Source organism: Euleptes europaea, chromosome 2 (genome assembly GCF_029931775.1).
Source record: "Euleptes europaea isolate rEulEur1 chromosome 2, rEulEur1.hap1, whole genome shotgun sequence".
NCBI lineage: Eukaryota > Metazoa > Chordata > Lepidosauria > Squamata > Sphaerodactylidae > Euleptes > Euleptes europaea.
Window position 1 is genome coordinate 2,796,610 of NC_079313.1, and position 142,451 is coordinate 2,939,060.

Here is a 142,451-nt window from a genome sequence, read left to right on the forward strand (position 1 = left end):
TGGTACTTCGATGGGAGACCACCAGGGAAGTCCAGGGTTGCTACGCAGAGGCAGGCAGTGGCAAACCACCTCTTGAACGTCTCTTGCCTCAAACCCCCCGTAAAGGGTCGCCTTCAGCTGCAACTTGACGGAACTTTTCACTGCCTTAGTATGTGTCACTTATTTGTTGTATTATTATCCTGCTCTCCCGGCATTGTTTTCTACTTATGAAATGCCATTTTTGTTTCAGACTGCTGTAGACTTTTTTGTTCTTTGCCATCAAGTCACAGTTGACTTACGGCAAAACCCTCATGAGTTTTTCAGGGCCAAGAGAGGTTCGGAGGTGGTTTGCAGTTGCCTGCCTCGGCGTAGCTACCCTGGACTTCCTTGATGGTTTCCCATCCAAGTACTAGACAGGGCCGACACTGGTTAGCTTCCGAGATCTTACAAGATCAGTCTAGCCTGGGCCATCCAGGTCAGGGCAAAAGACATACAGAGGTGGTTTGCCATTGCCTGCCTATGCATAGGAATGCAGGACTTCCTTGGTGGTCTCCCTTCCGAGGACTAACCAGAATTGACCCTGCTTAGCTTCCAAGATCTGATGAGATCAGGCTATCCTGGGCCATCCAGCTCAGGGCAAAGGACATACGGAGGTGGTTTGCCATTGCCTGCCTCTGCATAACAACCCTGGACTTCCTTGTTGGGTCTCCCATCCAAGGACTAGCCTGCTTAGCTTCCGAGATCTGATGAGATCAGGCTAGCCTGGCCTCTGTAGTCCTAACCCAGTATATTGCTTAACAGACGTCCCTTTCTGCTGATTGCACTGACTTCTGTTGTGTAATCTGCCTTGTCTCAGTGAGGAAGGTAAACACATAAATAAACACAAAAACTGAGCAAATTAAAGTGTTACAGATGCATTCAAGTAGTATTTCTACTAACAGGCGTTATTCAGCTAACTTGCAAGCTTCTTTAACTAAAGTCGAAAATCTGCTTTCTGTACTAATTTGGAAAACAACAACAAAAGGATCTGAAAGTTAACCGAGGAACCCTTTCCACCCAGGTGCCGGCCTTCCACCGCACAGTAACACACGATAACATGCACTGAACATGCAGTTCAGAACTCCGGGTCTTGCAAAAGACTTCAGAAATAGCAATCAGGCAATTGTAAACCGTTCTGATTTTTATTTATAGAAAATGGAATGCCTCATAAAAGAAATGCGTTTTCTTTTAAATGGAGGGGTGGGGTGTTGCGAGTTGTAAAGGGTAGCACGTACGGGAACAATATTACCAAAAAAAAAAAAAAAACCTTGAATGGGTTCACATTTTTGAGCTACGAAGTAAAACAAGGGAAGGTTAACTTAGGAGTCACAGCCAGCGGGACGCAGCGCAGTAGTGTTGTCGTCTCTGTTGCTGTCGTACAGTTAAAAAACAAACAAAAGCCGATAAACATTCAGTAGCGGCGGCTGAATCGGGGGTCGCTGGGCCGGCTCCCTCTGTCCTGCCCCGAGAAACCTTCATCTTCCGCCTCTCCGTCATGCGACGCCTGGCTCTGCGTGCCACTTGGCACAAAGCCTCCCCGCCTGAGAAAAGGTGACAAAGTTAAGGCCTCGTGACCAACGTCTTGGCTTGCGATGACGTAAACTTGTGGCGGGTTAGGGAGGGGCTGTGGCTCAGTGGTAGAGGATCTGCTTGACATGCAGAAGGTCCCAGGCTCAGTCCCCAGCATCTCCAGTTAAAGGGACCAGGCAGGTAGATGATGTGAAAGACCTCAGCCTGAGACCCTGGAGAGCCACTGCCGGTAAGAGTACACAATACTGACCTTGATGGACCGAGGGTCTGATTCAGTATAAGGCAGCTTCATGTGTTCTGGGGAAAGGCCGTGGCTCAGTGGTAGAGCATCTGCTTGGCATGCAGAAGGTCCCAGGCTCAATTCCCGGCATTTCCAGTTAAAGGGACTAAGCAAGTAGGTGATGTGAAAGACCCCTGCCTGAGACCCTGGAGAGGGGCCGTGGCTCAATGGTTGAGCCTCTGCTTGGCATGCAGAAGGTTCCAGGTTCAGTCCCCAGCATCTCCAGTTAAAGGGACTAGGCAAGTAGGTGATGGGAAAGACATCCGCCTGAGACCCTGGAGAGCCGCTGCCAGTCTGAGTAGACAATACTGACTTTGATGGACCCAGGGTCCGAATCTATCCGGGGAAAGAAAGGGAAAGGCCAACAGAGTTCCGAAATCCAGTGGCAAGCACGCAGCTCCTTACCCAGACATTCCCCCTCGGTGCATCGATTGGCCGCGTCTCCCTCTTCCCCTACCTGGAAGGAACACAAGCATGCTAAGGGGACATCCACACTCCAAACGTCAACTGATTTGCAACTCACTTAATTGCCGAATTTCCCCTCTCCCACGGTCGTTGCACCTGCAACTACTTTCTTGTTAAAGATCTACAGGTCCTGGGAGTGACTGGACGCACCTGCAGTCAAATAAACTGCCGAGCTCAATCAAAAGCGTTTAATGCTCCCACAAGCGATCTCAACTCATACAGAACTTTTTCAATGTGCGACAACCGCCGCAGGAATTTTATATGCAACTTACTGGAAATTCAGTATGACCCCAGACTCTGCCGAGCGGATTAATAAATTATATGACTTTGCTTTGATGTCCAAATTAACAAATTTGATGAAAATGAATTAAATAGACGACTTCAAGATAAAATGGCAGCCACTATATGATCATTAATCAAGTGCTTCAAACTTCTGTTTTTTAGTGTGTTAATATGAAGATTGTTAAATCAGTAATTAGTATCAGAACCTTGTAGTTTTAGCTCAATTGTTGAAGAAATATGTACGTATTATTTTGAAGGATACAGATATGGATATAACTTTTTTGACTTCCCTGTTCCTTCTTTTTGTACCCCATTATACAAAAATAAAAAAGTGTGACATTCAACTGTTCTCACAGCCACTGAGCACCCCTTTTTTGTGCTGGTGGCCTGCCTGCCCCTTAGCTTCTTCTACTTATTATTATTTATTTGGAAAAATTCTATGCTGCCTCTCCGGTGAGCCGACCCAAAGCAGCTTACCACATTAAACGTCATAAAAGGGATTAAAACCCCACCAATCAAACCCAGCAGAGCACAAAACAACACAAAGCTTCTTGAAATGGGTCTTTAAACATTTCTTGGGCTAAAAACAGGCTATGGAATCATGTTACAAGATCAGCCCCCTTGGTTAAAAGCTGGGATAAAGAGAAATGTTTTGGGCTGGCAGCTAAAAAGAAGATCCTAGCCAGCAGGCTGGACAATATTGGAAGATGTGGGGCTTTAGGTGGGACATCTTGGAATACTCACATGGAGGAGAGGGCTATTCACGGCTACTAATCAAAATGGATACTAGTCATGATGAATACCTATTCTCTCCAGTATCAGAGGAGCATGCCTATTATCTTAGGTGCTGTGGAACACAGGCAGGATAATGCTGCTACAGTCATCTTGTTTGTGGGCTTCCTCGAGGCACCTGGTTGGCTGCTGTGTGAACAGACTGCTGGACTTAATGGGCGTGGGTCTGATCCAGCAGGGCTTTTCTTATGTTCTTATGATGACTGCCAAGTTGGAAGGCTTCAAGAGGGGAGTGGACGTGTTCATGGAGGATAGGGCTATCCATGGCTACTAGTTAAAATGGATACCAGTCATGATGCATACATATTCTCTCCTGGATCAGAGGAGCATGCCTATTATATTGGGTGCTGTGGAACACAGGCAGGATAATGCTGCTGCAGCCATCTTGCTTGTGGGCTTCCTAGAGGCACCTGGTTGGCCACTGTGTGAACAGGCTGGTGGACCTTGAGCTGATCCAGCATGGCCTTCCTTATGTTCTTAGCTTGCTCCTTTCCCTAGGCCCTATGGGAAGGTCTTCTCCCTGCCAGACTGACAGCTTTCCCTTCCCTCATAGTGGATAGACTAGGCTGGAATGCTTGTGAACATTCTTTGTCACTGTAATCAGCTTAGCAAGTCATCGCCAGAACTTCCACTATCATAAGCGCATTGCGATTAAACAAAATCCTCAACTCACAACTTGTTGAATTGACACCCCTCCCCGGTACAATTCCTGCCCTCAGTATGGTGGGCGAATTTATTGATGTGAGCGGCTTTGGGAGAGACCTTTTGTCTGAAAAGCAGGATAAAAAGCTAATCAAGGTTGTTCAAGCTTTCTTAGGCCAGGAGTCCCCAGTCCACCATGGCGCCTGCTGACAGCTTTTCTAGCACCCGCCCAGTGTTTTTAAGGAAGTGGGCAGGGCCAGGTAGGGCTCTTGCACAGCAAGGCTTCTGACTGGCTGCGCACATTTTTTAAAATGCTGCTCTGGCAGCAGTTGCAGCATAAGGATCTGCATGGTGTGACTGAAGTTAAGTTGTGGCAATTGTTTTGCTGCAGTCTCCGCCTCCTGCAGCAACCATTTTGTGGCAGCCGTCTTGTTGCTTCACCCACTGCGCCGTGTCAGAATTCCAAATGTGCCTGCGGGCTCACAAACGTCAGGGACGCTCTGAGTGCTGAGAGGGGAAAAGGTTACCTCGCCATCGCTCGTGATCACGCCCCACCGTGTTGCTCTGCCAGGAGCGATTCTGGTGGCCATCAAATTTCCTGCTGTGATTTCCCCAGTTGCGGCTATCTCTGGAAAGAAGGGCAAGTTTTATAGGCACATCAATCAATAATTCATCAGTAATTTATTTGCAGCCGTAGACCATCAAATAAAGAGAATTTAACATAGTTAAATAATATAGGGTAAAACAAATACAAAATGGATTTGATATTAAAATGGTTAAAAATGGCAAAAATGGCCAAGATGCAAAGCTATTTAATATCAAGTAAAACAAATACTAAATATGAGTAAAAATTACAATGCTTGATAATATCAGAAGATTAGGAGGGATAAAACTGGGAAAAAACATAATTAAATCTGTAGGTAAAGGCATATCCTTGATCTACCTGCAGAGAGAAAACCTAGCTCCTCCCACCCCACCCCCCGGGACACTCAGAGGAACTCTGCTTTGGTCGATGTGAAGTTCTCGTTACATGCCCTCACCCTATTCTATCTTTCGGAAGTTCAACAAATGCACCGTGGCTTTCTCGCCGTGTCTCTTCAGGCAGCTACCTAATGATGCAAGTGGAGACAACCAGCATGGTAGAGTGGCTAGCGTTTTGGATGAGGACTTGGGAGATCGGAGCTCCAATCCCCACTTCTGCCACGAAACTCAATGGGAGACCTTGGGCTAGTTGCTGTCTCTCTGCAGAACCTACCTAAAAGGGCTGGGGGGGGGGGGGAGGTAGTTGTGAATTTCCTGCACTGTGCAGGGGGTTGGACAAGATGACCCTGGTGGTCCCTTCCAACTCAAGGATTCCATGATTTTATACACAAGATCAAATTTAAAAAGGTAAAGGAGCAAGCATCGGGTCATTACTGACCCATGAGGTGATGTAACAAATCCGACGTTTACTAAGCCGACTGTGTTTATGGGGTGGTTTGCCATTGCCTTCCCCAGTCATCTACACTTTACCCCCAGCAAGCTGGGTACTCATTTTACCAACCCCGAAAGGATGGAAGGCTGAGTCGACCTTGAGCCGCCTACCTGAATCCGACTTCCGTAGGGATCGAACTCATGTCATGAGAAGCTTTTGACTGCAGCTTACCATTCTGCGCCACGGGGGCTCTCTAAGATCACATTGTGATGTATGTAAACTTCACCAGGCTAAAGCAGCATTAGTTTACTGGCCACATGGGTCAAAAGTGGTGTGGGGTTAAGTTCCCTATGTTCCCAAACATTCTGCAATCCACTGATTATAACCAGAGGGAGTGAGTTATGTATGAGAATTTGTTACAAAGTGCCACAGGAAAATGGTCACTTGCCTCTATAGCTGCTTTATATTTTTATTTTTAAAGGTTACTCGGACCAGTGTGTCTTAAAAGAACTCCTCAACAGATGAGTCTGATCCTGGGAATGAACTCCACATTCCTTAGGAATTTCAGAGGCTCAGAAGAACTAAAACAGATGCCTGGTCTGATCCCAAAAGGACAATTTTTCACATCTTTATGCAAGATCAGCAGTTTTAGCTGGCGCAGCCACTCTCTGGAGAGGGAGTGTCGCTGGAAGGAAAAAGAGACCAGCTACGTTCCAGCATCTGCACTGGCTCCCTTTAGCCTTCAGTGCTCTGCTGAGGGTGCTGCTAACTCCCAATGGTATAAACATCCTGGGACCCTCAGACCATGACAGAGGAGGGTTGGAAGATCCTGTCTAAAGCCAAATGAGGGACAGCTGCTGAGGGCCAATAGTGAGAACCTTCCTGAAATGGCGTAAAAACATTTTTTTTGGGGGGGAGGAGGAGGAAGAAGAGGAGGAAGAGGAAGAAGAGGAGAAGGAGGAAGAGGACCAAGAGGAAGAAGAGGAGGAAGAAGAAGAGTTGGTTTTATATGTCGACTTTCTCTACCATTTAAGGAAGAATCAAACCGGCTTATAATCACCCTCCCCTCCCCACAACAGACACCCTGAGAGAGCTGTGTCTAGCCCAAGGTCACCCAGCTGGCTTCATGTGTAGGAGCAGGGAAACAAATCCAGTTCACCAGATTAGCCTCCGCCACTCACGTGGAGGGAGTGGGAAATCAAACCCGGTTCTCCAGATCAGAGTCCGCCGCTCCAAACCACCGCTCTTAGCCACTACACCATGCTGGTCCACAACACTGTAGTGAGAAGACCAGCTTTTCATACTGGGCAAGACTTGTGCTTGTAAAATCTTATTGCGCGCTCTGATCTTTCGGAGTGAAGCTAGCTCTATAGATCGTGCAAGTAAACATTAACCGAAATTAAGCATTCAGGCTGCGTGCCACCACTCACCGAGACTGTGGGGGTATGCCCCGCCCCTCGCTCAGACGCCGGTCAGAGCCATAGCTGCCCCAGCTGTCCCGCGAGTGTCGATCTGGGCGCTCGTCTGTGTAGTGCTGGAAGAGTGAATAGGACAGAGGATCAGAAGCCAGCTCTTCCTCTCTGCTGTCGTTGGCCTATCCTTGAAGCCCAGTTTCCACTCCCTTTCTTATCAGCCTGAATCTCGGAACCCCAAAATTCTCTCAGTAGTCTATGTCGCAGTTGCTAAACGATACAAAGTGCATGGAAATCCGTTCAACTGAATACATGGATTCTGAGAACAGAACACACGTTTCCTTAAGGGAAAAAATACACCCAGTTCTGAGCACCACTGACACCCAAAGAACAATTCAAGCCTTTTCTTGAAGGGTTCTTACATTGAAACAAGAGTTGATTTTACGACGTTATGGGGAAGTAGGTGGCAGAAAGTGGAGAAATTAACAATAGCAAAGCTAAAGCAGGGATGATAAGCATAATCAAGTGTACTTATAACGTATAATGTCTATAGTCGTATAGATTAGAGATTTGGCTAATCAGAAGATTGGAATTGCTAAATAGTAAGATTTTTACATAATATATGTACAATTTAAATGGAATCACCTGTGTTGGTTTCAGAGTAGTTCGTCAACAAGTTAAATCTATTGTATGGACTAAAAGAGTGTTTCTGTAAAGGCAATTATTTACTGATTTCCCTGAAAAATTATTAGACTGCATGTCTGTGTATGTTTTTTTAATGAGAAATTTTCAATAAAATTATTTAAAAAGTTATGGTCCCTTCTTTAAGGATGCTATCTTACACAATACTCTACAGGAAAATTAGAATGAGCTTTTCAGGTGTTTTCACCGTTAAAGTCTACAACAAACACCGCTTACCTGTCCGTCTCGGTCTCCCATCATTCCTCGTGACCCTTCTCTTCTGGAAGGTAAAAAATGTGGTGTCAGTTCAAACCAACACAAATTTGAATTTACAACACTGTTTTTGTTTCTATGGTATTTGGGACAGAAAAAGATTCAGACTACACGCATGTTTGCTACTGCAGCCTTAATTGGGGAACAGAATGCAGAGCCCTACCCTATCTCTGTCCCCTGCATAGTCTATGGAACTCACTGCCACAAGCTGCTCCATGTCTATCAATCCAGCGCCCAAAGGTAGCCACTAGCAAACAGAGGCAGATTTGTTCTTTCCCCGATGCATCCATCAGTGCATGCAACTAGATATGCTTTCATGTGCAGTCCACCCTGCTAGCAAATGTATTTATTTGTAGATCCATCCCTGCCACATCCCCAAAATCATAACAAAAGATATTTTGCTGGTTAACAAGATATTTTACTATGGAGGCTTCAGAATAAAATCTACACCTTTTCAATTAGAATGCTCCCAAACAGAATGGATACTAGGCTTGCCAACTGCCTGGTATTGGCGGATGCCCGCCAATTGACCGGGACACCCGCCAACCTTCCGCTGGTCAGTGGATGGAAGAGGGCCAGTTGAAGGGGGGAAGGGTCACGGACTGTCTAGCAACCACCTCCAAAAACTCTATGGTTTCCATTGAGTTTTCAGAGGAGATTGCTAGAGTGTCCCCATTACTTGCGGGTTTACTCAGAAGTGATGTAGATGCTGTAGCACCCCCAAAAAACTCCATGGAAACCGTAATTTTCAGAGGCAACTGCTGGAGTGTCTGTGTCACTTCCGGGTCACATCGGCCCAGCACCAGAAAGCTCCTGCTGGTCGCCAGGGGAGACCTGGCAACCCTATCCCCCACCCCAGTTTCTTCTGCAAGCGACAAGGCTGAAAAGGGGCCCCTTCCCTTCACAGGAGTAACCACCATTCGCTCGCTGGCTAACCTGTCTAGGGAATGGTCTTGGTACCGTCCACGATCCCTATGGTCAAAATCATGGAACCGGTCCTGGCGGCTGAAGTCCGAGCGATGGCGGTCATCCATTGCCATCCTCTTTGACTCTGGCCAGTAAGAGTCATCTCGCCTGTAAGAAAATTGACTTTAAGAAAACGGACAGAAATCTTCTCCTTTCCTTTGGTCTCGCCACATAACAAAAGAGTAGAATCGACAAGTGAAAGGGATGCTACTGGCAACAAAACCAAAAACAAACACAGAGCAGATTGACAAAACAAAGGAAAGACGGCACAGCAACGTATACAACTGCCTCTACCCCATTAGTCTATTGCAGTGTGTTGAATGTTCTGAATCTGAGCACCAAGTGACCACCTGCTCGTAATCCCTTAGCTCCATGATGTGATCGAGGTTCACAATGGAAGCTACAATTTGATCATTCAAATCACTTTTTTGGGGGAGGGAGGCAAAACAACTTCTCAACTCGCAACATGCCATGCATTTAATTTGGTGGGCACCATTCCTTTCCTACACTCTAGTTTCTCGCTCTGTAGATACGTCCCTCTCCATCTGTCACAAAGTTTCAGGGTGTTGGAATTTAAAACTGGTCATAGCATGCATGTAGATTGCTGTAATCTGAGTGACAGCCAGATGACAGCTGGTGTCACATGACTGCTCATGACTTAGCAGTAAAGCTGGACTGAACTGGATTAAGCAGGATGAGATCTGACCACTGGGTGGCTAACTGTTGATTGGCTGCTGGACAGGGCCAGAAATGTATATATGTTGTACAGAACTTGTATAGGTGTGGTGTGTGGATTATTGATGGCCAAGCAGAGCACTCTGTCACTGTGAAATAAAGAGCACTTATTTATTAGTGCTGAGTCTGCTGTGATTACTCGTCCACCGAGCTGTATAGCACTTCTTAACAACGCCAATAGGGTTATGGGCCCAATTCAGCTCAACTGCGCTACGTCCTGGAGGTTCTGAGCAGAGGTACTATCTATGGAACAAGGGCTGTGGTGAGCAGAAGGCGAGTGAATGTCTGAGGTTGAGTCAGACGGTGCAGAGGAGGTGCCCAGCAGGTCTGCCAGCAGCAGTGCGTCCGAGGCGGAGGAGGAGAGCAACACAGAGCAGGAGCAGCAGGGAGCGGAGGAAATTATGGCTCAAGCTGCAACGTCCTTGCTTGTGGAGAAGCTCACTTCTACCAACTATGCTGTGTGGGCGTTACGTATGGAACACTACCTTAAAAGAAAGGCACTGTGGATTTATGCCTCCAACCCCCCGGACCCTGAGACACCTCAAGACGTGGTGAAAGACGAAAAGGCACTGGCTACAATAGTGCTAAGCGTAGCTGACGACCAGCTTGTCCATGTCTCGGGAGCTCTGAAAGCGAAAGCAGCCTGGGACTCCTTATCTCAAGTCTACGTGCAGAAAACAGCTGGCTCTTTAATAGCCATAACAAGACGTTTGTATAGAACTGTTCTTCTGCTGGGGGTTTCTGTTAGGAAACATATTAATGAACTAACTGAATGTTTCCAAATGCTGGAGCAGAGAGGAAAGACTTTGCAGGAAGATGACAAGGTGTTTATAATTCTGAGCTCTCTGTCTGAGCAGTATAATATGCTTGTCACTGTATTGGAGTCTGTAGACGTAGATAAACTAACATTGCAATATGTAATTGGGAGACTTCTGGAGCATGAAAAAAGAGTGATTGCGTCGGAGCCTGGGAAGCCTGCCAAGCCAGAGGGAAGTCTGCCAAGCCAGAAGAAGCAGAGCTTTGCCGGCGGAGAGAGAAATGTGGAATGGAGTGATTTACAGCAACATGTCGCATTGAGAGTCAGGCGTTGCTACGTCTGTGGAGCGGCAAATCATCTGAAGCACGACTGCCCAGAGGCAAGAAAGAAAAGCCGAAGGGAACAGTCTTCACATGGATTTGTGAGCGGTCAGAAGGCGTCACTAGTGCTGACTGGGCACAATGACACAGCCGGTGTCTGGATTTTAGACTCTGGTGCTTCACAAAACATTTGCCGGAATGAGGAACTTTTAAAAGACACACAGGACTCCAGCTTGTCGCATGTCAGCCTAGCAGATGGGTGAAACTCAGAGGTGACATGTGAGGGGAGTGTGTGGTTTCCAGCATTGAACTATGCATTTAAACAGGTGCTATGTGTCCCTGAGACTGAGAACAATTTATTAAGTGTATATGCCCTAGATAGGGCTGGGTTTACTGTAACATTTGCTGGCAAGGCTTGTAAGATATCCAAAGATGGGAAAGTGCTTCTTACAGGGAAAATGTGTAATAATGTGTATGTGGTGGAAAATAGGCATGTGGAGGCTAAAATGATAACTAATAAGAGCCCCCATGATAATTGCATACATCTTTTACATAGAAGGTTGGCCCATGCAAACTTTGAGACCATAAAGAAAACGCTGGGAAAGGAAAAAGTTAAAGAGTGTGGGAATTACCTGGATTGTGAAGTTTGCAAAAGCTCCAAATCAAAGGCTTACCCAGTGGCTAAGCATAGTGAGAGACTCTCAGATACTGCACTACAGGTGGTGCACGCTGATGTCGTAGGCCCCTACAGGGAGAGTCACTCAGGTAACCGATATGCATTGATTCTGATTGATGATTACACCAGGTTCTCATGGGTGTATCCTTTGAAAAGGAAATCAGAGGTGTTTGAAACATTCAAGTATTGGGCCAAAAGAGTGCAAAAAAAGCTTAAATGTGACTTGGATTCTCTTCAAACAGATTTTGGGGGCGAGTTCATGTCAAATGAATTTAAGAAATGGTTGCAGGTGCAAAGTGTGCGGCACAGGGTTGCCAAAGTGGCGGTGCCAGCGGAAAATGGCATTGCTGAGCGACATGGGGGAATGCTACAGACAAAAATGTATTCCATGTTGCAGGATGGAGGGTTGCCAATGACATACTGGGCAGAAGCGATCAAAGCAGCGAGCTATGTTTCCAACAGGATCTGGACCAGGTCCATAAATGACATTCCTTACAGGGTTTTGTACCAGAGGGACCCTAGTTTAGGTTACCTCAGAGTGTTTGGTACAAAAGCCTGGGTTGATGTGCCAGTATCCAAGAGAAGGAAAGGAGGAGCAAAAGCTAAGAAACTAACTTTCCTTGGGTATCAGTCTGGCATGAAGGCATACAGGTTTGCTGATGAACATAATTCTCCCAGCTACAGCAGGGCTGCGAATTTTTGTGAGGGAAGTAACTGGGCCAGGATACATGGACAGGAGGAGCCTAAGGAAATTGGGCTTCCATTACAGATCTCTCACAAGATGCAGGTGGGGTGAAGCAGGAGGGATCTCCTCAGAGGGCTTCATCACCAAGGGCTGAGGAGCGGAGGCAGATTCCTAGGGTGTCCAGTAGAAGCACTAAAGGAATCCCCCCGGTGAGGTATGGTTTTGAGACTACTGATGTCAATCATGTGCAGATCAAAGAACCAAAAAGTTTTCAGGAGGTGATGGCTTTGGAATGCAGGGAAAGAGGCCTGGTTCGAAGCCATGCAAACAGAGTTTGATTCCCTGAAAGAGAATAAGGTATTCTCTATAGCAAAACTGCCAGAACAGAGAAAGGCCATAGGGTGCAGATGGCTTTACAAGGTCAAACAGTGTCCAGAAGGGAAGGTACTCCGAAAGGCCAGGCTCGTGGCTAAGGGTAAGTTGAAGGACAGGATTTTGACGAACTGTTTGCTCCTACTGTGAAAGCTGAAACTATAAGGGCTGCACTGTGTAAAGCTGTGAAAGATAAAACGTTGGTGCACCATTTTGACTTCACCACTGCATATTTAAATGCAAAAATAAGTGAAGAGATATATATGGAGCAGATCCCTGGTTTTGAATGTAGAGATCAACAGGGAGTACTAAAATTGCACAAGGCACTGTATGGGTTGAAGCAGAGGTCCCAATGCCTCAGCCAGGCATTGGCTAATCTTGGGTTTAAGCAAGGTGTTGCTGATCCTTGCATGTTTACCAAATGTGTTAAGGGCTCTGACTGTGCGTTATTTGTGTATGTCGATGATTTGTGCTTGTTGTGTCACACAAATGAACAACTTACATGGTTTAAGGAGGCTACTGAAAAACTGTTTAAAATAAAGCACCTTGGTGACATCCAAAATTATCTGGGGGTAGAGATTACCAGGAACCCAGAAGGGTATTTTGAGTTGTGCCAGGAGAAAAAGATTGAGCAGCTCCTAGTAAAATTTAGAATGTCAGAAGCCAAAAGCACTGAGACTCCCATGACAACAGGGTATATGAAAGAGGTGGATGATAAAATATTCCATGATAAAGGTCAATACCAATCGTTGGTGGGTTCATTGTTATATCTGTCCTGCTGGACAAGACCAGACATTTGTATGGCAGTGCATTTGCTTTGTCAGAAATGTGCATGCCCATACATGAAGGACTGGACTGCAGCAAAAAGAGTGCTGCGTTACTTAAAAGGCTCAGCTTCAGCCAGGTTGTGTTTAAAGGCTGATGCAGAGGAGACAGTCACGGTGTATAGTGACTCCAGTTGGGGAGACAGAGAAGATGGAAAGTCTACCACTGGGTATGTGCTGTATCTACATGGAGCACTGGTTATATGGAAGTCTTTAAAACAGACTCATGTAGCTACCAGCACATGTGAGGCAGAGTATTCTGCGTTAAGCGACAGTGAGATTCAGCTGGAGTGGCTGAGTCAACTGGCTAAAGATCTAAATCTTGGTTGGGAAATGCCTGTATGTGTTTACTGTGACAATACTGCAGCACAGCAGTTGGCTGGGTATCAAGGAATAAAAACCAGAAGTAAGCACATCACAATAAGGTACCAGAATGTCAGGGAAGCGGTCAACAATGGTTTAATGGTTCTAAAACATTGTGCTTCAAGTGTAAATATTGCTGACATCTTCACCAAGTGTTTGCCTACTAAAAAGTTTGAACAGTTCAGAAGTAAATTGGGGCTTGCTATGGCAGTCTAGGAGGAGTGTTGGAATTTAAGACTGGTCATAGCAAGCATGTAGATTGCTGTAATCTGAGTGACAGCCAGATGACAGCTGGTGTCACATGACTGCTCATGACTTAGCAGTAAAGCTGGACTGAACTGGATTAAGCAGGATGAGATCTGACCACTGGGTGGCTAACTGTTGATTGGCTGCTGGACAGGGCCAGAAATGTATATATGTTGTACAGAACTTGTATAGGTGTGGTGTGTGGATTATTGATGGCCAAGCAGAGCACTCTGTCACTGTGAAATAAAGAGCACTTATTTATTAGTGCTGAGTCTGCTGTGATTACTCGTCTACCGAGCTGTATAGCGCTTCTTAACAACGCCAATACAGGGCGCATCTAGTCTTGCTCACTGTGAAAACTGGAGGACTGGTCAGCCTTGCTGCACATTGCAACAGAGCTGCCCAGTTTGCCAAGCAGTAAACATGCGCACAGATGGGGAGGGGCTGCGGCTCAGCGGTAGAGCATCTGCTTGGCCTGCTGAAGGCCCCAGGTTCAATCCCCAATATCTCCAGTTAAAGGGACCAGGCAAGTAGGTGATGGGAAAGACCACTGCCTGCGACCCTGTCGGTCTGAGTAGACAATGCTGACTCTGATGGACCAAGGGACTGATTCAGTATAAGGCAGCTTCATGTGTTCATGTGTGTTCAAGTTACGGCTAGGTGTGCTACATGTTTCCCTGAGACAGGCATTACGAGAGGTACACACACCAATTCTCTGAACTATATGTTCACATGAGTATTATCAGACAGTGGTGCACTCCATTTCCCCCCCACCCAGGTGCCCTCAGCCACCCCACATAATGCTTCCCTTCCTTGAAACAGAACAAAAGAGAACCTAGGACACGAGGGCTCCGGCTGGTTGAAATCAAAGTTTATCATTTTCCAACAGTGGCCTGGGCTTACCACCCGAGCATGGCGACGGTGGTGTCCTCACTTAACACCTGGCCCCTGACACTTAAGAGGTGCTATGTTTGATTACGGAATACTACAAGATTTTTGTTCCGCATGGAATGGCCAGCATAAGGCTTGAACCCACCGCCTTGCTGTTAGTTCCTCTACGCCCCACTTTCCCATCCTGCTCAGCACACAGTGGCCCCCAGCAGAAGAGCTCCTTTCCATTGGCAGAAAGTTCCAGTTAGCTGAGCAAAGTGGTAAGATACCAAAGAACACAAGAAAGGCCCTGTTGGATCAGACCAAGGCCCATCAAGTCCAGCAGTCTGTTCACACAGTGGCCAACCAGATGCCTCTGGGAAGGCCACAAGCAAGACATAAGAACATAAGAAAGGCCCTGCTGGATCAGACCAAGGTCAATCAAGTCCAGCAGTCTGTTCACACAGCGGCCAACCAGGTGCCTCTAGGACGCCCACAAACAAGATGACTGCAGCAGCATTCTCCTGCCTGTGTTCCAAAGCATGTAAGATAACAGGCATGCTCCTCTGATCCTGGAGAGAACAGGGATGCATCATGACTAGTATCCATTTGGACTAGAAGACATGAATACCCCTCTCCTCCATGAACATGCCCTCTCCCCTCTTAAAGCCTTCTCCTCTTAACGCCTTCCACCTTCGGAATAAACTCCTGTGCACTAAGGACATGTGAACAGTACAGAAGGTGTGCGTACACACACACACACGCAAGTCCTATAAACTGGGGAACTGCCATGCATGTGAGCTCAGAGTACCTCCCATCCACGTCATACGGCCGCCTCAGCGCCACACGCCTCTCCTGCTCGTAGCGCAGCTGCTCGTGCTGCCGCCGCAGCTCCTCCCTCTCGCGCTGGATGCGCTCCTGCTCCCGCCGCCGCTCGTGCTCGATGTGCATGCGCTCCCTCTCCAGGCGCTCCCGCTCCATCCGCTCCCGTTCCAGGCGGGTCCTTTCGATCTCCAGCCTCTCGCGGGCAATCTCGAGCCGCTCCCGCTCCTCTTGCTCCCAGATGGCTTGCAGGCGCTGCCGGTCTCGACGATCCCGGGAGCTGCTTAAGGAGGCAGAAAGAATGCGGGCGGAATGCGTCAGCCTTCCCACGCAGGAGAGGGACAGCTTTTTTTTTTTTGCTACTGCCATTATTCCACTTCCAAAACGCAAAACCGCCTAGTTAAAAAAAAACTTGCTAGGCACAAAACCTTCATTTGTTTATTAAATTACCGTAAACTCACTGCTCCAGCCCTGCCCATGCTGCAAATGCCGAAGCACGAGGACTTACTGTGCCTTCCTTGCCCGGCGCAGGGCAGCGGAGTGCTGGAGGAGGATGTGGCTCGTTGGGGCTCGCAAGAGGTGTGCTCTGGGGGGTGGGAGGAGAGCGATGCGAGCTGGGAGGTGCAGGGGGAAAAGCTGGCTGCTGCAGCCCGGCGCCTGGGCATTGCAGCCACTTTTCCCACGTGGCAGGCCAGATGCCGGAAGGAAGGAGAGGCAGCACGAGGACTTACCGTACCTTCGTCACCCAGCACAAGGGCGATTCTATTTTATTGTATATTCTTGCACAAAAGACAGTTTAGGAATAAATGATTTCTTAAAAGCTTCACATAATGGTCGCACTCCACTTTGTTGCAAATTTTTTTTGACATAAAATATGCAACAATTATGCGGTGAAAGATGGTAGTTATACCCTTGCCTGTCCCCCTGACCACAGCGGCTTTACCTTAAATATTCATGTCTTGTCCCGGATTGTTTGAAAAACATTCCAGAAGAGATGCCACACCAGTGATTCCAGGTGAAAGCAGAAACCAGGTTATGCAAAAGAAAACCACGACGTCATTGGATCGCAGAATTCATTTCTATCGCTCCCTTCCTCCAAGGAGCCCAGAGAAGTGTATACAGCTCTACCCTTCCTCATTTTATCCCTCAGTTTTGTTTTGTTTTTGTCACAGAAATAATTACAGGCCAAGCATACATAGGCATGGCTTTAACTAGTCTAGACATGGCTTTCAGGTTGCAGAAAACAGAACTTACCATAAAGCTCCCTTCCATGCAGCAATTAGGAGAGCAGGGAGCAGAGGGTTGATTCCTCCCCCAGCTGACAGAAGGCCACCAAACGAACTTGGCGCTTCATCTGGAGGCTCTAAACGTCCCAGTTTCAGGATGTTGATTCAAGCTGAGAAAGTTAACAAAAAAATCTAGATCTAAAAAGAAATCTAGATTACAGAGGGGAAAAAGAGTAACGCTTGGGCCCCGACAGGATGACAAAAAGCCAAACTCAAAAGGGAGTCTTCAAGTGTCCTTGAAAAAAAAGTGTGGGGGGGGGGAGAGAGAGAGAGAAATACTTCCAAATGCAACATTTCCCAAAGTTTCAACATAGCGCCTGACACCTGCCCACTCTCCTGCCTACTAAACAGAAGGGAACCTCATAAGTCCCAACTTCCTATTCTTGTTCAGCTAGCAGGAGAGCAGGCCGCCAAGGGATTCCCAGGTGGGACAAGACACTGTGGTAGGGTCCTCCTATAAAAAGGAAGAACAGACGCAAGGGAATCAAATGATGGTGAAAAGGAAAGTATGGGCCAAGCGGCAACCCCTGCACATCTCCCAGCAGGAATCAACAAGGCTGAGGGGGTGCGCGTGTTTTTAATTTAAACAGGATACTGGCCCAGGCTAGCCCGATCTTGTTGGATCTCGGAAGCTAAGCAGGGTCTGCCCAGGTTAGTACTTGGATGGGAGACCACCAGGGAAGTCCATGGTTGCTACACAGAGGCAGGCAATGGCAAACCAACTCTGTTTGTCGCTGCCTTGATCTCAATAGCCCAGGCTAGCCAGATCTCATCAGATCCTGGAAGCTAAGCAGGGTCTGCCCAGGTTAGTACTTGGATGGGAGACTACCAAGGAAGTTCAGGGTCACTGCGCAGAGGCAGGCAATGGCAAACCACCTCTCCCCTTGAAAAGCTCAGGGGGGGACGCCATACGTCAAATGAGCCTGGTTTCGGCCGGACTAGAAATATAAGACAGATAGAGAGATAGAGAGACAGATAACTTGATGGCACTTCCAACCATCGCCACTGGCAGGTGAGACATGGCTCTCAGCCCACGTGTGCAATGTTAGCATAATGCTTTCTTGGGCTACAGATCTCCACCATTGCACAGGGAGGCAGAAAGCTCACCTGGGATTACGGATACTCAAGTGGAAAAGGTTTTTTTGGCCAGTCAGCAAGAACTCAGGCCTAGCAACCTCATACAAAGTGGGCCGCGATCTTTGCTGGTAGAGACCGCCCCTTCAGTGTAATTTGTTCAGTTATCTATCTGCTGGACAGTCAGCCGTCCCATCCTAGCTCATGAAACACAAGGCTATCGAAGCAACTCAGTTGCACAGACCTCCTCAGTCCCATGCTGAAGGCACAGCCCATTTCTCAGTTTTTGTTACCTCTTAGGATGGGAAGGACTGACCATCTCTTGGCTCTGGTGGAAGGTAAAATTCACTTCGGGGACAAATAATGGATCCACTGCACAGAAGCATCTCACCATGAAATGTGAGATGAAATGTGAGGGGTGGGGCTGTGGCTCAGTGGTAGAGCATCTGCTTGGAATGCAGAAGGTCCCAGGTTCAATCCCAAGCATCCCCAGTAAAAAAGGGACTAGGCAAGTAGGTGATGTGAAAGACCTCTACCTGAGACCCTGGAGAGCCGCTGCCAGTCAGAGTAGACAATACTGATTTTGATGGACCAAGGGTCTGATTCAGTATAAGTCATCTTCATGTGTTCACGTGTACTCCTCTTTCTTAACGGAAAGCCCACTCCTCACCTACCTGCCAAGCTGGAGTCAACCAAAACCACCACATCCTAGGTAAGCTCTCTAATCAGGATGGGTTCTCAGAGGCTTGAAGGGGAGTGCTGAAAACGTCCTTGACACTAAGGATACGTCCCAGCTTGGGAACAGACAACCAGAGGACGGGTTAATAAGGCAGGCTCCCATGAGAAGCAGTCTAATGCATGAGTGGAAAGATAGGGAACACCTTCCGACGCCACCTCAGGACATCCTAGGGGTGAGATTTGCCTTTTCTGGGTGACCAGTCCAAAAGCCTAATCCAGGCTCCACTGGAGAAAATCCAAAGTATCTGGTCCAGAAGCTGACGTGGGGGAGATCCCCTTGCACTAGAACAGGTTCTGAAAAACCTCCCTCCTTTTCTTGAATCGTGTGGTGTAGCAGTTAAGGGCAGCAGACTCTAATCTGAAGAACCAGGTTTGATTCCCCACTCTTCCACATGAGTGGTGGACTCTAAGCTGGTGAACCGGCTTTGTTTCCCCACTTCTCCACATTTTAGCAGGCTTCAGTACCAGGTTTTTGACTTTCTACTAACCACAAACCCATGATGCTCCAACACAGGAAAGTAAAATGTTGAATCCCTGGTACTTCAGGCCTGCAAGCATAATCAGATCAGCGGGTTTGTCTAGGCATTGGTAACTGTGCAGTCTGTGGCCTGAAATGCACCATGAGAGCCTACCCTCATTGCTGCAGACCCTGAGAGCAGAAGGGAGGCGGAATGGGAGAGCCTTGTGCAGGCACCATCTTGAGAACCAGCATGGTGTAGTGGTTAAGAGTGGTGGATTCTAACCCGGAGAGCTGGGTTCGATTCCCTGCTCCTCACATGAGCGGTGGACTCTAATCTGGTGGACCCGGTTTGATTCCCCACTCCTGCACATGAAGCCTGCTGGGTGACCTTGGGCAAGCCACAGCTCTCTCCAAACTCTCTCAGCCCCACCTGCCTTACAAGGTGTCTGTTGTGGGGAGGGGAAGGTGACTGTAAGCCGCTTTGAGATTCCTTAAAGGTAGAAAAAAGCAGGATATAAAAACCAACTCTTCCTCCTCCTCTTCTGACACACATGAGCCTCAGAGACCAACAGAGCTGGGATGTGCAAAAGTACACTTTAGTTAGTTCAGATCCCGTGAAGCCTCTTCAATGACATGCCTTTGCCCTTTTTTCCAGATAAAAAAACCCTGGAAGTTCTTCCTCTGGGTGTCAGATTCCTCAGTCGCTCTCCACTTCAGTCCTTCTTGGAAGCGTGAACAATACTGGAAACATGCTGGAGTATCCTTCTGACATTGGAAATTGTGCTGTGGCTCCTGTGCCTAGCACACAACCAGCGATGCCTGCTGAAACTTGGCCAGAGGTGGGACACGGAACGAACTGCAGTTTCAGAGCGTAGCCTCAGCAAATTCCTGCCAGCTGCCCAGGCTAAAAATGCCCAGTACATGGGGAACAGCAGAAGACTCCCCCTGACCAGAATGAGAAGCTGGAAGAGTCATAAGAACATTGTGTGTGTTATTATAAAAAGCAATAAAAAATTTAAATTAAAAAAAAAAAAAGAACATAAGAAAGGCCCTGTAGGATCAGACCCAAGCCCATTAAGTCCAGCAGTCTGTTCACACAGTGGCCAACCAGGTGCCTCTAAGAAGCCCACAAAAAAGACAACTGCAGCAGCGGCATCCTGCCTGTGTTCCAAAGCATGTAAGATAATAGGCCTGCTCCTCTGATCCTGGAGAGAATAGGGATGCCTTACGACCAGCACCCATTTTGACTAGTAGCCATGAATACCCCTCTCCTCCATGAACATGTCCACTCCCCTCTTAAAGCCTTCCAAGTTGGCAGCCATCACCACATCCTGGGGCAGGGAGGTCGTGGTGGATACAGATTTTCCTACCAGTGACTTTCTTGGCTGGACATGGACAATGAGGATTTGACTTCATAGAGAAGGCCAGACCACGCAGACATGAAGGGAGCAAGAAGACAGGTGTGAAAACGCTTGGCGGGGGGGGGATGGGGGAGAGGCTCTTTCCTTTGGTCTTCGGAAAGACCAGGGAAAGAGATCTACCAAAGAAATTGTCCCTGAAGAAAGAGTTGACAGACTGGCCTTGAGCAAGTCCTGGTGCTATAACTACTAACTCATTCGGGCTACAGCATGAGAGGCCAAAGCCCTGGATGAGAGCTTCAGTCTACGGAGCAGCTTGCCGCAAATCCGGCCACTTTAGCCAACTTGCCGAGCCCTTTTCCAAGAAACTAGGGGAACTATGGGAAAATAAAACTTGAGCTCATAACTAACTTAGATGAATGTGTGACCGCTGGGATGTCAAGTCAGAAGGAATCTTGTCAATTTTCTGATCAGACTTGCTGAGTACTCTGGGGCTAACTTGGATCCCATTTGCCCTGTGGAAAAGACATAGAGTTCTGTTTGGGTAGCCCTAGAAAAAGATCTTGGTGAATTCCTACTTTGGAGTCTACGCTGAAGCCATGTCAGAACACCCTAGCAGAAGAACCTAGATTGCTTTGGACAGGATAGAAATGGGAGTGTCACCTTTAAAAAGAAAAGAGCAAGAGTCCAGCAGCATCTTCCAGATTAACAAAATGAATGGCAGGAGCTTTCGTGAGCCACACTTCTTCTGATTCAACTGCTAGTGACAAACTAATACGGCTCTCCATCGTGATTTATCTCCTTTAAATAGTTCTCCTTATCTGGCTGCACATCTTCTGGCATGTTTCAAGTGCTTCTCAGTCTCGGCTTCGTCCTCCAAGAGAAGACAACCCAAGTGGGAAGGGAGAGAGCAAGAATAAGGATGCAGAAGGGATTAGCAAGGGATTATTGATCCTGTTCCAGTGGAGGTAGGGTGGTGTAATTCTGCATGGGATAACTGCGGGGCAAAAAACGAGAACTGGACAGGAGCAGTCCCCCATCTCAATTCAGCTACGGGCTGCTGCACTCCAGTGCCCACACGCCCAGAAACGTACGAGATGGCATCTCACAAGAGAACCCAAGAGATCAGAGAGGCATAAGAACATAAGAAAGGCCATGCAGGATCACACCAAGGTCCATCAAGTCCAGCAGTCTGTTCACACAGTGGCCAACCAGGTGCCTCTAGGAAGCCCACAAACAAGATGACTGCATCAGCATCCTGCCTGTGTTCCATAGCACCTAATACAATAGGCTTGCTCCTCTGGTACTGGAGAGAATAGGAATGCATCATGACTAGAATCCATTTTGACAAGTAGCCATGGAAAGCCTTCTCCTCCACGAACATGTCCACTCCCCTCTTAAAGCCTTCCAAGTTGGCAGCCATCACCACAGCCTGAAGCAGGGAGTTCCACCATTTAACTGTCTTGTGTGAAGAAATACTTCCTTTTATCAGTTTTGAATCTCTCACCCTTCAGCTTCAGATGACCTCGCGTCCCAGTATTATGATAGAGGGAGAAAAGCTTCTCCCTGTCCAGTCTGTCCATACCAGGCATAATTTCAGGCAGGCCCAGCAGCAGAAGCTCCCGTTCACTGGCCCTTTTCCTTGCTGAGCCACCTGTCGTAAGTCGCCACAGCAACACGCTGTCGTTCCTTTCCCAGGCCTAGGGCTGATCAGATGTCAGGAGGCAGCTTCAGCAGGAAGCCGCAACGAGTGGAGGCAGCCTCCCTTTCCTGCTGCATGGCGGGGAAGGGGGGGGGCAACAACCAAGATCAGCAAACTGCTGGCAAGGATGGCCGTTTCCCACAGAGGGAGGCTGGCTGTGCGGGCATTAGGAAAATCCCTCTCTCCTGCCTGCCGAAAACGGTTAAGGCGATGAAGAAGCTGTGGAAGGAAACGTTGGCTGTGCTCCCAGCCTCAGCTTGGAAGAGGAAGAAGAGACGGAGCCAGCATGGTGTAGTGGATAAGAGCAGTGGTTTGGAGCCGTGGAGTCTGATGTGGAGAACTGGGTTTGATTCCCCACTCCTCCACTCCACATGAGCGGCGGAGGCTAATCTGAACTGGATTTGTTTCCCCTCTCCCACACACAAAGCCAGCTGGGTGACCTTAGGCTAGTCACACTCTCTCATCCCCACCGACCTCACAGGGTGTCTGTTGTGGGGAGGGGAAAGTGATTGTAACCAGGTTTGAGTCTCCCTTAAGTGGCAGAGAAAGTCAGCATACAAAAATCAACTCTTCTTCTTCTTCTTTTCCTCCCTGCAGCAGGACACAGTTTGTTGGCCCTGCCTTCTGCTGGGAGGAGGTAAGCCTTTATTGACTGCTTCCCCGGAGAATCAGAAGAGCACTTCCTGACTCTAGCAGGTGGGGAAAAGATTCTGCCAGAGTGCAACCATGGGCGGAAGGGGCACTCTAATGAATGTCACAGCCCAACGTACAAGCCTGCAGATAAAAACTAGAAGCGGACATGCATTTACATCCCCCACCTGACAGGTTTAGACTCTGCCAACCAGGCTTCTCGACAGTTAAAAGCCATCTGTAGCTATTGGAAAAACAACAAAAACCCATCTTTGCGCAATGTACACCACCCCACCCCCTGCCAAACACCTTCTATGTGCATATCTTCTCTAACAAAAAAATTAAACACACCTTCTATGTGCGTGTCTCCTCTCACTGATAATTTAAGATAATTAATGAGAACTCGAATATTATGAATTATGACATTAGTAATATATAGAGGTGAAACAAGGAAATGTAATACTATAACATGAATATCTTATTATGAAAATTAGAATTTATCAAGTGGTAAAGGGGATATATGAAGAAGCAAAGATATGTAATTGAATTGAAATAACGTATGAGACATCTAATAGTAGTTTCTTGTTATAGTTAGGTATAAATACAGATGCTGAAAGGTAGAATGGTTTAAAAAAATAACAACATGATATTTATCTAAAGTTTAAACTAATACAGTAACTGGTATAAAATGGTGGAATTTATATTTTTGTTTCGTAATAATTTTTAAATAACTTAGTAGTAAATATAGAAGGGATTCTAATAGTAATGTATCAGGTGGTTGTTTTACCTTGCTTATGTTTATGATTTTTTTTCTCGCTTCCCCCCAATATCCCTTCTTTAATTTTTGTATTTCACATGTAAAAAATCAATTAAAAGTTCATTTTTAAAAAAGCCATCTGTAGGTATTGGAAAACAGCAAAAACCCATCTTTGCACAATGTACACTCCTCCACACCCATGCCAAACACCTTCTATGTGCATGTCTTCTCTCCCAAAAATATACACACCTTCTATGTGCATGTCTTCTCTCCCAAAAAATATACACACAGAGAGAAAATACCAGGGGTTTTCTCCTACATGAGAAATTGAGACAGATGATACAGGGAAACAACTGTTTCTTCCCTCTCTAAGTGGCCCAGGAAGACGACTGAAGAAGGGAAGCAACAGGGAAGACACACAGCGGGCAAAACCTTTAGGAAATCACGAGGGGGGATGCTGAAGGAAGACAGGTTTAGACTCTGCCAACCAGGCTTGTGCATGGTGAGCGGAACAGGAATTTTGCTGGAAAGGATCGGCCACTGTGGCAAACTATTTCGGTGTTAAGCAGCTTACCGGTGATCTGTTTCTTTCCCCCGCCGTTGCTCCTTGATCTTGTCGAAGGGCACGACCCCTGGCCTCTCTCTGCTCTTTTCCCTGCTCTCTGATTTACGATCCTGGCTCTTGACGCTCTAACATTCAAAGTCATAAAAAACTAATTATAGAAGCATGATTTCAAGGGAATCACACACACACAAGTATAGGTATTCAGCCATGCATCCAGCCAGACACATGCATGCCACAAACTGAACTGCCTTTGGATACTTCAAAGCTATAGGAGATCTGCCTGCCTACCCCTGTTTTGGAAAAGAACAGCTCGTGTATAGAGTAGGAGCAGCTCAGCCTAAATTCATGAAGTTATTTGTGAAAAGAAGGACTTGACTTTCATTGGGAGAAACGTGCTTTGTAAACCTTTTGTGCAATACTGCCAAACATTAAGAAGACCTAACTACACTGGCAACCAAGATTAAGTTAATTCATTCCATCGTATTCCCTATTACTATGTATGGGCGTGAAAGCTGGAAAATGAAGAAAGCTGATAGGAAGAAAGTAGATTCCTTTGAAATGTGGTGTTGGAGGAGAGTGTTACGGATACCATGGACTGCCAAAAAACAAAAAAACAAATCAGTGGGTTCTAGATAAAATCAAGCCTGAACTTACTCTGGAAGCCACAATGACTAAACTGAGGCTATCGTACTTTGGCCACATTATGAGAAGACAAGTGTCACTGGAAAAGACAGTCATGCTAGGAAAAGTTGAGGGCAGCAGGAAAAGAGGAAGACCCAACAAGAGATGGATTGACTCTATAAAAGAAGCCACAGCCCTCAATTTGCAAAACCTGAGCAAGGCTGTTAAAGATAAGACGTTTTGGAGGACACTGATTCATAGGGTAGCCGCGAGTCAGAATTGACTTGATGGCACTTAACACAAGCAACTAGTCTAGCTTAAGGGAACAGGCCCTAAGCAGCGCACACGCAGACCCTAGGGTCACACGAAAATCCTCTTAACTCTGTGTTGTGCCATTCTTTTTTACTACAGGCACAACGCGGAACCCACAACAGGCCTGGTGAGAAAGCCAGCACAGGTTTCCAAACAAAGACTCCCTCACAGCCTTCCAACATACAGAAGACGCAAGACTAGAACAAATAGGCTGCTACTTTCCTCTGGCCCTCTGAATGTCTCCATGGGCCCCCAGAATTTGGCACCCCCAATCCTTCTCGTAGCAGCCCTGTTACCCCCTCACAATGAGAAACTGATGCTGGCACTCTGATCTGTACCGATTTGTCCAGATCGGCTTCCACAAGGGACCCTAAAGCATCTCTTGTGGTTAATCTGCTTCCAGTTTACACAACAGCACTTAAACCAAGATCAGCCAAGTAAAACTTCAACCATCCCATCCCACAAAGTATCTGTTTTGTGATCTAAATATTTAAGGAAGGCAACAGTGGGTTACAGCCTCTCTACATACATGTTTGTTATGGTTTTTATTCCACCTTTCAGCCAAAAACAGGCTTAAAAAGCAGCTCACAAGAATAAAAATTCCACATGAATATGAAAATTAGGAAGGTTTCCTAGGAAGGGATTTTCAGATGAGCTAGATTCAGGAGTGGAGGAGGGGTCAAAACTGCCTCTTGCTTTTCCTCTGGTGACAGAAGTTGGAGGGAGGGGGATTCACAGCCGGAAATGGGTCCCAGAATGCTCAAGGCACTTCCCTGCCCTTCTTCTGACTATTTCATCAGTGGCAGCAGGAAGCAAACGTCAAGACAGGCATGAACACATGAAGCTGCCTTATACTGAATCATAACCTTGGTATTGTCTACGCAGACTGGCAACAGTTCTCCAGGGTCTCAGGCTGAGGTCTTTCACATCACCTACTTGCCTAGTCCCTTTAACTGGAGATGCCGGGGATTGAACCTGGGACCTTCTACATTCCAAAAAGATGCTCTACCACTGAGCCACAGTCCCTCCCCATGATTTGGGCCCTTTGGGCAGAGGGAGGAGCAAGACTGCTTAGGCAGCTGCAACTCTTTCACCTGCACTGAGAATGCTCAGGCAACTCAGAGTTTGGCTTCCTGGTAAGCCATAGTGGGATCAAGCTTTCTCTGCTGCTGAAGGTGGCATGTAACAACTTCAGTTTAACACACACACGAAATGAACAGAGCTTGAAAAAAACACCATCATTTAACTTACCCTATCTTTTGATGTAGTTGTCGTCTTCACGCTAATAACTGGTTCACCCTTGGATTTATCCATGATCACGGTCCTTTCTGTTGCTTTGTTTCCTATACAAAAGCAGGGAGTTGAAAAAGCAGACATTTAACACATAACTCCGCTCGACGCAGCCAGCTCTCCACAGGCATGAACTCAATATTCTTTGGGACCAGCATGAATGTTTAGTGCCTGGAATAGCCTTGATTTCAAAGAAAGGGGGGCGGCTGCCTCGGCTGGCCGGATAAGATCTCTCAGGGGCCGGATCCAGCCCCCAGGCCATATGTTTAACACCCCTGCAGGAGACACCATTGGGCAACACCTACCGTATATACTCATGTATAAGCCGACCCGCGTATAAGCCGAGGTGCCTAATTTTACCCCAAAAATGGGGAAAAATTAGGCACCCGTGTATAAGCCGAGGGTCGGCTTACACAATGCCCCTGCCCCAGGTTGCCCTCCCGCCACTCAGGCAGGCCCTGCGGGCCTCTCCCAGGCCGCAGAGAAGGCGCGGGGGGCGGCGGCGGCGGGGGTGGCGGGGCCTGCCTGCACTCAGGCAGGCCCTGCAGGCCTCTCCCAGGCCGCAGAGAAGGCGCGGGGGTGGGGGTGGGGTGGCGGGGGGGGGGGGTGGCGGGGCCTGCCTGCACTCAGGCAGGCCCTGCAGGCCTCTCCCAGGCCGCAGAGAAGGCGTGCGGGATGGCGGCGGCGGTAAGTTCCCCCCTCCCTCTATCCCTCCTCCCTCCTCCCCTCGCCTACCGTATTGACCCGCGTATAAGCCGAGTTGGCTTTTTTCAGCCCTTTTTTTGGGCTGAAAAACTCGGCTTATACGCGAGTATATACGGTAGTAGAAAGGCATTTTCTCGATAATGAATGTGCAGGAGCAATGAGCGGATTTCAACACAAGGAGAGCTTGTCTGGCAGAGCCAAAACGTGACCTTCATGATCAAACTTTACAACCACCGATGAAACCTGACGGGGGCTGTTTGTAATGCCAAAAAATCAGCAAAGCCCTGCTACATTCTTTTGGAATGAAGGAACACCAGATGAGGAAGGAAAAGAAGGGGGTTGGGATTTGGGGGGGGGGGGGTTGACAGCCAGGGATCAAGGCAAGGTAGCCCACTTTTAGGGAGAGCCAGCGTGGTATAGTGATTAAGAACAGTGGTTTGGAGTGGTGGACTCTGATCAGAACTGGGTTTGATTCCCCACTCAAGAACAGCGGACTCTAATCTGGTGGACCAGGTTGGTTTCCCCACTCCTACACACAAAACCAGCTGGGTGACCTTGGGCTAGTCGCAGCTCTCTTAGAGCTCTCTCAACCCCACCTATCTCACAAAGTGTGTGTTGTGGGGAGGAGAAGGGAAGGAGATTGTAAGCCAGTTTGATTCTTCTTTAAGTGGTAGAGAAAGTCGGCATATAAAAATTAACTCTTCTTCTTCTACAGAATACCACAGCGAGCTGCCAGATCCCCCTTAACCCCCTCCTGCAGCTGCCATCCACTTGCAGTTCTCCCCAACGACACAACCAAGCAGATTACCTGCTTTGGGGGTCTTAGACTGGTCCGCCGATCCAGATTTCGCCTCCTCTTTCCCCTTCTCGTCTTTTTCCTCAGCTTTTTTGGCGTCTTCTTTCTGGTCCGCTTTCTCGTTCTTTTTGGCGCTGGGAGACCTGCAACATTGTTGAGTTCAGAACGGAGGGTAAAGTGAGGCAGACAAACTGCGGTGTAGCAGCTTTATGTGTACCATTGATCAGATCTGCCCGTTTTTCAGAAGCACTGTAAGTCCTGTTTTCACTGTGGATTTGTTTAGACATCAGGGTAAAGTAAGTAGCAGCCTGTTTTTAATTTTATACCAGACAGTTTTCCCCTGTGCCAAAATACTGCATTAACTACTTGCAGAAGTTCTGGGAAGATGTGGCACACACGTTTCAAATACTGCTGGGCCTCTATTCCTCTAGGCCAGTGGTTCCCAAACCTTTCGGGCCACTGCCCCCTTGGTTCCACCAAGTCAACCCCAGCGCCCCCTACCCTACCCTATAAAAAGCATTACTCAAAATAGGGGTTTGCATGATGCACTAAAGAAGATAATGACAATAAAATTTCAAAACAGTAACAATTAACTGCACATCTGTTCAAAATCAAATTAAACTTTTTAAGTTGAATTTTATTCAACAAAACTGATGAACTTGATACAGTGGTACCAGCTCTTCAAAGTCTGGAAAAAGAATTCTGATCGTTTCCACCAAATTTGCCAGCATGGTGCCATAGATTTATCTATTGTAAATTAGTGAACAACACAGTTGAAGGGGCCCCACCTCTAGTGCCCCCCTGCTGCCTCCTTCCCTCTTAGTGCCCCCCTAGGTAATCCCCCCCAGGGGATGGTACTGCCCACTTTGGGAACCACAGTTCTAGGCAGATAAAGAATGGGGAGGGGGGGGAGAAGAGGCTTGAAGAGTATTACCTGTCACTGGCTGACGCTTCGCTCTTCACCTCAGTTTCTTTTTTCTCCAAAGGCTTCTTAGCAGCAGGTTCATTTTTTGCCTGAAATTCATTATTGTTGTTAGAAACCCTAGAAGTAAAATCTTAGGATTGCACGTATTTGGGGGGCATGGGGTGGGGGAGAGGTGGAACAATTGGTTTAGAGAAAGTGATTAAAAAAAGAACAACCGCTTACTCTTTCAACAGATATTATTTTCCCGTGTAATTCTGTCTTGTGGCAATGGGTAATGCATTTTGTGGCTTCTTCAGCAGTGGACATGGTCACGAATCCGTAGCACCGAGCACCTGGACTGCGAGCGTTAGTGACCACTTTTGCCCCCACCACCTTGAGAAAAGGAACAGTGCACATTAAATATGAAGTGGAAGAAAGAACACTCTACTGCACATGAACACATGAAGCTGCCTTATACTGAATCAGATTCTTGGTCCATCAGAGTCAGTATTGTCTACTCAGACCGGCAGTGGTTCTCCAGGGTCTCAGGCAGGGGTCTTTCACATCACCTACTTGCCCAGTCTCTTTAACTGGAGATGCTGGGGATTGAACCTGGGACTTTCTGCATGCCAAGCAGATGCTCTCCCACTGAACCACAGCTTCTCTCTAGGGTCTCAGGCAGAGGTCTTTCACATCATCTACTTGCCCAGTCCCTTTAACTGAAGATGCTGGGGACTGAACCTGGGGCCTTCTGCATGCCAAGCAGATGATCTCCCACTGAGCTACGGCCCCTCTCCATGGCTCTCCAGGGTCTCAGGCAGTGTCTTTTACATCACCTACTTGCCCGGTCCCTTTAACTTGAGTTGCCGGGGATTGAACCTGGGGCCTTCTGCATCCCAAACAGATGTTCTACCACTGAGCCACAGCCCCTCCCCATAACACTCTACTACAGCAGACCACCAAACTCTTCCCAAGGACCAAATTTCTTTGGGCACCACAGGCAGGGCATAATGGAGACAGCTACCCCACAGCCTGCCCCCCTGCTTGGTACTGCCTCTGTATATGGAGCCCTACACAGCGATCACAGTTACAGCAGTCACAAAGCCTGCTTACTTGACTTTCTTTCCTGTGAAGGCATCTAAGCCAGTGGCTGCTAACATAACCCCGCTGCAATGAATTCCACAAGTTTCAGCTGTAAGCTAAAAATCACACGCACCGCTAACCGTTTGTTTGTACAGCATGCAGCGCAAGCACAGGTAGGGCCCTCGAACCCCTTTTTCGAGTGAGGGGAAGCAGCAACTGTTTCATCGGGATCTAACCGTAACAGCCCACATAATGTTAACAAGGAAGGAATTTCACAGCCAAGGATGGGGAGAAAGAGAAGAAGAGTTGGTTTTTATATGCCGACTTTCTCTATCACTTAAGGGAGAATCAAACTGGCTTATGTTTTAATATAGATTTTAATTGATGTTTTTATACTGTGTTGTGAGCCGCCCTGAGCCCTGCTTGCCGGGAATGAGGGCAGGATATAAATGTAAATAATAAACAAATACATGTATGAGAATAAATGAGATGGTTATGTGTGTTTGTTTGCTTGATGTAAAACTTACAATATATATATATATATATATATTTTAAAGGCTTACTTTTCCATATTTGCTGAAGAGGTTCTTCAAGTCGGTTGCTCGGGTGGTGGACGAGAGGCCGCTCACCCAGAAGTTCCGGCCGGAAGCGGCAGCGCTGCGACCTAGAAGGAAACAGAAAGCGGATGCATCAAACTATGGCGTGACAAGGTCACACTCTCTGCTGGGGAAGCCAGCCCTGCTAGAAGGGTAGGTATCTTGGACGGTTCACACTAGCTATTTATGTTACAGAGGATGACTGAAATTTGATTAATGGAGAGGCCGTGGCTGCTCTGCGTGCAGGTCTCAGATTCAATCTCTGGCATTTCCAGTTAAACGATCTCTGGTAGTAGGAATGGGAGAAACATTTTTTTTTTCCTATTCCAGAGGCCCCAAAGAGCTAGACAATGCTAAGCTAGCTAGAACTCTGCTCTAAGCAGGGTGGATAAAAATCAATGACTTAAAAACAACAACTGAGATTTGTAAAATTTAAACCTGATTTTTTTAAAAAAAATGCTTTTTGAGCAAAAATCTATCTAAAGATAGTTTTCTGTTTAAGATACATTATTGTGTGTGTAAAGTGCCGTCAAGTCGCAGCCGACTTATGGTGACCCCTTTTGGGGTTTTCATGGCAAGAGACTAACAGAGGTGGTTTGCCAGTGCCTTCCTCTGCACAGCAACCCTGGTATTCTTTGGTGGTCTCCCATCCAAATTCTAACCAGGGCTGACCCTGCTTAGCTTCTGAGATCGAGATCAGGCTAGCCTGGGCCATCCAGGTCAGAGCAAGATACATTATTAGACCTCATGAAATAAGGATTCATTTTTGATTATGTAGCATGAGGCTGTATATTCATGCAATGCTTAAATTTTTTCGTAAATGAATTCCATTAATCCATTCACAATGTCATGCTATTCCAGAGGTTTCTGTAAGATTTTGCGCAATTTTTCTATCTAGAAGATATTATCACAGATGCTTGGTTTTGCAGTTCTCAAAACTGTGAATTTGTATCTCTGCAAAGATAACATGCCTCTTCTTCACAGAGAAGAAGGGAGGGGGGAGGGAGGGAGGGAGAGAGAGAGCAAGAGAGAGCGAGAGAGCGAAGTTGGTTTTTTTATATGCCGACTCTCTACTACTTAAGGGAGAATCAAACCGACTTACAATCAACTTCCCTTCCCCCCCACACAAAACAGACACTCTGTGAGGTAGGTGGGGCTGAGAGAGTGTGACTAGCCCAAGGTCACCCAGCTGGCTTCATGTGTAGGAGTGGGGAAACAAATCCAGTTCACCAGATTAGCCTCCGCCACTTAAGAGGAGCAGTGGGGAATCAAACCCGGCTCTCCAGATCAGAGACCACCACTCCAAACCACTGCTCTTAACCACTACACCACGCTGGCTCTCTTAGCAGAGTGGAGCACTAGAATAAAGCCCAAGGATTCTGGCTGGGGAAAAGGAGGTTGTTCAACAATAATTTTTATCCCATGGCTCTCAGTCAAAATGAAACAAAACAGAACAACTCCCCAGGCAGCTTTCAATCCATAAAAAGAAAACACAATAAAACAGCCACACACATGAACTTTAAAAAATATATATACATACCCTTCTCCTCTTTTGAAGCCAGTTTTGCATCTTTGTTCTCCTCCGAACTAAGGACAGAAAAAGGGAAAGCCAATAAGGAAAGAAAAGAAGGAACTGATAAATATAAAAAATAGCAAGAATTCAATACCTACCCGAATTTAAATTTAAAAAAAAGTTTTAAAAAAAGCCATCAACAATAAAACCATCTTATGGAGATATCCAACAAGCACAGGCAGGGAACCTTACAGGAATCTTGCAGACAATTAAAGACAAGGATTTACGAAAATCAACCTCTGATGGTTGCAGAAAAGAAATCAAACTGTTCTGTTTAAAGTATACACAAGAAAAAAAAGGATGGGTTTTTTTTTTTTTTTTTAAGAATAAGGCTACAATTTCATCAGCCTTGCAGGCCAATTGGAAGCCAACATTGGCCTCCCTCTCAGAGACCAACGAGTTTTTTTTTAAAGGAAAAAAAAGACAGCATCTGGTCTAAAACGGAGAAAAAACAAACCTCGTGTTCTGATCACCACCCTCTGGGGCAGAGGCCTCTCTAGTGGCAGAGGAGGGGTCTTCCTCACTCTGAGGTTCCTCTTCCGTCTTCGCGGCCCCTTGGCCAGCCGCACTGGCCTCACTACCGGCTTCCAGACTTTGGGCTGCTGCTTTGCTACTCTCATCATCTCCTCCTCCTCCACCACCACCACCACTCCTGCTCTCTACCGCTACACAGTCTGAGTCCGGCTGGGCTTCCTCGTCTCCCTGCTCGCTTGTCTCCCCTGCCGCTACCACTAAGAGCTTTGCCTCCGCCTCCTCCTGCTTCCTGCCCACAGCCAGGGCGGAGGGGCTCTCCGTATCTAAAAGGTCCTCTTCCGATAGAGCAGTGGTGGCAAGCGCGTCTTCTTCTTCTTCCTCGGCTGCCTTTTGGCCCACTGGCGGGCTTTTCGCTTCCTGTGCCTGCTCCGCTTCGGAAGTCTCTTCTTTAAGGGGCTCAGATTTACAAGTGTCACCCAAAATGTCGAGCATTTTCTCATTTTCTATGGATTTAACAGGAATAGAATGGCACAAGGTTTAATCACCAGGGAAACACAGCAAAGACAAGTGTGGAACGGGCAATGGCTTGCCAGTCTAACGCTACACAGAGATTGGAAAACCCTTGCGTACATCACATTCAAACGCCTAAGCTAACTTAACATGGCTTATGAAAGACCAAAAGATACGGAGAACACGACCCTATTAGTTTAATGAAAAACCTTCAGGCTCGTTCTTGACAAGTCTTCAAGAGGTTCGTCTTTTCTAGTTCTTCCCAAATTTAGCTTCCCAACTTCCAGGAGGCTTAAACGGAATGATTCAATGAACTCAAAATTCCATTTCAAACTCTGAATTTCTCTCTCTTTTTTAAAAGCAGCGCACTCCAACATGATAACTCGAAAATCTTCTGCCGGTGGATGAACGTGTGAAAGTCGAAGAAAGTAAATAGTATCTTTATGGAATTTCCATTTGGAACCTCGTCTTCCTTCTTCTGTTATATCCCGTTACTGACTTAAAACTTGGCATTGCCCTAATATAATTTTTTAAATGCCTTCACTATTCTATTGGATCACAAATCAAGGAATTGGATAGCACAGTCTGGTCTACAAGTACCAAATCTTTTGCTTTCAAAGCTCTGACATTACATTTCTAGTGCATCTGTGAAGCTAAGCACAAGTCTTGTTGCAAATGCTTCGTCTAGAAAAATAATTCTTAAATGATAGGCATTATTTGACAGATCTAGGGATGCGGTTGGGTTTCCAACCTTTAAGGACCTCTGCAATGATCTGGATAGTCTTACAGTAAAACAAAAAGTTTAAGGTCTGTACCTTTTCCACATTTTTAAAATCAGAAGAATTACTGGAAAGGCAACATATATGACAGTACCTGGCTCTGCATGTTCAGATTCCAAATCCTACAGTAAAAAAATGGAAGGGGAAAAAAAAAACCTTAAATTATGCAAAAGGAAGTTTGAGTCACATTAAATTAATATTGCATTCAAACATTTACTTTTGATTAATCAAACAAATCCAGCCCCTTCAAAGCTATAAAAACTAGAAAGTTATTTTAAAATCCTAGATGCCAAAATTATAAACATCGACATACAATGTTTCCATATGCCATTAAGACCACAGTTCAACCTAGCTCAAAGGTTTCCACTCTTGCTGGCAACAGGTATCTACCCTCTCAGCTCTTTCCAACTCTTGAAAGCTTTTTAACTAGAGAAGCCAGAGATTGATCGTGGGATTTTCCACATGCCAAGCATGAGCTCTACCAGTAAGAGCCAGCATAGTGTGGTGGTAAAGAGCAGTGGTTTGGAGTGGTGGTTGTGACCGCTCTAGAGGTTGTGATCACTGGACGGTGTTATCTTACAACAGCCTATGAGGCGGGCTGCTTGACAAAATTGTACAACAGCGGCTGGTCCCTTGGCAACAAAATCTCAATACACACAAACAGAGTGGATGACATTTCCGGAACTGCCACCATTTTTGGATGAGTTACTGGTGGGGAGGTAATTAGAGAGGTTTTATTTCTGCAACGACAGCTAGGGCCTACTGTACCAAACACTGGAGGCCTGGTAGTTTGAGGCCAAACCCAGACTCTCAGGCTTCCATAGCCCTCACTCCAAACAAGCGCAAACAGCTGTTTGCTTCAGATGCTTCCCTCAAAGGTGAGAGACAGCTTTTAAGCTACTCTTCTCCTGCCGCATGAACAACAAGGCAAGCTTTGGAACAGCACTCCCATTCAACTTTGGCCGCCCGCGGGCAAATGGGAGCAGGCGACTGAGGAACCTACAAGAAGCCGAACTTTGCCCTGGAGGGAGAGGGAGTTCAGAGTTAAAAACAAAGTGATGACTCAGGGTATTAGAATATGTTTGGAGACCATGAGGCGGCACGTGGCTATTACCTTCACTGCAGTTAAATCAGGGGGAGCGGCATCCAGCGTGTTATCAAGTTCCTCGCCATTCTCCTGAAAGAAAGAATACAAAACATACATTCCTTAAGATAAAATTATTAATTTTACTCGGGAGAAAACGAGACTTGTTACTCATGTGAAGGCTCCTTCTTAGCTGGGGAAAGGAGGTCATCTTATATTGGGTGTTTCCGTCCTCTGTTGCTCTGGGAGGCAGGTCTAAAAGAACTTCCTGTCCATCGGAGGGAACGCCCCTCCTCTTCCAGTTCAATAGCTTTCCGAGCTAAAAACTCTATAAACAGTAACCTCATTATAACTTTAACTTTATAACAACAGGACAGGAGTTTCAAACAATAAACAGATATAAACAAATGTAGGTGGTAATACATCTATGGGTTAGTAATAAGGTTCCCCTTAGAATAGCATCCTACAGTAGGTATGAAGCCCTCTTAACGGATAGTCCGTCAGGGTGGGCAAGATGACCTCCTTTCCCCAGCTAAGAAGGAGCCTTCACGTGAGTAACAAGGCTTGTTCTCTAACTGGGGAAGGAATTCATCTTATATTGGACTTACAAGAGCTGTCCTGAGAAACAGGGTGGGTCTGGACGTCCTGTAGGATGTTCTGAAGGACCCGTCTGCCAAAGGCAGCGTCCGCTGAGGAACAAAGGTTTTGTTTGTAATGGCGAACAAACGTGGCAGCAGATTTCCACGTAGCTGCCTTGCAAATTTCTTCTGACGTGAGAAGGCCGCGGAGGTGGAGGCACTCCTAACTGAGTGCGAAGTGATTCCCCCTGGGATTGGCCGGTTTCTATGGAGGTAAGCCTGGGATATGCAACTTTTAATGTTACGGCTGATGGCCGCTTTGGACATAGGATTTCCTTTGTTAGGAGGAGAAAGGTTAATAAAGAGAGATTCTGAAGCCCTAATGTCCTCAGAACGCCTGATATAGATCTTCAGGGCTCTTAGGACGTCTAAGGTGTGCCACTCCTTCTCCTTAGGATGTTGCGGGTTAGTGCAGAAGGAGGGCAGATTAATATCCTGGTCCCTGTGGAATGGGGTATTGACCTTGGGTCGAAAGGAGGGTCGGGGCGGAGAACGACCTTATCCCTGTGGAATACACACAGAGCAGGGTTTACTGATAGGGCGGCCAGCTCTGAGACTCTTTGTGCAGATGTAATATAAGTGAGGAAGAGAGCTTTCATCCGTAGCCACTTTAGATCTACGGAACGTAAGGGCTCAAAGGGGTTCTTGGTCAGGGCTGAGAGCACCGTATGGAGACTCCAAGTTAGAAACCTATGGGTCACCGCCGGTGACGTGGAACTCACTCCCCTTAAGTAGGCCTTAACGTGTGGATGGCCGGTTATGGGAAAGCCTGAGACTCGAGGCACGATGGTCGCTATGGCCGCCAGCTGTCGTCGAAGTGTGGCCGGTTTTAGATTTTGTTTGTGACCGTCTTGTAGGAAGGCTAGCAGGTCAGCTATTCTTGGACGTAGAGGATCCACGCTCTTTCGGCAACACCAACGGACGAATGCCTTCCAGTGTGAGCTCCGGGCTGGGAGCGCAGCTGGAGTCAAGGACGAGTAGCTCTGCAGTTTGTTATGACTGTAGCTGTAATCTTTCATGGGAACCAGAGTCAGCCTAGTATCTAACGGTGCCTTTCTGATGTATAACGGCGCCCTTCTGATGTATACGTGTTCAACCTTCCCGCCTTTTCCCCACTTGAGTCCTCGTCCCTTTTTCCTGTAAGTTGCTGCTTTCCATCTTATGTTTCCCAAATAAATGGCTTCTTAGACAACTCTGTTTGGATGTTCTCTTGTTTGGGATTCGACAGGTGGACCCAGACCTTACATCCAGGTGGAGTTGTAAATCCTTCTTGTGGAAGGCCTTCTGGATTCTAGAATGGTGTCTGTAACGGTCGGATCATAACCCGCAGCTAGGAGCCTGTCCCTTTCAACGACCATGCGGTCAAATGGTACCAGCCTGGGTCTGTGTGTAGAATAGGACCCTGTTGAAGAAGATCGGGACGAACTGGCAGTGGCCAAGGTTCCCTGGTTGACATTTCTAGCAGTGCCGGAAACCAGGGTCGTCTCGGCCAGTATGAAGCGACAAGGAGCACCGTTGCCTTCAGAAATTGGATCCGTCTGATGACTCGAGGAATCAAAGGAAGTGGAGGGAAGGCATACAGAAGGATGGGAGGCCAAGGAGCTGTCAAGGCATCCGATTGTTCCGCTGCTGGGTGCTGGAATCGTGTGTAAAACCGAGGCAACTGGTGGTTGGAGGCAGAGGCAAACAAATCCACTTGTGGCCTTCCCAGATGATCGGTCAACAGCTGGAAGACCTCTGGATGTAGGGACCACTCTGATTCTTCCAGGTATTGGCGGCTCAGCCAATCCGCCTGCGTATTCAGAACTCCCTTGATGTGCTCCGCAGAGATGGAGGCCAGGTTCACTTCCGCCCAGGTCAGTATCTGAGTGGCCTCTCGGTGAAGAACGGAAGACCGAGACCCTCCCTGCTTGTTGATATGAGCCTTTGCTGTTATATTGTCCGTTCTTACAAGCAGGTGCTGGCCCCGGAGCAGGTCCTGGAAGTGAATCAAGGCTTTGAAGATGGCCTGGAGTTCCAAGGTATTTATGTTCATTTTCTTCTCTTGAGCGTTCCAAAGGCCCTGAGCCAGCTGATTGTTGAAGGATTTAGAAACTGAGATGGAAGTAAGATGGAAGTGATAATAATAAGCTAAGTTACCTATCTCTTTCCTAGGTGACACAGAGAGCTGCGTACAAGCTGCTTCTCCCGATGCGAGGCAGGAAAGAACTGGAAGAGGAGGGGCGTTCCCTCCGAAGGACAGGAAGTTCTTTTAGACCTGCCTCCCAGAGCAAGACGGAAACACCCAATATAAGATGACCTCCTTCCCCAGTTAGAGAACAAAGAGGGATGCATGCATGCTAGCACATGACTGAAAATGCTGAGAAGTGACACAGGTCAGTCAGCTCTTGAATTGACCCGCCTGTCCTTACACACAGAAAGCTGACTGTTGATAGCTGGAATAGCTGGCTATCAACAGTCAGCTTTTCATGTGTAAGGACAGGTGTCACTTCAAGAGTCATTGTGCAGAAATCTTATGAATATGCTAAATACTCAAGTTTAAGGGGTCAGCAACAGAATGTTGATACTCGTGGACTGGAGATTGTGTGCATTACTGACAGCTGGGGAGGAGGGGGAAAGAAATGATACAGGATACATCGGGCTGGGAAATTCTCGAGAGCGTAGCGACCAGGGTGAAACATGTAGGAGGGCAGGAGGACCTATAATTTCTCATAACGATTTGGACCAACCAACCAGCTGCGTAGGCTTCCAGCACGTAATTCAAAAACGCACAGAATGACATCACCAGTTACACACCTCGTTCTCCATCAGCTGATCAGGAAGTTCCTTCAGCTCTGCATCAGTATTGTCTTTCTCGTCAGAGTCAAGGACGTTCTCAGAGATGTAATCATCCTTGCAGTCGATGGCACTGGAATTATCTGTTTCAGCTTCATCCAGAACACTGATGTCCATCATGTCAATATCCTGCATGTTATCTGAACTTGCCTCGACATCCTCCTACACGTGAAAAAAGGTGGGCACGAAAAGAAGAGACTATTAGCAGCGTTCTTCCAAACGAGTCTGTGAAGCAACATGAAACCGCACTTCCCCTTCCCTCCATACCTGCTCATCTCTCGAGCTCTCCTCCAATCCATTATCTTCACCGTCTTCTTCTTCCGGTTTACGTCCTAAAAATCAACACAGAGGCACAAAACTAAAGGGATCACCACACTGCCTGCTTCAGATTTTGGACCTTAGTTTAAGTATACAAAACAGTGATGCTGGTTATGGGGTCTGAAGAACTACTCTGACCCCCCCAGAGCCCCCTGCAACTTTGTAATCACCCAGTAATGAATCTGCCTTCCATTTTTTACTTTTATGGAAAATTAAGAAAAATGCTTCCAAGTGGTGATAAAAAAATATTCCACTCACAATTACAGCTTTTTTCTGGTGGAGGGGGAATTTTGTGCGTTAACATGTATACATGAATGTAATGGTGGTGGAAAGTGCCATCAAGTCAGTTGACTTATGGCAACCCCTCATGTGTTTTCAAGGCAAGAGAGGTTCAGAGGTGGTTTGCCATTGCCTGGCTCTGCATAGCAACCTGGGACTTCCTTGGTGGTCTCCCATCCAAGTACCATCAAGGGCGGACCCTGCTTATCTTCCACAATCTGACAAGAAAGGGCTAGCTTGGGCCATCCAGGTCAGGGCTTAGTATGTCTAAAGATGCACCACCCAACAGCCTTCCTGAAGTTAATCAGGCCTAGGGCTGCTCCAGACACCATCTGGGAACTCTAGGTATGCTTCCTTTTATTCCAATACAGAAAAGCAGAATGCAAGAAGAAGAGTTGGTTTTTATACCCCTCTTTTCTCTACCGTTAAGGAGTCTTAAAGCGGCTTACAAACGTCTTCCCTTCTTCTCCCCACAACAGAAACCTTGTGAGGGAGGTGGGGCTGAGAGAGTTCGGAGAGAACTGTGACTGGCCCAAGGTCCCCCAGCAGGCTTCATGTGGAGGAGTGGGGAAACCAACCTGGTTCACCAGATTAGAGTCTGCCACTCTTAACCACTACACCACCTATAAATGCAGATATGTAATGCTATACATTTGGGCCCTATAATAATGAAGCCCTTACTGCTTATCGTCAGTTATTACACTGAGAACCAGAGCGGTGTAATAGTTAGTATGTCAGACTAGGATCTGGGAGACAAGAAGCTTGCTTGGTGACCTGGGGCCAGGCACACACATGCTCAGCCTATCCTACCACTCAGGGTTATTGTGAAGGTTAAATGGGAAAGGTGAAGGTTAAATGGGGAAGGTGGAGCCATCTCACAGTCTTTGAAAAATGCCCTAGGTAGAAAGATAATACTGCCAGACTGTTCATGGCAGGGTCAGTTCATGTGGCCAAATCAGCTCCTGGATCACTGGAGAACCTAGTGGTCCTGGAGAACACAAAAGTTGCTCAACCCTAATATAAAGCATAAAATCTGAGCTAAAAAACCTTTCAGTCCTGAAAAGATACGCCAACACCTTTAGAGGGGTTTGTATTACCACTGGCTAAATTAAAACTAAAGAGCAGATGATTTTGTAAAGTCTCTGCCCCCTTCCCAACTTGGAAGGTGCCACATCGACACATAAACGGACAAACACAGCCCGTCTCTGTTTCCTTAACCAAAAACCTCAATATTGACTGCACTGCAAAGCTATTTTAGAAAATCTAGTAACAGCTTGAAACATGCACCCACATCTGTATTAGGGGACTGTTCTTGAGAGAAGAGAACTGTTGGGTACAACATAAAAACAAACTCCATCTGATGGCAAGACAGAAGTGCTCTTTCTCTGTACCTTTTACAGTTCTTTTGGGAGTTCTCTTGTTAGTAACCTCTGCAGCGACTGGAAGTTCGTCAGGATTTCCCCCTTCTTCCTCAATGGCCTGTTAGGAAGAAAAAACCTGTGAGTATTTCCACAAGAAAAGGAAAGTATGAGGCCTACCCTCGTAACATTCACAGGAACAAACAGCTGGAAAATACTGTTAAGACTTATTTTTTTTAAAGGAAAAAGCAGCTGAACTAAAGCAGAGGCTATCTAAAACAAAATCACTGATGCATGGAGAGACACTGGGAGGCATTTGGGGGTGGTTGTTTAACACAGGATCTGCAGTTGTTGTCCTGAGAGGTTCACACCCTGGAAATCGAAGGGGTATACCAGCGGTGAAAATGCCAACCCCCTCCTCTGCTTCCCCACCAATAAGTTTTTTTTAAGTAAAAATTGATTGCATTCCCTCCACCATTATGCTCTAACATTAAGATTGTATTCTACGACCCAAATGAAATGCCATTACCCTGCCTATGCAAACCTGAATTAAATACAGATATGCTGCCTGTTCTGTTGCACTACTTGCAAACAGACTGCTTTTTAATAGTGAGTGCTGAAGACTGAAAGTCATAAGATGGACGGAGGAGACTGGACTGGACTACTTGTGAACACTGCAATGCTCAGAGTTGCAACGCTTAGAGTTGGGGGTCACTGGCTGGCAGACATGGGGAAAATGAAGTGTCTGAGGAGGAGGGTTATAAAATTTCAAGGAAACCTGGTTAAAAAACCTCTGGGGACTGATGCTATTTCAGCATCATCTCTTGATAGCTGGTATTGTCTACAAACACAGTAAAATCCTATTACAGTGAGTCACACTATTGCTCTATCCAGCCCAGTGCTGCGTATTTATTTATTTTTATTTATTTTTGCGATTTGTAGCCTGCCCTCCGCAGCCAAAGCCAGGCTCAGGGTGGATAACATCATATAAAACACATCAACAATATCAAAACAATAAGATTAAATGTTAATTTCTGAACTTAAAACAACACAATCTCTAATTTAAAATAAACCCCAAGAATCTCAGATGGCACCTAAATTCCAATCGATCATATTGACCGAGATAGGCGGTGGGCCACCCCCTCAGTTGATGTAGTATATAAACTGGAAAGGGGGGGGTAGGGAGGCCAGCAGATTCCACCAGGCCGGAGCCAGTTGTATGTCTGGCAGTTGCTCTCAAAGAACTTAGGCAATGAGGCCTTTCCTGGACTTGCTATCTGAACTTCAACCAGTCAAGAGCATATGCCGTGACCCAGTGACAACTGTTCAACTCTTACCTCAGCTGTGAATTACTGGCTAGCCTTACATATGCCACTGACTGAGCCCCACAACTGCACAGGCAATACAAGATACTTCCAGCTACCTCAGAGATTTACTGTAAGAATAACTGAGGTAATATCCAATACGTGCTTCATGCAAAGGATTTTAGATCTAATAGCAATGGACAGCCCCAATGCACAAATCTAAAAATCCATGGTGGGAGCCCACTCAGGTCTAAGAAATGTTTCTGGAAACCTGGATTTGCAGAAAAATATGAAAACAAAGGAGGGGAATTAAAAATCACAAGAAAGTAAAAAGTGATGTCTGTACATGGGCAGACGCTGCTGGAAAAAAGACATTTTGGTGGCACTGTGGACCACTGGTCTGGAGACCAAGTCCTATGAGGAAAGGTTGAAGGAGCTGGGTATGTTTAGCCTGAAGAGAAGACTGAGAAGGGATATGATAACCATCTTCAAGTACTTGAAAAGCTGTCATATAGAGGATAGTGCCGAGTTGTTTTCTGTTGCCCCAGAAGGTCGGACCAGAACCAACGGGTTGAAATTAAATCCAAAGAGTTTCCGTCTAGACATTAGGAAGAATTTAGAGCGGTTCCTCAGTGTAACAGGTTTCCTCAGGAGGCGGTAAGCTCTCCTTCCTTGGAGGTTTTTAAGCAGAGGCTAGATGGCCATCTGTCAGCAATGCTGATTCTATGACCTTAGGCAGATGATGAGAGGGAGGGCATCTTGGCCATCTTCTGGGCATGGAGCAGGGGGTCACTGGGGGGAGGTATTTGTTAATTTCCTGCATTGTGCAGGAGGTTGGACTAGATGACCCTGGTATCCCTTCCAACTCCATGATTCTATGAACCTAAAATGATGCAACATATTGCAGACCTCCATCAGAAATTGGCTGGAGTAGGAGAGACAGAAAAAAAGGGGGGGAACTGCAGAGGCTGAGCTGAGGCTTTGGGAGGGAAACTGGCAGCTGAGAAGGGTGAACATATTGGTGAAGGTAGGTGTGAGGGAAGGAAGCAGGAGCAAATATTGGGGGGAAGAAGTCAATGGGATTTCCCTTTTCGTTGACTTTGAGGAAAGACAAAACCCACCAGCCAAAGATAATTATCTTGTTGAGAGGAAAGACTGATAATGGTAGATGATTGTCCTTGAAATACAGCTTGATCAATGTGCACAATTCCTGATCTACTTCTGCGTTATGCAGCAGTCCAGTAGGGAAGAGATTCTAAGCTGTGCTCAATTCATGATGAATAGGAAACCTAACAGTGACCATGTAAACCAAGCATGTACCCTAGAATATGTCACAGAATCCTCTGCAACACACAGGGTATTTTAACAAACATGATGGGAGTTCCAAAATAGATATAATAATGCAGAAAAGGCTTCAGGATGCAAGTCTGAAAGCCACTACCTCAGCACATTACTTATACTAAATGATGCTGAGAAACAGCATTATATAAAACCTTACCTTGGGCTGTTACCGCACTAGGTATTCCCAGCGATGTATTAAGAGTTTGAAAATGTTATAAAAAATACTGTTCACACTTTCTATGTATTCCTACCGATGTATTAAGAGTTTAAAACTTATAAAAAATACTGTTCGCACTTTGTTTGGCCCCTTTAGCCATGAAGACGTTTTCCAACCATTTTTTAGCCGTGGCATCCAAAAGCCCCTTTAAAGCGATGTTTTTTATAACATTTTCAAACTCTTAATACATCGCTGGGAATACCTAGTGCGGTAACAGCCAGGGTTTCAAAACTGTTGTGAAATCAGATTGTTATTCTTCCTTTTTATACTTCTGTGGTAAAGGCAAAACTCCCTGGTGAACTACCTGGTCAATGTTGCAGAACTTTTTAATTGTCTGGTACAGAACCAAGAGCTTTATCTCTGCATATCATGCTCTCCAAAAGCATAATACAGGGTTAAAAAATGTAATTCAATTTTTCACTGTCATCTTCAAAGCTTTAGGACAGACTAGGGATACTTTTCAGCTCTGTTAACCAGAAAGCCCTACATTGCTGCACCTTCAAAATGCTCCTTGGTATGACTGTTTTACTCTGGCGATCTTAATCAGGCCACAAGAAACCTACTGAATCACAATGGACGGCAATAATGCTTCATAAGGGAACAAAGGATGAATACAGCCTGGTCTAACTGATATAAAACTGTGCTGATTTTTCTCTCTCCCTAAATGGCAAGATCCACAAAAGCGATGCTGCATTCTCTCCCTAAGATCTACTGAGAAGGGGTGGGGGCAAAAAAGTAAACAAAAGACCTTCTTCCTTCCTTGCAGACTCCTAATCCCTCCCCACTTTACCCCTTTCTCTTCACTTGCTTTCAATCTCCGCTCTTCCTTGCTTTTTTCTTCCTTTCTCCCCCTGTGCTTCTCCATGTTTCCTCCTTCCCCATCTCTCCTACTGTCCCATTATCCCCCTTCCCTTTTCTGGCAGTCCCTCTGCTGCCACCCTCTTCCTCATCATTCCTCCACCATTCTAGTTTCATATACTTTACCCAGTGTGGTTAAGACTGCTGGGCCAGTACCAGAGACAATCAGGGTCACCCACGAAACTCTCTGGGTGGGTAACCTTAGGACTAGTCTCAGCAGGGTTGTTGTGAAAATCAAATGGGGAAGGTCACGGAAGCCACACATAGCTCCATGGAAGCTGGATAGAATAACATTATTTTTAAAAATACACAGATAAATGTGTGTGTAAAGTCGCATCCAATTTATGGCAACCCAGTAGGTTTTCAAGGCAAGAGACTAACAGAGGTGGTTTGCCATTGCTTGCCTCTACAAAGCAACCCTTCACTTCCTTGGTGGTCTCCCATCCAAGGATTAACTAGGGCCGACCCTGCTTAGCTTCCGAGATCTGATGGGATTGGCCTAGCCTGCCCAATCCAGGTCAGGGCAAGATATGTTCAGAGGTGGTTTGCCATTACCTGCCTCTGCACAGCGACCCTGGACTTCCTTGGTGGTCTCCCATCCAAGTACCAACCAGGGCCGACCCTGCTTCTCTTCTGAGATCTGGTGAAATTGGGCTAGCTTGGGCCATCCAGGTCTGGGCAGATGGAGAAATACAACCCTTGCTTTCCCCAGTACCCTTTCCCACCCACCTGGATTGCTTCCAAGTGCAGATAGTTTTATTTAGGGCTGCACTGATTTGACTGATTTAGGTTTTTTTACTGGCAGTCCTTACTGGAGTTTTTAAACTGCTGCCTTTTTATTGATTTTTCTAAATGTTGTTTCCATTGTGTTTTAAAATTTTGTTTTAATAACATTTTATTTATATTGTGAGTCATCTGGAGTTTCGCATGGGAGAAAGGTGGCTGATAAATGTTTTAAACAAATACATAAAAACAAATTCCTCCCCCCCCCCGCTTCTCACCCTCTCTCTGTCCCCACATGCATCTGAACCTATCCTCTCAAAATTTTACACTCATTTTCTTTTTTTGAATCTTGACCTTCCCAGTCTCTAACATGGTTAATTACGCGTTAGGATATTGACACCCCACACTTTTCCCAGGGGCTCAAGGCAAGCTGCAGAAAACTGTTTACTCGGCAAGCTTTCCCTTAGAGGAGCACAGGTGGCTCTTGGCTCTTCTCCCCCATTTCATCCTCACAACAACCATCAAGAGAGCATGACTAGCCCAAAGTCACCCACAACTAAATGGGAGGACTTGAACCCAGCTCTCCCTAGCCCTCATGCCCAGCAACAGGAACCCAGAGACCCTTAATGGGAACGATCCCCCCAAAAAGGGTGTTCAAGGGGTTTTAAGGCAGCAGGGCCCCCAATTTGCAAAGAGCTTCTGACAGCCAAAAGGGTTTGAGATAGTTCACTCCACCCTGACACATTAAAAAAAAATCCCAGATCTCTCTCTCTCTTTGGGGTCAGGAAATAGTTTTCCTCCAGGCCAGACTGGCCAGGGATCCTGGAGAGGATTTTTTGTTTGTTTTTTGGCCATTTTCTGGGCATGGAGTAGGGATCACTGGGGGTGGGAGTTGTGAATTTCCCTCATTGTGCAGGGGGTTGTTCTACATGACCCAAAGCATGTTGTAGTGGTTAAAATGTTGGACTAGGATCCGGGAGTCCCAAGTTTGAATCCCCACTGGTGCCACGGAGGCTCTCTGGGTGATCTTGGGCCAGTCATGCATCCTCAGCCTGTCCTACCTTACAGGGTTGTTGTGAGGATAAAACGGTGGGGGGGGGGGGAGAAGAACGCAAGCTTCTTTGGGGAGGAAAGTGGGGAGAAACAAATAAAAGGGCGCCTTATAACACAGGAGCATAAGAAGCCTTTCGTGGGCCTCAGGCACTCTCTCCAGACTACATCTGAGTTGCAAGTTCAAATCCGCACTGGTGCCATGGAGTCTCTCTGAGTGACCTTCAGCCAGTCAGGCAGTCTCGGCCTGGCCTACCTCTCAAGGTTGCTGTGAGGATAAATCAGAGGGGGGAGAGAACGCAAGCTATTTTGGGGAGAAAGGCGGGAGAGAAATAAAAAAAAGGGTGCCTCATAACAAAATGGCATAAGAAGCCCCTCGGGGGCCTCACGCATCCTCTCCAGGCTACCTTCGAGTCTAGAGTTTGCCATGGAGGCTCTCTGGGCGACCTTGGGCCACTCAGGCAGTTTTGGCCTGGCCTACCTCGCAGGGTTGTTGTGACGATAAAACGGAGAGAGGAAACGTAACTTGTTTTAGAGCCCCACTGGGGAGAGAGGGGGAGGGGTTATAACCAATAAAAGGACCCCTTATAACAAAGGGGGCAGAAGAAGCCCTCCATGGGCCTCGCGTGTCCCCTCCTGGCTACCTCCCAGTCACTGGTTCGAATCCCCAACAGTGCCGCTGAGATTCCGGGGGGGAGGTGACCTTGGGCCAGTCGCGCACCCACAGCCTGGCCTACTCCGCAGGGTTGTTGTGAGGATAATATGGGGGGGGGAGGGAAACGTAATTTGCTTTGGAGAGAAAGGGGGAGGGATAAAACCAAATAAATGGGGCACCTTATAACAAAGGGGGCACTAAGCCGTGGTGCCTCGGAGGCTCTCTGGGCGACCTCGAGCCAGTCAGATGGTCTCGGCCTGGCCTACCCCGCAGGGTTGTTGCGAGGATAAAACGGAGGGGGGGAGGGGAAGAGAACGCAACCTGCTGTGGGGAGAAAGGGGGGGGTAAAACAATAAAAAGGGCGCCTACATAGCAAAAGGGGGCCTAAGAAGCCCTTCAGTCGCCAGTTCGAATCCTCGCCTCTCCGGGGGGGGGGGTTTGACCTTGGGCCAGTCACGCACTCTCGGCCCGGCCTACCTCGCGGGGTTGTTGTGGGGAATTTAAAAAAGGGGGGGGAAGGTCGTTAAACTGCTTTGGGGACGAAGGCGGGGAGGGAAAAAAGGTAAATAAAAGGCCGCCTCATAACAAAGGGGGCCCGAAGTGCTTGGTGGGGGGGGGAGGGCGGGGGAGAGACAGAGACCCCTCCGGGCGGGTGGGTAAGTGTGTGGGAGTGGGGCGTCCCCCATCTATTCCCCGGGCGAGGGGTGTCGGCCAAGGCCCTCGGCTCGGGCCTAGCGGCGCTGCCCCCTCCCCGTCACCACCACCGCCGCCATCATGGCGCCCGCGCGGCCCCCCTTCCCTCACTGACCCTGCGGAGGCGCTCGAGGAGGACGCTCTTGTTGCCGCCGCTGTCCAGGTTGCGCCGCTTCAGCTCGGCCCGCAGGTCGATCACCCGCAGGTCGCTGAGGCGCCGGCCCGGGGCGGAGGCCGCGGGGGGAGGCAGGAGCGGAGACCCCGCCGCCGCCGCCGCCGCCTCCTCCGGCCCGGCCGCCGCTGGGCTCTCGGACTCGGCCGCCGCCATCGCTGGACGCCGACCCTCTCCCGCTCTCTTTCCCCACCCCTTCCCCTCACAACCGAAAGGAGGCGACGGGGCGATCCTTCTTCTTCTTCTCTCTCCCCTCCCCCCACAACGCTCCCCTCAGACAAAATGGCGGGAAGGCGCCGGCCCTAGACGGAGAGGCGGACGGAGGCAACTGCGCACGCGCGGAGGGAGGCCGCGGCTCGCGCCTGCGCGAAGGAGGGCGGCTGGGGAGGGGGGAGGGGAAGCCAGGCGCACGCGCGGAGGGACCGAGGGGGCGGGGCTCTACTTCTCCCCCACCCACCCCCAAGCCTGGAAGATAGGAAACGCGGCTCGACGGAGATCACGTGAAGCCGCCTTGTACTGAGTCAGACCTTTGGTACATCGAAGACGGCGTTGTCTACTCAGGCCGGCAGCGGCTCTCCAGGGTCTCAGGCAGGGGTCTTTCCCGTCACCCACTTGCCTGGTCCCTTTAACTGGCCTTCTGCATGCCAAGCAGATGCTCTGCCCCTGAGCCACTATCTTTACCTTTATTATACGACAGAGCGATAAAATTGGATTGCACATTTGACAACACAGGAAAAAAAATAGTATAATACGTCCAGTAAAGAATACGAAGTGGAAAGCTGTCCAATTTTCAAACATTAAAAATACAATCTATTGCTGTTATAAAGTTTGCCCTCTTGCACCTTCGTTCTCAACATTTAGAGCAGGCCCTGCAATAGCAAGCAAGCAATTTTATTAATGTTTTAGTCACAGACCTTAACAATGTTCAGATTAAAACCATACAAAATGTATAACCCCCAACACCCAGAGTTGCATTTATAAATTTTTAAAAAATGTTACAGACAGCCACATATATACATATTGTTTACTGAATTGGGTGTTATAGTTCTAGATTATTCTTTCTGTGTCAACTTCGGAGTCTAATTTCCAACAAATTTCTTCCTTAGCTTAGAAGCTAACATGATATAAAAGGCCACACTAAGCGTGAAATTTGAATTAACGTCTGCTATTAAACCATCTAACTGGGACCTCAACTGTATCTAATACATCTGGGATATGCTGGGTTAATTTAAAACGAATCGAGTTGTAAAATGGGCAACTAAACAAAATATGTGGGAGATCCTCTATCGAACCTGAGGGGCAAGGACATAGCCTTAGGTTATGAGGGATTTTTAAAATATCTGTGTGTGTGTGTGTTAAGTGCCGTCAAGTCGTTTCCGACTCATGGCGACCGTATGAATGAAAGTTTTCCAAAATGTCCTATCTTTGACAGCCTTGATCAGATCTTGCAAATTGAAGGCTGTGGCTTCCTTTATTGAGTCCATCCATCTCTTGTTGGGTCTTCCTCTTTTCCTGCTACCATGGGTGATTGCTGAAGGCATCGTTTGAAATCGTGCCATGCCCTGCAATATCTGATAATCCCATCCTGATAAAGAATTCTAGATGGTCTTAAACGTGGGCGTTCTGGCTACTTATTCATAGTTAATTCACAGTGGGTAGCCATGTTAGTCTGTTTGCAGTAGTCAAAAAGGGCAAGAGTCCAGTAGCACCTTAAAGACTAACAAAAATATTTTCTGGTAGGGTATGAGCTTTCGTGAGCCACAGCTCACTTCTTCAGATACAGTATCTGAAGAAGTGAGCTGTGGCTCTGTGATACTGTATCTGAAGAAGTGAGCTGTGGCTCACGAAAGCTCATACCCTACCAGAAAATATTTTTGTTAGTCTTTAAGGTGCTACTGGACTCTTGCCCTTTTTGACTTATTCATAGTTAAGTAACAGGTGTCCAGTAGCACTGTGTTAAGGGACGTAAAATCGCACTTTAAGGACTAATTAAGCTTTCGTAGACCGGAGCCCCCTTTCTTCAGGTCTCAACGGAGCAACCACTGCAGAGGGATAGAGCGGCTGTAACTACTGTTCTCCAACGTGTTGATACAGAAACCGGAAGTGAGAGCTCATGAATTCTTTCTCTACGGCACATGCTATAGATCAGCGCATGCGCAGTACCCTGCGATTGTAGGGTTAGGGGAAACGAAAGGGGACGTCCAAGAAACAAAAAAGAATTAATGGTAAAAATGCATGTTCTCGCGGACTCCTTACACGAGCCTCTTTATGGACTTTTTAAAAAGGTATTTATCGCTTGCGGATAAATACTTTTCAAAGCTAGAATGTATCTATGAATACATGCCTTCCCTTCTATCGCGTTGGTCGCATCCGGGTACTTTTGTAAGGAAGGACCTATCAGCCTGCGCCGCTGCGGTGGCAAGCGGCGCTCTCTAGGGGGCCCAACGGGCTCCTGAGTCTGCGCATGCGCCCATGGCGTAGCCGGCGAAGCCCCCGCATGCGCACAGAGGCGGAGGCCGCCATTTTGCGCGCCGCTTCAATCCGTCTTGCCGACTGAAAAAGAAAAAAGCGAGCCCGAACGGGAACGGCGTTTGCTTCCCATGGCGTCGGAGAACGAGGCCGGACTCGCCGGAGAAGCGGCGGCGCCCCTCAGCGGGGGCGGCGCTGCGGAGCCCCTCGGGGGGATGACGGCGGTGCGGCGCCTCAGCGATCTGCGGGTGATCGACCTGAGGGCAGAGCTGAAGCGCCGCAGCCTGGACAGCGGCGGGAACAAGAGCGTCCTCCTCGAGCGGCTTCGGAAGGTAAAAACGTTCCCCCTGAGGGGAGCGAGAAAAAAGCCGGAATAAGGGGAGGGTGGTTCTGCGCATGTGCGTGGCGCGAGGCCCTCCACCCCCCCGCGGTCAGTAAATGGCGCCTCGCGGTTCCATTGGGCGCGTGACGTCAGCGCGCTCTCGCGGGAGCTGCGTTGCGATCCGTGGGCGGGTCCACGTGGGCCCTGGTGGGGGGGGTCATGGGAGCCACGTGCGGGAGGAGGGGGGGCCAGAGGCTCACGCGGCGGCGTTAAGTAGCGGCCAATTTATTTCATGTTTTTGAAAGGTGTTTTGCTACGTAGTAGCTGGCTTCACAGGGAAGGGCAGCCGTGAAGGAGCAAGAAAAGATTCCTCTTTCCCTGCTGCCTTCCACTTTTCCTAGCATGATTGTCTTTTCCAGTGACTCTCGTCTTCTCATAATGCCACCAAAGTACAACAGCCTCAGTTTAGTCATTTTAGCTTCTTGGGTCAGTTGAGGCTTGATTTGATCTATAACCTACTGATTTGTTTGTTTTGGCAGTCCACGGTATCCGTACCACTCTCCTCCAACACCACATTTCAAAGGAATCTACTTTCTTCCTATCGGCTTTCTTCATTGTCCAGCTTTCACACCCATACATAGTAATAGGGAATACGATGGCCTGAATTAACTTGATCTTGGTGGCCAGTGACACATCCTTACACTCCAGAATGTTTTCTAACTCCTTCATGGCTGCCCTTCCTAGTCTGATTTGTTGGCTGATTTCTTGGATTCTACACATGCCCAAAGGCAATCTGTCTGTAAATGGGTTCCCCCCACCCCATATATCACCTTCTCTAAATACAGATGGGCTTTCTCTAGAGCTTGGTTTAATGCCTTTCCATCAGCCCTGCTTAGTGGAAGATTCCAACGCTGGCCTAGATCCAGCGGATAGTAGGCAGGCATGGCTATGCCCCGGCAGTGCAAACGTGATCGAGTCAGTTGTACATATTTTACTGAGCTGTGAATTTTACAGGGATCTCCGAAATGCTACTATGAAGAAGTATATAGTAGAATCTGGGTGTGTGTGTCAAGTGCCATCATGTCGCTTCCGACTCTTTGGAGGACGTTGATTCATAGGGTCCTGTTTTTGACAGTCTTGCTTAGATCTTGCAAACTGAGGGCCGTAGCTTCCTTTACAGAGTCCATCCATCTCTTGTTGGGTCTTCCTCTTTTCCTGCTGCCCTCAACTTTTCCTTGCATGATGGTCTTTTCCAGCAACTCTTGTCTTCTCATAATGTGACCAAAATACAACAGCCTCAGTTGAGTCATTTTAGCTTCTAGGGTCAGTCCAGTCTTGATTTCATCTATAACCCACTGATTTGTGTGTTTTTTGGGCGGTCCACGGTATCCGTAACCCTCTCCTCCAACACCACATTTCAAAGGAATCTACTTTCTTCCTATCAGCTTTCTTCGATGTCCAGCTTTCACACCCGTACATAGTAATGGGGAATACAATGGAATAATAAACTTGGTCTCCAGCGACACATCCTTACACTTCAGAGTCCTTCATGGCTGCCCTTCCCAGTCTCAGTCTTCTCCTGATTTATTGGCTGCAGTCTCCCTTTTGGTTGATGGAGCCAAGGAATAGAATGTATATAAATTTGTATCTATTTGAGGAGATATCGTGGGGGCAAGAAGAAAGATAAACCCAAACGTGCCTCTTGAGTAACAGATAGCCCTTAACACTGCTATCAGTAAATCTGAAAAGTGAGTAGAATTTTAGAATAGTGATCTGTGCAGTGGTGTTTTATTATTCCACGTGGCAAGTGTTGTGATGATTGGACAAAACTGGCCACCTGAAACTCCTGTTGTGTCACTTGATGGTATATCCTTGAAAATCTTACCGATTCAAATCCCTTTCTCAGATCAGAATCTGTTTCTAATCAAGATCAGTAACTTGTGATTTAAAACTTAGGAAAATCTTCCTGGCCTTCACAAAACTGGTGGGTTTATGCTGACAAATGTCTACTCACAGTAGAGAGAATGTTAAGCTTATTTCTTGATTTGGTACATATTTCAAAATACAGACTAGTATCATCCCCGGCCTTCAGATCTCCAGAAACCACATGGTACATCAGCCCTTTTGCCAAGAGCAAGTGTGGTGTAGTGGTTAAGAGCGGTGAACTCTAATCTGGAGAACCAGGTTTGATTCCCCACTCCTCCGTATGAAGCCTGCTGGGTGACTTTGGGCCAGTCACAGTTCTCTCTGAACTCTCAGCCCCACCTAACTCAGAAAGTGTCTGTTGTGGGGAGAGGAAGAGAAGGCGAATATTTATTTTTTCAACTTATAACCAGCCCTCCCTGGCAGATACCAGGCTCAGGGCGGGTAAGATCATCCAACACATCAAAACATCAGCAACAAAATTAATAATTCTAAAATTAAACAATAAAACCCAATTACAAACCTTAAAACTCCACATGGCGCCTACTTTAGCCTATAGTTAGTGCCTGGAATAAGCAGTAGGTTGCCCCCTCCCAATAACAAGAGTAACATAAAAATGAGGGGGGGAATAGGTAGGCCAGCAGAAGATGATATCCGTGGCTGCCCTCAACTGTAGGCCTGGAGGAAAAGCTCTGTCTTTCAGGCCTCGCGGAACTCTAAGGTTTGAGACTCCTTAAAGACAGATAAAATTGGGATATAAAAACCAACCCTCTTCTTAAAAGTGGTATGTGAATGGGGTGCACGGGCCAGTTTGGAACAATAAGATCCTGTGTGTTCCACAAACCTGCTGTAGGTGATGATTGGGGGTTAATTTTTCTTTAGGCTCTTCTGCACTAAACACAGTGGCCCTCTGTCAGTAAATGGTTGTTTTTGTCTGTCTTATAGGCTGTTGAGGAGGAAGGGGGAGATCCCGATGAGATTCCAGTGGTGTCTGAAACGACCAACAAGAAGACTCCCAAAAGAAATAGCAAAGGTATGCAAAGGAATACAGAGAACTCCATCTGCGTTAAACAGTGAAGTAGCCAAGTTTGCAGATGACACCAAATTATTTAGGGTGGTTAAAACAAAATCGGACTGTGAAGAGCTCCAGAAGGATCTCTGCATACTGGAAGAAAGGGCATTAAAATGGCAAATGAGATTCAATGTGAGTAAGTGTAAAGTGATGCATATCACTTTTTGGGGCAAAAAATCCCAACTTCACATATACACTGATGGGATCTGTGCTGGCAGCGACAGACCAAGAAAGGGATCTTGGGGTGGTAGTGGATAGCTCAATGAAGATGTCAACCCAGTGTGTGGCTGCTGTAAAAAAGGCAAAATTCCATGGTGGCCATAATTAGATGAGGAATTGAGAATAAAACTGCTGATATCATATTGCCCTTGTACAAATCTATGGTGAGACCACACTTGGAATACTGTGTACAGTTCTGGTCACCACACCTAAAAAAGGATATTACAGAGCTTGAGAAGGTGCAGAAAAGAGCAACCAAAATGATTAGGGGACTAGGGCAACTGTCCTATGGGGAGCTAGAACGCGATACTAGAACGCGAGGTCATCTGCTGAAGCTGGAGGGTGAGAGATTAAAAGCAAGTATATTTTCACACAACGCATAGTTAAATTGTGGAACTCCCTGCCCCAGGATGTGGTGATGGCTGCCAGCTTGGAGGGCTTTAAGAGGGGTGGACATATTCATGGAGGAGAGGGGTATTCATGGCTATTAGTTAGAATGGATACTAGTCATTCTGCATACCTATTCTCTCTAGTATCAGAGGAGCATGCCTGTTATTTTGGGTGCGCTGGAACACAGGCAGGATGGTGCTGCTGCACTTGTCTTGTTTGTGGCTTCCTAGAGGCACCTGGTTGGCCACTGTGTGAACAGACTGCTGGACTTGATGGGCCTTGATCTGATCCAGCAGGGCCTTTCTTACGTTCTTATGCGTTCACGCAGTGCTATATTTTGCTTGTTTTGTTGAGCTGAACAGGTAAACTAAGCCAGTTAGAATGTGAACGCCCCTAGAAGTGGAAGCAGTGAACACTTGCTTAGAGTCTTCATAGGCAAGCTGATAGTCTGCAAAATCACAACTCTGCTGTGTGTAGAAAAGAGCCAGAGTCCAGTAGCACCTTAAAGACTAACAACCTTTCTGGCAGGGTGTGAGCTTTCGTGAGCCACAGCTCGCTTTTTATGCAGATTTCCATTCTGTATGTCTAAGCATGGTGCCTTCCATGGGAATAGATCACGATGGGTAGCCATGTTAGTTTGTCTGTAGCAGTAGAAAAGAGCAAGAGTCCAGTAGCACCTTAAAGACACGGATACCATGGACTGCCAAAAAAACAAATCAGTGGGTTATGGATCAATCAAGCCTGAACTGACCCTAGAAGCTAAAATGACTAAACTGAAGCTATCGTATTTTGGTCACATTATGAGAAGACAAGAGTCACAGGAAAAGACAGCCATGCTAGGAAACGTTCAGGGCAGCGGGAAAGAGGAAGACCCAACAAGAGATGGATTGACTCTATAAAGGAAGCCACAGCCCTCAGTTTGCAAGATCTGAGCAAGGCTGTCAAAGACAGGACATTTTGGAGGACACTGATTCATAGGGTCGCCATGAGTCGGAAGCGACTTGACAGCAATTAACACACACACACATAGAGAATCAGACCGTGAAGAGTAATTCTGTGTGCTCGTGCTCCGCCTTCCTTCAACTTCTAACCACAGTGATCCTTTTTTAGGACGTAAGCTGGAAGAAGAGGGCACTGAGGACAACGGCCTTGAGGAAGATTTTGGAGATGGGCAGGTACGGCCAGCCCAGCCTCGAAGCTGCAAAGTAATGGCTCTGCATCCCGAGTCCCGACTGCTGACATACATGCTTTTTTTTCTTGTTCTTTTTGCAGGAGGATGTTGAAGCAAGTTTGGATAACTTGCAGGAGGTTGACATGATGGAAATTAGTGTGTTAGATGAAGCTGAAATAGATAACAGCAGTGCTGTAGATGGTCAAGCAGCTGGCAGTGCCGATAGCGGGCTTGACTCCCTCCCTGGCAGTAAAGGAAATGCTGGGGAAGGAAGTCCTGCAGGTGACCTGGAGGCCCCTCCGCAGTTGCCAGGCATTAAAGAAGACCCGAGAGAAATACCAGTAGCCTTGGTATGCAATTCTACTCAAATGTGCAGAATCAGATCGATGATCGCAGTAAACTATTAATTTTTTTCTCAGAATAGCAAAAATAATTGGGGGGGGGGCTCCTAAAAATAAAAACTGATTCTCCTCACCCACACTTAAAAAAAATGCCTATAGTCAAGCTATTTTTGACTAAAACCCGAAAAGGTTAAATGCATGAATCATAAACATCGTCTATAGTAGCAAAAATTCAGAAATCTGTGTTTTTTTCATAGCTGAATTCTCTGTTTTTGTCACATGCATTTCTACTCGTTCACCATATTCTTTATTTTAATGTGTTTTGTGCGTGCATGTTTTGGAGGACAGCAGCTACATTTTTTACTTGGGTGAGCCAGGTTTTTTTTTGTCGCAGGCAAATGCTAGCTAGCGTCATGTAGTGGTTAAGAGCGGTGGTTTGGAGTGGTGGGCTTTAATCTGGAGAACCAGGTTTGATTCCCCACTCCTCCACATGAGGGGCAGATGCTAATCTGGTGAACTAGGCTTGATTCCCCACTCCTCCACATGAAGCCAGCTGGGTGACCTTGGGCTAGTCACAATTCTCTTAGAGATCTCTCAGCCCCACCTACCTCACAGGGTGTCTGTTGTGGGGAGGGGAAGGGAATGTGATTTTAAGCTACTTTGATTCTCCCTTAATTGGTAGAGAAAGTCGGCATATAAACACCAACTCTTCCACTTCCTCTTCCTTATTCTCTTCATCATCCTCTTCTTCAACATCTGCCTCCTCTTCTTCAACATCCTCCTCCTCTTCTTCAACATCATCATCATCATTTTCATCATCCTCTTCTTCATCTTCTTAATCATCTTCATCTATGCTCCTTGGGATCAGGATGCCCCCAAAAGTTGGGAATTATGCGAGAGCCACCTTAACCATTGTATATTAATCAGCTGTAACTATATATTATATTTACAGGACAATTCTAAGAGTTATTCCAGTCTAAGCCCATTCATTTCAGTGGGCTTAGAGTGGAGAAACTGCATAGGATTGCACTGTAAGGTTGCCTTTGTCATTGAGACTCAAGGTGGATTACATTGCGTAAGTAAATGTGATCAGTAGTTAAGAGGGGATTTCAGAGCATTTCAAGCTAGTCCAGAGCTGCAGTCCTGCATGTGCTTGCCTGTGAGTAAAATAGGATTTTTTTCTGAGTAAATAGGCATAAGATCGCACCGTACATCAGTCTGGACAAAATGTGTCCTGTTCCGACTTCATGGGCGTGCTCTATTGAGAGCTTCCTTGAGGTAGCAGTGCGCGGGAGACAAGCAAAACAGCACCTCCTCCCCCCAGATCTGGGTTCTTATTCTTTGTGCTAGTGTGCTGGAGGCTCAGAGAAACGCTGCTGAAGTTCCTCGTCATTCTTCTCCATCTCCCGTCGCCCTCCACTTCATTTATTGATTTTTTTTTTTTTTACAATTCTGTGTGTTAAGCAAAAATGCTGGTTTAATTCAAGCTTCTTTCAAAATAAGGGGGGGGGGTCGTAAGAAGGCGCAGGGGATCTGCTTGTCTTCTGATCCCTCGTCCTGGCTTGGCTTTCGTAGACAGCCGTCAGTTAAAGCTGCTTCTGCTTCTTTCAGGTGGAAGGTGAAGGCCCCGGAAGTGCTGTGGGGCCGTCAGCCTCAGATTTCGCCAGTGCCAAGGTAAACCGGGTTTTTAAATTATGTAGCTTCCATCTGTTAATCTTTCCCGAGTGTGCAGTCTGAAGTAGCCCCTGGGCTTGTGTGCTCCTGCGTTGCCCCCTTCCCGCGCTATATGTGCGCAAGAGGAGGATGTGCAGCCCCCTACCCAGGTCTGGCTCCACTTCCTGCCCCAGGTTCTCCCCTCTGCTCTCTCTGCAGCTCTTTCTTTGCTTGCTTGAGCGGCAGACGCTAATCTGGTGTACCGGGTTCGATTTCCCACTCCTCCACATGAAGCCAGCTTGGGTGACCTTGGGCTAGTCACAGCTCTCTCAGCTCCACCTACCTCACAGGGTGTCTGTTGTGGGGAGGGGAAGGGGAAGTGATTGTAAGCTGGTTTGATTCTTCCTTTAGTGGTAGAGAAAGTCGGCATATAAAAACCAGCTCTTCTTCTTCTTTCCTCCCCTCTCTGGCTCCATATCTCACCACCGCTGCTATTGCTTCTAGATGTCATTTGCAGTCACTGGCCAGAATGCCACCTGGACTGTCCCCGCCCTCCACGTATGTCCACATGCAGACATTGCTCTTATCGTTCTGGGGTTCTCCCCCTGCCCCCCCCCAATACTTAGAAATGTTTGTTCAAATCTGGTTTCCTCTAACTTTTCTGAACTGCTGATTGTGCAGATTTTTTTAAAAAATTGCACAGAGACCATCCCTTGGTTTCTAAGGTGTAAGGATGTTTGGGTATGCAGGCACAGTAATTAAATCTGCATCAGCAATTTTGCTGTTGTTTCACATCATGGTTTACAACTCACGTCTACCGTGTTTCCCCGAAAATAAGACACTGTCTTATATTTATTTTTCCTCAAGAAGACACACTATGGCTTACCGTATATACTCGGGTATAAGCCGACCCGAGTATAAGCCGACCCCCCAAATTAGAGGCCAGAAAAGGGAATTTCTTATTGACCCGCGTATAAGCCGAGGGGCAATAAGAAATTTCCTTTACCCGCAATGCTGCGCTCTAAAACGGCGGCCGCCATTTTAGAGCGCAGGGCCCCTGCCCCAGGTTGCCCTCCCGCCACCTCCCAGGCCCTCCCGACCCACCCCGACCCCAGGGCCATCCAAGGGGGGGAGGGGGAAAAGCCCCTGAACCCACTACTTACCTGGAGAGGCGGCAAAGCGGCGGCGGCGCGTCCTTCCTGGGCCGGCAGGAGGCCCCTCCAGGCCGCTGCCGGCCGGAGGAAGGCACCCAGACGCGTGGGCGGTAGCGGCGCGACGGGCAGGGGCCTCCGATGGCCCCTCCCGGCGGGGAAAATGCGGCGGGGGCCGGGGAGGGCCGGGGCAGCCTTCCTGCGACTGCAGAGAGGCTGCCCAGGGCCCCTCCCAGCGGGGGAAAATGGCGACGGGGGCCTGGGGGGGCCAGGGCAGCTTCCCTGCGGCTGCAGAGAGGCTGCCCAGGGCCCCTCCCAGCGGGGGGAAATGGCGACGGGGGCCTGGGGGGGCCAGAGCAGCTTCCCTGCGGCTGCAGAGAGGCTGCCCAGGGCCCCTCCCAGCGGGGGAAAATGGCGGCGGGGGCCTGGGGGGGCCAGGGCAGTCTCTCTGCGGCTGCAGAGAGGCTGCCCAGGGCCCCTCCCGGCGGGAAAAAATGGCGGCGGGGGCCTGGGGGGGGGCCAGGGCAGCTTCCCTGCGGCTGCAGAGAGGCTGCCCAGGGCCCCTCCCAGCGGGGGGAAATGGCGACGGGGGCCTGGGGGGGCCAGGGCAGCTTCCCTGCGGCTGCAGAGAGGCTGCCCAGGGCCCCTCCCAGCGGGGGAAAATGGTGGTGGGGGCCTGGGGGGGCCAGGGCAGTCTCTCTGCGGCTGCAGAGAGGCTGCCCAGGGCCCCTCCCGGCGGGAGAAAATGGCGATGGGGGCCTGGGGGGGCCAGGGCAGCTTCCCTGCGGCTCTAGATGAGGTCTAACCAGAGCAGAGTAAAGCGATACCATCACTTTGAGTGATCTGGACACTATGCTTCTGTTGATGCAGCCCAAGATCGCATTTGCCTTTTTAGCTATTGCGTTCCTCTGATCCAGCAAGGTAGTAACTTTCTCAAAAAAGGAGATAAGATTAAATCCGCCATGCAAGGGTGAAACGGCCAGCAGCTGACTCACAAAATTATCGTTTTTAATTTCCTTTAGTAGGTTCAGAAAGGGCATGATTACTGTTTTCACTAAATTAGGAGTATTGTTCCAGCACATTACAACGGAAAAATTTCCCAACGCGGCTTTCCAGAATGATAACATCGCTCCCAGTTTTTAATGAAAGTAATAATGATGCCCTTCCCAACTTTCCAATATGGAATTAAAGCTATCGATTTTGAATTGCGCACCCACTTGGGGGTCACTTTCCGCTCCTTCAGCTTTCATTTCCTCCTGGCCTCTCGTCATGAGATGGGGTAACATTTTTCTTCTTCTTCTTCTTTTTTTTTTTTAATGAATAGGACCTGGAAGAGTTTCCGCTGGAATCAGGTACTGTTCCTTAGAAACATGCCGGGCCCCGTCCTTTTACTTCCCCATGTATTTTTCACACATAAAATCCCTTTAGTTGCTCAAAATATTTGGTTTTATTCCGTTAATAGCTATGGTGTATTCTAAGCGGTCCAGCTCTCTTGCACACGCACCCCCCCCAAAAAGCCACAGAGATTGGAAATGTGGTCATATCACCAGATCTGCTGCAGCACCCTCTTTTCTTGCATGAGGACAGATCTTTGGCGAGAAACCAGCGGTTTGCTCGATTCCTCGAATTGGCAGGCGAGCTGCCCTTAACAGGAGCAGTTCTGTGTGCGGAGTGGTGGGTCTTGTGATGTGACCGAGTACCTTGATTCTGTAAACTTTGACTAGAGAAGGACAGTTCAGTCTCAAGCAGAGAGTAGGGAACGAAAACGGGACATCGAAGACAGAAGACAGGTCCGACGAAAATCACGCTTTTCTGGACTGCAAAGATATTTTCATTCCATCTGAAGCTGGTCGGGTTTTCACGTTTGGACTGATTTCATCTTAAAGGAGTTCAGTAAAATCTGGAAGCTGTACTATCAAAAGGACTATGTAAACATCCTGGACTTTGAAGCTAGATTGCAGAAGAAGGAAAAAAGCTGAGCTCTCACTACGTGAAGATAGTGAAATGAAAAACAAGCCGGGAGCGTCACGTGTAAAGGTGTTTAGGCCGTTTTCTTCCTTCTTTCTTTCAGACAGTGCTCTGCTAGGCGTGTTAGACTGCAGTCAGCTTAGACGTTTGAATGTGATGTATGCAAGGGTTTTCCAATCTCTGTGTAGCGTTAGACTGGCAAGCCATTGCCCGTTCCGCACTTGTCTTTGCTGTGTTTCCCTGGTGATTAAACCTTGTGCCATTCTATTCCTGTTAAATCCATAGAAAATGAGAAAATGCTCGACATTTTGGGTGACACTTGTAAATCTGAGCCCCTTAAAGAAGACACTTCCGAAGCGGAACAGGCACAGGAAGCGAAAAGCCCGCCGGCGGGCCAAAAGGCAGCCAAGGAAGAAGGGGAAGACACGCTTGCCGCCGCCGCTCTGTTGGAAGAGGACCTTTTAGATACGGAGAGCCCCTCCGCCCACGCTGCGGGCAGGAAGCAGGAGGAGGCGGAGGCAAAGCTCTTAGTGGTAGCGGCAGGGGAGACGAGCGAGCAGGGAGACGAGGAAGCCCGGCCGGACTTGGACTGTGTAGCGGTAGAGAGCAGGAGTGGTGGTGGTGGAGGAGGAGGAGATGATGAGAGTAGCAAAGCAGCAGCCCAAAGTCTGGAAGCCGGTAGTGAGGCCAGTGCGGCCAGCCAAGGGGCCGCGAAGACGGAAGAGGAGCCTCAGGGTGAGGAAGACCCCTCCTCTGCCACTAGAGAGGCCTCTGCCCCAGAGGGGGGTGATCAGAACATGAGGTTTGTTTCTTCTCCGTTTTAGACCAGATGCTGTCTTTTTTTCTTCCCCCCTCCCTCCCCTGTTGGTCGTTTTCATGAATGCAAATGCGAATGTCTCAACCAACCCCCATCCAGGGCCGTAACAAAATCAGTTGTTTGATTCGAAATAGAGCCTCTCTTTAGTTGTCTCTGAACACTTTGCTTTCTTTCTTTTTTTTTTTTTTTGTGGGGGTAGAAGATGGCTTGATTTTTTTCCCTTAAGCGCTTGTTTTAATTCTCTGCCCTCCAAGGTCGCATCCCTTAATGTGAGCAGTTAGCTCTGTTTGACCTCCTTGTTGAGATTTTTAATTGTAAGGATGCTTCCCCCTTGAAAGGCTTAATTCTCGTTTTGCGGCTTTTTATTTTTCTGGTAGGTATCTGATGAGAGCCCATGCAGCCTCACTTGCCCTTTTTATTGCAGCCCCTTTTCTTATAATTTGAGTAACATTCCGGTTTTTTGTCCTTAGTTCGAATGAGGTTCCAGAGGCTAAAAGTACTTCGAAGGATGAGAAGGGTAAGCCATGAGAAAGCCTTTAATTTTTTAAAAAAATTATTTTTCAAACGTTACACACATACAACAACACACATACCCACAATACAATAGACACTCCATATTCTTGCGTGTGGCTAAATATCCAACAGTGTATCAAAAGCAAGATCCCAATAATACTACAGCATGGTGTAGTGGTTAATAGTGATAGTTTTGAGCAGTGGAATCTGATCTGGAGAACCGGGTTTGATTCCCCACTCCTCCACATGAGCGGTGGAGGCTAATCTGGTGATCTGGATTTGTTTCCTCTCTCCTAGGCATGAAGCCAGCTGGGTGACCTTAGGCTAGTCACACACTCTCAGCCTCACCGACCTCACAGGGTGTCTGTTGTGGGGAGGGGAAGGGAAGGTGATTGTAAGCCGGTTTGATTCAGCCTTAAGTAATAGAGGAAGTCGGCATATCAAAAATCAACTCTTCGAAATCATTATATTCCCCCCTCCAACCAAATTAATATAGCCCATTTCATAATTTATTCTAGAATTCGTTCATTTACCATACCTGCTATAGAGTCAAGCCAAAAATTCATTGTAATATATTATGTTTCAACCAGGGAATAATATCCCACCCTACCGTTATTAGTAACTTGCAGTTAGAAAACTACATAATATCTTAATATAAAAACGAAAACTGCGCTATAAACTCTATCAACTTATATCGTAGCATTTAATAAGACACATACCGTATATACTCGGGTATAAGCCGACCCGAGTATAAGCCGACCCCCCCCAAATTTGAGGCCAGAAAAGGGAATTTCTTATTGACCCGTGTATAAGCTGAGGGTCAATAAGAAATTCCCTTTACCGGTAATGCTGCACTCTAAAATGGCGGCTGCCATTTTAGAGCACAGGGATGATCTCGTCCCTGCCCCAGGTCGCCCTCCCGCCGGCCTCCCGGTCCCTCCCGACCCACCCCGACCCCAGTGCCATCCAAGCGGGGGAGAGGGAAGAGCTCCTGAACCCCCTACTCACCAGGAGAGGCGGCGAATCGGCGGCGGTGCGGCCTTCCTGCCCCTGTAGGAGGCCCTGCAGGCCGCTGCCGGCCGGAGGAAGCTGCGCGGGCCCGGCGGCGGCAGCGCGGCTTTCCCGGGCCTGCAGGAGGTCTCTGCAGGCCGGAGGAAGCTGCGCGGGCCTGGCGGCGGCGCGGCCTTCCCAGGCCTGCAGGAGGCAGTCGCGCGGGCCTGGCGGCGCGGCCTTCCTGGGCCTGCAGGAGGCCGCCCCAGGCTGCTGCCGGCCGAGGAAATGAGCGCGGGCCCGGCGGCGGTGACGGTGGTAAGTTCCCCCCTCCTCCCCCTCTACCGTATTGACCCACGTATAAGCTGAGTTCGGCTTTTTCAGCCCTTTTTTTGGGCTGAAAAACTCGGCTTATACGCGAGTATGTACGGTAATCATAATACAGTTTCCAACTCTCAGAATTCTTCCACGAGAAAGCCTTTTTGTCCTGCTCCACCAGCTTTAATTGACCTCTCTGGACTTCAGGAATGATAATGGCATTGTTTTTCTTTCTTATTTACAAATATAAAATACAAACAAATAATACCAAACTAGAATTTAGAACAATAAAATTTGGAAAATACAATACAGTAACACATAAATATAAATTAAAACTTATGCGTTATTTACTGTGAAGATCATGCAACGATTTTTGCAACAGACAAAATAAATCGGTACAGAGAATATGAAGAGCGTTGGCTGGTGCACTTGAGAAAACTAAGATATCTATTATCTGGCATTTGCTGTTACGTACCAGCATGTTTGTTTTTTATCTCCTGTTGTTGGTGCTGCCCGTTTTTTTCTCTATGCTGTTACGGACAGCGCGCTTGTACAGAATATTCTTCGTGATAAACTTGTCTGTTGTTCCAGATGCCCTCAAGTATGCACATTAATTCAAAGTGTAGTGTTGAAAACGGCCTCAGCGGCACGTACCTCCCCAAATGCCAACCTGTGGCTGTAGTGTGAAATGTTTCTGCCTTTGGTGGCTGCTTTCATTCCAAGACCAGCCAACGTGGTGTAGTGGTTAAGAGCGGTGGTTTGGAGCGGTGGCGTCTGATCTGGAGAATCGGGTTTGATTCCCCACTCCTCCACGTGAGCGGCCGAGGCTAATCTGGTGAACTGGATTTGTTTCCCCACTCCTACTCATGAAGCCAGCTAAGTGACATTGGGCTAGTCACACTCTCTCTGCCTCACCTACCTCACAAGGTGTCTGTTGTGGGGAGGGGAAGGGAAGGTGATTGCAAGTTCATGGAGGAAAGGGGAATTCATGGCTACTAGTTAAAATGGATACTAGTCCTGATGCAGACCTATTCTTTCCAGGATCAGAGGAGCATGCCTATTATCTTAGGTGCTGTGGAACATAGGCAGGATGCTGCTGTTGCAGTCGTCTTGTTTGGGGGCTTCCTAGAGGCACCTGGTTGGCCTCTGTGTGAACAGATTGCTGGACTGGATGGGCCTGGGTCTGATCCAGCAGGGCTTTTCTTAAGTTCAAGCCAATTTGATTCTACCTTAAGTGGTATAGAAAGTCCACATATAAAAACAAACTCCTCCTCCTCCTCCTTCTCCCTTTCTTGACTGAAACTGAGTGGAGTCCTAACCAAAGATAACTTCCTGGGCTGCTGTCCTATCTGATACAGAACCTCTTTCTCTTCCCCAGCCCGCACCGCCAGTAGTTCTGGCAGAAACCTGTGGGTTAGCGGGCTTTCCTCTTCGACCAGAGCTACGGATTTGAAGAACCTGTTCAGCAAATATGGGAAGGTATGAATTTCAGACATAAACGAACCTGTTGGCTAAAGTTGTGCCGTTTGTCGGTCTTCGTTTTAACGCCCGCTTCCTAACTCCCAGACCAGGTATCCTTTTTTTAATTTTTATTACTTGGCTGCAAAATGTACCCAGTGTGTAAAGGAGGACCTGCTTTTACCAGAGTTTCCTACCTGCTTGCCTAGAGGTGATTCTTCCCTTCCACATGCAGGTTTGAATCCGAAATAGGCTTTCCGTGTTCTCAAGATCTTCGGACAGTGGAGCTTGATTTTTACTCCCTCCTCCCCTCCTGAAGGTGTCCAAAATGGCCCCCGAAATGCTATTCGGGGTGGGGTGGGGGACAATAACAGAAATTTGGAAGGTGTTTCATCTACTTTGTGTATGTGGGGGTAATTGCGCTCTGTAAGCTGAAGTCCTCCCACCTGTGGGAAGATTAGTTGGGATTCAAGTCCCGCTCTTTGGCGTAGCTACATGCCTGTGGTTTTCAGTTGGGGACATTTGATCCTGGTTTTCTTTTCTAGATATATTTATCCAGGGCAGGGATCCCCAACATGGGGCCCATGGATGCCCTGATACCTGCTGAGAACATTGTTATGTTTTGTTATTTATATTTTTTTCTTTCTGTTTGGTGGTTTGTTTTATAATAATTTAATTTTTCTTTTGAATGAAGCATGTTCAGTGCAGTGGCTCACGCAGTGCAGAGAGCCAACATGGTATAGTGGTTAAGAGCAGTGGTTTGGAGCAGAGGACTCTGATCTGGAGAACCGGGTTCGATTCCCCACTCCTCCACGTGAGCGGCGGAGGCTAATCTGGTGAACTGGGTTGGTTTCCCCACTCCTCCATATAAAGCCAGTTGGGTGACCTTGGGCAAGTCACAGCTCTGTTAGAGCTCTCTCAGCCCCACCTACCTCACCGGGTGTCTGTTGTGGGGAGGGGAAGGGAAAATGATTGTAAGCCAGTTTGATTCTTCCTTAAGTGGTAGAGAAAGTCGGCATATAAAAACCAACTCTTCTTCTTCTTCTTCTTCTTGGTCGTGGTTTGATTTATAACAATTTAATTTTTTTTTAATAAAGCGTGTTCAATGCAGTGGCTCATGGAGAAGTGCAGGGATGGTCTCGGGCAAGTGGGTAATTCTCACTCCTGCAGGCTTCAAACGCGAACCTCTCCAGAATGAATCTCATCTCCCATTTTGCCTCCAGAAAGGCTTGAGTCTCTACTGTCTGCAACGCTGATAGCTGGAGGAAGCTTGTCGTCACCAGCAGCAGATTCGTTCCCCTTTGGCAACTGAGACTCTCATAGCTGTTCCTCTCTGTCTCTCCCCCATGACAGGTGGTGGGTGCAAAGGTGGTGACCAACGCCCGCAGCCCTGGGGCCCGCTGCTACGGCTTTGTCACCATGTCTTCGTCCGAGGAGGCGACCAAGTGCATCAGCCACCTCCACCGGACCGAGCTGCATGGGAAAATGATCTCTGTGGAAAAAGTAAGTCTCTCGCCCCGCCCCATCTTCCTGGCTCCTGGATGCCGTGATGGAGACCCATGAAGACACAACTCTCATTGTAGCTTAAGGAGTCGTGGCTTTGGGTGGTGCCCCCCTTTTTGTGTGTGTGTGGATTCTTGGGCACCCCCAGTGAAAGGATCATAGAATGATAGAATCATAGAGCTGGAAGGGACCACCACGGTCATCTAGTCCAATCCCCTGCACAGTGCAGGGAATTCACACCTACCTCCCCCCACGCCCCCCCCAGTGACTTCTACTCCATGCCCAAAAGATGGCCAAGCTGCCCTCCCTCTCATGATCTGCCTAAGGTCATAAAACCAGCATTGCTGACAGATGGCCATCTAACCTCTGCTTAAAAACCTCCAGAGAAGGAGAGCTTACCACCTCCCGAGGAAGCCTGTTCCACTGAGGAACCGCTCTAACTGTTAGAAAATTCTCCCTAATGTCTAGACGGAAGCTCTTTTGATTTAATTTCAACCCGTTGGTTCTGGTCCGACCTTCTGGGGCAACAGAAAACAACTCGGCGCCGTCCTCTATATGACAGCCCTTCAGTTACTTAAAGATGGTTATCATGTCACCTTCTCAGTCTTTTCCTCTCCATGCTAAACATACCCACCCAGTTCCTTCAACCTTTGCTCATAGGACTTGGTCTCCAGACCCCTCACCGTCTTTGTTGCTCTCCTCTGGACATGTTCCAGCTTGTCTACATCCTTCTTGAATTGCGGTGCCCCAAAACAAAACAATAGGTGAGGTCTAACCAGAGCAGAGTAAAGCGATGCCGTCACTTCCCGTGATGGATGTTGCCTAGAAAGTGCTGGGAATTGCCCTTCTCTCCTTGGGGCCTGGAGATTGTGGCCAGAGCAGACAAGATTGGGCTGGAGGGGCCAATTATCTGGTAAGAGAAGGGGGCTGTGGCTCAGCAGTAGAGCATTTGCTTGGCAGGCAGAAGGTTGTCCTTTGTTCGACCCCTGGCATCTCCAGCTAAAAGGATCAGGAAGTAGCCAATGGTGAAAGGCCTCTGACCGTAGAGAGCTGCAGCCAGTCAGAGCAGGTGATACTGAGATAGATGGACCTGTTGTCTGACTCAACAGAAGGCAGCTTCATGAAATATATATGGTAGTAAGGGGTGTGTGTGTGTGTGTGTGTGTGTGTGTGTGTGTGTGTGTGTGTGTGTGTGTAAATAACCTGGAAATGTTTTACCACTTATCTGAAGAAGTGAGCTGTGGGTCACGAAAGCTCATATCCTTCAAGAAATTTTGTTAGTCCTTAAGGTGCTAGTGGACTTTTGCTGTTTTCTACTGCCATTGACAAATGAATTCGGCTTCCCATCGTGATCTGTTTCCAGGATAGGGAGGTGTAAACTTGGATGCAGCGCCTCCCCCCCCCATGGATGTAACTCCCACCCCTAAAAAGCCGGCCTGTCAAGAGTGGGGATTGGCCTGGTCTTTCTTCTCTGGCATGCTGTTTTTTCCTTTGTGCCAAGAGTTTCTTTCTTGGAGGGGGGGGGACGGTGACATTCAAAGCAGCAACTTCCTGCATCCCAAAGTGGTACAATCCAGAGAGAGCATAGTTAAATTGTGGAACTCCCTGACCCAGAATATGGTGATGGCTGCCAACTTGGAAGGCTTGAAGAGGGGAGTGGACACGTTCATGGAGGAGAGGGATATTCATAGCTACTAGTCAAAATGGCTACTAGTCATGATGCATACCCATTCTCTCCAGGATCAGAGGAGCAGGCCTATTATATGAGGTGCTGTGGAACACAGGCAGGATAATGCTGCTGCAGTTGTCTTGCTGTGGGCTTCCTAGAGGCATCTGGTTGGCCACTGTGTGATTAGACTGCTGGACTTGATGGGCTTTGGTCTGATCCAGCGGGGCTTTTCTTATGTTCTTATGAGCTCCCCCACCCCACGATATGGCTGATTGTATGAACTGAACATTCCCTCTGATGTAATTCCAGGCCAAAAATGAACCTGCCGGGAAAAAAACCTCCTTGGACAAGAAAGAAAATGAAGCGAAGAAAGAAAAGGAGAGACACCATCCTGTCGACGCCAAATCAGAAAAGTAATGTGGTGACCTATGCATCTCTTGCGTGTTGGGTGTTTTAAGGCAATGGGATGTTAAGAGCCAGTGAGGTAGAGCCAGCATGGTGTAGTGGTTAAGAGCCGTGGAGTCTGATCTGGAGAACTGGGTTCGATTCCCCACTCTTCCACATGATGACATGTGGAAGGCATTAGGAAGAACTTTCTAACAGAGCTGTTCCTCAGGGGAACAGGCTTCCTCGGAAGGTGGTGGGGTCTCCTTCCCTGGAGGTTTTTAAGCAGAGGCTAGATGGCCATCTGTCAGCAGTGCTGATTCTATGACCTTGGGCAGATGATGAGAGGGAGGGCATCTTGGCCATCTTGTGGCTATGGTCTATGGGTCATTGGGGGATGTGGGGGAGAGGTAGTTGTGAATTTCCTGCATTGTGCAGGGGGTTGGACTAGATGACCCTAGTGGTCCCTTCCAACTCTATGATTGTATGAGCTCAGTTTTGAGTGCGTGTGTGTCTGTTCCGTGATGCGCTAAGCTCGTTTTTCTTTGCAGGCCTCCTGAGGTTAAAAAGGAAGAGAAAGCAGAGAAAAAGGATGATTTGAATAAATCGGAAGAGAAAGACGGCGGAGAAGAAAAAGGGACAACGGAGAACAAGGCGGACTCCACAGATCGTGCGCGATCTGTTAAATCAGGTGATTAAACTGGTGTTCTGGTGTAACTAAGATGCTGCTGCAGGCTTGTGTATCTCTGTTGGGAGGGGACTCCTAAATAATCCTGCAGCGTGCTTGAAAAGGTGGGTGGGATTTCCCCCTCCCTTTTGGAGAGTTCTCCATACCCCATTTGATATTTTGCATAAAGGCGGGGTTTCAGTCCTGGCACTTGGACTGCCGCTTTTGAGAAACCACTGTTACAAGGGACAAAAAAACTCTTTGTCTGCCATGAAAGAAACAACCTGGTAAGCCCACCCATACAGCAGGCTGCTAGCTGCTTCTCTGCATGATAGCCCGCTCTGGCTTTCCTGCTTTCTAATCCACCATCTTCAGGGCTGGATAGTCCTGCAACAGGTGTACGACTGGATTGCTCAGTCGCTCCTGATAACAACGACGGAGAGCGATGCCCTGGGTTGGAGGGAGGGTGCCTTCTTTCTCTGTGTGAGTTGCTGTTTTGGGTTTGCCAGCATCCTGTGAAGGAAGATGCTCATAACCAGGATTCGCACAGCAAGACGTACGGTTAAAGCTCAGTGGCATGTTTCGATGTTTAACTTGTGGGGAGAAGTGCTCTTCTCGCTCCATCTAGAGCCAGCGTGGTGTAGTGGTTAAGAGTGGTAGTTTGTAGCGGTAGACTCTGATCTGGAGAACCGGGTTTGATTCCCCACTCCTCTGCATGAGCAGCAGACGTTAATCTGGTGAACTGGATTTGTTTCCCCACTCCTATACACGAAGCCAGCTGGGTGACCTTGGGCTAGTCACTCAGCCCCGCCTACCTCACAGGGTGTCTGTTGTGGGGAGGGGAAGGGAAGGTGATTGTAAGCCGGTTTGAGTCTCCCTTAAGTGGTAGAGAAAGTTGGCATATAAAAACCAACTCTTCTTGGAATTGTGAGAAATGCCATGCTGGATGTTTAGGTTTATGTTGAAGTGTGTTTTCTCTTACTTGCATCTCAAAATTAATCCTTGTCTTCAGTCTTTAAGAGCAAGAGGTATCTGTATTGTCTGTTTTTTGGTCCTCTGCTTTCCAGTTTATTTGTGACTTTTTATGTTTGAGGGAGGTCTGTATTCCCCCCCCCCCAAAAAAACCCTCTCATTAACATTGGTGGCTACAGATGCAGCAGCAGGCAGAAGCCAACCAGTCTGAAATATTTAAAGGCTTTTGGGTTTCAGAACTTAATTGGGCTTGAATATTGCAAGAGACATCTGTCTGACTCCTGGCATTGTTTTGGAATACTGAAATACCTAATACATTTATTGTTTGGGTTGTGTTTTTTTTCCTGCATGTGTGATAACAGCCAGTCGAGGAATTGAGCGGACAGTGGTTATGGATAAGTCCAAAGGAGAGCCGGTTATTAGCGTGAAAACCACGACCACATCCAAAGAGCGAGTATGTTTTTCAGCTTCTTTTGAAGATTTGGGCTTCCTTCTATCTGAAACTGGCTGTGGGTGGTAGGTGACAGTGTAGACTGACCCCCCTACTAGTCCTCACAGCCAGAGGTTTGGGGATCAACTTCATTTCTGAAAAATGTACTTTCCGTTCCATACCCTCTTATGGACATAAGAAGAGCCCTGCTGGATCGGACCAGCGGTTCATCTAGTCCAGCTTCCTCTCTCATACAGCGGCCAACCAGTTCCTCTGGAGAGCCAGCAACAGGGCTTAGAGGCCAAGGCCTTTCCCAATGTTGTGTTCACCTGGTTGGCTACTGTGTGAACAGACTGCTGGACTTGATGGACCTTGAGAGCCAGTAGGGTGTAGTGGTTAAGAGCGGTGGTTTGGAGCGGTGGACTCTGATCTGGAAAACTGGGTTTGATTCCCCACATGAGCAGCGGAGGCTAATCTGGTGAACCAGGTTGGTTTCCCCACTCCTACACAGTAAGCCTGCTGGGCGACCTTGGGCTAGTCACAGCTCTCTTAGAGCTCTCTCAGCCCCACTTACCTCACAGGGTGTCTGTTGTGGGGAAGGGAAGTTGATTGTAAGCCGGTTTGATTCTGCCTTAAGTGGTAGAGAAAGTCAGCATATAAAAACCAACTCTTCTTCTTCATCCTGTGGAGGGCCAGCAACAAGGCGTAGAGGCCAAGGTCTTCCCCAGTGTTGCCTCCTGGAACTGAGATTCAGAGGTTGACTGCCTCTGAATGTGGAGGTTCCCTTTAGTCATCATGGCTAGTAGCCACTGATAGACCTCTCCTCCATGCATCTGCTAAGCATTTTTTAAAGCCATCTGTGCCTGTGGCCATCACTACATCCTCTGTCAGCAAATTCCACATTTTAATCACTTGCTGCGTAAAGAAGTATTTCTTTTTGTCCCATCCTGAACCTACTGCCCATGGCGGCCGTTTCCTTGCTAATTTCAGAGCACGAAGAGCCCGGACCGCAAGTCGGAGAGCAAAGAGAAGCAAGACATCCTGTCCTTTGATAAAATCAAAGAGCAGAGAGAACGGGAGCGGCAGAGGCAGCGGGAGCGAGAGATCAGAGAGACGGAACGCCGTAGGTGGGTCTTGCATTCCTCACCTCCCATCCCCTGTGAAATTCATTCCCTCCAGAATGGCACACAGTTAAGTCGGTAAAATTCTTCCCTGGACGTTGGCGTGTGTTTCTTAACGGGTTTCATTTTTAAAGAACGGCTGTTTCCTGGTCCTTGCTTGTTAACTGTATACTGCCGGGTCCTAAGCATGGTGCCAGAGGCCCAGATGGAAGCATTCCCCTCTAGAAAGAGATGCGTTGGTGGGGTTCGTGAAAGCTGAACACAACAATGGCCTGGTACAGATTTGCGTAAGACCGAGAAGAAAGCAGTGGCTTTTTAATGCAACCTGCACAGAAGCAGGGCGGGTCCGTGTGCTAAGCGTTCGCATGAGCAGCACAGAACTGTCCTTTGTCCGCCAGATCCCATCTCGGTTATGCTCTTCACTTCAGGTCCTGCTTCGCTTTCCATCCTTGCACGAGACGAGATCTGTTGCAGGGAAAAGCAGGGCCTTAACAGCAGTTGCCCCCCCCCCCACATAATTTGTTTCTCCGCTCCTACACATGAAGCCAGCTGAGTGACCTTGGGCTAGTCACAGTTCTCTTAGAGCTCTCTCAGCCCCACCTGCCTCACAGGGTGTCTCTTGTGGGGAGGGGAAGGGAAGGTGATTGTAAGCCCGTTTGAGTCTCCCTTAAGCGGTAGAGAAAGTCGGCATATAAAAACCAACTCTTGTTCCCAAAATGCACGGCTGCATCTCCTTCTGTTGTCTTTAGGAAGAGATGTCCGACTCAACCTTCTCACGACTTTGGCCGAGCGTGTTGCATTGTAGGACATGTGTCCTTTTTGTTCCTGTGATGCTGGTCTTCCACCCTACCCCGGTTTGCTGCCTTTATTTATTTATTTTTCATATTGATAGCCTGCCCTCAATTCCCGACCAGGCTCTGAGAGGGTTACGCTATCCAAAACACATAAAACATCATTTTAAAACACTGCATTAATAAACAAAGATGACAGTTAAAAACCCCAGTTGCTACTGCGGAACTGGGTTTCAGCAGATCACCCCCACAGATGGCAGAGTGGTGGTGGGGGAGGATGGGGAGGCCAGCAATAGTGGGTAACATGCGGCTGCCCTCAGTTGCAGGCCTGGCAGGATAGCTCCGTTTTACAGGCCCTGCGGAACTCCTTAAAGTCCTGTGGGGCCCTGATGTGGCTGGAAAGACTGCTCCACCAGGCCGGGGCCTTTAGGTATCATCCTGGTTTTATTTGAGCCTTCAGAAAGGCGGCATGTAAATACAAGGACAGAGACCGCTAGCAGCATTTTTTTTTAGACCAGAAGCAAATTGGGGCAGTGTACCAGCTGCCCATTATGTGAATGACCACCCAGGGATAACACTCCCCCCAGGGGTGACTGGGGACACTCATTTCCCCAGCTGGCACCTGCTTTTTCCAGAGGGAGGGAGCAGAGGGGGTTGGGCCAAGGCCTCACCTCCCACGGTGACCCGCTGACAACCCTATTCACTGCTCTTGTTGACTGATATGACCTCTGGGTTGACAGAGACCTCAGAAGGTGGTTTTTTGTTCCTCAGAGGCTGTGTTTGAGCCCATGCCATCTCCGCCCTAGCTTATTAATAGATGGTTCAGGAACTGGAATCAATGCCAGAGGGAGTATAAGCTGGGTCGTGCGTTTGTATCCATCTGCCACAATTCCTTTCCCATGCCTGGAGCACTGTGTTGTCTTCCTCTGTACCTCTAGTGAAGGCATTTTCCCGCAGTTTTCCGCAGTGTACGGATACCGTGGACTGCCCAAAAACAAATCAGTGGGTTCTAGATCAAATCAAGCCTGACCTGACTCTAGAAGCTAAAAGGACTAAACTGAGGCTGTCGTACTTTGGCCACATTATGAGAAGACAAGAGTCACTGGAAAAGATAGTCATACTAGGAAAAGTTGAGGGCACAGTAAAAAGAGGAAGACCCAACTAGAGATGGGATGGACTCAATAAAGGAAGCCACAGCCCTCAGTTTGCAAGATCTGAGCAAGGCTGTCAAAGATAGGATGTCCTGGAGGACATTGATTCATAGGGTCACCATGAGTTGGAAGTGACTTGACAGCACTTGACACACACCAGCATGGTGTAGTGGTTAAGAACGGCGAACTCTAATCTGGTGAACTGGGTTTGCTTCCCCACTCCTCCACATGAAGTCTGCTGGGTGACCTTGCGCCAGTCATAGTTCCCTCTGAACTCTCAGCCCCACCTACCTCACAACGTGTCTGTGGTGGGAAGAGGAAAAAAATTATAGGTTTGGGGACCCCTGGCATAGATTTTAATGGGGCAAGCTTTGGCGCGATGGTACAGCGAACGGCACAAAGAGGAGGTCTCGAGGGTCTGCTTCACGTAAAGGGAAAGCAAAAATGCCGCCAGGGTTCCTGAGTGCAGGGGTGGATCTGCAAAATTTGGTAGCATTCCTGCTTACAACTCTTGTAAAGAAGTGCGTGTGGATGTGGGAGGGCACCTTGTGTTGCTACCGCTGTCGCTTTTTAAAACCTAACAAGTCTGAAGGACGTTGATGCGCTTTCAGGGAACAGACATCTCTGCCCCTCCTTTTGAACTTTTAAAAATTAACGTTCTGTCTAAATACGGAAATGGGGGGGAAAGTCCATAGAATTAACACTACAATGTTAGCATTGTTAAGAGTGTTAATTTTAAAGAGAGTGCAGAAAAAACACACCCTATTGTGGAAATCGTTCAGTTGCCCATCTAGGATTACTGAAGTGCAAATGGAGGGTTGTTAAAACACAATAGATGTTGTCAATACCATTAGCTGGGTTGTTAGAAACACCGGCTTGTTAGGAGCATGGCTGAAGGCGCATCCGAAACTGTTAATGCCAGGTTGCGTCCTGCCATTCTTCTCAGCTAACAGCGGCTCCTTTCTCTGACGTGGCAGGCTTTCTCGTAGGGTGCTACCTAGCGCAGGGATCCCAGCCTTTTTGAGCCTGTGGGCACCTTTGAACTTCCAAAACAGTGTGGTGGGGCGCAGCCACAAAATGTGCTGGGTATTTATCTTATTTACTTCATTTATGCCTTGCTATCCTCCTCTCCTCCAGTTTATCCTCACAACAACCCTGTGAGGTAGGTTAAGACGGAATGCGAACTGGCTTTGGGTCACCCGGTGAGATTCCCTGTCACAGTGGGGGAATAGAGTCGGGTTTCCCTGATCCTAGTCAGAGAGTCTTTTTGAAGATGCCTGCAGATCTTGGTGGTCCCAAGGGAGAATTCTTTCTAGGCCTTCCCTTGTGCTGCTCCAAGACAATTGAGAGGGCAAGGATTCCTCATTCTGTGCCCTTGATAAATGGGTTTTTTAAAAGGGAAGCTGCCCTTTTTGTAGAGAGAGCCATCATGGTGTAGTGGTTAAGAGCAGTGGACTCTAACCTGGAGAATCGGGTTCGATTCCCCACACCTCCACATGAGCAGTGGACTTCAATCTGGTGAACCAAGTTTGTTTCCCCGCTCCTCCACATGAAACCTGCTGTATGACCTTGGGCTAGACACAGTTCTCTCAGAACTCTCTCAGCCCAACCTCCCTCACAAGGTATCTGTTGTGGGGAATGGAAAAAGATTGTAAGCCGGTTTGATTTTCCTTAAAAGGTGGAGATAATCGGCGTATAAAAACCAACTCTTCACTCTTCTCCTTCTTCCTCCTCTTCCTCCTCTTCTTTCTCCTTTCTCTTCTTTTCTCTTCTTTTCTCTTCCTCTTCTTCTTCCTCCTTTTCCTCCTCCTCCATTGGTCACTGTGCCCACTCTAGGCCGTTGGGCCACCTCTCCTAGAAGGTGGGCACCTTCCCAGGTGACGTCCCGAGAGCTTCATTTGATGGCCTGGTGATGTATTTAAAGTTGCAGTGGAGCGGCTTTGACTAGCCCTTGCATTTTAATAGGGCGGCCCTGGAACGGTCCTTGGAAGCTACCTCTTTCCTTAATTTCGCCCTTGCCATCCGAGCAGCGGATTCCAAGAGGAGGCAGAGTCTGCCCCTTCTCCCTGTCCTCCCCCTCCCACCCCCAGTTCGAAACCTCTCTGCTTTCGCACAGCAGCCGGAGATCATTATCCGGCTACGACTTTGTGCTTGGCTGACATTATCTGTTCTCTGGCTGTCACTCGCTCCGGCACCCGCTGTTAATGGGGATCGTTCAGCTTCGGAGCAGAGTCTCCTGCGTCGTTCCCCCCCCCTCCATTGTTCCAAGTGGGTATTTTAAAGTGCTCTTTTATTTGAGAGCGTGACACATTTTCCTCTTTGTCGTTGCATGGCGGCAGGGCTCACGAAGCTCCCTCTTTCACATCTTCCTGATTAAACGTTGTCAGGCTACCTTTTTTGTTTTCGGCGTAGACGTGTAATTATTACTTTCTCCACTCCCCCCTCTTACCCCCGCAAAAAATCCCAACTTCACATATACACTGGTGGGATCTGTGCTGGCAGCAACAGACCAAGAAAGGGATCTTGGGGTGGTAGTGGATAGCTCAATGAAGATGTCAACCCAGTGTGCGGCTGCTGTAAAAAAGGCAAATTCCATGCTGGCCATAATTAGACGAGGAATAGAGAATAAAACTGCTGATATCATACTGCCCTTGTACAAATCTATGGTGAGAGCACACTTTGAATACTGTGTACAGATCTGGTCACCACACCTAAAAAAGAGTATTACAGAGCTTGAGAAGGTGCAGAAAAGAGCAACCAAAATGATGAGGGGACTAGAGCAACTGTTTTATGGGCTGTTTAGCTTGGAAAGAAGGCGGCTGAGGGGAGATATAATAGAGGTCTATAAAATTATGCATGGTTTGGAGAGAGTGGACAGGGAGAAGTTTTTCTCCCTCTCCCATAATACTAGAACACGGGTCATCTGCTAAAGCTGGAGGGTGAGAGATTCAAAACAGATAAAAGGAAGTATTTTTTTCACACAATGCATAGTTAAATTGTGGAACTCCCTGCCCCAGGATGTGGTGATGGCTGCCAGCTTGGAGGGCTTTAAGGATATTCATGGAGGAGAGGGGTATTCATGGAGGAGAGGGGTATTCATGGCTATTAGTTAGAATGGATACTAGTCATGCTGCATCCCTATTCTCTCTAGTATCAGAGGAGCATGCCTATTATTTTGGGTACGGTGGAACATGGGCAGGATGGTGCTGCTGCACTCCTCTTGCTTGTGGGTTCCTAGAGGCACCTGGTTGGCCACTGTGTGAACAGACTGCTGGACTTGATGGGCCTTGGTCTGATCCAGCAGGGCCTTTCTTATGTTCTTAGATTTTCCTCCGTGTAGGTCCGTGTCTCTTCCTCCCTCCATTTATTTCTTTCAGTCAGTTTTGCAAATACTTAAAGAGCCAATGAGGTATTGTAGGTTAAGAGTCTGGGTTCAGATCCTCGCGCAGTCTTGGGGCTTGTTGGGTAGCCATAGGCTGATTGTGTCCGCTGTCTAAATTACCTCACTGGGTTGTTAGGAGGGAGGGAGGGAGAACCACGTACCTCATCTTAGTTTCCTTGGGAGGAAGGGCAGGGTAAAAGTACTCTATAGCCAGCGTGGTGTAGTGGTTAAGAGCGGTGGACTCTGATCTGGAGAATCCAGGTTTGATGCCCCACTCCTCCACATGAGCAGCGGACGCTAATCTGGTGAACTGGATTTGTTTCCCCACTCCTCCTTATGAAGCCAGCTGGGTGACCCTGGGCTAGTCACAGTTCTATTAAGAGCTCTCTCAGCCCCACCTACCTCACAGGGGTCTGTTGTGGGGAGGGGAAGGTGATTGTAAGCCGGTTTGATTCTCCCTTAAGTGGTAGATAAAGTCGTCTTCTTCCTCCTCTTCCTCCTCCTCTTCTTTTTCCTCTTCTTCTTCCTCCTCCTCTTCTGCTGGAGACCCTGGGGAGCTGTTGCCAGTCTGAGTAGACAAAAACTGACTTTGATGGACCAAGGGTCTGATTCGGTATAAGGCAACTTCATGTGTTCAGATGTTCTCCTTGCCTCCTGAGTCGAGTCAAATGAGTCATCTCACATAGGTGCTTGCTCCTTTAAGGCTCCATTATCAGAACAGAAGCATTTGTGAGGCAGAGCCCACTTAGTCAAACTGGCTTATGATCACCCTGTTTCCCCCCCCCCCCCCCACGCAACAGGCACCTTGTGAGGTAGGTGGGGCTGAGAGAGTTTGGAGAGAACTGACTGGCCCAAGGTCACCCAGCTGGCTGCATGTGGAGGAACGGGGAATCGAACCCGGTTCTCCAGATTAGACTCCGCCGCTCTTAACTACTACATCGCTCTGGCTCTCTAGAAGCCCAGTTTCCCAAGATGTAGGAGTTACACTACGCTGCAGAGCACAGATGGAAGCAAGATCCAGTCATGAGTGCTCCATGCCTCCAGAGTCCGGTCCAGTGAGTCAGCTTAGCTCACATACGTGCTTGATGCTTCTTCTTTTTTTAGTCCAGGTGGGGGTTGTATTTTGAGCCCCCACAGCACTCCAATTTCACTGTAACTTAAAATAATTTAATTAGAGGTTTGAAAAAATTAAACAATATTCAGTTAAGTGAGCAACGTTAGGTATGCTGTTTTTTGGCTGGGGAGGCCTCTTGAGCCATCCCAATTCTGAAGACTCTGCAAGCCCCTTTTGTTCAAAGGGGCTTCAAACCGCAGGTAAAGGGCCCTCCGTAGCTGCTGTCGCCAGGAAAGGTTGCTGCATAGAGTCTTGTTCTGATCACCCCCAGCTGATTAATTCTTCTGCTTGCTCCTAAATTTGTAACGCACTGCTGGAGATTCCCACCTTTGCAAGCCCACCGTTAGTCGCAGCTGATGGCAAGAAAGACCGTACATGATAATATTATAATTATTATTGGGTGTCATTTGTCAGCTGCGTTGAGCCCCCTCGTGAGGGGCGAAATGAAGGCTATCAGTGTGTGGACAAGTAAACACGACCCAATTTGTGTAGAAGCGTGAGGTGTACCTTGCCCAAAGCTTCTCTCATAGAATCATAGAGTTGGAAGGGACCACCAGGGTCATCTAGTCCAACCCCCTGCACAATGCAGGAAACTCACAACTATCTCCCCCCCCCCCCAGACGATGGCCAAGTTGCCCTCCCTCTCATGATCTGCCTAAGGTCATAGAATCAGCATTGCTGACAGGTGGCCATCTAGCCTCTGCTTAAAAACCTCCAGAGAAGGAGAGCCTACCACCTCCCGAGGAAGCCTGTTCCACTGAAAAAACCGCTCTAACTGTTAGGAAATTCTTCCTAATGTCTAGACGGAAGCTCTTTTGATTTAATTTCAGCCCGTTAGTTCTGGTCCGACCTTCGGGGGCAACAGAAAACAACTCGGCACCATCCTCTACATGACAGCCCTTCAAATACTTGAAGATGGTTATCATGTCACCCCTAATCTTCTCTTCTTCAGGCTAAACATACCCAGCTCCTTCGTCAGCTGCCTTGACCCCTCTCTTGAGGGGCGAAGCAAAGGCTATCAGCGTGTGGACAAATAAATGTGGCCCGTTTTGTTTAGAAGCATGAGACGAACCTTGTGCAAAGTTTCTCTTGTTTTCCCTCTCTGTCGCCCTCTCCTTGCTGTGGCCCTCCCAGTCTCGCAGACAGTTCTGATAAAGATGGGGGGGGGGTCTCCCATGTGTATGCTCAAGCAGGGAGCGCGAGCGACGGGAGCGGGAGCAGCGCATCCAGGCCTTGCAGGAGCGGGACGAGAGGCAGCGGCTCCAACGAGAACGGGAGCGGCTGGAGTTCCAGAAGCAGCGCCTGGAGCGGGAGCGGCTGGAGCGGGAGCGGCTGGAGCGGGAGCGCATGCACATCGAGCAGCAGCGGCGGCGGGAACAGGAGCGCATCCAGCGTGAGAGGGAGGAGCTGCGGCGGCAGCAGGAGCAGCTGCGCTACGAGCAGGAGAGGCGCACGGCCCTGCGGCGGCCCTACGACCCCGACGAGAGGTGAGCAGTCTCGCCTGCGGTCCTGGGCATGCGCAGTGGGCCTGGGAATCTGCTTGGAAGAGCGAGCTGTTCCTTCTCGCTTGAGGAATCGATCGTGATGTGGCTGTCCCTGGCTCTCCCTGGGTTGAAATCACAGCTGTGAAATGTGCCGAATTCTCACCCCTCTCCACACACACACATTTTGGCTGTGCACGTCTTCTGCACCAGAGCATGCCCCGCCAGTTTTTGAAAGAGCTTTTCTGGCTGCTGGTTTTTGTTTGATTCCCCCACTCCTCCACATGAGCGGCAGAGGCTAATCTGGTGAACTGGTTTGTTTCCCCACTCCTACACACGAAGCCAGCTGGGTGACCTTGGGCTAGTCACAGCTTTCTTAGAGCTCTCTCAGCCCCACCTACCTCCCAGGGTGTCTGTTATGGGGAGGGGAAGGCGATTGTAAGCTGGTTTGAGTCTCCCTTAAGTGATAAAGTCCTCATATAAAAGCCAACTCCTCCTCCTCCTTCCTTATTTGTCTATCTTCTGTTTTATGGTGTTGTTGTATATTTATCTCATGTTTCAGAGGGTTTGCAGTAGAGGAGCTGGATTCGAGTCCAGTCGCACCTGAGAGACCCACAAGATTTTCAGAGTCTAAGCTTTTGAGAGTCAGGCTCCCTAGATTTGAGTACAGTCGCACCTGAGAGACCCACAAGATTTTCTGGGCGTGAGCTTTCAGGAGTCAGAGCTTTGTTTGTCAGATACCTGACAAATATCAAATACCACATACTTGACGAAGGGAGCTTTGACTACCGATGGCCTCTAAGGTGCGACTGGACGCTAATCTAGCTCCTATATCATTTTTTTACCGCTGCCATTTCTACTCTGTGGTTTGAATGTTGTTGTCGCTTCTGTGTTTATTGATTTTTTTTTCATTCCGTAGTCCTGATCCTTGTGTGACTTTGCTTTTTATGCCGCCCGGGTGCCTTTTTGGCTATGAAGGGGTTTAAAAGTATGCGCAATGAACTACTGTTTTGAATGCGGGTGGGCCAAGTTGCTGTCTGCCCCTTCCAGGTTGGGGGTGGGGGAAGGCAGAAAGGGGGCATGCCGTTGAGGATTGAAGAAGCCCCTCTTTGCAGGGATGATGACTCGTACTGGTCCCAGACGAAGCGGATAGCTCTGGAAGACCGATACCACTCTGACTTCAGCAGGCAAGATCGTTTCCACGGGTTTGACCACAGAGACCGTGGCCGATACCGAGATCATCTGGCGGACAGGTTAGCTTATTCTGCCCCTTCTCTTGTTGGCCTTATCCGAGATTAAGGAAACGCGATGGATATTTCAAACCACTCTTGGGTGGTTCTGGTAGGAATTTTTAAAAATTATTTTTATTTGTGACATTTATGTATTTTGTGGTATTTTATAGAATCATAGGATCACAGAATTGGAAGGGACCATACAGGTCATCTAGTCCAACCCCCTGCTTAATACAGGATCACCCTAGAGCATCCCTGGCAAGTGCTTGTCCAGCTTCTGCTTAAAGACTGCCAGTGAGGGGGAGCTCACCACCTCCCTAGGCATCTGATTCCACTGTCGAACAACTCTTACTGTAAAAAAAGGTTTCCTAATATCCAGCCAGTACCTTTCAGCCCGCAATTTAAACCCATTCTTGCGAGTCCTGTCCTCTGCTGCCAACAGGAACAGCTCCCTGCCCTCCTCTGAGTGACAGCCCTTCAAAGACGTAAAGAGAGCAATCCTGTCCCCCCTCAACCTCCTCTTCTCCAGACTGAACATTCCCAAGTCCCTCAGCCTTTTTCATAGGGCTTGGTCTCCAGGCCCCTGATCATCCTTGTCGCTCTCCACCAGATGAGCTTCTCTGGTAGACGGGGCAGTCAGGGGGACCTCTCCCACTCAGTTCTGTCCACAGCCTTTTTGAAGTGAGGCCTCCAGAACTGCACACAATACTCCAGGTGCAGTGTACAGCAGAACTATGACATCTTGACATCTTATTATTTACACTGTAAGATGCCTTGAGTTCCTATAAGGTAGAAAGGTGGCTAATAAATATTTTAAGTAGTAATGACCTTGAGCCCATGTGTTGATGGAAGACTCAAGCTGCCGTGGCACGTAATGGGTTGCATTGCAGTATAAATTGCCACGTCTCAAAGGCAGCCAAATCCCACCGGTCCTCTCAAGGTCGTGTTCTCATTGCCTGTAGCCGCTTCTGCTTCTTTAGCTCCAGTTCCAGATGTACTGCAGTAGAACTGTCGCAAGACGCCACGTATGACATGCTGAATTCCTTTTTTTCCACTTTCATCCCAGGAGAGAAGGTTCAAGAGGACTTCCAGATCGAGATGGGCAGGTATGAGCATGTTACGCAGCATTTCTTCATGTGCGTGTGTTCACAGAAAAGCGTGTTCTTTTTGCCGTCTAAACTATACTTAACTTGATTTAATTTGTCAGAAGTGCTTTGGCTTTGCCCAGAAGGTTTTTTAGTGGCTGAGGATCTGGGTTAGGACCCCCAGGCTGTTTGTGCCCAGGCAAAGCAGCATGTTGAGAGAAAAAGATAAGTTAATGGAAGGCACCAGGAAGCCCAATGCTTCCACCAATCAAGAAGGGTGCTCACTGCCTCTCTGCATGAGTCTGTGCTGTTGGCTTTGTCCTGTTCCCCATAGCCTCAGCCACATCTGTGCAAGGAGCTCAGTTGGATTGTCCAGTGCCTCTTGAAGCAGAGATGTAGCAAAGTTATCAGTTCTTGGAGAAGGGTCAGGGACTCGTACAGAAGCTCATGTGTGCCTGAACTCCCTCTCCGGCAGCTCTTGCAAACTAGGATATTAAAATGAAGGCAAATGTTTATTTTCACTGCTGAAAAGACAAGCTGTTTTCACCTTCTTCAGTGGGAACTGCTAGTCCAGAATACAGTGAACCAATTCTGGATGCTCAGTTGGGGATGTGTTCTCTCTTAGCTATCACAAGTTTGATCCTGTGTAAAGCAGGAAATGGGATTTCTCTTGGAAGGAAAAGCTGATTTATGAATGAACATGTGCCTTAATTTGGATAAGCTAAAGTGAAGCGGTGGACTCTGATCTGGAGAACTAGGTTTGATTCCCCGCTCCTCCACATGAGTGGCAGATTCTAATCTGGTGAACCAGGTTTCATTCCCCACTCCTCCACATGAGCGGCAGAGGCTAATCTGGCAAACTGGATTTGTTTCCCTGCTCCTACGCATGAAGCCAGCTGGGTGACCTTGGGCCAGTCACAGCTCTCTCTGAACTCTCACAGCCCCACCTGCCTCACAAGGTGTCTGTTGTGGGGAGAGGAAGAGAAGGTGATTGTGAGCCGGTTTGATTCTACTTAAAAGGTAGAGAAAGCCGGCTTATAAAAACCATTGTACATCAGAAGATATTTCCAGAAACCATTGAACAAAATCTCAGTTGAAAGTACCACCAACAGTTCTCCAGTTTGAGTCTCAGGGGTTTGGATTCCAGCAAAATATATTCTGTGCCTTTGGCAGGAAGTTTCCGAGTCCAAGGATGCCTGGCTGCTGCTCCTTCCCACCCACTGGGTCCTCTCCTTGCACTCCGAAGACAGGTCTTCGTGCTTGCAGTTAGCTGGCGATACCGCTACCCGTTTTTGTTGCTGAGAGCCGAGGCGGTCCTTTCAGAGGCGGCTGCCTCTTCGCCTCGGGTGCCATCCTGCCTGTCTGTGGTCTTGTCTTTCAGCACTACACCGACGACCGGCCTGAACGTTCCTCGCGGGACAGCTGGGGCGGCTACAGGTCCGACCGAAGGTCGAGCGAAGGGCGCGGGCTGCCTCCGCAGTCCAGGTGAGCATCTGGAGTGGCCGGCGGCTGGGCCCTGGTGCAGCAGCGCCTGGGGTCTTCGGCATTGCAGAACTCACATGAACACTGGAAGCTGCCTTATGCCGAACCAGACCCTCCTCGGCCCATCAAAGTTAGTATTGTCTACTCAGACCAGCAGCGGCTCTCCAGGGTCTCAGGCAGAGGTCTATTCACATCCCCTACTTGCCTAGTACCTTTAATTGGAGATGCCAGGGATTGAACCTGGGACCTTCTGCAAGCCGAGCAGATGTTCTGCCACTGAGCCACAGCCCCCTCCAGTGTTGTGATGTCCTGGCAGCTACACAAGGGATGCCACAGGCTCCCAAGATTTCAGGTCATGTCCTATCCCAGGGGTCTGCAAACTCATTAGTCAAAAGAGCCAAATATCAACAGTACAATGATTGAGATTTCTTTTGAGAGCCAAATTTCTTAAACTTAAACTATATAGGTAGGTACACTGTTTATTAACGTAATAAACTTTAATTAAAGTTTTAAGTCTTAATTAAACTATAGGTACACTGAATAAAACTTGATATCATACTTAATAGTGATCTTATTTATTGATAAAAATTAAATTGTAAGTCCCTGCCATTTCCCCCTCCCCGTCTGGAGTCCTCGTCTGGAGCCCTGGTCTACTGCCATAGAAGCCTATTGGTAGACCTGGCCTCTGGCTGAGTCCCATTGGGAGGCCAGGTCTACCCATTGGCTTTCTTGGCAGTAGACCTGGCCTCCGGAGGCCCATAGAAGCCAATTGGTAGACCTGGCCTCTGAAGGGGGACTTTTTCCCCTCCTCGGAGTCCAGGTGTACCGCCAAGAAAGCCAGTGGGTAGACATGGCCTCCCAATGGGACTCAGCTGGAGGCCAGGTCTACCAAAGGAAGCCCGCCCTGCCCAACAGCTGATAGGCAGGCGGGGGGGGGGAGCCCAGGAACCGCCGAGCCGCCCGCCCAGCAATCACGCAGCTAGAGGGGAGGGAAGGCTTTAGCCTCCCAACCATTGAGGGCAAGGGGGACCTGGCCATTCTCCACGGCGCGCGGGGGGGGGGGGGGGGAGAGACAGCGCGCCCGCTCGCCTGCTCTGTCTCGCTCTCTCGTTCTCTCTCAGGCACGCCGGCTCCGCAGCCCAGCTGCTGGCGCGAGCGGGCGCGAGAGCAGGGGCTCCGAACCAAGTTCGGAGAGCCACACTCAACGGGCCAAAGAGCCGCATGCGACTCGGGAGCCGCAGTTTGCAGACCCCTGTCTTATCCCGTTCAGCTAACAGCAGTGCCTTCATCTGATGCAAAGAGCCTTCTTCCAACACAAGAGGCCTGGAAAAGCCCCTGCCATTGAGAGCCAGCATGGTGTAGTGGTTACGAGCGGTGGTTTGGAGCGGTGGGTTCTGGTCTGGAGAACGGGGTTTGATTCCCCACTCCTGCACATGAGTGGTGGACTCTAATCTGTCTACTCAGGCCGGCAGCGGCTCTCCAGGGTCTCAGGTAGGGGTCTTTTACATCACCTACTTGCCTAGTCCCTTTAACTGGAGATGCTGGAGATTGAACCTGGGAGCTTCTGCATGCCAAGCAGATGCTCTACTACTGAGCCACGCCCCCTCTCCATGGCTCTCCAGGGTCTCAGGCAGGGGTCTTTCATATCACCTACCTGACTAGTCCCTTTAACTGGAGATGTCAGGGATTGAACCAGGGACCTTCTGGAAGCCAAGCAGATGCTCCGCCACTGAGCCACAGGCCTTCCCCTTGCACTCACATGCTTGAGACAGCACACCTGAATCGCCGTTTGACTGTTTCTTCTGGGTTTTTCCTCCCCAGAGACGGAGATGACTGGGGAGATCATGGGCGCAAGCCTGAGGGCCACCAGAATCGGTCCTGGCAGGATGGAGAGGTGGTGGGGCACGACCACGAGAGATGGCAAGGTACCAAGCCCGGCTTGGCTCCCAAGCGGAAGAGACTCCCAAACGCCCTTCCCCTAATTGCCTTTTGCTTTGTAAGCTTGGGCGGGGCAACGTGCTTCCAAGCCAGACTGCAGGAGAGTAGCCGATGATCGTTTCTCCTTTTAAGAAACATCTCTACCCCTCTTTACCAAGATCCTGCAACGTCTGATTTCCAGTTTCGCAGGCAGTAGAATCCCAAGTCATAACGCATGCCATCCTGCTGCCTGGCTGACCCATACAGCATGCTCCTTTACACTTCCTCATAGAATCATAGAGTTGGAAGGGACCACCAGGGTCATCTAGCCCAACCCCCTGCGCAATGCAGGAAATTCACAACTACCTCCCCCCACACACCTCCAGTGACCCCTACTCCATGCCCAGAAGATGGCCAAGGTGCCCTCCCTCTCATCAACTGCCTAAGGCCATAGGATCAGCATTGCTGACAGATGGCCATCTAGCCTCTGCTTAAAAACCTCCTAGACACTGAGGAGACATGTCTCGAAACCTTCTGCAAACATGGGCCTTCAGGCTGAGCCCAGTCCAAGCAGTGTGGGGGCAGGCCAGAGGGGGCTTTTAAGGTAGTCACTGGCCCACCAGCCGTGGAGATGGGACCGAACCCACATGTCCCATTGTGTGCCAGAAGCCGGCGAGGATGCTAGAGCATCCGCGACATCATGCTATTAGCTGTGTGCTCCTGTTAGTTAGTTTCTTTTAATTTACTATTTTTTTAAAAAAGACGGGAATGCCTGAATGACTGTGCTTGCTTTTCCTTTGCTAGGTGGGGAACGGAGCATCCCTGATCCGGCAGGGGCTGATCATGTGATGAGCAGAGAAGGAATGTCTGGGTAAGAGCAGGGAAAAGGCTTCGTTTCTGCCCCCCCTTTTCCCCCTTCTCGGTTTATTTTATTTATTTATTTATTTGCAGCTTTTGCCAGAACATAGTAAACAATTGGGTGTGTGTTAAGTGCCATCAAGTCACTTCCGACTCATGGCGACCCTGTGAATGAAAGTCCTCCAAAATGTCCTATCTTTGACAGCCTTGCTCAGGTCTTGCAATTTGAGGGCGGTGGCTTCCTTGATTGAGTCAATCCATCTCTTGTTGGGTCTTTCTCTTTTCCTCCTGCCCTCAACTTTTCCTAGCATGACTGTCTTTTCCAGTGACTCTTGTCGTCTCATGATGTGACCAAAATACGACAGCCTCAGTTGAGTCATTTTAGCTTCTAGGGTCAGTTCAGGCTTGATTTGATCTAGAACCCACTGATTTGTGTTTTTGGCCGTTCAGGGTATCCGTAACCCTCTCCTCCACCACCACATTTCAAAGGAATCTACTTTCTTCGTATCAGCTTTCTTCAATGTCCAGCTTTCACAGCCATACATAGTAATAGGGAATACAATGGCATGAATTAATCTAATCTTGGTAAACAATTACAATCTTAAAAAGAATTTTAAAAGGGTAGGATTTCAAATCTAAAAGTATCTCCGTAACTTGACAGAAATATATTAAAACGATAAAATAGCTGCAGTAAATGACGTTGTGCTAAAATTTCCCTGAGAGTTAATTGTGACCAACCTTGACATTACCTTTCATGGTCTCTCTCAAACAGACCTTAATGGCCACTGAGCAAAATTTAGCGACTTGGGGAAGACCAAGCAGAAACTTTACTTCCTCTTCTTCCGAAACAAACTCCCTGTCGTTCACCAGTGGATGAATCAGCTTCTGTCTAATTTCCTTCTAATAATTACACCTAAGAATAACATGGCTGGAGTCTTCAATTTCTCTGGCCCCACAAGGACGCTCACACTGAACTCTTGGGAGTTTTCTAAATTTCCCCTCCAAAGCTGCTGTGAGAAGTCGGCCAGCAAAGGCCTTGGATTGCTGTAGACGTTCCCCTGGGCGACTTCACGGCAACATCCATGCGTGTGGCGCAAGTCACTTGGCTGTGGGCAGCCCGTTCGTGAAGGAAGGGGGGGTAGATCCGCGGTGATTAAGGTCTTTTTCTCAACTCTGAATGTTTATAACGTTTTTTGCTGTGAAGAAGAGGCATGCTATTATCTGCAGGCAGAAATTCACAGTTTTGAGAACTGCAAAACCAACTGTCTGTGATAATATCTTCTAGATAGAAAAAAAATTGCCCAGAAAAATTGCTGCAAATAACCTTACAGAAACCTCTGGAAGAGCATGACATTGTGAATGGATTAATGGAATTCATTTACCAAAAAAATAAACATTACATGAATATACAGCCTCATGCTACACAATTAAAAACTAATCCTTATTTCATGACAACCTTTGGACTATAATGTATCCTAAATAGAAAACTATTTAAACTATCTTTAGATAGATTTTTCCTCAAAAAACATTTTATTAAAAAAATTCTGATTTAAATTAAAATCCCCTGATTTATAATCAGAAAAAAAGAGTTTTTTATTTTAAAAAAATCATTTATTTTTATCCACCCTGGGCATATGTGTTTGTGTATGTCTGTGAGAAATACTCCAAACAGGTGGGTCTTTCCTCCTCTTCCACGGAGGAGGGTATCAATGACTCCACCCAATCAGATTCAGTCCAATGGTATGTGGGAGAAACATAAATAGCTAGCACAAAACCTCCCCAAGTATATGCTAACAGCAAAAGTAAAGCTATGCCCAGCTCTTCAGCTGAAATGACTTAATACTATATCAGAACACCTGTGCTCAGTTGGAGCCTTTTGGGGTGGGGAGGGGAGGTACACTGGATTTATTACATCTGTACACATGAGCATATGAAGCTGCCTTATCCTGAATCTGACCCTTGGTCCATCAAAGTCAGGACTATCTACTCAGACCGGCAGCGGCTCTCCAGGGTCTTAGGCAGAGAAATGTATTTCACATCTCCCACTTGCCTAGTCCTTTTAACTGGAGAGGCCGGGGATTGAACCTGGGACCTTCTGCATGCCAAGCAGATGCTCTACCACTGAGCCACATCCAAAGCAAACAGCTAGATTTAAATCCAGTACCACCTTAAAGAGACCTACAAGCATTTCAGGGTATTAGCTTTCGAGAGTCAAAGCTCATACCCTGAACCTACTGTTGGTCTCTAAGCTGCTACTTGGACTCAATTCTGGTGGTTCTACTGCAGTCCAACGTAGCTTACCTTCTAAAGCTGTCTTCACAAGCTAACCTTGAATAGCACACTGGGTTGGATCCTGCAGTCCCTTTCCATGGGCAGTGGCCCTTTCCTCCGGCCTGAAGAGACTTTCCCTTGGTGTTGGACTGGAGAAAAGCATTGCTGCTCACAGGAAAGATCTGCAAGGAGCCAGCGTGGTGTAGTGGTTAAGAGCAGTGGTTTGGAGTGGTGGGCTCTGATCTGGAGAACCGGGTTTGATTCCCCACTTGTCCACAACAGCGGCGAACTCTAATCTGGGGAACTAGATTTGTTACCCCGCTCCTACACACAAAGCTAGCTGGGTGACCTTGGGCTAGTCACAGCTCTCTCAGTCCCACCTACCTCACAGGGTGCCTGTTGTGGGGAGGGGAAGGGAAGGTGATTGTAAGCCAGGTTGATTCTTCCTTAAGTGGTAGAGAAAGTCGGCATAAAAAACCCCAACTCTTCTTCTTCCCCTTCCTCCTCCTCCTTGTTGTCGATGCTCCCAGTGAGAGTCGAAAAGGAGTACAGTTATATCAGGTTGCACATATATATATAAATTTTCCTTTCTTTTAGTCTTCGTCTCAGTGTGACACTGTTCAGAGCCAAATTTGCTATATGAGCAGTATCATTAAAGTAAAGTTGTATCAGGTTGCCACACCTTTTCTCTTCTGGGTTAAGCTCAGTGCTGAATCCTAGAGGTGCGAACTCTGAGTCTTCCACCCTGAAATGAAACTAAACGTCATGACTTCCTTTGCACCCTCTTCCCTGCTGTGAGGCTGCCTTCCTCTCCCCGTCAATTGAACCTGCAAGCTCTGTGGGGGCTTTATTTGCCTCTGCCATGACCGTAAAGCTGAGAAATAAATCCCTTCTCCAGGGGGTGCTACCCAAGGCTACGTATTTGCAAGGAAGTAAAACTCAGTTCTAATCAACATCCAGGTTTTGGTATTCTCAGAGAAAGAGACACTAGTAGCTTCATTGAATCAATATTTATTTATTCTTGTTATGACACTTTTATCCTACCTTTTTCAGACAAGGCAGGTAGCGATGAATTTACAGCCAGTCTGTAAAAATCACAACGCGGTATAACTGGAACGGCTGCAGTGATTCAGATGCTAATCCCACCCCCCTGGCCTCGACATTTCCAAACAGGCTCTGCTTTATATAATTTCCTGAAAGTCTTGCAATGAAGATGCCCTCGTAATGTGTTCAGGAAGCGTATTTCCTGAGCAAGAAATCTGGGATAATGTTGTTTTAACGTTTTATGGCTGGGGGTGTGGGTGGGAGTTCAGTTAGCACCCAAATAGCTCGAGAATGTGCAACAGCTGAAACTTGCAGGTGGGAACAACCAAGAGACAGTAAGAACATCAGAAGAGCCCTGCTGGATCACATGAACACATGAAGCTGCCTTCTACTGAACCAGACCCTGGGTCCATCAAAGTCAGAATTGTCTGCTTAGACCGGCTGAGTGAGGTCTTTCACATCACCTACTTGTCTGATCCCTTTGACTGGAGATGCCGGGGATTGAACCCGAGACCTTCTGCATGCCAAGCAGAGGCTTGGCCACTGAGATATGGCCCTTCCCCACATTATTTAACTTAAATCTGTTAACCTTTCCCAAGTATAGTACATGAACACATGAAGCTGCCTTCTACTGAATCAGACCCTTGGTCCATCAAAGTCAGTATTGTCTACTCAGACTGGCAGCCGCTCTCCAGGGTCTTTCATATCACCTACTTGTCTAATCCCTTTGACTGGAGATGCCCGGGATTGAATCTGGGACTTTCTGCATGCCAAGCAGAGGCTCTACTACTGAGCCACGGCCCCTCCCCAGACCAGCGGCCCCTCTAGTCCGGTATCCTGGTTTACACTGGACAACTAGCTGCCTTGGAGATCCAACATACAGTACAGAGGATGTCAGTTGCCCAGTTGATTAGATCAGGGGTCCCCAACCTTTTTGAGCCTACAGGCGCCTTTGGAATTCTGGCACGTGGTGGGCGCAGCCACAGAATGGCGGCTGCTGTTTAACTTCAGTCATGCAGTGAAGATCCTTGTTCTGTGGTGGCAGCTGCTGCTGAAGCAACGTTTTTAAAAGTCTGCACAACCAGTCAGAAACCTGGCTGGGCAAAAGCCTCACCTGGACCTGCCTCACCTTCTAAAAACACTCGGTGGGTGCCATGGCACCCCCCCCCCCCCAGACACCATGTTGAGGACCTTTGGATTAGACTATTGGGAAATGCTGATACCTTTACTGATATCTTATAAGTTGCTTTTATATAAAATGGGCCCTTCACCGCATTGTAGGATCTCTGAATGCTCCCCCATCAAACATGGCTAACTGGTGTTACTCAAATCATGATGGTTGACCATGTTAGTCTATGTGTAGCAGTATAAAAGATCAAGAGAAGAAGAAGAGTTGGCTTTCATATGCCGACTTTCTCTACCACTTCAAACCGGCTTACAATCCCCTTCCCTTCCCCTCCCCACAACAGACACCCTGTGAGGTGAGTGGGGCTGAGAGAGCTCCAAGAGAGCTGTGACTAGCCCAAGGTCAACCAGCAGGCTTCGTGTGGAGTAGTGGGGAAACCAACCTGGTTCACCAGATTAGAGTCCATCGCTCTAGACCACCGCTCTTAACCACTACACCATGCTGGTCAGTAGCACCTTAAAGAGTAAATTTTGTTAGTCTTTCAGGTACTACTGGACTCTTTTTCTACTGGTATTGCTCAGGAGTGGGTGGGGTCCTCAGTCAGCCTGTGAACACCCTGATCATGTTGTAAATTCTCTTCCTCGCTTTCGCTGAGATTTTATCCTTTGTCTTGGGGTGTTGTCAACAAGGGGGCAAAGAGAGACAGGTTTCTGAACAGGAGGCCAAGCACCCTTTGCAAACGCATTCCTTTGGAGTACCTCTCTCCAGACTGAAGCTTATGTAATTGAGAATAGAGCATAAAACTGCTGCTATCATACTGCCCTTGTACAAATCTATGGTGAGACTACACTTGGAATATTGTGTACAGTTCTGGTCACCAGACCTAAAAAAGGATATTGCAGAGCTTGAGAAGGCGCAGAAAAGAGCAACCAAAATGATCAGGGGGCTAGAGCAACTGCCCTGTGAGGAGCGATTAAAACACTTAGGGCTGTTTAGCTTGGAAAGAAGGTGGTTAAGGGAAGGCATGATAGAGGTCTATAAAATTATGCATGGTTTGGAGAGAGCGGACAGGGAGAAGCTTTTCTCTCAAAATACTAGAACACGGGGTCATCTGCTGAAGCTGGAGGGTGAGAGATTCAAAACAGAAAAGGAAGTATTTCACACAACACATAGTTAAATAGTGGAACTCCCTGCCCCAGGATGTGGTGATGGCTGCGAACTTGGAAGGCTTTAAGAGGGGAGTGGACATGTTCATGGAGAAGAGGGCTATCCATGGCTAGTAGTCAAAATGGATACTGGTCATGCTGCAGATTCTCTCCAGGATCAGAGGAACAGGCCTATTATATTAGGTGCTGTGGAACACAGGCAGGATAAATGCTGCTGCAGCCGTCTTGTTTGTGGGCTTCCTGGAGGCACCTAGTTGGCCACTGTGTGAACAGACCGCTGGACTTGATGGGCCTGGGTCTGATCCAGCAGGGCCTTTCTTATGTTCTTATGTTTTTGGTCATCAGGCGTGGCGGGTTTGTGGAAGGTGGAGCCCAGAATGCAGCGGTGCCAGGGGCCGGCATACAAGGAGGCTTCACGAGCGAGGACAGACTGAACCGACCCAGCGAGACCCGTTTACCCCGGCGCTATTGAAGATCCTTCTCCTGTTTGACGCGAGAACTTCACAACCGGGGTCACCTCCTTGGACTCTCCTCGCGGAAAGCGTTGAACCACAATGCCCTATTGTAGCTTGCAGATGACGTGAACTCAGATATCCCTCCCCCTCACCATATGTTTTTATTTGGATACCATTTGCTTGTTTCAGAGGAAGCATTCCATTTTCCGTAAATAATAAATCTATATTGTACTGCTCCCACGGCCGTGAAGCCTGCCCCTCCTTGGCTGATCTGGTGGGATGGTGCAGAATATTCGGTCTCCGCGGAGCAGCCACAGCCACTCTCCATGGCTCTCCAGGGTCTCATGCGGGGGTCTTTCACATCACCTACCTGCCTAGTCCCTTTTACTGGAGATGCTGGGGATTGAACCTGGGACCTTCCGCATGCCAAGCAGAGGCTCTACCACTGAGCCACGGCCCCTCTCCATGGCTCTCCAGGGTTGCAACCGGGGGTCTTTCACATCACCTCCTTGTGGTCAGTCTGGGTGGGCTTAAAATGGTACTCCCCCTCCAAGGCCTGGGAATCCTGCATAAACTTCCTTGAGCCCCAAGATGGAAAATTGGTGGGATATACGTGCAACTTAAAAAAAAAAAATTAAGCTGTTTTGGAAGGACTTTGTGGCCCTCGGGATCAGGAAGTAGGATGAAGATTTTCCAGAGAAAGATAGATCTCTGGCAAAACAATACACTTACAATGAAGAAACTATGCAAATTTGGTTGCCACCCCTGGTGTGTAGGCCCTGCTAGGTAAAAAGGGGGTCCTGCCAGTTGCCTGTCACCGTGCCAGGGTGACCATTCCCTCCTTTGGGCCCGACACAACCCTCTTCACGTCTGAAAACTTCCCAGAGAGTTTCTTGACTATGTTTTGGGTGTGTGAGCCTCTCGCTTTTTAGCTCTGAGCTTGCTCCAAAGATGGGGGTCAAGGAACAATATTTCGGGGTGCAGTCTCTTCAGGAACGGAGAGCCTTGCATGGGGGTGGGGAGTGGTCCTGTGAAATGCATTTGCGAAGCAGTGATTCGAACCTGCATCCAAGCAAAGCTGCCTGTAAGCGACTTCGCACCGAATATAACCTGTGCAACAAAAGGCTCAATTCTGCACAATATCTTACTGTAAAGTTAAATTCTCAAGATTTTTTTTCCAAATTGCACACCATTCTGCAACTTTTTTGACTGACTAATTTGATTTTTACCTGGCCCTGCTGAATTTTAATGAAAGGAATTAACCTACAGTTCCATTTTTAAGGAAGTGGATCAAACTCTGTTGTCCCCATGTTAATGTGGTCTTCGTGTTGAATTCTGAATGTCCCCTGCTCTGCCTGGGACTGCGAGATCCAGAGCTGAAGCCCTTAGCACAGGATGGGGCCACCCTTACAGAACACGTGTTGAAGAACGGTTTGTGTGACCGAGTACTATCGCTTGTAAAACCCCCCAACCAACAGTCTGGAGGATAAAATACAAAACCTTAATAAGAATTACAAATAAATAAGTAAAAATCTACCTGCTGCCGTTTCTTACATTGACCAACCAGATGGTCTGGAAGGCTGTGAGCAGAGACCCTCGGTGGCTAGTGTTCGCAGGTAGACTGCCTCCAAACATGGAGGTTCCATTTAGCTTTTGTGGCGCTGGTGTTTTTCTCCTATAAGTTTGCCTTACCTCTTTAAATCCATCCGAGCTAGTGTCTATCGCCACATCCCAATGGTGGTGAATTCCGCCAGTTAATTTTGCATGGTGTAAAGCAGGTCTCCTGCCTCTATCCTGATTTGTGCTATCAATTTTGTTGGGTGCCTCTGAGGCTTTTGAGGGGGGGGGAATTGTGAGAAAAGTGTTATTTTCACTTTCTGCGGGGGGAGGTTGGAGATGCTCTGAAAAGGAAGAAGAAGAAGAGTTGGGTGTCTGTTGTAGGGAGGGGGAGAGAAGATGATTGTAAGCCGTTTCGATTCTTCCTTAAGTGGCAGAGAAAGTCAGCACAACTCTTCTTAGTCTCCCCACCTCGAACAGAACGGAGATACCTGGGCATACTCCAGAGCAGAGATGCCCAAACTGTGCTCCGTGGAGCACTTGGTGCTCCGTGAAACATCTCCTAGTGCTCTGTGAGGAGATTGGAAAGAAAAACGCTACTGTCATTCGGTTTAGGATATAGGTGCTAGGTGAAAATTAGTGTTTTGTGACGAAGCTCTCTCCTGAAAAGTGCTCCGTGACTCAAAATGTTTTGGGAACCTCTGCTCCAGAGAGTGGCAAACAGTGGATGTTGCAGTAAAGAAGTGATACAGTGCTTCCCTTGTGCTTTGCAAATGCTGTTCAATTACCCTAAATGTGTAATGCACCCATGACAGCGGCGGAAAGCGCTGTCGAGTTGTAGAGCCCACTTCTGGAGACCCCATAAGGCTTTCAAGGCAAGAGGCAAACAAGTGGTTTGCCCTTGCCTGCCTCAAGGTAGCAACAACCCTGGACTTCCTTCCTGGCCTCCCATCCAAGTACTAACCAGGGCTGACCCTGCTTAGCTTCTGAGATCTGACAAGATTGGGCTCACCTGGGACATCCTGCTAAGGGCCTGGATGAGTCCATACATCAGATTTATTCCGATCTTTTACGAATCGGTTTGGTCAGATCACTGTGCGACAAAGCTGGTTATTAGAGCACTCTACATTGTCTTTCTAGGCGAAAGGGAAATCTTTTGAGTGGTGAAAATTTATGGAGAATGTTAATTCTATATAGAATCATAAGAGTTGGAAGGGGACCATCAGGGTCATCTAGTCCAACCCCCTTCACAATGCAGGAAATTCCAAACTACCTCATCCCCCCCCACACCCCCAGTGACCCCTACTCCATGCCCAGAAGATGGCCAAGGTGCCCTCCCTCTCATGATCTGCCTATAAGGTAATAAAATCAGCATTGCTGACAGATGGCCATCTAGCCTCTTCTTAAAAACCTCCAGGGAAGGAGAGCTCACCATCTCCCGAGGAAGCCTGTTCCACTGAGAAACCGCTCTGACTGTGAGAAAATTCTTCCTAATGTCTAGATGGAAAGTAAACTTTTGGTTTAATTTCAACCTGTTGGTTCTGGCCTGGCCTTCTGGGGCAACTGAAAACAACTCAGCACCCTCCTCTATATGACAGCCCTTCAGTATCCCCTCTCAGTCTTCTCCTCTTGCACATAAGTATCCTGCCCATGGTGGGGAATCGTTTGTGTTAATTAGTTGGGGCAAGGGCTCGGCTGCTGAGCTCACGCTTTGCATCTGGAAGCTTCAATCCCAAGCATGTGAAACAAAACATCTCTAGTAGCCTGGTTAGAAAAGATCTGGGGAGAATCGCTTCTTGCCAAAGTAGGGGATTCTGATCTAGAAGGATGGTCAATTTAATTGTACGCCGGGCACCTTATGCTCAGACGTGCAGAGCAGTTTCTGGGAATGTCATGTTTACATGGGAGTCTACTGCCAGGTATTCTTCCGCTGGTCTAGCTGTGAACCCTCGCCTCGACTTGCAGCGAGCATTTTCTGAAATCCTGGAAGAGCCCCTCTGAACTAGCAACCCTAAGCGTTTTCCTTCTCCTCTTGCACGCATTTCTTTAGATGGCTAGTCGGCCGCTAAGCCCCCTCCTCTTTAATTCCCGCAAAGCCCCTAATTCTCTCCCTCCCTCCCTCCTCTCTCGGTAGAATCCCCTGGGCGGTCAGATTATTTCTGAACCTGATTACGACTCACCTGTTTCAGATAAAACAATTTCCTCAGTCTCTGGTGCCCGGATTCTCAACATTTTGCAGAAGGGAATAGGGAAGGGGGCCAAATAACACAGTGATCCCTGACCTGCCTTTGGACAGCCAAGATGGAGACAGGTTTAGGGGGGGTGGGTAAACTGGACCTTTGCAGATGCAATGGTATGATTTTGTTCAGCATGTGGAAAAGATCTTAGGGAGAAGTTAAGCATAGTATTAAAAATTGAGGCAGGCAGGCAGGGCACATGAGGGCTAGGGAGTCTTCTGTGTGTGAAGCACAAAAGCAGACTCGTGAGAAGCTACATTCTCAAAGTTTCCAGTCCTCAGGGTAGTGAAATGCAGAATAGCGTATTGGCAATCTCTGAGAAAGAAGCTGGGACCCAGCTAGGGCTGCCAACCTCCAGGTACTAGCCGGAGATCTCCAGCTATTGCAACTGATCTCCAGCCGATAGAGATCAGTTCCCCTGGAGAAATTGGCCGCTTTGGCAATTGGACTCTGTGGCATTGAAGCCCCTCCCCTCCCCAAACCCCTCCTTCCTCAGGCTCCACTCCAAAAACCTCCCGCCGGTGTGATGCGGAAGCTAAAAAGGCACGTGCAATCTTGGGCTGCATCAACAGAAGTATAGTGTCCAGGTCATGCGAAGTGATGGTATCGCTTTACTCTGCTCTGGTTAGACCTCACCTAAAGTATTGTGTTCAGTTTGGGGCACCACAATTTAAGAAGGATGTAGACAAGTTAGAACGTGTCCAGAGGAGGGCAACAAAGATGGTGAGGGGGTCTGGAGACCAAGTCCTATGAGGAAAGGTTGAAGGAGCTGGGTATGTTTAGCCTGGAGAGGAGAAGACAGAGGGGATATGAGAACCATGTTCAAGTACTTGAAGGGCTGTCATGTAGAGGATGGTGCCGAGTTGTTTTCTGTTGCCCCAGAAGGTCGGACCAGAACCAACGGGTTGAAATTGAATCAAAAGTTTCCATCTAGACATTAGGAAGAATTTTCTAACAGAGCGGTTCCTCGGTGTAACAGGCTTCCTCGGGAGGTGGTGAGTGCTCCTTCCCTGGAGGTTTTAAAGCAGAGGCTGGATGGCCATCTGTCAGCAATTCTGTTTCAATTACCTTAGGCAGATCGTGAGATCCCTCTCACGATCTGAGATGGCATCTTGGCCATCTTCTGGGCATGGAGTAGGGGTCACTGGGGCGTGGGGGGGGAGAGGTAGTTGTGAATTTCCTGCCTTGTGCAGGGGGTTGGACTAGATGACCCTGGTGGTCCCTTCCAACTCTACGATTCTATGATCTGGAATGACTTCTTCATATTCCGGTTTTGAGGCGGCTCTGTTCTTCTCATCCACCTGGTGGCAGTGTGTATTAACAAATTGGATTCCTTAAAATAAAAAAAAAGCCACACTATTTCTCACGCTCTCCATCTCTCACCCCCACCCACAAATGCAAAATAAGCTACATTCAGCTGCAAACAGTCATTCAAGAATCCTTCCAGAACTATCGAGATGCAGGGTAAGAAATATCAAAGGTTCTTCATTCTTTTCCGGCTGGAGCCGAAGAGGAGGTGACTCATCTCAAGGCATAGCAAATTACTGAGCGTGCACGACTTTGTAATCCTCACAACAGCCCTGTAAGGTAGGCTGGTCTTATCGCTGATTGGGCGGGGGGAGGAGATGCGGCTGATAAGCTCAGCCTAAGGCTACTGGATACGTTTGTGGCAATGGTAAAGTTTGAACCAGGGTCACTGATTCATTGCTCGGTTTCTTAACTACTGTGAAGGGAGATTTTGCTCTTGAACCTCACGCCCCCTCCCCAAAATCTTGTTAGTCTCTAAGGTGCTACTGGACTCGATGCTAGGACTTCTACTGCAGACCAACAGGGCTACCCTCTGAAATAGGGTTGCCAACCTCCACATACTAGCTGGAAATCTCCTGCTATTGCAACTGATCTCCAGCTGATAGAGATCACTTCACCTGGAGAAAATGGCCGCTTTGGCAATTGGACTCTATGGCATTGAAGTCCCTCCCCTCCCCAAACCCCGCCCTCCTCTGGCGCCCCCCCCAAAAGCCTCCCTCCGGTGGCGAAGAGGGACCTGGCAACCCTACCCTGCCCCCTCCATTACCCACTGGCTGCAGGGCCATGTCTGGAAACAGGGTTGCCAACCTCCAGGTGGGGCCTGGAGATCTCCCAGGATTACAGATAGTCTCCTGGAGACAGATATCAGTTCCCCTGGAGAAAATGGCTGCTTTGGAGGGTGGACTCTATGGCATTGAACACTGCTCTCCCCAGGCTCCCCTCCCCCCCAGGCTTACCAGCTCCAGGTTGGGAAATACCTGGAGATTTTGGAGCCTGAGGTGGGTGGGGTATGGAAAGGGGAGGGACTTCATTGGGTTAGTGAGAGCCAGCATGGTGTAGTGGTTAAGAGTGGTGGTTTGGAGCGGTGGACATTAATCTGGAGAACGGGGTTTGATTCCCCACTCCTCCCCATGAGCGGCAGAGACTAGTCTGGTGAATCAGGTTGGTTTCCCCATTCCCCCACATGAAGCCAGCTGGGTGACCTTGGGCTAGTCACAGCTCTGTTAGAGCTCTCTCAGCCCCACCTATCTCACAAGGTGTCTGCTGTGGGGAGGGGAAGGTGATTGCAAGCTGGTTTGATTCTTCCTTAAGGGGTGGAGAAAGTCGGCATATAAAAAACAACCCCTCCTCCTCCTCCTCCTCCTTTAATGCCAAAGAGTCCACCTCCCAAAGAGGCCATTTTCTCCAGGTGAACTGATCTCTTTCGCCTGGATAGCAGGAGATCTCCAGCCACCACCTGGAGGTTGACAACCCTATTGGTGAGTGGAAAATTAAAGAGGCTTAGTGGGATCCATGAGCTGATGGATAATGTGTGTGTGTTGTATACATTTTCCCACGTAGCGGTGGGAAACCGGGCGGGGGTGGGCATGCAGAACGCACTTCTATAAATATGGATGCTCTGATTTCTCCTTCCTGTATCTCGGCATTGTCTCATGAGCTGCCTCCTTCCTAAATTGCTTTTCTTGTTTTCCTAATGTGTGTTTCTCCTGCACGGCCTCTTGTTTGTCTTTCAGATGGGGGAAAAGCGTTAAGTCAACAAGGCTGGATTTGATTTGAAAATAACACCCAGGAACATTCAATCCTTCCAGCTTGCGGGGGATCCTTGCCGTCTCTAATGCTCCAGATATTCAACACATCTTTGACCTGTGGAGCGAGAAGAGGAGGGAAGCCCCAAATGGCGTTGCTGCTTAATGCACTGCTTTATGGCAGTTTTGCAGCACTTTGCAACACTCACCAAGCCTGCAGATAGGGTTGCCAACCTCCAGGTACTCAGCATAGATGCGAAAAGATATAACCAAAGTGCAAAGTTTTTATGATGCTACACAATAACACAACACAAAACACCTAAATACAAATATAACATACACTACAAAGATATGTGCATCGCCAACAAGCAGTCCAAGACCAACATATGTGGTCCAAAAGTTACCCAGTCCTTCAAAAGGTAAGTCTACATCTAGGTAAGACCCATCGGTCTACATCTGCACTTCGTGGAAACCTTCGTGGGACCATTGTTGACTGTGTACACTTACCTTTCTAGGGATTACTGAACACTTACCTTTTGAAGGACTGTGTAACTTTTGGACCACATATGTTGGTCTTGGACTGCTTGTGTAATGCCCGAAATCATTATATGTTATTGAAAATGTATTCTTTCACTGAAGAAATGTATTCATTCACTAAAAATGTATTGGAAACGTAGTCTCTGATTTGAAATATATTCTTTGTAATCAATAAAGTATAATCTGCCCTTATGAATATGCCACACTCAGTGTATAAGAGTTGGCATCTATGATTAAAGTCACACCAAGCACATATATATGTTAAAGGCCTTGAGTATAAGAGGCCCAGCTTTGCTCGTTAGAAGCTAATTAGAGAATCCATAGAAGGCCCGAGTATGTTTTCATAAGCTGGCTCCCCACTCATCAGGGCCAGCTAGGAAAACTCCCTTAGTTAGCCTTGGCAGCAGCCAGGGTCCAAGATAAGAAGAACTGCAGTAATTTAGGATCAAATAGAGAAGCACCTGACCATGAGGGTCTTCACTGCTCATTAGTGAGAATGAGATCGCCACTTCTATGTAACGCCTCCGATTCTCTAATAGGGTATTCAAATCCTTAAATATCGATTATTGGTTCTATGTATTGACGCCATGTATTACGTCTTTGTACCTCCCATTACCAAAGATTGTATCCGTGCTTGCACTCCTTTGATGTTTGTGTGAATTGTCCTGTGCATTTGGGGCAATTTTCACCCGGTGTGTATATTGGGCCTAATAAACAAACTGCTTTGAATCTTCAACCTCCTGCTGTGTTTATTGTCATTGGGAATTGATACAATAATACAGCCATTTCACTTGTTGGTGATGCACATATCTTTGTAGTGTATATTATGTTTGTATTTATAAGTGTTTTGTGTTGTGTTATTGTGTAGCATCATAAACATTTTGCACTTTGGTTATATCTTTTCACATCTATGCTGAATTCCAAACCTTAAGTACTAGCATAGAGGTGCCTTTTTCCTACAAACCTCCAGGTACTAGCTGGAGATCTGCTATTGCAACTTATCTCCAGCCGATAGAGATAGAGATAGGTGTTGCCAACTGCCAGGTAGTAGTAGGAGATCTCCTGCTAACTCAACTGATCTCCAGCCGATAGATGTTAGAATACCTGGAGAAAAATGGTCGCTTTGGCAATTGGACTCTATGGCATTGAAGCCCCTCCCTAAACCCCGCCCTCCTCAGGCTCCACCCCATAAACCTCCCGTTAGTGGCGAAGAGGAACCTGGCAACCCTACCTGCAGAGAAAAACTCCTTTCTGGCTAGGGTTGCCAGCTGCAGGTTGGGAAATACCTGGAGATTTTTGGGGCGGAGCCTGAGAAGGGCGGGGTTAGGAGAAGGGAGGGACTTCAATGCCATAGAGCCCAATTGCAAACATGGCCATTTTCTCCAGGTGAACTGATCTCTGTCGGCTGGAGATCAGTTGTAATAGCAGGAGATCTCCAGCTAGTACCTGGAGGCTGGCAACCCTAGTTGTGAGGGTAAAAGGCAGGAGTCAAGACTGTGCCCTCTGGCCTAAGCATCTTGGAGGTAGGGCAGGGTTAAATGTAGCTAAATAAAATATGTCCGGGGTGGTCTGTCTTGGTGTGCCTCATGTTTTAGGGAACTCTTTCCACGTTAAATTGTATTCTCGGCGCATTGCAGAGAATTTGGTGGTGGGGCTCATTTTTATGGCCCAGTCAGTTTGCAGGGGGGCTGGATTCACCATTGACCCCCCCCCCTGCCACGAGAACTGAAAGCATGCAGGAAAGACCGTTGTTAGCAGCACGTTTCCAGGAAAGAGGGAGAACCAAATGTGTGGTGGTCTCTGTGTGTGTGTAAAGTGCCTTCAAGTCGCAGCCGACTTATGGCGACCCCTTTTTGGGGGGTTTTCATGGCAAGAGACCAACAGAGGTGGTTTGCCAGTGCCTTCCTCTGCACAGCAACCCTGGTATTCCTTGGTGGTCTCCCATTCAAATACTAACCAGGGCTGACCCTGCTTAGCTTCTGAGATCTGACGAGATCAGGCTAGCCTGGGCCATCCAGGTCTCTAGAACGCTGCAAAAAGCCCCAAATTTAAAATAATTGGGAACAGTAAGCTGCAGTAACTCGACTGCAACCCCCCCTCCCGCCCCCACCCCTGCACTTACCTCCAGTTGACATGTGAAACCGTCAGGCCTGCCTGACATAATTGCTTTGGACAGATCATAAGAAGTCCTTAGGCAGGATGAGGGTAGTTAATATACTGCCGGAGTCGAATCCCCTTCTTTTGGCTGTCCTCTGGCTTTTAATCACGGTTTAATGAAAAATTCAAAATTAATTGGAACTGGCGGTAGACATTCTGTACAGAAGTCGCGCTCGGCTTTGCGAGCTTTCAATATTTCAAGAGACGAGGTAGCCGGGAGGAGAGGCAGGGGGGGGGCTTCCAGATTCCGGAGACGTTGGGAGAGAAAGTGGAAGCAAACCTGCAGAACCGGATAGCCGTCTTTCCCCTCCTTCTGGCAGAAATTCAGCAGGTAAAGCTTTCCCTCCTGGAAGAGAGATCCAGTGATCGAGAAAGGTTTGTCATTGGTCTCCTACTGAAAGGTTTTGCAGCGTGGTGTAGTGGTTAAGGGCGGTGGTTTGGAGCTGTGGACTCTGATCTGGAGAACCGGGTTTGGTTCCCCACTCCTCCACATGAGCGGCAGACACTAATCTGGTGGACTGGATTTGTTTCCCTGCTCCTACACATGAAGCCAGATGGGTGACTTTGGGCTAGTCACACTCTCTCAGCCCCACCTACCTCACAGGGTGTCTGTTGTGGGGAGGGGAAGGGAAGGTGATTGTAAGCCAGTTTGATTCTGCCTTAAGTGGGAGAGAAAGTCGGCATATAAAAAACTGTAATGCCAAAAAAAAAACAAATCAGTGGGTTATAGATCAAATCAAACCTGAACTGACCCTAGAAGCTAAAATGACTAAACTGAGGCTGTCGTATTTTGGTCACGTCATGAGAAGACAAGAGTCACTGGAAAAGACCGTCATGCTAGGAAAGGTTGAGGGCAGCAGGAAAAAAGGAAGACCCAACAAGAGATGGATTGACTCAATAAAGGAAGCCACAGCCTTCAATTTGCAAGATTTGAGCAAGGCTGTCAAAGATAGGACATTTTGGAGGACTTTCATTCATAGGGTCGCCATGAGTCGGAAGCGACTTGACGGCACTTAACACACACACAATGCCCAGATATAAGGGCTGGTATAAAATACTATGTACTCATATGCACACACATGGAAGCTTTGGGGAACGTTGGCACCCACGACTGTGGGTTGCCACCAGCTTACACTTGCTTGCCTGGTACGGCCTCACACCAGTAGAGAAAAAGCTCTGAATTACCTTCATCCTCAGGAATGTGGTTTCTGGTTACCAAGCTCACAAGATCAAGCACTCACTTAGTGACGCCTTCGGGCAATATCTATAGGCTATGCTAATTAATGTGGAGTAGACACCTAATGTGTATTGGTGCTTTTGTGTATCAATCTGCTTGTCATCAGCTATGGGCCTGCCCCATCCGAATGCATAAATGATACTGACTTTCCTTTGTTCGTTGGTGAGTAACCTTGCATCTTATCTGTGGTTATTTCACCCCAGGTCTGTGTTTAGCTAAATAAAGAACTGTTGCTCTTAACTTAACCTCCTTTTTGTTGTCTATCATTGGACACTATAAGACAACCAGGCATTTCAAACCAACTCTTCTTCTTCTTCTTCTTCTTCTTCTTCTTCTTCTTCTCCTCCTTCTCCTCCTCCTCCTCCTCCTTCTCCTCCTCCTCCTCCTTCTCCTCCTCCTCCTCCTTCTAAAGTCATTGTGTGAGCTAATTCCAAGTTTCAAGGATTTTCTCTCCCTCCGTGTAGGCCTTTCAATGGTCTGGAATGTGACTCAACGGAATTAAGCTTTCATGTGTGCACATACAGGGAAAATGCAAAGGGGGGCTATGCTTATGGATGAATCACACTCATGTACCCCTCTGCAAATTTTCCTTAAAAAAAAAAATCCTTTGTGGACCTTTGATAGATTGGCTTAGAACAGCCCGGTCAACCGCTTTTAAGTCTAAATTGACATACTTCAAAAGATCAGCCAAAAAAACAACAACGAATCAGCTGCCAAGTTTGCAGGAAAAAATGGATTTTATTTATTGACAACGAGAATATGAAATCTCAGGGCGATGTTCAACCAATTGATTTTTGATTTATTGTGGAGAATGCTCCACATGGTGGGGGGAACCCTTCAGTAGGGAGACTGGAAGTACTATTTTTTAGAAAGAAAGACTGTAAAATCGTTGATTTTTAAATTTATTATTCTTTATTGCTTGTTTCGGGGTTAATAATAATAATAATAATAATAATAGCCCTGACCTGGATGGCCTAGGCTAGCCCGATATTCTCAGATCTCAGAAGCTAAGCAGGGTTGGTCTGGGCTACTACTTGGATGGAATTGAGACCACCGAGGAATACCAGGATACTTGGGTGGATTGAGACGACCGAGGAATGCCAGGATCGCTACGCAAAGGCAGGGAATGGCAAACCACCTCTGAACATTTCTTGAACATAAGAACACATGAAGCTGTCTTATACTGAATCAGACCCTTGGTCCATCAAAGTCAGTATTGTCTGCTCAGACCGGCAGCGGCTCTCCAGCATCTCAGGTGGAGGTCTTTCACATCACCTACCTGCCTAGTCCCTTTAACTGGAGATGCCTGGGATTGAACCTGGGACCTTCTGCATGCCAAGCAGATGCTCTTCCACTGAGCCACAGCCCCTCTCCATGGCTCTCCAGGCTCTCTCAGGCACAGGTCTTTCTCATCATCTACCTGCTTAGTCCCTTTAACTGGAGATGCCGGGGATTGAACCTGGGACCTTCTGCAGGCCAAGCAGATGCTCTACAAACTGAGCCACAGGCCTTCCCCTTCTCCTCTTGCCTTGAAACCTGATGAGGTTACTATAAGTCACCTGCGATTTGATGGCACTTTCCACCATCAATTTTTTTTTTAAAGCCTGGTATGAGCCTTTGATGACTCAGGTTTGCTGGCCAATGAAAGAAATTTTAGCTGATTAGTAATCTTCCTTTTATAACCTGCAAATTAATAATACCTGGTAGTTTAGATTAATCTGATCTAATTGCACTTGGAAAATGTGGCTCTGTTTTGCTCGTGCTTTGGTCTGCTGGAAGGACCAAACAGACCTGTGGCATCCCTCTCATTACCTTATTGAAATCCTTATCAGCTCTGTAAGGTAGATCAGTAGTATTATTCTCCTCTTGCAGGCGGTGAGGTGGAGATTGACAGGATGTGATTCCCCCAGCTCCTGGCAGAAGAAGGAGGGTTGGTTTTTATATGCTGACTTTCTCTACCACTTAAGGAAGAATCAGACCGGCTTACGATCTCCTTTCTTTCCCCTCCCACAACAGACACCCTGTGAGGTAGGTGGGGTTGAGAGAGTTCGGAAAGAACCATGACTAGCCCAAGGTCATCTGATCTCTGGTACCAGAGGAGCATGTCTATTATTTTAGGTGCTGTGGAACGCAGGCAGGATGCTGCTGCTGCAGCCGACTTGTTTGTGGGCTTCCTAGAGGCACCTGGTTGGCCGCTGTGTGAACAGACTGCTGGACTTGATGGGCCTGGGTCTGATCCAGCAGGGCCTTTCTTAGGTTCTTATGTTAAGGTCACCCAGCTGGCTTCATGTGTAGGAGTGGGGAAACCAACCCAGTTCACTAGATTAGCGTCCGCCGCTCATGTGGAGGAGCGGGGAATCGAACTTGGCTCTCCAAATCAGAGTCCGCCGCTCATGTGGAGGAGTGGGGAATCAAACCTGGTTCTCCAGATCAGAGTCCAGGGCTCTTAACCACTACACCAGGCTGGCTCAAAAGCGCTCCCTTCTTGATTCATAATTCAGCTACTGTGCCGCACCCACTCTTCATTATTTGATTACATTTAAATTAATGTGTACATTCTCCAAACCCTCAGCAGAGATGCCCTTTTGAGGTACTGGAAATATAGGATATAAGATAAGACAAACACAAGCTGGTACTTGTTACCGAAAGGAAAAGCCATCTGTACAAGTTTCTTTTCGTTCCCTATTCCAATTACGAGACAGAGAGCGTGGTGTATGGGTGAGAGTGTTGGCCTGATAGTGGCGAGGCTTGGGTTCAGATCCCCACAGAGCATCAAAACCCGCTGACCATTGATGCTTGGTAATTAGCAGCACGTTCCAGGCTGAAGTGCCCGGCATATTTTTTTTAGTTTTTCATGCTGAACTATCATTCACGAAGGGACTGCAAATCTGGGGCATACCTGCTTTGCATTTCTAAATGCGCGACCTTTTGTGTTTGCTCCGCCCCTGTTGTGAAGAATCCCTCAAGGAAGCATGCAAAATCACAGCTGTGCATTAGCTACACAAACGAAGGAACGAAGGAGCAGGTGAGTGTGTGTGTGGGGGCGGAATTTCTCCTTTTGCATCGGGACCGTGAATAGGCATTTTAAAGGTCGCATGTAAAAAAAGAGCTTTGAGCGAGCATCACAATTGATCCTGCATAAATGGCCACTAAGTGACCTTGGGCCAGTCACATTTTCTCAGCCTAACTTACCTCACAGGGTTGTTGTGATGATAAAAGAAGAGAAACGAATACAATGCCCTGAGCTTCTTGGAGAAAGGGTAGGATAAAAACGGGATAACATACCGGACTCAAAATAGACACCCAAAACATTCCATGCATAGCCCCATGTATTAGCATGGGGAATGGTTAGAGCATTAAACTATGAGTGGGGAGGCCCGGGTTCAAGTCCCCGCTTGCTCATGACGTTTTTGTTAATGCTTTTGCTGACTGATCATCTGCTCAATCTATTAACAGGTTTCCGCTGTCGCTTGGTATGGGATGATAAGGTCACCCAGCTGGCTTCATGTGGGGGAGAGGGGAAACCAACCCGGTTCACCAGATTAGCCTCCGCCGCTCATGTGGAGGAGTGGGGAATCGAACCCGGTTCCTCCAGATCAGAGTCCAGCGCTCCAACAGAGCATCTTCTCAACTCTCCACACCCAAGCTATGGAAAGCAGGGCAGGGCCCATGCAAATGAAGAGGTGGGCCTATGCAGATGAGCAGGGCCTTGCATCTCATGGGGGCGGGGGACCAAGAGAGCGCATTTAGCCCTCACCCCACAGGTGTTCTCCCAGTGCCATTATGGGGAACAGTAAAGCCCTTTGGAAAGGCAGGCATAATGAATATGCCTACAGGGATAGAGCAAGATGTGTCTTTAATTGACATGCATTTACTTGAAGCCTTGAGTACAGAGTCTGAAATGAGAGTCTGCCCTAAGGGCTGTACAAACTGTACAAAATTCGGGATGGATCCCGCAGATCCGTTCTACCAGCAGTGGCTCTTTCTTCCAGCACAAGGCCCCCCAAAGGGCATCTCTCAACGGGAACAGCTCTTTATGTACTACAACAAGTTTAAAAACTGCCTCTTCTGCTTTTTTTGCTGCCTGAGTGAGTCCTCACCTCTGCCCCGGACTGAGATGCTAGCAAAAGTCTGACACCTCTCTGTTAATAACCAAAGTCTCAACACAAATGCCACACAGATAGGCAATACTACCTTTAAAAAGGTAAAGGTAGTCCCCTGTGCAAGCACCGGGTCATTCCTGACCCATGGGGTGATGTCACATCCCGACATTTACTAGGCAGACTTTGTTTTACGGGGTGGTTTGCAACTCCTAAACAGACAAGTTGCTTTAATGAACTGTTGGGACTGGAAACTCCAGTAGAAGCTGAGCTTTGAAACTCATATTGGTGTAAAACTGTTTTTCCTCATGTATGGTCTTGTGACCAGATTTTCTTATAGTTTCGTATAATACATAGGTATGAAGGTAGTATTCCCTATTACTATGTATGGGTGTGAAAGCTGGACATTGAAGAAAGCTGATAGGAAGAAAGTATATTCCTTTGAAATGTGGTGTTGGAGGAGAGGGTTACCGATACCGTGGACCGCCAAAAAAACAACTCAGTGGGTTATAAATCAAATCAAGCCTGAACTGACCCTAGAAGCTGAATAAACTGAGGCTGTCGTATTTTGGTCACATTATGAGAAGACAAAAGTCACTGGAAAAGACAGTCATGCTAGGAAAAGTTGAGGGCAGCAGGAAAAGAGGAAGACCCAACAAGAGATGGATGGACTCAATAAAGGAAGCCACAACCTTCAATTTGCAAGATCTGAGCAAGTCTGTCAAAGACAGGACATTTTGGAGGACTTTCATTCATAGGGTAGCCATGAGTCGGAAGCGACTTGATGGCACTTAACACACACACACACATGAAGGTAGTACCGACTGAGATGCAGGCATGTCAGGGACGTTCAGGGGTGCTCTAACTGGGTAAAAGTATCAGCGACAGAATGTTGATGAACACTGAAGTTTGGGAAAGAAAAACCTCCTGCAGGGTGAAGAGAGAAGAAAAGTGTCTATTCTGTTGTGCATTCTCACCTTTCCAAGGTGTTGGGGGTGGGGAGGGCTTTTTCTAGAGATCTTTTCTGGGTCCTGGAGACATTACTAATGCTCCCTCCATTTTTATGGTCTTCTAATAGATGGCGCTGGCTTGGACGAAAGTCAAACCACTGTCTCATCTTTAGGGTTGCCAACTCCGGGTTGGGAAATACTTGGAGGTTTTGGGGTTGGAGTCAGAGGAGGGTGGGGTTTGGAGAGGAGCTTCAATGCCATAGAGTCCGATTGCCAAAGCGACCGTTTCCTCCAGGGGAACTGATTTCTGTTGGCGGGAGATCAGTTGTAATAGCGGGAGATCTCCAGCCACCAGCTGGAGGGTGGCAACCCTACTCAACTTGCTAATCTGGAGAACTGGGTTTGATTCCCCACTCCTCCACATGAGGAGTGAATCCTTTTTTCTGCTGGACTGTCATTTATATATATAATTATATGTGTATCTTTTTGTCATCTTGTTGTATATATATTGTTCACTTTTGCACCTACTTCCACTTTTTATAAATTAGCACTTTAATATATTGTGTGAGTGCTGTCTGGATTCTTTCCATTATCCATACAGCACTGAGCCTTTCTTTCTCCAAGTACCTGGAGGTTGGCAACCCTACATTTTATCTACCTTGTAAGCTGCCACAAGCTTTGTAAGGAAGAAAAGTGGCTATTCTATGTTTGAAATAAACAAAGAGGATGCTGGAATAAAATCTCTTCAACTGTACGGTGCCGCTGGACTTGTGTTTTATTTAGCTGCAACTGACCAGCACAGGTAACCCACATGGAGTTATCTGACAGACAGCAGCTCTCAAGAGAGGCACCATTCCTACTACCTGCCAGCTGAGATTCTTTAAGTGGAGATTCCAGGGACCGAACGTGGAAACCTTGGCCTGCCAAGCTCTGTGGCTGATAAGTATAAATAGAAGAAGAGTTGTTTTTTATATGCTGACTTTCTCTACCACTTAAGGAAGAATTAAACCGGCTTACAGTCACCGTCCCCTCCCCACAACAGACACCCTGTGAGGTAGGTGGGGCTGAGAGAGCTGTGACTAGCCCAAGGTCACCCAGCTGGCTTCATGTGTAGGAGTGGGGAATCAAACCTGGTTCTCCGCTGCTCATGTGGAGGAGTGGGGAATCAAACTTGCTCCAAACCACTGCTCTTAACCACTACACCACTGGGGAGTATAGGCACCAAGTATAGTAAAGGTATAAAAATAGAAAATAGTACCTATAATGAGTATGCTAAGAAGATTGATACTGCATGAGAGACACCATAGAAGCTAAGATAAGGAATAGATGGTATTTACTGATGAAGTAATCCAACGAAACATGTACACCCCAGGAACGTGTCTTCTGAACTTTAAGGTAAAGGTCCCCTGTACAAGCACCAGGTCATTCCTGACCCTTGGGGTGACGTCACATCCCGACGTTTCCTAGGCAGACTTTGTTTATGGGGTGGTTTGCCAGTGCCTTCCCCAGTCATCTTCCCTTTACCCCCAGCAAGCTGAACTTTACCTGAACAATTAACTACCTGATGACTTTAGTGAACAAGATTTCAATTTATTGAGAAATTTCAAACAGTTATAGAATATATTTCTTGCTGTGCCTGTGTGATATAGTACTTTGTTCTGTAAGTCTTCTGGACTTTACCTGATGAATTAACTACCTGATAATATTTCAACTCGTAGAGAAATTTCAAGGAATCATTTCAGTTGAACTGATGTGGTATTGGACTTTACTCTGTAATTCTCATCTTTTGGAGTAGTTAACAAAACAGCTGTATACTTGATTTAAAGAAATAGTATGCATGTGCATTTACAAACTATGTTGAACATTGAAAATGGTTAAACTCTGACAATCAGCAGTCTGCTTGAACAATGTATACTAGTAAAAATTCGATTTATATTAGAAACCTAAAGCCAGTATAAAATTATGGCGATCTATGAGCCAGCGTGGTGTAATGGTTAAGAGTGGTGGTTTGGAGCGGTGGACTCTGGAGAACCGGGTTCGATTCCCCCACTCCTCCACATGAGCGGCGGAGACTAATCTGGTGAACCGGGTTGGTTTCCCCACTCTTCCACATGAAGCCTGCTGGGTGACCTTGGGCCAGTCACAGTTCTCTTAAAGTTCTCTCAGCCCCACCTACCTCACAAGGTGTCTCGTGGGGAGGGGAAGGGAAGGTGATTGTAAGCCGGTTTGATTCTTCCTTAAGAGGTAGAGAAAGTCGGCATATATAAAAACCAACTCTTCTTCTTCTTCTTCTTCTTCTTCTTCTTCTTCTTCTTCTTCTTCTTCTTCTTCTTCTTCTTCTCCTCCTCCTCCTCCTATTCCTCCTTCTCCTTCTCCTTCTCCTCTCTGTTGCTGAGCCAGGGCCATCCGGTGGAGAAGGCCATTTCCTAACACCTGATACCTGAAACTCATGATCCGGAGATGCTGGGGACTGAACCTTACGACTTCGTGCCCGCACGTGTTCAGTCATTCATTGTGAAAAAGCGGCCTGCGATTCTCCGAGATGAGGCTCTTCCCCGGAATGAGAAGCATGCCGCCCGACAGCCGGCCGGGAACCGGTTTGGCCAGCCCCGTAGGGTGGTGTTTCCTTCCGAAACTCTGCTGGGAAAGGTTGCTCCCTCGCACTCCAGCTTCATGCCTCTGCCGCCTGCCTCGGCAGCTGCTCTTCTGAAGCCGGGAGGGATGGAGACCCTGAGGAGAAGCTTCTCCCGCTGGAAGAGATACCACATCAAGGTCCACCTGTCTGAGGACGATGTTCTGCTGCCCCTGACGGTGCGCCCCACCGACAACATGATGGACCTGCGGGCTTACCTGGTGAGGGAGGGCGTCACCTCATGGAAAAAGACCTTTTATTACAACGCCCGGCAGCTCGGGGAACACGAGACGGTGAAGGACGCCAAAATCCAGAACGGGTCTGTTCTCCTACTCGTCAGTGATGAAAGGTAGGCCTTGAGGATTGTAGACCCCAGCCCCCCGTCCTGGTTTAAAGGGGTAAAACTGGTTAAGGGACCACTGTGGATGTCAGGTAGGGTTACCAGCTCCAGGCTGGGAAATCCCTGAAGGTTTTGGGGGCAGAGTAGGGTTGTCAGGTCCCCGCTAGCCACTGGTGGGGGATGGCAGGGTACGGTTGCCAGATCCGGGTTGGGAAACCCCTGGAGATTTCGGGATGGGGCCTGGGGAGGATGGGGACCTCAGCGGAGTCCAATGCCAGAGAGCCCCCCCCCTCCAAAGCAGCCTTTTCCTCCAGGGGAACTGATCTCTGTTTTCTGGAGAGCAGTTGTAATTCTGGGAGATCTCCAGGCCCCACCTGGAGGTTGGCAACCCCAGTGTCAGGGACTTTGACGAGCCACAGCCGAACCCTCTAGGCTAGTACCTGGAGGTTATAAAAATAATAATTCACCAGTTTGTTGCAGTTGAAGATGACTGGGGAAGGCCCTGGCAAACCACCCCGTAAACAAGGTCTGTCTAGAAAATGTCGGGATGCGACGTCACCCCATGGGTCAAGAATGACCTGGTGCTTGCACAGGGGACCTTTACCTTTTTTTGTTGCAGTACCTGGAGGTTGGCAACCCAAATCCTCTACATGAAGATGCCCTTTGCCGCTGGTGGTACAATTGTGGGAGCATTTCAGTTGACCAGAGAGAGCCGTAGCACGCATTTGCTTTTCAGGGGGGGATCCACCCGTGGTCAGCTCCAGGGCCCGTATTCTGGCTCAGATCCTTTATATCAAAGGATCACTTTGTAGAATCAGCAGGATCCTTGACTCCCAACTTTTCTTGCCCCCGGCAGATCTCATTGGCCAGAACAGCGTCAGCAACAGCTGTCTGGGTCTTCAGGTGCACAAAGCGACATGCCTAACATCAATTTAAAAAATAGACCAGCTTCTTTCTTATTTTTAGGCAGACTCTGCCAGCATGGTGTAGTGGTAAAGAGCGGGGGCTTGGAGCGGTGGACTCTGATCTGGAGAGCCGGGTTTGATTCCCCTCTCCTCCACATGAGCGGCGGAGGCTAATCTGGTGAACTGGATTTGTTTCCCCACCCCTACACATGAAGGCAGCTGGGTGACCTTGGGCTAGTCACATCTCTCTCAGCCCCACCTACCTCACAGGGTGTCTGTTGTGGGGAGGGGAAGGGAAGGTGATTGTAAGCTGGTTTGATTCTGCCTTAAGTGGGAGAGAAAGTCGGCATATAAAAACCAACTCTTCTTCTTCTCCTTCTCCTTCTCCGTCTCCTTCTTCTTCATTTATCTCATAGAATCACAGTTGTGTCATGCAGGCCATCTAGTCCAGCCCCCTGGTCAATGCAGGGTCAGTAGGGTTGCCAGCTCCAGATTGGGAAATACCTGGAGATTCTGGGGGTGGAGCCTGAGGAGGGCAGGGTTTGGGGAGGGACTTCAATGCCATAGAGTCCAATGGCCAAAACGGCCATTTTCTCCAGGGGAACTGATCTCTATTGGCTGGAGATCAGTTGTAATAGCAGAAGATCTCCAGCTACTACCTGGAGGTTGACAACCCTGCTGACAGGGCTCTCAGGCTAATACATGGGAGGAGAGAATCACAAACCCTGGCTCCTGGGAAGAAAGGTGGGATAAAACTTTACTCGCTCTTTGGAGGAAAATGTGGGATAAAACTTTAGTAGAAAGACAATGATCGGTTCAATTCCACAGATTGTGCAGTGACGCCAAATTATCACCCACTCAGTAGGATGGCTGCTCGATCCATCTGTTCCGTATAAAAAGTAACTCACGAACGTATAAATTCAAATTGTGTATCCTATTGTACGTGGGGGTGATAATTTCCCTATAAAAGTGATTTTTTTTTTACCAGGTGTCTGTAAAATGGGGAAGAGGTAGGGCTGCCAACTGCCAAGTACTAGTTGGAGATCTCTTGCTATTACAACTGATCTCCAGTCGACAGAGATCAGTTCACCTGGAGAAAATGGCCACTTCGGCCATTGGACTCTATGGCATTGAAGTCCCTCCCCTCCCCAAACCCCACCCTCCTCAGGCTCCCGCCGCTGGCAAAGAGGGACCTGGCAACCCTAGGAAGTTCCACACCCCTATTGTTTGGGGGGAGAGGAGGGGTAATATTTTCCAAATTATGGCATATTTAGGGAAGGAAGGGGGAAAAAGAGGGTGGCTAGTTTCCCCCTCTATTTTAATTGATACTTGAAATATAGTTGTCAGGTCCCTCTTTGCCACCGGCAGGAGGTTTTTGGGGCGCAGGAGGGTGGTGTTTGGAGAGGGGAGGGACTTCAGTGCCATAGAGTCCAATTGCCAAAGCAGCCATTTTCTCCAGGGGAACTGATCTCTGTCGGCTGGAGATCGGTTGTAATAGCAGGAGATCTCCAGCCACCACCTGGAGGTTGGCAACCCTAACTTGGAATCCCATTATGAGAAAATTGTTCAGACTGTGTTGGTCCCCACTTCTGCTTGGCTCTGGTCAAAGGAGGAAACTGCAGGAATTCCAGCCGAGGGAACCTCTTGACTTCCCAGGTCGAGGCCAATAGGGCCAGAGCGATGCTCTTCGGTCCCCATATGAGCGTCTAGATTAGGTTTGCAACTGAGCAACCGAGAGACTTCTGTTTTCACCGCAGTCTCACCTGGCTGCCCTGCTGAAGCTACAAGCGGGGTGGGGCTTTTGCTTGCCTGAATGTCCCCCCACCATGAAATAAGCCCACCAACCCTTCCTGCACACGGGAAGAAGAGCAACTCTCCCCCCATCATCCACGGAACTGGGAAGACACCCCAGTTTTTTTTTTTGTCCGATGTGATCTTCATGTGACGTTTGGAGAAACAATAATTACTGTTCTGGGCTGAAGATTTTCGCCTCCTGCTCGGTAGTATCCTGACTCAGCGCTTAAAGATGCTTTGCATAGAAGCCGAGCCAGTTTTTCTAGCTGCGGGTTTTCCCAGCTTCTTCTTCTTTCTTCTTCTCGCCTCTGGAGGATCTCGTCCCTGGTTACTGATCCGAGAGACTCCTCGGTAGGCCCACTTGGGTGATGGGCCAGACAGGAAGATGACGAACCCCTCTTGCAGCCTAGAGTTCCAGTATGGCTGGACCAAACAGACTGAAGACTAGGGTTGCCAACCTCCAGGTACTAGCTGGAGATCTCCTTCTCTTACAACTGATCTCCAGCCGATAGAGATCCGTTCCCCTGGAGAAAATGGCTGCTTTGGCAATCAGACTCTATGGCATCGGAGTCCCTTGTAGGATTGCTCTACAAGTGCTCTTTCTCTTCCGCAACTCCTGGTTTATAAACCTCCCAATTTACGTCTTTTGCTCCACAGCTTGGAATCTAGGAGAGAGATTCCGAGCGGTGTGTTCATTCGGCAATGCTTTTCCTGGCAAGGTTGGTGACCCCCTCACCTCTATGCATAGTAATCTGGGACGAGGGCATCTCTCGAGATGGTTTGTGGGAGGGTCCAAGAAAAACAGCAAAAATGAACCTCCCCCCCCCACCCCCTCTTTTTAAAAAATGCATTTGCAGCTACTCCGCTGTTAGTAGGAGGCTGAGTCAGCGCTTCCCTTCCTCCGTCGTCGCTGGGTTCCTGGCGCTTGCAAATGTTAGCCATAAAAGTTCACGTAAGGTGGGCCTTGATGAAGCAGCGCTTAAATGCGCCAGCTAATATTTAAAATTTATTTGAACTTTAGCACCGGGGTTTTTCTGAGCAAGCCGTTCTCTCCTTCAGCAAGGCCTCCTACCTACAAAATGCACCAAATAGGGTTGCCAGCTCCAAGCTGGGAAATACCTGGAGATTTTTGGGGTGGGGTTTGGGGAGGGACCTCCCCCAGGTATAATGCCATGAAGTCCACCTTCCGAAAGGCTATTTTGAACATATGAAGCCGCCTTATACTGAATCAGACCCTTGTTCCACCAAAGTTGGTATTGTCTACTCAGACCGACAGCAGCTCTCCAGGGTCTCAGGCGGGGGTCTTTCACATCACCTACTTGCCTAGTCCCTTTAACTGGAGATGCTGGGGATTGAACCTGGGACCTTCTGCATGCCAAGCAGAGGCTCTATCACTGAGCCACGCCCCCTCCCCCACAAATTCAGAAAATACTATTATCATTCAACAGCATTTTGAGGGTTTTCCACGCGTGTACATCGCTAGTAGGAGTTGAACCTGGGTTTTGGGGTGGAATGCCTTGTTCAATTTATTATTAGTGTGACTTCTTCATGGCATCATTTAACTCATTCCTCGGGGTTTCTTGAGGGTAAATCTTTCAAGTGAGGAAAAAGAGGCATCTTGTCTCTAATGTGGAGGAGCACAATAGCCAGCGCATGTACGCTTAAATTACCAGAGGGTACACAGCATACATTTTGTATCCTCGCCGAGGCACATTTTGAGCATATTGTACCTATGGCAATAAACTTTATTGTTTGACCAAAATGATGAGTTTTTAAATAGGTGTTTGGTAGGTTATGCAAAAGGTAATGGCAGAGAAGGACAGATGACAAGAGGGGAAAAAAGTGGGTGCATTACAAGTATCCCTCTTGACATCTTTGGAAGCGGGGGTCGTGCGCAAGCTCCGTTGAAACGAATGAGAACCATTCAAGTAGAGGCCTGGCTGGGAACCCTTTGCTCTTCTCCATGTTAAATCATCACCTTGGCAATAAATGAAATTGCTCAGAATGTGCTCACAAAGGGCAGAATGTGCTTTGATTGTGTCTTTTTGGGTTGATAATGAGGCGCACACTCTATTTTAACTACAATCCTTGGATGTGTACTTATACATTTCTACATATAATTTAGCAACACCCACTTGAATTACACCTTAAAAGACATACCCGGGCTGACACTAAAGGATTATGTTTGTTTATGAAATTTTATGTGTGCAATTTTATGTTATATTATGTATGAAATTTTATGTTGTATTAGACCACGGAAGAAGGCCTGAGGGCCGAAACGCGTTTGGCATGTGGTTTTAATTTATCAACCCTGTATCTGTGGTAGGGTTGCCAGGTCCCTCTTTGCCACTGGTGGGAGTTTTGTGGGCAGAGCCTGAGGAAGGCGGGGTTGGGGAGAGGAGGGACTTCAATGCCATAGAGCCCAATTGCCAAAGCGGCCGTTTTTCTCCAGATGAACTGATCTCTATCGACTGGAGATCAGTCGTAATAGCAGGAGATCTCCAGCTAGCGCCTGGAGGTTGGCAACCCTGATCTGTTCCCATATGGGCTTGTTTTTAATATGTGCATAAGCGCTTTATAATAAATAGATTTCATTGTTTTATTTAGGTCTTGTTTTACCCAAACCTCTGTCACTGAGCCACAGTCTCCAATAGGGTTGCCAGTCTCCAAGTTAGGTGTTGCCAACTGCCAGGTAGTAGTAGGAGATCTCCTGCTAACTCAACTGATCTCCAGCCGATAGATGTTAGAACACCTGGAGAAAAATGGCCGCTTTGGCCATTGGACTCTATGGCATTGAAGCCCCTCCCCTCCCCAAACCCCACCCTTCTCAGGCTCCACCCCAAAAATCTCCCACCTGTGGTGAAGAGGGACCTGGCAACCCTACTCCAAGTACTAGCTGGAGATCTCTTGCTGTTACAACTGATCTCCAGGCGACAGAGATCAGTTCCCTTGGAGAAAATGGCCGCTTTGGCAATTGGACTCTATGGCATTGAAGTCCCTCCCCTTCCCAAACCCCTCTCTCTTTGGGCTCCACCCCAAAACCTCCCGCCGGCGGCGAAGAGGGACATGGCAACCCTACACTCCAAAGGTGCCTTGAATGAACTGGGCAACAGGCTTTTGGGGGTTGAAGTTGGGGGGGGGGTTCTTTGCAAATTATTCCCAGCCCCCCTCTCATAGCATCAAGGCAACCTCATGGAATTGGGATATTTGCTTCCCTTCCAGCCCAGAAGAATGCCTCTTCTCAGGCGCCGTCTGTTTTGGCACACGGTCTAAAAACAAAGGGTGGACTCCCCGCTGCGTGTAGCGACGGTTTTGCTTTATATGCAAACGTATGCAGATTTAATCAACTCTCTCGTGTGATTAATCAACTCAGATTTTTTATTGCGAGCCGATGCCGCCACGGTTCCTCCCGCCCCCCTCCCCTGGGCCTGTCTTCCTCTAGCTGTGTGCATTGTCCTGATTGACGTTCTGAGCCAAACCCTTGTTCCTTCTTCAGATGATGCTCTCCCGGCCAGAGCCAAGGAAGGATGTGAGAAATGAAGAGAGGTGATGAAGACCGAGGGGAAGCAGATGGGGAGGTTGGCAGCGGCGGCGCCGCTCGGTGCCCGTTTCTCGGCGAGCTCCTTGCCATGTGCCAGCTTGGGGAGACAGACGTTTTCCGCCATATTTCGGAGCAGCTATGATGGGCGAGGAGCGCCAAAGGAAGCGGAGAACGTGCCGTACCGAGCCCTGTTGCCATGGATTTGCGTGGGAGCTGTTCACAGGAGGAGATTCTGGGCTGGCCCGTCACCGATAGCAGCAGGACGGCGTCCGTAGAGCGCCTTCGGTGTTCCAAAGTGCGTTATCTTGGTGCGGTCCACAAAACAGCCCTGTAAGGTAGGCTGGCATTATTTAGGGCTGGATTTTGAAATAGATTCCCTATTTCATTTACCCCACCTGAGAAATGGACCTGCTTTCACGTTTCTTCACGCCGTTCTCACCCACCCGTGTCCCTAGGGTCGCCAACCTCCAGGTACTAGCTGGAGTAGGGTTGCCAGGTCTCTCTTTGCCACCGGTGAGAGGCTTTTGGGATGAAGCCTGAGGAGGGCGGGGTTTGGAGAGAGGAGGGACTTCAATGCTATAGAGTCCAACTGCCAAAGTGCCCATTTCCTCCGGTGGAACTGATTTCTATTGGTTGGAGATCAGTTGTAATGGCAGGAGATCGCCAGCTAGTACCTGGAGGTTAAGGAGAAAACAGACACCTCTGTACATATATCAAAAAGAGGAGAAAATCAATACAGGAAAATAGCTGTTAACATTGCCAAATATATTGTAGCTATGCAATTCACATACTGTACCTGGAGGTTGGCAACCCTAGTGGCTGGAGATCTCCTGCTATTACAACTGATTTCCAGCTGATAGAAGTCAGTTCACCTGGAAAAAATGGCCGCTGAAGTGCTTCTGGAAGCAAACCATAAGTGACGAGATTGCATTACTCGTGGCTGTGTGTGTGCGATTCCCGCCCCAAAAATGTCCCGGTGGAGGAGAGGGGGGACCTGGCAACCCTAATGACAAACCTCAGGCTATACACACAAAGATCCCAAGACTTGTAGAGTATTCTGCGCCAAAGGTTTTACTTTCGTTTTTACTGCTTGCCCCTCCCTCCTCACACTTAGCTCCTTAAGCAGATCTATTCCACTCCAAACAATCTTCTATTCATTGAACTTCTTGAAATTTAGCACTTAAGGAGTAAGGGGTTGACTTCTGTGTACATAGAGTTGCAAAGGAACAATGAGTATAACATCAAGGCATAAAACTCTGTATGTTTATTTTATACCATTTTTGCTGTGAAGGAGAGGCATGTTATCTCTGCAGACACCAATTCACAGTTTTGAGAACTGCAAAACCAAGCATCTGTGATAATATCTTCTAGATAGAAAAACTGCCCGAAATAATCTTACAGAAACCTCTGGAAGAGCGTGACATTGTGAACGGATTAATAGAATTCATTTACCAAAAAAAAATTAAACATTGCATGAATATACAGCTTCATGCTACATTATTAAAAACTAATCCTTATTTCATGATTAATAACCTTTGGACTATAATGTATTTTAAATAGAAAAGCATCTGTAGATAGAATTTTTCGTCAAAACATGTTTAATTTTTAAAAATCCGATTTTTCTGTGTTTTTTTTTTAATCATTGATTGTTATCCACCCTGGAAGCTGTATTCAGCCCATTTGAAACTTCTCTACACATTTTGAAGTGCCTTGAATTCTGTGGTAATGCTGATCTTCAGATATGTGGCTTTGAGCATTAGATATATATGTCAGTTTCATGTTAAGAGAGGTGGAATCTGTACGGTGGAGAAGAAGAGTTGGTTTTTATATGCCGACTTTCTCTACCACTTAAGGAAGAATCAAACCGGCTTACAATCAGCTTCCCTTCCCCTCCCCACAACAGACCCTGTGAGGGAGGTGGGGCTGAGAGAGCTGTGACTAGCCCAAGGTCACCCAGCTGGCTTCATGTGGAGGAGTGTGGAAACAAACCCAGTTCCCCCGATTAGCCTCCACCCCTCTTGTGGAGGAGTGGGGAAATCAAACCCAGTTCTCCAGATCAGTGTCCACCGCTCCAAACCACCGCTCTTAACCACTACACCACGCTGGAGGAAGCAACCCGTTAACTGACAGACATCTCCTTAGGACCAAAATAAAAATTTCGTAGAAACTTGGCCCCCTTATTTCAAATCCATGCAGGTTTTTGAAGCGATGTTCAGTTTCAACTTGCAAAATATTATATACATTTTTTTTTAAAAAAGGACTAAATTCAATTGTAAGGTGCAGCAATCGTCCTAGAAGATGCTAATGGTCTTTTTAATAAACATATAGTAACTTTACTCAGGACAAACCAAGGAACACAAGGCCTACCAGAGTCTAGCACAGGGGTTTCGAACTAATTTGTTACGAGGGCCAGATATAACTTAAACGACTCTTGGTCGGGCCGTGCCGTGCCGCGCCAGCCGAGATTGAGACTCGGGGGTGGGTGGCTGCCTCGGCTGGCTCACTGGCCAGAGAAGAGCTCTCAAGGGGCCGGATCCAGCCTGCGGGCCGTGTGTTTGACGCTCCTGGTCTAGCAGTTCCTCTAGCCAGCTTATCCAGAGTAAAAACCTGGACTGGAACTCCACCAGATTCTAGTATCCAGGATCTAATATAAACCATGAAATGGTCGGCTGAACATTTCACCAACAGGTTCTGGCATTAGGCTTTTTAAATCTGAACTGCCCTTGGACAGACACGAAGCAATGGGTAGGGTTGCCAACCTCCAGGTACTAGCTGGAGATCTCCTGCTACCATTGGTGAATCCCTCTTCCATCAAGGCCAGCATGGTGCGGCCAGCATGGTGTAGTGGTTCAGAGCGGCGGTTTGGAGCGGTGGACTCTGACCTGGAGAACCAGGTTTAATTCCCTACTCCCCCACACGAGCGGTGGACGCTAATCTGGTGAACTGGGCTGGTTTCCCCACTCCTCCACATGAAGCCAGCTGGGTGACCTTGGGCTAGTCACACTCTCTCAACCCCACCTACCTCACAGGGTGTCTGTTGTGGGGAGGGGAAGGGAAGGTGATTCTAAGCCGGTTTGATTCTTCCTTAAGTGGTAGAGAAAGTCAGCACATAAAAACCAACTCCTCCTCCTCCTCCTCCTCCTCCTCCTCCTCCTCCTCCTCCTCCTCCTCCTCCTCCTCCTCCTCTTCTTCTTCTTCTTCTTCTTCTTCTTCTTCTTCTTCTTCTTCTTCTTCTTCTCCATCTTCTTCTTCTTCTCTTTCTTCTCCTTCTCCTTCTTCTCCTTCTCCTTCTTCTCCTTCTCCTTCTCCTTCTTCTCCTTCTCCTTCTCCTTCTCCTCCTCCTTCTCCTTCTCCTCCTCCTCCTCCTCCTCCTCCTCATCATCATCATCTGGTGCCTTTTGGGGGGGATCTTCAAATGTGACCCATGGGAACCTGCTGGGTGTGGAGTTTGACCTCTTGAGTTGGAGGCCCTGGGTGGAGTTGGCAGCTGGCCAGGTTCGTGGGCAGGTTGCAGCAGCTGGACTGGAACAGCCGCCCTCCGGGTGGGAGGGCAGAAGAGCTTGCCGGGCTATTATGATGACAGATGGGTGGGTGTTCCCTCCTGGGAGTGGCAGCTCCATTGCCAGGGAGTAGCAACTCCTGGCAGCAACTTGGAGGAAGGTGTGTGTGTGAGCGAGAGAGATGCAACCGGGCCACCACCAGGATTCTTCTTTTGCGTTATTGTCCGACTGAGAAGAAGAAGAACGCTTGCACAGCTGGGCCCTGGCACTTAAAAATGGCTCAGACTATTCAGCAGAGGAGAAGGAAGCTCAGAGCTCCCAACAGATGATACTTGGGCCAGAAGAGGTCTTAGGAAGGGCTTCATATGCCTCCTTCCTTCCAAAGGAGGCTGTGTTGCAGCGGAGTCCAAGGGGCAATCTGTGCACCCTCCCAGGACTTCCTGCAAACAGCATACATCTCGGCCTTTTCTGCATGGGTTGTTTCTGCTGGATACGCTGCTCTCTCCATGCACAGCATTTGCAGTCGAAGTCTCAAATCACTCTGCCCAGGGGCTTTTTCGCCCAAATAAATTCCCTGAGTATTTGGGATTACTGTTTTATCCGGCCGAGGTCTGAAACTGACCAACGGTCGCTGTGAAACTGACCGAATAATCAGCCTCATAGTATTCCAGGACTTGCAAAAAAAAAAAAAAAGGCTTTGCGGGAGGGAGAAAGACAAGTGGGAGGGAGAAGCAAAAATGGGCAAGGGGAGAAAAACCCAAACTGACAAGTATACCGGTTTGAGTTTCCCTTAAGTGGTAGAGAAAGTCGGCATATAAAAACCAACTCTTCTTCTTCTTCACCAACAAGAGTTTTGTGGTATGAGCTTTCGAGAGTCAAAGCCCCCTTCATCAGATAGAAGAAGAGCTGGTTTTTATAAGCCGACATTCTCTACCACTTAAGGGAGACTCAAACCGGCTTACAATCCCCTTCCCCTCCCCACAACAGACACCCTGTGAGGTAGGTGGGGCTGAGAGAGCTGTGACTAGCCCAAGGTCACCCAGCTGGCTTCGTGTGGAGGAGTGGGGAAATAAAACCAGTTCACCAGATTAGCCTCCGCCGCTCACGTGGAGGAGTGGGGAATGAAACCTGGTTCTCCAGTTTAGAGTCCGCCACTCCAAACCACCGCTCTTAACCACTATACCACGCTGGCTCTCGAGTTGGAATGAGTATCTCTTATATTCTATATCCTTACACACCTTCCACCTTCTGACTGGGATATAGAGATTCGGAGATCTCCATTTCAACTCGTATCTGACAAAGATACTACCAGAAACTCGTAGCCTGAAAATCTGGTTGGTTTCTAAGGTGCTCCTGGACGAGAATCTAGCATACATGAAAGAAATCTCTTTTTTCATTATTTGCAAGCATGTTAGGGAATGTGCTTCTGTTATATGGCTCCGAGTTTGTTTCATCTCGCCCGGGGGTGTTGAACTGATTTGTTATGAGGGTCGGGTATGACATGAATGTCACTTGGTCGGGCCGGGCCATGCCTCGCCAGCCCAGATTTGGATGGGGCGGCCTTGGGGCTCATGGGCCAGGTAAGAGCTCTCAAGGGTCCAATACAGCCCCAGGGCTGTATGTTTGACACCCCTGATCTAGCCATTAAAAAGAAGCACCCATGTGGGTCCTAGCCATGTGGTTCTGAAGATCCAGGTTGTGTTTCGGACAACCCCCAAACTCCACAGGGTTCATTGGTTCTTGTAGGTTATCCGGGCTGTGTGACCGTGGCCTTGGTATTTTCTTTCCTGACGTTTCGCCCGCAGCTGTGGCCGGCATCTTCAGAGGAGTAACACTGAAGGACAGTGTCTCTCAGTGTCAAGTGTGTAGGAAGAGTAATAGAGAGTCAGCAAGGGGTTGGGTTGAGCTGAATCATTGTCCTGCAAAACGTATCCAAGGTAATGTGCTAATCATTGTCCTGTAAGTATCAAGATAATGCGCTAATGAGGGTGTGGTATGTTAATATGGAACCATTGTATCCTGAAGTGATCTGTTAATGTGTGAAATCCAAAGCTAATCTGCATGGCTATTGTAATCCGGATTAGCTTTGGATTTCACATATTAACAGATCACTTCAGGATACAATGGTTCCATATTAACATACCACACCCTCATTAGCGCATTATCTGGATACTTACAGGACAATGATTAGCACATTACCGTTGATACTTTTTGCAGGACAGTGATTCAGCTCAACCCAACCCCTTTCTGACTATCTATTACTCTTCCTACACACTTGACACTGAGAGACACTGTCCTTCAGTGTTACTCCTCTGAAGACACCTGCCACAGCTGCTGGCGAAACGTCAGGAAAGAAAATACCAAGACCACGGTCACACAGCCCGGATAACCTACAAGAACCAATGAACTCTGACGGTGAAAGCCTTCCACAGGGTTATTTACTTCATTTATCATCCACTTTTCCTGAACACATGCACACATGAAGCTGCCTTATACTGAATCAGACCCTCGGTCCATCGAAGTCAGTATTGTCTACTCAGACCAGCAGCGGCTCTCCAGGGTCTCAGGCAGAGGTGTCTCATATCTCCTACTTGCCTAGTCCCTTTAACTGGAGATGTTGCCGGGGATTGAACGTGGTACCTTCTGCATGCCAAGCAGAGGCTCTACCACTGAGCCACTGCCCCTTCCTATCTGCCTTGTACTGAATCAGATTCTTGGTCCATCAAAGTCAGTATTGTCTACTCAGACCGGCAGCGGCTCTCCAGGGTCTCAGGCAGGGGTCTTTCACATAACGTACTTGACTAGTCCCTTTAAGTGGAGATGCCGGGGATTGAACCTGGGACCTTCTGCATGCCAAGCAGATGCTCTACCACGTACGGCCCTTTCCCAGAACACATGAAGCTGCCTTATACTGCATCAGATTCTTGGCCCATCAAAGTCAGTATTGTCTATTCAGACCAGCAGCGGCTCTCCAGGGTCTCAGGCAGAGACACCTACCTGCCTAGTCCCTTTAACTGGAGGTGCCGGGGATTGAACCGGGGACCTTCTGCAAGCCAAGCAGATGCTCTACCACTGAGCCATTCTTGTTGGGACTCAAGGTTAGGAAATCCGTCACTATTGTTTCTGTTTGTCTGTGGCGTGTCACCGCGGGTGAGACTCTTGGCAAAGCCCCACACAGTCCCAGGGGGCCGCTTCTCGCTCTGCTCCATACCGTTAATGCTTAACTTGCCGCGTCTTCTCTTTCCCTCCCCCTTTGAATGTTCGTTCACATTCTGTGACACCACAGCATTTCAGTCAGCAGCAGAGATGGAGAGGTTTGCTTTTAGGCAGCAGCTAGATTTTATTTTTTTAGCCAAACCAATGGCACAGCAAGCTTCAGCACACCTTATTCTCTATAGCTGTGGAATCTGCCTTTCTCAGGGTTTTTTCGTTTTTGATATATTTCTTCACGGGAGGAAAAAGAAATATGAGGAAGGAGTGATATCTCTCCAGCGGCCTGGGAGAGCCGCCTGCTGTACCGCGTTCTGCCTCCCTTCCTTTTGGGCAATAGTTTTTGATTGACATTCATGTGCCGCCTGACACTCTTTCCTTCTAATGCAGGTGGTGCTTTCCTTAGGAGCCTGAGGAATCGCCTGGTATGGTGCCATCCTTCAGAAGGAAGATTTTATCTTCCTTGCAAGGAAAAAAAATATCCTCCAATCCCCCAAAGTTCTTCAGAAACATTCGAAGGTAAGGAACGGACAGAAGGCAACGTAGACTCTTGGAATATTAGAAAAGAGCAAGAGTCCAGTAAAGACTAACAACAATTTCTAGCAGGGTGTGAGCTTTTATGAGTCTCAGCTCACTTCTTCAGAAACATGGATTTCCATTCTGTACAGCTAAATGTTGTGCCTTCCATGGGAATAGATCACGATGGGTAGCCGTGTTAGGCCATTTTTGCATGGTTGATTTTGATGCTTGCTCAAAGCTCTTTTTAAAAATGCGACTTTAAAAATGCCTTTTCACGGCCCCAACGCAAAATGAGAAGTTCCACTCCCCCCCACTTGCCTGCTCCTTTGTTCCTGTTTGCATAGCCATTAGCATTTGCATAGCTAACGCGCCTCTGTTGTTTTGCATTGTTCCTTGGGGGGGATTCTTCCAGGCAAACACCAAAGGTCGCTTTAAATGGGCTCTTCAGTAATGTGAAGCAGGTATTTGCCCGGAATGAGTGCAAATTTCAAAAAAGTCACTCCCGGAATGAGTGCAAAATTCAAAAAAGTATGCGGGGCAATTCAGCCTGGAACACACTGCTAATTATCATGCAAAAATAGCCTTAGTCTGTCTGTAGTAGAAGAAAAGAGCAAGAGTCCAGTAGCACCTTAAAGACTAACACAATTTCTGGCAGGGGATGAGCTTTCATGAGTCACAGATACTGAAGAAGTGAGCTGAGACTCATGAAAGCTCCTATCCTACCAGAAATTGTATTAGACTTTAAGTTGCTACTGGATTCTTGCTCTTTTCTACTGCTACTAACAGACTAACATGGCTACCCATTGTGATCTATCTTCTTGGAATATTAGGCAGGCCCAACCCAGGGCCAAAGCTAAATGGAACCTCCATGTACAGGGACATCTTATCATATTTATTTTTATTCAATTTATACCCTCCCCTCCCTCAGCTATGCCGGGCTCAGGGTGGCTTCCAACAGCAAACATTACAGTATAAAAATATAGAATATTTAAATTTAAAACATACAATTAAACAACACAATTCCTAATTTCAAGAGATGGCATTCAGGTTTCATACCTACTATATAAATAGGGTTGCCAGCCTCTAGGTACTAGCTGAAGATCTCCTGCTATTACAACTGTTCTCTGGCCGAGAGAGATCTGTTCCCCTGGAGGAAATGGCCACTTTGGCCATTGGACTCCATGGTATTGAGGACCCTCCCCTCCCCAAACCCCCCCCCCCCGAGGCTTTCCACCTTTGATCCTTAAACTTAAAACATATTTTAATTTTGAAACTTAAACATATTTAAAACTATTGCAATGTGGTTAATAATTTTTAAGGACTCTTTTAAAGCACCCCTGGCTCTTGCCAATCATCGTAGCATTTGCGCATTCACTGGCCGGGTAGCAGAAGGTGGGAGCAGGCTTAATTCTTGCAAAGCAATTGAGCAGCACACTCCCTGCGCATACGCTCCTCACATCCCCCCCCCAAATGTGAGCTAAAAACATTTTTTTGGGGGGGACTAGATTATTCCCTGAGGAGACTCGTCTCTGAGCCCAACAAGAGTCTAACTTTGCTGATTCATAGCCCAGCTTCCTGTCTTTGGCAGTTGTTGGGCCCGATGCCTTTGGGAAACCCACAAGTAGAGTTTACAGGCAATGGACCACCACCACTAATAATAATAATAATAATAATAATAAATAATAATAATAATAAGTAGTAGTAGTTATTAATACGGTCACTGACCAGCAAAAACAGACAACCAAACAAGCAAACAGCAACAGCCATAACAGATAATAAGAAAACCACAAAAACAGCTACTACTGCTACTACAAATAATCTAAGCCTAAAAATTACATATTACGTGTATGAATAAAATTTATATAAACATCGGATAACTTGGTGCGACCCCCTTAATATTTTGAGTAATAAAGTATATCTGTTACTCTTATCCTGTCAGGGTACGACGTATTTTAATAGCTGCAGCACAGAATTCAGCAGTCAGGAGTGTAAACTGTGATTTCTTCATCCGTTGGGAGCTTCTTAGCCAGAAACTCATCCGGTTGGTCAGGGCAAGTGCTAAGCAAAGGGGAAAGAAACCTTGTGCGGACTTCTTGGTGGACCGCTTCATTTTTGTGTTCTCACCATCCATCAACCCAAGACAGCGTGGTCCATTACCTGTCCCGCTCTGACCTGGCCTCAGTGACCCACGCAACCGTCACCTCTGGGTTGGACTACTGCAATTTGCTCTACAGAGGCCTGCCCTTGAAGTCGCTCCAGAAATTGCAATGGAGAGCACATATACACCGGCTCCAGATTGAGTACCAGATAGGGTTGCCAGGTCCCCCTTCGCCACCAGTGGGAGGTTTTTGGGTCCGCCGCTTATGTGGAGGAGTGGGGAATCAAACCCGGTTCTCCAGAATAGAGTCCACCGCTCCAAACCACCGCTCTTAACCACTACACCACTCGGAGTCTGCAACAGGGTCGCAGCGTGCATTGCGTTCCCTTTTTGTGAGATTCCCGCAGGACGCCGGCTGGCCCCTGCTGGAGACAGGATGCTGACCTAGTTGGACGCAAGAAGGCTGCTTGTTCCAGAGCACACCTGCTTGACTTTCCCTGTTCTTTGCTAAATTGCAGGGCTCGGCTGAGGAGGAGGAGAGGCGGCTGAAGTGTGCGAGCTTCTGGCCTGGGATCCGAGCCAGCTCTGCCATGCAAATGGGACGTGAACGAGATGTTTTGACTGCAACAGATTCGCCGAGGATCCGGATCCTGCAGCTGCGGTGTCTCCAGCTGGCTACCTCGATAATATCTGGTCCTTGCGGTCACACCCTCCGTCTCCATTTTCTTTGCTTTTTCTTTGTAAAACCGCCTTCTTGCTTGAAGATAGAAACAGGTCCAGGCAGGACGGTTGTGCCCGGCTGCCTGCTCCAAAAAGAAGGATTTCAGGTTAGCGGGGTGTGAGGAGAAGGGCAGGGTGGAAGGTTTCAGTCACAGCAGGTTTCGTTGGTGTAGTAATCTTCCTTTTTTAAAAAAGAGGGAGAGACAGTTGAATCCATGTGACATTGACAGAAGTTGCGTTTACACGCTTGTTTAACTTGACCCACCCCTGTTCAAGTGGTGTCTCTCAAGGGCCACTACACCAGCGTGGTTTAGTGGTTAGAAGCGGCGGACTCTAATCTGGAGAACCGGGTTTGATTCTCTGCTCCTCCACATGAACGGTGGACTCTGATCTGGAGAACCGGGTTCGATTCCCTGCCTCCTCCACATATAGCCTGTTGAGTGACGGGCTAGTCACAGGTCTCTCTGAACTCTCTCAGCCCCACCTACCTCACCAGGTTGTGGGAGAGAGGAAGACAAGTGATTGGACGCCTGCTTGAGACTCCTTAAAGGCAGAGAAAGTCAGCATCTAAAAATCAACTCTTCTTCTTCTTCTTCTTCTTCTTCTTCCTCTTCTTCTTCTTCCTCTTCCTCTTCTTCCTCCTCCTCTTCTTCCTCTTCTTCCTCCTCTTCTTCCTCCTCTTCCTCCTCCTCTTCTTCCTCTTCCTCCTCCTCCTCCTCCTCCTCCTCCTCTTCCTCCTCCTCCTCCTCCTCCTCCTCCTCCTCCTCCTCCTCTATAGAGTCCAACTGCCAAAGCAGCCATTTTCTCCAGGTGAACTGATCTCTATCGGCTGGAGACCAGTTGTAATAACAGGAGATCTCCAGTTGGTACCTGGAGATTGGCAACCCTAGGTGGGTGGCAAAGAGAGACGGGGCTTTATCATTGGTGGCCCCTTGTCTTTAGAATGCCCTCCCCCTTGAGACTTGACTGGCACCTACCTACTATCTTCTAGGCCAGGCTTTTTTAGGTATAGTATTTTATCCTGCTGCTTTTATTCCTTTCTGATTTTATTTCCCTTTTGTTTCTCAGGCTTGTTTTAATATTGACAATTGTTAATGTTGTTTGGTTTTTGGTGTGTGTGTGTTATTTTACTTTGCGAGCTACCTCAAGCAGGTCTCTAGGGAGGGAGTATATACATCTTTCTAAATAAATGAATAGGAGCCCCATGGTGCAGAGTGGTAAGCTGCAGTACTGCAGTCCAAGCTCTGCTCACGACCTGAGTTCGATCCCAGCAGAAGTCAGTTTCAGGTAGCCGGCTCAAGGTTGACTCAGCCTTCCATCCTTCCGAGGTCGGAAAATGAGTACCCAGCTTGCTGGGGGTAGAGGGAAGATGACTGGGGAAGGCACTGGCAAACCACCCCGTAAAACTAAGTCTGCCTAGTAAACGTCGGGATGTGACGTCACCCCATGGGTCAGGAACGACCTGGTGCTTGCACAGGGGACCTTTACCTTTTTATAAATAAATGAATATGTTTCAAAAATTAAAAATAATAAGATGGGATAAGAGCAGTGGAAGCTTTTGAGTTTCATAGTACTATTTGTCATTTTTATTTATTTATTTATTTTCCAGATTTCTTACCCGCCTTCCCCAGCCAAGGCTGGGCTCAGGCGGGTAACAACACTAAAACTGCAAATGTAACAATAAAACATTTAAAGCAATAAAATACTGTTATTGAAATTATTAAAAAGATGGTCACCATATAATATATTGCCTGACAATAAACACAATGTTTACCATGTGAATACTGTTGTGTGTGTGTGTGTGTTCAAAGCTCATTCATATATTTTTGCAATAACAATTACAACAGCCCTCTAAGTAGGGTTCCCAGGTTCCTCTTCGCCACCGGCGTGAGATTTTTGGGGCGGAGCCTGAGGAGAGCGGGGTTTGGGGAGGGGAGGGGCTTTAATGCCATAGAGTCCAATTGCCAAAGCAGCCATTTTCTCCAGGGGAACTGATCTCTGTCGGCTGGAGAACAGTTGTAATAGCAGGAGATCTCCAGCTAGTACCTGGGGGCTGGAGAAAGAAAGGCTCAGTGCTGTATGGATAATGTGCTGTCTGGATTCTTTCCAGTACCTGGAGGCTGGCAACCCTACCTCTAAGGTTGGTTAGTAGTATTATCCCCAAAGGGTATCGATTATATTTTGAGCGTATTTTCTTTCTGGTGCATTTCTGTAACTGGGAACGAAAAATGATTGAGGATGGCATTTCCCCCCCGACAATTAACGTTATCTTTGTGTGCGGGTGCGGGCTTTAAATCCTAAGCGGCCTTACGTTTCTTTAAATATACCAAAAAGACACCTGTAGTGAAATTTGGTAATTTGCAAATTTATTTAAATGTAATTGATTGTTTAAAAAGGCAGATGAAACGCTTTAATTGGTCATCAGACATCATTGCGTGTTCTGTTCTCCACCTGCGGCTGGGGTGTCGAAAGGCTTCTCGGTATTTTGCCGTTTTGCTTTCACCCTTAAAAAAAATAAATAGGAACAAGCGTTTTCCACAGCAAAGACCACTTAAATGTGGAGTTTCAGAGCAAAGACGAATGCACGGGGATATGCAAGAGACTTATACAAATATTGCTGTTATGGGTTTGCCTTCTAATTATCGCGAATGACTCGATCGCGGTGGACGTGGTGGAAATCGGCACACCTGGTGGGTGTTGCGGCCGACCACAAAGGACGCAGGTGGTTTTCCAGGGATGCAAACTGTTAGGAGCTGCTCCTGTGACGATTCTTTTTCAGAAAGGGTAAGAGTTGAGGGAGGGAGACCTTATTCCCAGCTAGGGGAAGGGGGGGGAGGTGCAGGCATATGTTTGTTGGAGTTGCCAACCTCCAGGGTGGTGACTGAAGATCTCCCGCTATTACAACGGATTGCCGGTTGTAATAGCGGAAGATCTCCAGCCACCACCTGGAGGTTGTAAAGAAATAGTGGCACTTATGACTAAATGGATCAAACGATCAAATCTACATGTGTGCAATAATACCATAAAGCAATTGTATCCCAACACATTACAAACTGTGAATATATATAAAAGAAACTTTGCCAAATCATATGAAGAAGAAGAGTTGGTTTTTATATGCTGACTTTCTCTACCACTTAAAGGAGAATCAAACGGGCTTACAATCACCTTACCTCCCCCTCCCCACAACAGACACCCTGTGAGGTAGGTGGGGCTGAGAGAGCACTAACAGAGCTGTAACTTGGCCAAGGTCACCCAGAAGGCTTCAGGTGTAGGAAGTGGGGAAACAAATCCAGTTCACCAGATTAGCCTCCGCCGCTCACGTGGAGGAGTGGGGAATCGAACCCGGTTCTCCAGATCAGAGTCCACTGCTCCAAACCACCGCTCTTAACCACTACACCACGCAGCGTATATTTGTACTACAATGTACATGAGAACATTAAAATAAATTCATAAATTCATGTTGACAGATAATGTCCAAAACATCAGTAAGAGACATCCAAAGCGAATAGTTCATAGAATCATAGAGTTGGAAGGGATCACCAGGGTCATCAAGTCCAACCCCCTGCACAATGCAGGAAATTCACAACTACCTCCCCCCTCCACACCCCTAGTGACCAGAAGATGGCCAAGACGCCCTCCCTCTCATCATCTGCCGAAGGTCACAGAATCAGCATTGCTGACAGATGGCCATCTAACCTCTTCTTAAAAACCTCCAGGGAAGGAGAGCCCACCACCTCCCGAGGAAGCCTGTTCCACTGAGGAACCGCTCGAACTGTGATCAATTCCCCACTCCTCCACATGAGCAGCGGACTCTAATCTGGTGAACAGGGCTAGTTTCCCCATTCCTACACACGAAGCCTGCTGGGTGACCTTGGGCTACTCACAGTTCTCTTAGAGCTCTCTCAGCCCCACCTACCTCACAGTGTCTGTTGTGGGGAGAGGAAGGGAAGGCTATTGTAAGCCAGTTTGAGTCTCACTTAAGTGGTAGAGAAAGTCAGAATTTAAAAACCAACTCTTCTTCTTCTTGTTCTTGTTCTTGTTCTTCCTCTTCCTCTTCCTCTTCCTCTTCCTCTTCCTCTTCCTCTTCCTCTGCTGTGTAACTTGCTGGGAGACCTTAGGCCAGTCAGACCCTCACATTTTTTCTCAGCCTAGCTCTACCTCGCAGGCCTGTTGTGAGGATAAAATGGAGAATGGTCAATGCACGCCGTTCTCAGCTCCTTGGAGGGAGGGTTGAATAGAAACGTGACAAGCCAGGCACTGATAGAGTGAAACGCAGACTTCTCTACTAAGGTTCTGCACTGTTGGTCATAACTGGATTAACCGCGGGCAGAGTTTGCAACCGAAAAAAGAAAGAAAAGATTTCCCGGGCCTCTTAAAGGAAGATGCTCCTTTCTCCTCTGTGGCTGGTGGGGCATAAGATCAATTCAGCGCATTTTCTGACGGCTCTGTTGGTTGCTCCAGGCACAAAGTGGAGCATCCGCAGCTGCGATTGTCACTCCCAGCCGCGCCAAGGATCTTCCCCACTCATTAGACTGCTTTGTGTGGTTCTTCTGCTCCTGGTTCTGTTTCTTTTGAACAAGCAGCAGGCCAGCTCCTGGGCCGTCGAGGGCAGGGCAAAGAAAACGGTCTGCGACTCGGAAGAGAAGAGCTTGTTTAGTTTCTCAAACAAGCGAGCATGCCTGACTGAGAAGCCGCTGTAGGATCTAAGGGCAACCAAGTCTCTAGGCTGGATCCAACGTTTCAGGAATTTGGCTTCCTTTTCAGGCCCTCTAGGGCAGAGGTTCCTGAACTGTGCTCCAAGGAGCACTTGGTGCTCCGCGAAGCATCTCCTAGAGAGTCAGCGTGGCGTAGTGGTTAAGAGCGGTGGTTAAGAGTGGTGGAGTCTGATCTGGAGAACTGGGTTTGATTCCCCATTCCTCCACATGAGAGGCGGGTTGGTTTCCCCAGTCCTCCACACGAAGCCAGCTGGGTGACCTTGGGCTAGTCACAGCTCTCTTAGAGCTCTCTCAGCCCTACCCACCTCACAGGGAGTCTGTTGTGGGGAAAGGAAGGGAAGGTGATTGGAAGCCGGTTTGATTCTCCCTTACATGGTAGAGAAAGTCGGCATAGAAAAACAAAATAATCTTCTTCTTCTTCTTCTTCTTCTTCTTCTTCTTCTTCTTCTTCTTCTTCTTCTTCTTCTTCTTCTTCTTCTTCTTCTTCTTCTTCTTCTTCTTCTTCTTCTTGAGACTGGAAAGAAAACACTACTGTCATGTGGTTTAGTATATAGGTGCTAGCTGGAAATTAGTGCTCCATAATGATTTTCTCTCCTGAAAAGTGCTCCATGACTCAAAAGGTTTGGGAACCTCTGTTCTAGGACAAAGAGTATGAGAATCTAGAACAGGGTTCCCTAACCCTTTTCAGGATGAGCGCACCTTTCGAATTCTGATACAGGGTGGTGGGCGCAACCACAAAATGGCTTCCACAGGAGGCGGAGCGAACCACAAGACCCCAGCAAAGAGGGATGTGGCGAATATAGGTAAGGTTGCCAACCACCAGGTACTAGCTGGAGATCTCCTGCTATTACAACTGTTCTCCACCCGATAGAGATCAGTTCCCCTGGAGAAAATGGCCGCTTTGGCCATTGGACTCTATGTCCTTGAAGTCCCTCCCCTCCGCAAACCCCGCCCTCCTCAGGTTCCACCCCAAAAACCTCCCACCGGTGGTGAAGAGGGACCTGACAACCCTAAATATAGGGGATCTGTGGGAATGAGCCAAGCAGCACATCTGTTTGCAAGGGACAAATTTAAAATATCAGATTCTGTAATGCACCAGTTCAGACTAAAATGAGTTTGTGCCGCAGAAGAAGGCCTCGGTTGGAGAAATCGCCACCTACGTGGAAAGAAACAGGCACTATTTTGTGGAAAGTCCGTCAGGTTTTCTTCATCCTCTTGGTAGATGGATTCGCGTGGCCTTTCTTCGCTGTTCTAAAATTATAACTGCCAGTTAATGTTAATAGTTTGGCAATGCGCCATATTTTATTAACCCATAATGTTGACGGGTCGGTTTTTAGCGCTCTGCCAACTGGCGGCAAGTCTGGTTCTTGCAGTTGACAACTTTACAAGGGGTCAGGCTGCTGTTGCCAATTTTCTGCCTTCTACCTTTTAAAAATGCCGGCCGCGTTTCCATTTTGCCTGTATGTCATCAGTGGCTCCTTCTTTCTGAATGCGTATCCGCCCTCTGCCTGCCTGCATCATCTTTTGGCTATTCTTAGCAGGTGGTTTTTTCCCCTAAGTATTGAGGCTTTTTGGTCCTCTAAATATCAAACAGGCATCTCTGGCAAATTTTAATAGCCACCGCATGCAGGCCTTAGGTGTTCTTGGCTCCTGTTTAAAATCTGGGGGTGGGTGGGGGGTGGTGGAGAGGGGGAGCAGCTGATTTTTTAAAAAAGGGTTTGGACCTTTGGTTGGGTACAGGAGGAACTCCATTCTGCGGCAGAACTCTTGGGGAATTCCTTGCCAGAGGAAAAAACTCTTTGAAATCGGGAGTGTAATTTGTCCCTGCCGCTGAGCTGCCCATCACGGCCCCTGATCGGAAGAGGGCTTGATCGATTTCTTGCCACCGTCCTTTTTAAACTGGTGCTTCTTCCACGCAACGCTGGGCTTAACACCTTTCCAAATAAATGAAGCTGATAGACGGGGAACAACACAGCGGCTGAGCAGAGCGCCGGGTCCGAAGGCATCCGGGCCCATCTTCGTTCTCGGTGTCTTTTGCTGCGGAGGGTTGTGTGCAGAGGAAGAAGCGAGCCATCTGATCCGGAGAACCTGGTTTGATTCCCCACTCCTCCACGTGAGGGGCGGAGGCTAATCTGGTCAACTGGGCTGGTTTCCCCACTCTTGCACATGAAGCCAGTTGGGTGACCTTGGGCTAGTCACAGCTCTCTCAGCCCCACCCACCTCCTGGGGTGTCTGTTGTGGGGAGGGGAAGGTGATTGTCAGCTGGTTTGATCCTTCCTTAAGGTAGAGAAAGCTAGCATATAAAAACCAACTTTTCTTCTTCTCTCCAGCTGATGTTGCCTGAGCTTGGACATTAAAGAAGAACCGAGCTGTGTGTCAGGTTGGGAAATTCCTGGAGATTTGGGGGCAGGGCCTGGGGACAAGAAGGACCCCCACAGGGTATAATGCATAGAGTCCATCCTACAAAACAGCCTTTTTCTTGAAGAGCATTGATCTTTGTAGCAGGGTTGCCAGCAAGCAGCAGGCATCTGGCAGGAAAGGGGGGAGGGTGGCAGGGACATGGGTGAGTACTGTTGGGCTGTGGCTGAATGGTAAAGCATCTGCTTGGAATGCAGAAGGTCCCAGGTTCAATCCACGGCATCTCCATTAAGGACCAGGTCATAGGTGATGTGAAAGACCTTCTGCCTGACACCCTGGAGAGCCGCTGCCAGACTGAGTAGACAATACTGACTTTGATGGACCGAGGGTCTGGTTCAGTATAAGGCAGCTTCATCTGTTTATGTGTTCACAGCTCTCTTAGAGCTCTCTCAGCCCCACCTACCTCACAGGGTGTCTGTTGTGGGGAGGGGAAGGGGAGGTGATTGTAAACCGGTTTGATTCTTCCTTAAGTGGTAGAGAAAGTCGCCATATAAAAACCAACTCTTCTTCCTCTTCCTCTTCCTCTTCTTCTACTAAAAGGCAAGTGTCTACAAGAGCATGTGTTTGCTTTCTCGGCTCACTGCAGGGCTGCTTTGCTGTTTGCATGAACGCCGCTCTCCTGATAATTAACAAACAATTGTTTTTATTGGCAACCGAGAGCAAGCAAATGAGACAGAACCCATGGAGGAGGGGATTCTGGGAGTTCCCATAGCAGCCCTTCCTTCAAGCACAAGAACAATGGTAAATAGCAAGGCCCGTCTTAATCATAGCTGGAAGGAAGACTTGGAGAGGAAAACCCCTCTGCAAGCACCCAGAATATACACCTCTAGGCTGTCTCCATTTTGAAGAAGAGAAGATTCAGTGCACCCTTTCCACTGGATTTGGTTGGCGCTGAAAACTGTGGTCCCCATTATCCGGGGTGGAAAGTAGGCTTGGCTTCCCTTGCATGAGTGAGGTCTTTGCAGATACAGTTGCCAACCTTCTGGTAGGACCTTTCTGGAGAAAAGCCCCACCTGGCCCTGCTCACTTTCTAAAACTACTTGATGGGCACCAGGAGAGGTGTTGGTGGTGCCATGTTGGGCACCATGCCGATCTAAAGGTTCCCTTGAGCTTGGAACAATGTCTACCTTCTTGGGAGCTCTCCAAGGTCATGAAGTGCTGGAATAGACCCTGCTTCTTCTAGCCTTCTACTCTTAAAGCTGTTTCCTACCTCATACCTGATGCTGAGTGACTTAGTTCCCACCAGGTCTGGCTTATCGTTGAGCAGGGTCCTCATCTCAGCTGGAGAAAAGCACCCACTGCGCTACCAACTTTGCAGCTTCTGATGGGACAAACTGCAACGCAGTTCTGACGATTAGTAATGCTTGATCCAACCTCTCCGTAATCCTTGCAACAGCCTCGTTGGTTAGGTCAGATTCAGATTTATTATTTATATGGCAAAGCCATTAAAATATCCATATAAATTACAAGATAGAATTAAAAGATTCAATGTCTAAAACTATGGGATATATAATTCTTTAATAGATTAAACAAATTACTATTAGCTAAAAACTTCAGATTAATATAACATTTTCTGTTTTAGGTTAGATTTGCCGAGCCCCCACTTTGTCTGACAGATCTTGTATATTGCAGCACAAAATTTAGCTACTTGTTTCATCGTCTGGGCTGACCCTTCCCATAGGAGATTCCTCAACCTCCCTTCCTCAGAGCTGTCCTTTGTTAGATTAAGGAGAGGGGAAATTCGCTTAAATTGACTCGACTTCACCCGACATACAGGGACACCCCCATTCTGATCTTGGTAACCTCTTGAATCTGGCTTCTAGAATCTGCCGAAGGTAGGGCAGAACTTTTAGCTAACAAAAAAGCCCTTCTTTCTTTCTTTGTTTGTTTCCAGGAAAGAAAGGTATTCTGCTGATGCTAACACATATCTATTGCTGATTGGGGCCAATAAATACTCTTCCCCCCCATGCCAGAGATTGCTTAAGCTGAGAAATGGGATCCACTTGTGGATACTCAGAGGCCATTCATGCATGGGAGGATTTGCCTTGGATTTGCTGCTCTCTAAATGCACATTTTCCCCACCCAAATTTTCAGAAGTCAAAAATAAGCCCCCATGCAGAGTTTTGAGAATTCGGGTGGGGAAAATGTGCATCTAGAGAGCGGCAAATCCAAGGGAAATCCTCCCATGCATAAATGGCCTCAGTCTGTACAGCCTCTGCTTTTTCACTTTGCCTTAAAAGCTGCTTGTTGGGGTTGCCATAAGTCAGTTGTCACATAGAAGATGAAGAAGACAAAGACAAAGAAGAAGAGCTGGTTTTTACATGCCGACTTTCTCTACCTTTTAAGGAGAATCAAATTGGCTTACAATCTCCTTCCCTTCCTCTCCCCACAACCAACACCCTATGAGGTAGGTGGGGCTAAGAGAGTTCTGAGAGAACTGTGACTAACCCAAGGTCACTCAGCAGGCGTCATGTGAACGAATGGGGAAACCAACCCGGTCCATCAGATTAGAGTCTGCCACTCATGAGGAGGAGTGGGGAATTGAACCTGGTTCACCAGATTAGTGTTCGCCGTTCATGTGGAGGAGTGGGGAATCAATAAAGGTTTTGAATTTGAATTTGAATAAAGGTTTTGAATTTGAATTTGAGTTTGAGAGGGGAATCAAACCCGGTCCACCAGATTAGAGTCTGCTGTTCATATGGAGGAGTGGGGAATCAAACCCGGTCCACCAGATTAGAGTCTGCTGTTCATGTGGAGGAGTGGGGAATCAAACCCGGTTCACCAGATTAGAGTCCACCACTCTTAACCACTACACCATGCTGACACATACATGTATGAGTCTGTGACTGAGCTGAGATTTGAACCCAAGAGGTTGCATCTCATAGCTCATGATTATCACTCTTATCCTACCCTGGCTGTCAGCTTGGGGGTACTTTTTAGTTGGATGACATGCACAGATCTCAGCCAATTGATTCCACACCAAAGCAGATAAGGTGTGTATGAGCCTGAGCGGGAAAACACAGTTATATACAAAATCGCCGGCTCAGTTGCTCTGAGCGGCAGGTTATTTGCTCAAAAATTGATTCTTTGAAATATCAGCCCCATCCGTTTGGGATATAAATGGCTGAAGCGCTGGATTCAGTAACCCGCTGAAGCCTTCCGAAGTCTCTCTTTTAAACTGATAACTAGATTGACGCTGTCTTATCCACTTGAGTGTATTAATTCACCATGCTTTCGTGCAAACCGCAGTGTTTCCCTGGGAATACTCCAATAATGAGAAATTATAATTATTAGTGCTAAAGCACCCTACAGCTGCCCAATGTAGTCAATTTGGAAGAGCTTTGGGTCCGCCTCCTTGCCAACAAGAATACTTAATGCAATGCATAATTAACTTGTGGGGCTATCTTCTACATAATGAGGGGATGATGATGAAGAAGAGGAGTTGGTTTTTATATGCCGACTTTCTCTGCCGCTTAAGGAAGACTCAAACCGGCTTACAATCTCCTTCCCTTCCCCTCCCCACAACAGACACCCAGTGAGGCTGGTGGGGCTGAGAGAGTGTGACTAGCCCAAGGTCACCCAGCTGGCTTCGTGCGTAGGAGTGGGGAAACCAATCCAGTTCACCAGATTAGCCTCCGCCGCTCATGTGGAGGAGTGGGGAATCAAACCCGGTTCTCCAGATCAGAGACCACTGCTCCAAACCACTACATCATGTTGGCTCTGTGTCAATGACTGCCGGTGTAAATGGCTCATTTAAAAAAAGGGAGTGGAAAATTTCAAGAGGCCATAGGGCTGTCGGTGGTCGTGACAATTTAAATGGAATCTCCATGAACAGGGGCAGTCAACCTGCTGTTGAAAGTAAACAAGGATGGAACACCACCTTTGGGGAGGGGCCGTGGCTCCGTGGTAGAGCATCTGCTTGGCATGCAGAAGGTCCCTGGTTCAATCCCTGGCAGTGATTGATTTTCAGACGAGAGCCACAGGAGTTCGAAACGGTTTGAATAAACCAAATTGAGTGCATTTCGACTGGAAGCTCCTTGGGGCAGAGACCCATCTTTTCTTTTCTTTTCTTTTCTTTTCTTTTCTTTTCTTTTCTTTTCTTTTCGCTAAAGTAACTAGCTAGGCTCATCATAGGGTTTTCAAGGTAAAGGTTTACCATTGCCTTCTTCTGCGCAGTGCCAACCAGGGTTAGCTGTAGCGGCACCGCCGTGGTCTACGAAAGATCCTCCCCCAGCGTCACCTTCCACTACTGTGGCTGCCCAGTAGCTAACCTTCAAGGATTCCTCTGCCCCCATCCCCACTGGAACTGCCTGTTCGCTTCTGTGGATGTGGCCACTGATCCCTTAAGGAGACGGTGGATGCATCTTCGTCTGGTGTCTCAGCTGAGACCATTCCGTCTTGAGTGACTCTGCTAGGAGTTTAGTCTCTTGATAGAGTCTATTTTTTTAAAAAAAAATTATTGCTTTTTATAATAAAACATACAAACAAAAAAAGAAAAAAATTTATAATAGTAATAAAATCATAATACAACAACAACAGAAAACATAAAATACATAAAAACATATACAGAGCACTGATTCACTGCTAATACAATATTCTTTTCTCTTGATAGAGTCTAGAGTGACCCCTTACGGTATTGCTTTCAGCTTCCCTGACACGCACAAACCCCCTCACCGCGTTAAGGTGTGCAACCAAAAGGGGAAAAAGAGGAAGACCCAACAAGAGATGGACGGACTCAATAAAGGAAGCCACAGCCCTCAGTTTGCAAGATCTGAGCAAGGCTGTCAAAGATAGGACATTTTGGAGGACTTTGATTCATAGGGTCGCCAGGAGTCGGAAACGACTTGGTGGCACTCAACACGCAAACAACTGGCTAGGCATCCTGGGTTGGACCCTGCAGATCCATCCCCTGGCATCAGAAGAAGGCTTTTGCTCCTGGAGAAAAGTGCCACGGCTTGTAGAATGGATCTACATATCCTGATCCCTTATTTATGATTTAAACTGTATAACACCTCCAAGTAGGAGACCCTAAATTAGACTATTTTTGCAACCCAATGCAGATTAGGACACTTCCCCCCTTCCCCAACTTAGTCCAACCTCACTCGGCTTTCCTCAGCCTTTTCGCCCCAATGAAATCCCTCTTCTCTTTTATGATTTCATTTCTGCAGTGTTATGCTTGACGTGGGCGATTGCTTTCCACAGCTCCTCCGGAGTATATCCCAAAGTGATTGGCTTGGCAGAGGGGAAAATTGCCGGGCCCCCGGCCTCGTTGCCGGGCAGCCCTTGGGGAAATGTCCCGGTTATTCTAAAGCCAAGGAGCCGGACTCTAATTTGATGGTAATAGCATTTTGTGCTTGGTTTTTGTTCAGTCTGAAATTCTCCTGTTCCCTCCACTCCCTACCCCACCTTTGCTGGCTTTACATCCAGTTCTGACCTCATTTAGCCTTCTGCGGCCAGTCGCAGCCGGACTCTGAAAATCATGGCCTCTGGATGAGAAATCAGAGCTGGTATTGGATCTAGGGTTGCCAGGTCCCTCTTTGCCACTGGCAGGAGGTTTTTTGAGCAGAGCCTGAGGAGGGGGGGTTGGGGGAGGGGAGGGACTTCAATGCCATAGAGTCCAATTGCCAAAGCTGCCATTTTACCAGGTGAACTGATCTCTATCTGCTGGAGATCAGTTGCAATAGCTGGAGATCTCCAGCTGGTACCTGGAGAGTGGCAACTTTAATTGGATCTCATCTGGGCAAGGACGTGGGGTGCATAGGCCAGGATCCCATGGCAGCACATGTCTTTCCACGCACCAAAGTGGTTTTCTCAAAAAATCCCCTTCCCACACTGGAGAGCCAGTGTGGTGGAGTGGTTAAAAGCGGTGGTTTGGAGCGGTTGAGTCTGATCTGGAGAAATGGGTTTGATTCCCCACTCCTCCACATAAGTGGTGGACGCTAATCTGGTGAACCAGGTTGGTTTCCCCACTCCCACACACAGAGCCAGCTGAGTGACCTTGGGCTAGTCACAGCTCTCTCAGCCCCACCTACCTCACAGGGTGTCTGTTGTGGGAAGGGAAGGTGATTGTAAGCCGGTTTGATTCTCCCTTAAGTGGTAGAGAAAGTCGGCATATAAAAACCAACTCTTCTTTTTTCTTCCCCTTCCTCTTCCTCTTCTGTGTAACAGACCCAGGTAACAGACCCTCACATTTTCTCTCAGCCTAGCTCTACCTAACAGGCCTGTTGTGAGGATAAAATGAGAACGGTCAATTCTTCCTCTTCTACCCTGCTGGAAATGTTGTCAGTCTTGAAGATGCTACTGGACTCTTGCTCTTTTCTACTCCTACAGACAAACATGGCTACCCATCATGAGTGAAAAAAAATTAAGGGCAGGCCAGGGACTCATGCAGAGATGCTGCCTGCTGCTGAGGGCAGGCCATCCCACTGTATCTCAATACTGGGAATTACTGACCAACGCAATCACACTCCATACAGAGAAGCAACAAAATGCCTCTACTGCTGGAAGGGAGCAAGGTGAGACCAGTAAATCACGAAGAGGTGCAGCAGGCAGCCTCCCCTCCGGTGGCTGTCTGCGGCTCACAGATGCCTTTAACAACTTCATCTCTTTCTCGCCCCGTCGAAGCAATGCTCTCAGAGCCCACAGTGGTGTGCGCTGGCACTCGGTTTAGGAATTACAGCTCCAGGCTGTTTGCTTTCATTCCCGCGCGCCACCAGAAAGCACATGAAAGCCCCGACGAGAATGAAAGGGGAAGATGGAGTGAACGCCTTCCTCCCCGCCGGCCTGCGCGCTACAGATACTGACGCACCAATCAATTACTTTATTTGTGTTCCTTCTTCCTCGCCAGGGCTAATTAAGATGCGCCGTGCATGAAATTGCCTGGGATGCTCTCCCACCCCGCCCTTCCCCCTCTTTTTAACAGCAGAGCCCTGTTGGACCAGGACTCTTTGTAGGTTCTGAGCTGTGGCCTGCGCAAGCCCCGACACACATCAGCGCTATTGATTTCCCCTCCAAGACAGACAACTGCCGCTCTGTGGCTTCTGTGTAGAAGCTGATTCTTTTTGCCCTAAATGCTCCATTTCATCCCACCCCCTCCCTCTGGCAGCGCTGGCTGTGAATCTGGGTTGGGAGTGGAATGGAAATATTATATAAAAAAAAGATCACTAGAACATAAGAAAAGCCATGCTGGATCAGACCAAGGCCCATCAAGTCACAGAATCATAGAGTTGGAAGGGACCACCAGGGTCATCTAGTCCAACCCCCTGCACAATGCAGGAATTTCACAACTACCTCCCCCCACACACCCCCAGTGACCCCTACTCCATGCCCAGAAGATGGCCAAGATGCCCTCCCTCTCATGAACTGCCTAAGGTCATAGAATCAGCATTGCTGACAGAGATGTCCATCTAGCCTCTGCTTAAAAACCTCCAGGGAAGGAGAGCTCACCCCCTCCCGAGGAAGCCTGTTCCACTGAGGAACCGCTCTGACTGTTAGAAAGTTCTTCCTAATGTCTAGATGGAAACTCTTCTGATTTAATTTCAACCCGTTGGTTCTGGTCTGACCTTCTGGGGCAACAGAAAACAACTTGGCACCCTCCTCTATAGGACAGCCCTTCAAGTACTTGAAGATGGTTATCATATCCCTTCTCAGCAGTCTGTTCACACAGGGGCCAACCAGGTGCCTCTAGGAAGCCCACAAACAAGACCACTGCAGCAGCATTGCCCCGCCGGTGTTCCACAGCACCAAAGATAATAGGCATGCTCCTCTGATCCTGGAGAGAATAGGTATGCGTCATGACAGGTATCCATTTTTACTAGTAGCCATGAATACTCCTCTCTTCCATGAACATGTCCACTCCCCTCTTCAAGCCTACCAAGTTGGCAGCCATCACCACAACCTGAGGCAGGGAGTTCCACAATTTAACTGTGCATTGTGTAAAGAAATATTTCCTTTTATCAGTTTTGAATCTCTCATCCTCCAGCTTCAGCAGATGACCCCGCGTTCGTGTATTATGAGAGAGGGAGAAAAGCTTCTTCCTGTCCACTCTCTCCAAACCATGCCTAATTTTATAGACCTCTATCATGTCTCTATCATGTCTCCCTAAACAGCCTTAAGCATTTTAACCGCTCCTCGTAGGGCAGTTGCTAGCACTTCCACCCTCCTCCTGGACAGCCCCTTAATGGAGGAGAATTCTGGAGGATGCCTGACCCAAAGGAGAGATTGGGCCTAGGGTGGCCAGCTGTGGGTTGGGAGATTCCTCGATATTTGGGGGTTGAGCTAGGTTAAGGGTAGGGACCTCAGGAGGATATAATGCAATACAGCCCACCGTCCAAAGCAGCCATTTCCTCCCGGGGAATTCACCTCTGTAGTCTGGAGACTGGTTGTAATAGCGGGAGATTGGCAACCCAACTTTCACCCCAAATATCTGTTCTCTGGGACATAACCCCTGCATCGAGCAGTGGGCTGGAGAACTATGTCTATTTATTTAGAAGAAGAAGAGATGGTTTTTATATGCCGACTTTCTCTACCTTTTAAGGAGAATCAAACCGGCTTACAATCGCCTTCCTCTCCCCAAAACAGATACCCTGTGAGGTAGGTGGGATTGAGAGAGTTTGGACTAGGCAAGTAGGTGATGTGAAAGACCCCTGCCTGAGACCCTGGAGAGCTGCTGCCGGTCTGAGGAGACAATACTGACTTTGATGAACTGAGGGTCTGATTCAGTATAAGGTAGGTTCATGTGTTCATGTGACTAGTATCCATTTTAACTAGTAGCCATGGATAGCCCCATCCTCCATAAGAACATAAGAAAAGCCCTGCTGGATCAGACCCAGGCCCATCAAGTCCAGCAGTCTGTTCACACAGTGGCCAAACAGGTGCCTCTAGGAGCCCCACAAACAAGACCACTGTTCCACAGCACCTCATATAACAAGCATGCTCCTCTGATCCTGGAAAGAATAGGAATGCATCGTGAATAGTGTCCATTTTGAATACT

General features: G+C 47.9%; 3 protein-coding genes across 3 annotated transcripts; 2 read left to right on the top strand and 1 right to left on the bottom strand.

Moving 5' to 3' along the window:
• Nucleotides 1–1,429: 1,429 nt before the first annotated feature.
• SAFB (scaffold attachment factor B) lies at nucleotides 1,430–47,319 on the bottom strand. Its single transcript, XM_056845595.1, has 22 exons — nucleotides 47,107–47,319; nucleotides 40,184–40,271; nucleotides 38,463–38,527; nucleotides 38,157–38,357; nucleotides 34,753–34,815; nucleotides 33,733–33,760; nucleotides 32,333–32,852; nucleotides 31,843–31,889; nucleotides 30,270–30,370; nucleotides 28,867–29,016; nucleotides 28,654–28,733; nucleotides 27,732–27,862; nucleotides 26,180–26,271; nucleotides 24,005–24,120; nucleotides 22,649–22,660; nucleotides 15,415–15,708; nucleotides 8,726–8,863; nucleotides 7,754–7,796; nucleotides 6,854–6,957; nucleotides 4,537–4,637; nucleotides 2,234–2,285; nucleotides 1,430–1,559 (listed from the first exon to the last, which is right to left on the bottom strand). The coding sequence occupies exons 1-22, from the start codon at nucleotides 47,317–47,319 to the stop codon at nucleotides 1,430–1,432; spliced, it is 2,769 nt and encodes a 922-aa protein (XP_056701573.1).
• Nucleotides 47,320–49,763: 2,444 nt separating this feature from the next.
• LOC130473943 (scaffold attachment factor B2-like) lies at nucleotides 49,764–91,256 on the top strand. The gene is made up of 19 exons (XM_056845591.1): nucleotides 49,764–49,964; nucleotides 52,823–52,910; nucleotides 54,669–54,733; nucleotides 54,831–55,079; nucleotides 56,682–56,744; nucleotides 59,199–59,226; nucleotides 60,128–60,644; nucleotides 61,130–61,176; nucleotides 63,859–63,959; nucleotides 65,292–65,441; nucleotides 67,420–67,523; nucleotides 68,046–68,185; nucleotides 69,496–69,587; nucleotides 70,554–70,690; nucleotides 78,313–78,609; nucleotides 79,719–79,856; nucleotides 80,902–80,941; nucleotides 82,302–82,357; nucleotides 91,130–91,256. Exons 1-19 carry the CDS (start codon nucleotides 49,764–49,766, stop codon nucleotides 91,254–91,256), a joined length of 2,640 nt encoding a protein of 879 aa, XP_056701569.1.
• Nucleotides 91,257–109,787: 18,531 nt separating this feature from the next.
• TINCR (TINCR ubiquitin domain containing) lies at nucleotides 109,788–116,314 on the top strand. Its single transcript, XM_056845594.1, has 2 exons — nucleotides 109,788–110,048; nucleotides 116,235–116,314. The coding sequence occupies exons 1-2, from the start codon at nucleotides 109,789–109,791 to the stop codon at nucleotides 116,236–116,238; spliced, it is 264 nt and encodes an 87-aa protein (XP_056701572.1). The 5' UTR covers nucleotide 109,788; the 3' UTR covers nucleotides 116,239–116,314.
• The last annotated feature ends 26,137 nt before the right edge of the window (nucleotides 116,315–142,451 follow it).

Excerpts from the sequence above, each read along its gene's own strand:
- SAFB (XM_056845595.1), bottom strand. The coding sequence starts at position 47,319 with ATGGCGGCGGCCGAGTCCGAGAGCCCAGCGGCGGCCGGGCCGGAGGAG. Across the intron at positions 32,853-33,732 it reads ATCTGAACATGCAGAGCCAG|AAAATGAGAAAATGCTCGAC; the intron begins GTACTGTCATAT and ends TTAAATCCATAG. Across the intron at positions 1,560-2,233 it reads CACCGAGGGGGAATGTCTGG|GCGGGGAGGCTTTGTGCCAA; the intron begins GTAAGGAGCTGC and ends ACCTTTTCTCAG.
- LOC130473943 (XM_056845591.1), top strand. The coding sequence starts at position 49,764 with ATGGCGTCGGAGAACGAGGCCGGACTCGCCGGAGAAGCGGCGGCGCCC. Across the intron at positions 67,524-68,045 it reads GTCGACGCCAAATCAGAAAA|GCCTCCTGAGGTTAAAAAGG; the intron begins GTAATGTGGTGA and ends TTTTCTTTGCAG. Across the intron at positions 70,691-78,312 it reads AGAGAGACGGAACGCCGTAG|CAGGGAGCGCGAGCGACGGG; the intron begins GTGGGTCTTGCA and ends TGTATGCTCAAG.
- TINCR (XM_056845594.1), top strand. The coding sequence starts at position 109,789 with ATGGAGACCCTGAGGAGAAGCTTCTCCCGCTGGAAGAGATACCACATC.